The sequence below is a fragment of the Perna viridis genome, chromosome 15 (genome assembly GCF_037379345.1).
Source record: "Perna viridis isolate PV_CMFRI_1.1 ecotype Kerala chromosome 15, ASM3737934v1, whole genome shotgun sequence".
NCBI lineage: Eukaryota > Metazoa > Mollusca > Bivalvia > Mytilida > Mytilidae > Perna > Perna viridis.
The window spans coordinates 22,684,874-22,829,052 of NC_142459.1; the positions used below are offsets into that span (position 1 = coordinate 22,684,874).

The 144,179-nt window shown below is 33.6% G+C and overlaps 7 protein-coding genes across 13 annotated transcripts; 2 read left to right on the forward strand and 5 right to left on the reverse strand.

The window, feature by feature from the left end:
- Positions 1-7,936: 7,936 nt before the first annotated feature.
- On the reverse strand, positions 7,937-11,298 carry LOC148597493 (C1q-related factor-like). The gene is made up of 3 exons (XM_088564243.1): positions 11,113-11,298; positions 9,943-10,002; positions 7,937-8,398 (listed from the first exon to the last, which is right to left on the reverse strand). The coding sequence occupies exons 1-3, from the start codon at positions 11,255-11,257 to the stop codon at positions 7,959-7,961; spliced, it is 645 nt and encodes a 214-aa protein (XP_088420369.1). The 5' UTR covers positions 11,258-11,298; the 3' UTR covers positions 7,937-7,958.
- Positions 11,299-14,184: 2,886 nt separating this feature from the next.
- LOC148597494 (cerebellin-3-like) lies at positions 14,185-17,362 on the reverse strand. Of its 2 annotated transcripts, XM_088564258.1 has the most exons (3): positions 17,203-17,362; positions 15,414-15,464; positions 14,185-14,648 (listed from the first exon to the last, which is right to left on the reverse strand). In XM_088564258.1, exons 1-3 carry the CDS (start codon positions 17,354-17,356, stop codon positions 14,221-14,223), a joined length of 633 nt encoding a protein of 210 aa, XP_088420384.1. In that variant the 5' UTR covers positions 17,357-17,362; the 3' UTR covers positions 14,185-14,220. The 2 variants fall into 2 exon arrangements, with proteins under 2 accessions (XP_088420384.1, XP_088420385.1); XM_088564259.1 differs by lacking the exon at positions 15,414-15,464.
- A 15,719-nt stretch (positions 17,363-33,081) lies between these two features.
- On the forward strand, positions 33,082-37,859 carry LOC148597495 (complement C1q tumor necrosis factor-related protein 3-like). Its single transcript, XM_088563111.1, has 4 exons — positions 33,082-33,233; positions 34,352-34,402; positions 35,080-35,221; positions 37,389-37,859. The coding sequence occupies exons 1-4, from the start codon at positions 33,125-33,127 to the stop codon at positions 37,675-37,677; spliced, it is 591 nt and encodes a 196-aa protein (XP_088419237.1). The 5' UTR covers positions 33,082-33,124; the 3' UTR covers positions 37,678-37,859.
- A 119-nt stretch (positions 37,860-37,978) lies between these two features.
- LOC148597496 (protocadherin Fat 4-like) lies at positions 37,979-78,391 on the reverse strand. Its single transcript, XM_088563110.1, has 19 exons — positions 78,175-78,391; positions 72,246-72,326; positions 70,711-70,887; positions 70,382-70,454; positions 69,126-69,271; positions 67,499-67,684; positions 65,320-65,438; positions 63,981-64,149; positions 63,458-63,591; positions 62,156-62,330; positions 61,581-61,739; positions 60,560-60,700; positions 59,951-60,073; positions 58,261-58,449; positions 56,922-57,115; positions 55,919-56,288; positions 47,654-48,011; positions 46,827-46,867; positions 37,979-39,240 (listed from the first exon to the last, which is right to left on the reverse strand). Exons 1-19 carry the CDS (start codon positions 78,239-78,241, stop codon positions 39,164-39,166), a joined length of 2,979 nt encoding a protein of 992 aa, XP_088419236.1. The 5' UTR covers positions 78,242-78,391; the 3' UTR covers positions 37,979-39,163.
- A 3,592-nt stretch (positions 78,392-81,983) lies between these two features.
- Positions 81,984-101,673, reverse strand: LOC148597497 (uncharacterized). Of its 2 annotated transcripts, none has more exons than XM_088563533.1 (14): positions 101,525-101,673; positions 100,190-100,267; positions 99,275-99,496; positions 97,948-98,104; positions 96,928-97,184; positions 95,852-96,011; positions 94,967-95,084; positions 94,141-94,194; positions 92,798-92,877; positions 92,033-92,201; positions 90,671-90,753; positions 90,308-90,485; positions 87,520-87,602; positions 81,984-86,029 (listed from the first exon to the last, which is right to left on the reverse strand). In XM_088563533.1, the coding sequence occupies exons 3-14, from the start codon at positions 99,314-99,316 to the stop codon at positions 85,848-85,850; spliced, it is 1,563 nt and encodes a 520-aa protein (XP_088419659.1). In that variant the 5' UTR covers positions 99,317-99,496; positions 100,190-100,267; positions 101,525-101,673; the 3' UTR covers positions 81,984-85,847. The 2 variants fall into 2 exon arrangements, with proteins under 2 accessions (XP_088419659.1, XP_088419658.1); XM_088563532.1 differs by having other exon boundaries at positions 99,240-99,496.
- A 9,408-nt stretch (positions 101,674-111,081) lies between these two features.
- LOC148597498 (angiopoietin-1-like) lies at positions 111,082-116,541 on the forward strand. Its single transcript, XM_088563376.1, has 4 exons — positions 111,082-111,500; positions 114,249-114,345; positions 115,287-115,451; positions 115,602-116,541. The coding sequence occupies exons 1-4, from the start codon at positions 111,093-111,095 to the stop codon at positions 115,838-115,840; spliced, it is 909 nt and encodes a 302-aa protein (XP_088419502.1). The 5' UTR covers positions 111,082-111,092; the 3' UTR covers positions 115,841-116,541.
- A 15,087-nt stretch (positions 116,542-131,628) lies between these two features.
- Positions 131,629-142,690, reverse strand: LOC148597499 (CD209 antigen-like protein C). Of its 5 annotated transcripts, XM_088563434.1 has the most exons (10): positions 142,123-142,690; positions 140,286-140,382; positions 139,208-139,416; positions 138,197-138,315; positions 137,122-137,363; positions 135,791-135,894; positions 135,464-135,575; positions 134,634-134,713; positions 133,524-133,611; positions 131,629-132,686 (listed from the first exon to the last, which is right to left on the reverse strand). In XM_088563434.1, exons 4-10 carry the CDS (start codon positions 138,217-138,219, stop codon positions 132,445-132,447), a joined length of 891 nt encoding a protein of 296 aa, XP_088419560.1. In that variant the 5' UTR covers positions 138,220-138,315; positions 139,208-139,416; positions 140,286-140,382; positions 142,123-142,690; the 3' UTR covers positions 131,629-132,444. The 5 variants fall into 5 exon arrangements, with proteins under 5 accessions (XP_088419560.1, XP_088419562.1, XP_088419564.1 ...); XM_088563436.1 differs by lacking the exon at positions 140,286-140,382; XM_088563438.1 differs by lacking the exon at positions 135,791-135,894 and having other exon boundaries at positions 135,464-135,574.
- Between the last annotated feature and the right edge of the window lie 1,489 nt (positions 142,691-144,179).

The following is a 144,179-nucleotide window of genomic DNA, read 5'->3' on the forward strand; positions in this document are numbered from 1 at the left end:
ACTGCACTGCAAGTCTGCTAACCCCGCATGCAATTCTGAGGATTGTGAGCTGACATATGTAGAATCATGCTGATATATAGTCCTCTGCAGGTTAAAGTTAAGGTAAAGTCCAGAGAAGCCATTGAATATTGTAAAATTAGCATAGAAGCCTATGGGAAGTGGAATTAGTGGTTTCTAGCCTGTATATTTAATTCTTTGCGAACAGGCATAGACCTGTAATTAAATTTAGTTATAAGTCTCTGGTACAAGCAAAGATTTTTTTTATAATAGTAGTCTTCGTACTCAGTACCAATTAAATAAGTAAGAGGGTAACCCAATTAGAATAACTATAATTTTCATTGGAGGCTTCTAAAACTAAATAAATTTATGTTTTAGCATTAATACAACATATTGCAATAATATACACACTAATGTAGATTATATATATTAACATGAGTAGACAGTTTACTATAAACCATTACTCATTAAAATTTTCGATATTGTAAAAACAAGACTTAGTGTTGAAAATAATATTTTTTTTAAATTAAACTAAATAAGAATATTTTATAGGCTTAGCTGCTGGTGCACATATATGTATAATATAGTTCCTTTCAAATTTTAACAGCCGAGAAATGGAATGATCTTATATAAAAACAGAACTGCGTAAGTTCTATTAGAAGTATGCCTTGTTTGATGAAGACCTATGTATTCCAGATTTTGAACTAACAGCATTAGCAGAATTCGTTTTTAATCTAATAAAAGTCCCTGATACAGAATTTCTTTCTCCTTCGCAAGATTTTGAAAACCAGCTCTGATACGTAACGGCACATCTCTTTAAAGAATGAAGTAGTTCATAGTTTCCTGTTCCAACCAGGACTCTTTTTATGTCTGTGAAAGGGACTCTTACAATGTCATGTAGTGCAGATCGCACCGTGATGAAATCGATCATTGGACGAACTGGGAACCGATGAAATCGAACATCTCATAATATAAAGGCAAAGAAAGTGGACTATTTTGCTTGCTTATATTATAAAATCATGCAGTACGAACATTTTACGAATCCAGAACTAAGATTCATTCGTACCATTTAATGGAAAAAAATAAAAAGGAAAATATCAGGGGGGGGGGGGGAATCTGGTGCGTATTATATATTCCTGATAACATTAATTACGGATATTCGAATGAAACAGAATTAATTAGATATAAATATTGAAATTGCATGAAGTTGCTTAAAAACAATTAAAATTAAATAAAATAAATCATATTCACCAAAAATTAACCTATTATAAAATAATGACTTGACGATTTTTTCTCCTTTCTCTCAAAGTTTCACCACACATAAAACTAATACTTCATCTTTATTCACTGATATTTATTTATATCTGTATTTTCTTCACATATTATGCGAAATACCAAATTAAATAATCTTATATAAATTTTAACTTTATTTAATATCAAATTAAATTGATAATATTATAAAAATTCCCCCAAAAAATAATACCGTTTTCAAATTAGGTGAAATCATAAATGTAAAAGACAAGTCTCGACAAACAGCTTTCGTTACCAAACGAAAACCAAGGTCTCCACCTTGTAATTTTCCAACCAGAACTAAGAGAACTATGATGCATGTATATCAAACTTTGTAAATAAATTAAGACATTGTTTCAATTTTTTTTTTTTTTTTTTTTTTGGGGGGGGGGGCATTTTATATGCATGTACTTTTATTGCTGAAACTGAGTACATTTTGATATGCTTTACTATGTTTGTAAAACATTTTCCGTGCATTATTTTTTTAACTTCAAATAATAACGGCATTTCATGTTCATTTTATCATCCATTTCATGTTCATCGCCTGAATAGCGCTGAAATATTGCTTGCAATTAACGATTAATGGACATCAAAGAGCCGCGGTCACGGTCGGTCGGTCACTCGCGTGATTGCCGGCACGTGCCGGGAAAATATCACAGAAGACTAAATAGTGAATTATAATGATAAATTCAGTACAATAGATACATTTTTAAATAACTGTTCCAATGGTAGTACTTTTACTTCGGAAAGATGTCATCTTATAGGTCTGAGTGCTACATTTGTGGTCTTAGTGCACCAAGATCGGTCTTTGCGTTGTTTAGACACCCATATTTTCATATGCATTATAAAGTGATAATTATAAACAAATGGCTTTGAAAGGTGGGGAACCAAGGTCCAATGCAAAAGTACAGTAATAAGATGTTGACTGCTTTATACAAATGACAGTCAAATATATTTTTCAGCATCAGGGAAGAAATAATCAAGGGAGTATATATAGTGAGATAAACATAACAAACTGTTTGTTTGTTGGGGTTTAACGTCCGAGCAGCAATATTTCAGCTAGATTCAGACAATGAACATGTAATTGGTAAAAATAAAAACATGAAATGATGATGAAATGAAAAAGGGATGGGACACAAGGACAATTGGGTCGACAAATTTTGATTGTCAAATAGAGAGAGGATGGGTAGGATCGGGCAATTTAGCCTCCTGTAGCGGAGCCCTATGGTTCCTACTGTGGGAGAATACCACAGTAGGGTTCTTTAACGTGCGAGGAAAGTGGCATTTTTCCCAACACGGTGCACCACTATGGTTTGCGGTCAGGTTTTTCCGTATTATAGCCTGACAACCCCCAGCATGTAACACGCCAGGGGTATCCCATTCCACCGCCTGGGGCACACAACCCAGTTGCTATGTGGGCAGAGCGCCCTAGCCCCTGGCTAAGGTTCTGAGCACTATTTAGTCGCCTTTTACGACAAGCTTAGCGCTACGCAGGCCTATTCTTTTGACACCAGGACCTGCACGGGTCAATAACAAACTGAAAACATTTTGGTTCATAGCTACTAATTTAAAAAAAAATAACACAAACCAATTAAATTCTAATTAAATTTGAGTTGTAAAAATGGTTATTCCTCAAGACAGGTTAGATTGAATTATCAAAAATAATTTTATTATTCTTTCTTGTATTTTTTAAAAATAGTATAGCCATTGTCATAGACCATAGAAATACCAAAGAATACCCCAGAATACCCATTAATACCCAAGAATACTTCAAAATATATATTTGAATCTGGATTTTTTTTTTTTTTTTTTGCTACGCTGCATTATCCTTTGATGTCATGGTCAGGTTTACAATGTTCGGTCAAGCGATTCCGTGCCGGATGCTTTTAACCCGTCTGTCGTATTGGCAATTCGTCTGTCGGAATTCACTAGTTTAACTGTTTTAATATATTTATATTTTTAATTTCCATCATGAAATATCACGTCTCAATAGAAAATATATGTTTTCTATAATTATCATGATTATCCTTTCATGTTTTGGGGTATTCTGGGGTATTTGTGGTATGTGTGGTATTTCTATGAACCCCTTGTAAATGAACCTTTATAAATGAAGTCTTCTACCTAATTGTGAACAAATTTTGAACGAAGATATTAAACGCCCCCATTATATTCAATAAAATGATTGTTGCTATCCTCAAACACATTCTTCATGTATCTGAATCCACACAACGATTTGTTTTACCAAACGATTTAAGCAATAATAAAAATAAATAGAAAAAAAAATATACAATACATGTACCTGTTTATAACTTAATAGCAACGATCGATACGGTTCAGTGGATGTTGATAATTTCAAACGATACACTTCCCGATGCATTCTAATGGGATTAAATTCGTTTTATATTTTGGATAATTATGCTTTTTTCTTCGGAACCATAGACTTGCATGAAGTTCAATTAAAAGTCTATGTCAGGATACATGAATATATCCAAAGAATTAAAGTGAAACCGCAAAACCGTACCTACAGAAAAAATAAGGTCACAAATGGCGCCATGCTCCCACGTACCCCAACGTGTCACCCACACTCCATGTGGCATGATACGTTTAACGCAAAATCTGGACCAACACAATTACGCTTATTCATGCAGGTTAAAGTGGCATGATGCATGATTATTTCATAAGTAATACTAGAAATTCCAAATTTCCAGATGAAAATCTGTTTTAAAAACACCAAGAGATTTCCTTATTCCCTTGTACAGTAGTTTGGGGTAGGGATGAACTTTGACTTAGGATTCATTACATTCTAATGTATATATATGTACATGTTTCATATATTAAGCTTTTTTTACCAAAAGAATTTAATAGCGAAAGAGTTTTAGGTAATGGGGATGGGAGGTAGAAAAATTTCTTGACAGGATCACGATGAGGAAGAAGACATCAAACTAAATAACTAATTTGCTGGATTACATTTGAATCATACTTCTTTCTGAGTGTTTTTCATAATTTATTACACAAAATTTTTCAACAATTTTTAGAAATTACAATTTTCAATTTTCAAAGGGGCGGCACTGATCATGATGTTTAAGTAAGGGAAGCACAGAAGCAAACGCAACGTCGTTTCCAGAAATTAAATTTAATACGAAATAACATATAACTACATTACTTCTAACATACATGTAAATGAATAAATCGCAAAAGGACCCCTTCCTAAAAAAAACGAACAAAATAAGACAAACATTTGACTGAACACAAATGCAATGAATGTGTTCATCCCTCAATTACAATATATTATTCTGATATATCTCAACAAATTAACTAAAAGATGCGATAAAATACATACACACGGAGTGAAAAAATGTTTTGTATGAAATGTTCATACTGCATCATGACAAAAAATACATGTATAAACAATCATTTTTTTTAAAGGTCGAAATCTTAAGATATCTAAAATCAAGACCAAATAGTTAAACGTGAATACATGTAACGAAACGTGAATACATGTAACGATAGAAAAAAAACGCATTAATTAAAATAAAATATAATTCGTGTGTTATGTCATCACATACGCTTACAGAGAAGAAAATCAAATTCGAAAATTCCCATTTTTCTTGTTAAATCATTACAAAATTTACCTTCAGCCCACATGCCATAGCCAACGCTAAGGGAGGAAAACAAGACGAAAATAACCGTCTTCCAATCCATCGTTAGTCTGAAGTCGGACTGGCGAGTCTATGCCGGAATAGGAGCTGATGTATGCCTTGTCAACTACGCAAGGTAACAGATTGGGTAAAGTATCAGCAATTTCTTTAATTAGATTAAGACAAATACCAGCATGTATTTATTAATTTTTTAACATAATTAGTAATAGCAGTCGGTGGTAGAGAGATTCTGATGGAAATTTTTATTTTCTGTGTAGGAGGTTGGTTTTGCTGACGTAGCTTATGAGGTAGCTTATGTATTACTGAAAATAATTGCGCACGCGAATATCTGTTGTTGACAAAATGACTATAGGCATATTTTTTATCGTTTTGACGCTGCATTACCTTCTAAAATTTTTTTTTGTCTTAACGTTATCTTCTTTATTGATTTACTACTTAAATATCGTTTTTTTATATGTACCCATTAGTGTATACAGCTGTATATCATTCCGTCTTCAGAAGTTTCTATCTTCCAGATGAGACCGGATATCTTCATTTAGATTCCATGTCTTACCACAATTCACTTGCATCACAACGAGCGCGTCTGGTGGAGAAGGACATTCGTACCTTTCCGTCGAACCTGGTGTAGCTCCCGATTTTGTGGAATTTTGTTGTCATAGTTTTTCCTTTCCTCGTTTGTCTACCCCGGACTTGACTTTTTATGAGCAACTCGGCGGATGTTTCTAAAAAAGCAGAGGACGCTTACCCTACGGGTGCACTTGGTCCATGCTCCCAGTTTTTAATGGAGTCCGAGTTGCTCATTTGCTTTTGTTACTTTGTATGTATGATTTTAGTTACTTTGTGTTCTTTGTTGTGCATGTCTGTTTTCCATGTCTGGTCTTTGTCCCTGGATTACATTCTTTTGATTACCACTATAACCTTGGTTTCCTTGATTACTCTTTCATTGCAATTTTTTTATTATTTATATTTTTGTGTATTTCTTACAACATATACTTTTGTTAACACATGTACATATTCATGTAAATAGTCGTCGAACTTCGAATTGCCGAATTTTTTTTTTGTGTTTTTGTTTTGTACCATATGTACACTGTACATCCGTTGGCCTCTGCAAGTATATGTACATGTATTATTTTCGGACAAGAGACTAAGTATATGGTAATTTATGAAACTTATAGTTTTTAAGTTCTTTCGCAAAATGACTTCATACTTATTACACATGATATGGGTAAGAGTCCTACCGAAACAGAAGGGATATGTTTAATTCAACCTGTAAAATCAGACTGAGTATATATGATCGTTGCGTTGTTTGTGAAATGATCTACGCAGACAGGAAAGAGACAGCTTCAACCGCTTCCTGATTTGTTATGTATCACTCCGCTAAGCTGTCCGCTCTATTGTACTACAAGATGCAAACAAATTCACAGGGCATGAACACCATTCATTATAAATTCGCAAAGCTATTTCTGATACACATGCAAAGCTGTTTTCTGCTTATTTGCATAAAAGGGTGGGGTTTAGCCCTTAGCAAGGTAGAGTTTTTTATTTAAATGGGTATATACAGCATGTACCCTTTGGATAGGAGATTGAATGAATGGAATAATTTGTAACTCGAATACAGCAGACATACTAAATATACGTCACTATGAGAGCAATCATAGAACATAATCGAACGTCAGGAATTAACTACGTTTTGGCATATAGTATTCGAGCTTTTCTGGTTCTGTTTCTAGTCTGCGAAAGGCTTATTTCATGCAACAACACAACGGTCATACTAACTTTTTTTTCAGGTTGTACCAACTTACAGAAAATGAAGTCAAATAAGTGGAGATGTAGCATAGCATTTAGTCTATGTGTTTATTTTACCAACAAAAGCCTTTTTTGTGCAGTTAGTCGACGCATACAAACATAAAAACCTTAGTGCAATATGTGTAAAGACTGATATCCCTCCCAAAAACCACCAGAAACAAAAACAAAAACAAAAACAAAAAACCAAGCAAAAGAATTACATTTTTTTGCAGGATATTTTTGGCAACATGCTTCAGTAATTTGCATATTCCAACCTTAATGTCCTATTGTATCAAGACAATTTTAGATGACGTATTTAGTTAATTCAATCACGTGACCCAATAGTCGATTGCCCAGACGTCCAACAGCTGATCTGCCAGACAAGCCGCCACGGCCCCTGTTTGTCTAGCAGGTCAGGCGTTGGACGTCAGAGCAATTTCGGAATAATGGCCTAAATGTTTGTATCGAAAAACCACATGTAAACGAAATCAATGAAAGTGGCATACATAAGATACTTTGTGACACCATTTGAAGCGTTAACAGTTCGTACTTTTTTTCTAGTTTAAATCTTTTTCATATAAAAGTATACAAATAAGTCTTTGTATTGGGTAAGCTAAATATTTCAGTAAATAATAGGACAGGAAACTGATATGTGATCAGAACACGCCATTGCATGCAATGTTTTGTTGATAATTCGTTTATTTCAATCGTCTTTTTCGTTTTATTTTTCGTTTGTTTTTATGTTTTGTTCTGCTCATACTTGTAATAATCAGTATTTTTTTTTTGTAGTGAGGTTGATACGGAAGCATGCCAGGAAGCGCGAGTCTTCCTAATGTTATCACTAAACGTTATACATGTATATTATTTTTAAATGTACTGCCTGGTTGCCATGGTTTGCGTGTATTTTATCCTCACATGAAACCTTTTTTAAACAATCCAGTAGAAGTGTTTCTTGGTACGGTCGTTAAACTTGTTTTGTTAACTAGTTTCGTTCTCACTGGTACACAATGTATCAAAGTGAATAATGTGATTGTTCCATCATTTCCCCAAAGATCATTCAGCACATGCGCGCAAATCTGGGAATCACCCCCCTCTTCTTTGGAACACATATAAGGATAACAGATAAACAAGAGATCCCACTGATATCATACCAATTGTACATGTAACACCGCCCACTTTCTTTGAATCTGTAAAAGACTGCAACCTTGTGTTTGTTATGACTCTTTATTAGTCCTGATAAAGGAGAAATCCAGAGAAGTTATTATAATCATGCTCTAAACTTTCAGAACCACTGTCATCATCACGCACCCAAACAGTGTCACCAGCATTTAAATGGGTAATAACAGCCACGGTTCCGCTCTCATATCCCTCACGATCCGCCCAGTTCCTTCCGATTACGACACCATTTTTCACAACGTTTACGTGGATGCCATGACCCGGAAGGGACATCACCGTATTCACAAAATGATAAGTACCAGAAACTGGTGCTCGGAATTGACCCTTTGATTCGTCATAACTGTCTCCGTCATTTATGGTGATGATATCATACATGACGGCTTGGTGAGAAGCGACTATTTTATTGGAAGACAAGTGGGCGTTGAAAGCTACTTTTACGGGCGCTTCCAGCAGCAGTCTTGGTTGGTGTGTTTTCTCTTGGCAAGTCCTCTCTGCAAAACAATACGTAGACATGAGTTTAGTGTGTATATCTACAATGTCTGATACTCATTAATATTGTCAATATAATGTATACATGGTATAGAAACAGAACCAAATTTCTCATATTTATCAATTGATTATGATGTAACGTCCAATGGCAAATTTCAAGCATTCCAGGAGGCGAACGTTTCAGATTACTAGAGACCCGTGCAGGTCCGGGTGTCAAAAGAATAGGCCTGCAGTAGCGCTAAGCTTGTCGTAAAAGGCGACTAAATAGTGCTCAGAACCTTAGCCAGGTGCTAGGGCGCTCTGCCCACAGAGCAACTGCGTTGTGTGCCCCAGGTGGTGGAATGGGATACCCCTGGTGTGTTACATGCTGGGGTTGTCAGGCTATAATACGGAAAACCTGACCGCAAACCATAGTGGTGCACCCTGTTGGGAAAGATGCCACGTTCCTCGCACGTTAAAGAACCCTACTGTGGTATTCTCCCAGAGTAAGAACCATAGGGCTCCGCCACAGGAGGCCAAATTGCCCGACCCTACCCACCTCTCCCTATTCCCAGTGGCAATCAAAATTTGTTGACCCCATTGTCCTTGTGTCCCATCCCTTTTTCATTTCATCATCAATTTCATGTTCATCGTCTGAATATAGCTGAAATATTGCTGCTCGGACGTTAAACCCCAACAAACAAACAAACAAACAAACAAACAAACAAATACATGTAGATTACTAGTAATCGAACGGAACCTGCTTTTTTGTTATTTCAGAGACATAACTGCCCGTAATGACAGGTGGGCACCCCTCTCAGACACATAAATGTAGTTCTGACTCCGAGCCAACCATAGGGTAATATATCCCCACTCTACCGCGAGCTTGGCTTCCAAAAATGACATCCAAATTTAAAGTCATTTGATGTGACTCGGACGCGAAACCACGAGCATCAAGGGGGTCTACACTGCTAATAGCCATGGGGCTTTATTTCTAGGGACTGAATCTGACATAAATGCATACATTTAGACGCTACAGACGATAACACGGAATTCGTCAATATTTATACGTATTAATAAAGTAACTTTACAATAAGTATAATATTTCCTCAGGATTGAAAGCCGAATTGTTTGTTTGCTGGTACACAGTGTACATGTACATGACTGTTTGACAGAACCTGTACCAATTTAACGTTGTGGATCAAATAAGTTAGGTGGCACTTAAATATTACTCCTTTTACGAATCATGCAATATGAGATACATGGTTGGAAAGCCTATCTATTTTTTTAATATTTTGTTTCTCGATTTTCGATGTGATTATCTCCTTTGACCAGAAAGACTAGTATGTCTTGAATAATTATACATTTCATCATATAGACCCATAAAGCAACTGAATACTAAATAAAAATGTGTATACATGTATATATGGGGTGTATAAAATTTTACATAATTTGCATGATTATTACAAAGACTGATACTTGAGTATTGTTTGTTGTTTGTTGGGGTTTAATGCCCGAGCAGCAATATTTCAGCTATATTCAGACAACAAGAAACTTGAGTACTTACGTTTCTCTTTCGTTACATTCAACTCATGTTTCACTATATCTAATTCTTTCGATAAGTCATCTGAAAAAAATACCCCACTTATATTATATAGAGCAGTGAACTATCATATTCGCCTATACAATGAAAAACCGCTGTGACAATTCACAAATCAAGACATAACAAGGACAAGTACACACATTTGTAAGTGTCATAAAAAAAACCCAAACAAAAACAAAATTAAAAGAGTAGAGATGAGATGCAAATGTAGCCGACCCTAGGACAGTTCTAAAATTGTCATAGAACACCCAGCTTTTCTGACAGTACTGCTAGCAGAACCGACTCTACGAGAACAGTTCTGGTACTAGAGCTAGATTTTCTGACAGTTCTAGTACTATAACAGTTCTAATAGTAGAACCAGCTCTGCATGCTAGATTTGTCAGAAGAGCTGACTCTAAAGCTGTCCGAGTACTGTTCTAAAACTGTCCGAGCACTGTTCTAACACTGTCCGATAACTGTTCTAAATCTACCATAGAAATGTTCTTAGAACAGTTTTGTGAGAGGTAAGTACTTATCTCATCTGTACGGAGCTTTCTTCAAAACGTTTTGTTTGAGCGTTCGTCTATCGTGCGTTTAGGTTCCGTGCGTGCGGGAAACCTAAACGTCTCAAGGAATGTAGTTCATTTTGAAGAGGCGTCATCGTTCTGTTACCGGGGATTTCATTATTTCTGTTATCGAAGTCTTTCAGAGCTTACTTAAATGTGTGTTTATACTTGTTGAAAATCTTTTGTTGATCTTCGTAAATATTTATTGTTTTGTTTTTATGTTAAACACTGGTACAATTGTTGCGTTTTACCATATCCGTTCTGGTTTCTTTTGAATACTGCTTGGAGTTGGGTTTTTCCGCAAAAAGTTCGGTAATTTTAACTACCTACATGTACACTTCCCACAAGTTTCTACAAGCCCTTGACAGAAGCCGAACGCGATAAAGGATGCCTTGACTCATCAATATCATAAAAAGACAACTTTTACAAACACTTTAATGGTTATTTCTGGTGGTTATTGGGTATAATAGTTAATTGGTTAATGTAATAAAATCTCTGAGTTTTTTCCCTTCATCTGCCACACCTTATACACATTTTGCGCGATTTTTAGACGGAAAAGTACTTAATATATCACTGGTAACATTCTTACCGATTTTTTTGACGTATTCAACTTTCATGGACTCGAGATATTCCCATTGTTCTTTCGTCCAAGTTGCCTGTCTGGACAGAACACTACCCGGACTGTATATACCAATAATAATCAGAATTACCAAAAGACGGTAACTTCGAAACATTGCTGTAATCTTATCACAAGAATGTCTGTTTAACTCGGTCTTAACTTGTAAGATAATGATTGTGAAAAATTTATAGGTTGAAGGTCGGTGTTTGACAAACTCTAATTGACACAAATGGGTATTATGTAAGAATTACTTAGTCCTTTTTTATATACACAAAATGAAATGTGTTAAAATGAAATCTTCTTGTACAAACAAAATATAAGCCGCCAAAAAAAAAAAGTTTATTTTGTCCTTTAAATACTGTGCGACATTTACATAGTATTTAAAACACTATGGCATTCTAATAGTCATCAATCACTGAAAGGAAATACTATGAAGATGGAAGCAGACAACAAATCAGATATTTCATGAAGGGGCAGATAAAAAAAGAGAATAATTATTCATTAATCAGTTCGCGTTTTGTTTACATTTCTTTGATTCCCATGCTTCCTTTTAGTTATTTCATGTTCTTTGTTGTGTGTATCTGTTTTCTCTGTCTTGTCTAGATCTTTATCCTTCGAGTGATTCCGCTCGAGCCTTGGTTCCCTTGATTACTGTTACACATAGTCGTGTTTGTGCTGTAAAACCGCATAGTTTCTGAGAACCTAGTTCAAGTGACACGCACGTCAGCCTTTGAAAGAATATAATTTGAAGTAATTGAATGTTATGGCTCTGAAAAGCGCCAAACAGTGTGGCGGATGCATGAGGAGGGTTCCGGATGTTAAATCCCATTTGTTGTAATCTTTTTATCATTTTGTGTACATTTTTTTATTGTGAAATTTTAGAGCAATTAATTTCCTATCCATGTTTGTTAATATTTGAACATATATGTAATTCACTGTATTTTATAATCCTTAAGTTGGAATGGTTACATATCTGTCAAAACATAGTTTTGTTTGCAAATTGTAATAAGAGACAGTTCGGAAATCCGATAGCTAAAGTACGGACGCCGTATTGTACTTACCAGACATTCAGTTGGAATATTTCCGTTGGTTTTGTATGGAAAACCATATGTAGTTATGAACTTGAAAATTACATTATTGTATCCTATTTTAGTGCAATTCGGACTACCGATAATGACATCTGTGGATACCCCATTGTAGTATATTTTGGAACATTTGCAGTTTATTTCATTCAATATGATTGTTGTTCGTTTTAATCTCTATCGCTAGTTTCCCCGCAGTTCTACATTGCGTTATTAACATCAAATAGCTTACTAAGCATCTAAACGCTTGTAGACAACTGTTAAAAATGCTCCTTTTACTCTATATATTGGATAATAATTGACAGTAAATGAAATGTACGACAGGCATAGAAGATTGGTGAGTAGACATTTTAGCACTGTTTGAAAACATGCAAGTGGTCATTTTAATGCCGTAGACCTGTATTGATTTACCTATATACCTATATAACATAGACCCCAGGCCTAATAATCTACACATACATGTGCATTGACATGTATGTAAAACACTTTTTTTTTCACAAATACTCATAATATAAACATCTGTCATGGACCTGACATTGGTTGAAACCAATCGAAAATAAAAGAGTTTGATTGTGAGGGTCATCGTTATAGAGTAGTGAGGGTCATCTTTATAGAGTTGTGAGGTTCATCGTTATAGTTGTGAGGGTCATCGTTATAGAGTTGTGAGGGTCATCGTTAGAGTTGTGAGGGTCATCGTTATAGAGTTGTGAGGGTCATCTTTATAGAGTTGTGAGGGTCATCTTTATAGAGTTGTGAGGTTCATCGTTATAGTTGTGAGGGTCATCGTTATAGAGTTGTGAGGGTCATCGTTAGAGTTGTGAGGGTCATCGTTATAGAGTTGTGAGGGTCATCGTTATAGAGTTGTGAGGGTCATCGTTATAGAGTTGTGAGGGTCATCGTTATGGAGTTGTGAAGGTCATCGTTATAGAGTTGTGAGGGTCATCGTTATGGTGTTGTGAGGGTCATCGTTATAGAGTTGTGAGGGTCATCGTTATAGAGTTGTTCAAAAGAACATTAAAAAGGGGTGCCCTAAATTATCTAAACAAAATATAAACAAAAACACAATGAAATTGTTGACTCATGTCCTAGGTCATACTACCGGAAATAAATCATGTTTAAACTATGAAAAAAGAGTAAGAATCACATTGAACTTATCGTATGCCGTAACTATGAATAAGCATAAAAACTTACACTGTGCTAGAATCAGGTGTACACATCAAAAATTATAAAAGACATGAATGTACATTTTGTCATCAAAACAAGTATCGAAAGAATGAAAACACGGGGAAAGAAACGAACATTTAACTATAGGTACCAATAATAAGAATCAAGAACGGTCACTGTCTGCACGTGAGGGAAAGGCAGTACAGCACGGCACCGCTAAACTTGGTGCCATAGTCTGGAACACTATACTACGTCGCCTGTCTGAACATCTGACATTATTATTTTTTTTTTTTTATCACAATGAAGTCTACGTTTTGTTTGTGGTTTTGTAATGTATTATCAGATACGTTTGTGAAATTGGACGTTTATGGTTCATTATATGATTAAGCAATTTTTCTCTGACCCATATGATGAAACAGTCACTTAAGTGTGTGTGTGTGTGAATTAACATCTGTTTTTTTTTTGTTACAATTTAAGTATGAAGTCCATGTCACAAACGTACTTCCATTTTATCACAAGAACATTCATTTGATTTGCCCAATCAAGTGAACATGATTTGGTACATAATCATTAACGCGTAAGTTTTCATGGAGCAGCATCGAAATAATTTCGATCCTCCCTGTCATAATATATATTGATTTCAAATCATTTTCTTGTACAATACCAATGTAATCACGCGAAGCACTCTTAATATAAAAGAGGTGCCACTTAACGTTCTTAACGTTTAAGTCTCACATACGGTTATTTGGGAAAGTTTGAATCTTCATTAATTAAGGTATTGAAATTCCACACAGCATTAAACGTCAACAACCCCAAATAATTTATTATTTTACTATGTTCGATACATCAGAAAGCCACTGAAGTTGTTGTAAAAATGTTCCAAATATCTGTTTCCGGTGTCTTCATCTCTAACCCAGACACTGTCACCAGCCTCTAATTCCACTATAACCGTAGTAGAACCACTTTCCCATCCCTCAAAATCAGCGAAATTCCATGCAATAGGAGCGCCGTTTTTTACTATGTTCACGTGCACTGACGTTCCTGATTTTGACATTACGGTGCTTGTAAAATGGTATATTCCAGTGACAGGTGCTTGGAAGATTCCACTAAATTTATTGTATCCTTGCCCAGCATTCACTGTGACTGAATCATACACGACGGCCTGAAGGTATGTGTTGTTTGAGGATTTAGACATATGCGCACAGAAAGCAATGGGCTGTGCTGCGTTCCCTAAAAGTAGTCGTCGTGGTCTGGAGTTACCTTTAAAACATAAAAAAAAACAGATGTAAAAAAATTCATTTATTCATAAATCTGGATTTTACTCCATTTTTATATGTGTATTATATGGTTTCGATCTGCACATTCTGTTGTTCGTTAGTTTTTTGTCCTTTTTTTGGTTTCAGAGTCGTCCCTTGAAATAATCAACTCATTGCTTTGCCAAATCCGCGGTTTTCCCTTGATATGACTCATATGATTTGTAAATGTAGGTTTTGAATCCGAATTAATGAAATTGAATAGATTACATTTTCTTCTATAATTGCATATTATATATATGGCATTATATAGGGATGAAGTGTACATGTAGATACTCTGAAACATGAATGGCTCAAAATGGTTCTGTCGGAAGTGATGTATTTCGGAAATAGACCCTTTTGTGCTAACTGTGGGATAGTCGATGAGCATGCGTAGAGCATGCTCAATATACACATCCGCAAGGAAAATTCTTTTGTTCTATCCAAGTCCTATCTCGCGGAAGTGTACATTGAGCATGCTCACCAACTTACCCCAAAAAAGTCTATTACGTATGCAGTAAGGAAGTGATTGATTGAAATTAATGTGATTTAATTCCAAGAAAAATGCTATGTCATAAAGGGAGATAATTTAGTTGGAAACCATAGAACATACAAAATAATGTGTTTGACTCTTTATTTTCAAAATTCGAAAGCTGTATAATCTCACGATATCATTCTTAATTAAAACTTTAGTGAGGATTATCATATTTGTACATGTATGTATGGAGCTTACCGCTGCCTTTCATTTCCTGTATCTCATCTCTCATGCTCTGTATTTCCTGAACTATAAAAAACATGTATTTATACACATATAGGAGAGTTCTTCGTGATGTCATCACTTTCACGTAATCTGGTTTTGGTTGGCAAAAAATCCATGGAGTGGCATGGTCATCAACTTTAAATCATTACAACTTTTTTGTTTTTAAGACAAATTGAATTGTAAAGTTCTTTTGTCCCTAAATTGCAAATAAAGTGCTTTTTATCAATGGGATTTTTTAATAAATATTCAGTAATTAGACTATATGAACATAAAATATTTAACTATAGTTTTATATGAAAATAGAGGTTTACATGTACATATCATTATAACTTTTTTTTCAAGTAAGAGAGTTATAAATTCACAGACAAAATACAAATTTTTTATGTAAATGAAACATTTTAAAGAACCAAAATTAGATATAAAATAAAAAAATATAAAGTTTTGAAAATTAAAAATCTTATCATGAAATTGTCAATAGTTCATTTTTAGGTGTTTATTTGCCAACAAGTTTGCCACTTACTGATATGCACATTATTGAAGATGACATCACTAATGAAATTGGCAAACTCTCCTATAGGAAATTATTGTTTCCCCTTACAATGAATATTTTTTTTAACAAAAATGTTAATTAAGGACAGACGCTTATATCCTATTGTAAACACTAGAACCATACTATTGTTTTGTTTGTACTACTAAGGACTCAATCCAAAACCCATGTTCAATTCAGATGCTGCAAATACAATGTGCAAAAAGAAGAAAAAAAGCCGAACAAACGGTCTCAATACACCATATTTTTACGGTATTACATGTATAGTCGTGCTGTGTACAGAAGTAAAATGTGATTCATGGATGAAAAGCCTACGTATTTTATATAACCCGTGTCTTTGGAGATAAAAATTAAATAGAATGCACTGTAAATTTTAACATTAAGGGAAATAACTCTGTGAATGACACTAAAATACAATATAAACTGTGTGATATTCATTGTGGACTATCTATTAAGAGCAGACAGATTATAATGAATAATTATACATTTCATCATATAGACCTATAAAGAAACTTAATAGCAAAAATAAAAATATGTAGCCTTTTCTGAGGTGTATCATAATTACAGAATTTACTGGATTCTTACAAAGACTATTACATGTCATAAGTCAACCAAATCAATAACGATTACCTCCTCAAAGAGCCAGTGTCGTGTGCAAGCTATACACTTGTACTTTTTGTCTCAAGTTTGCAACAACTGAACATGAAATGGGTTTATATCATTGTACATTTAACACTGCTATTCCCGACTTGCAGACCAACATTTTGTCAACATTTATCTCCCTTTGGAGCAGGTGTCTATTTGGAACACGAAAGGTTTTCCATTCGATATCGACGATACATTAGAAAATCTCGAAAGTCAAAAGGGAATTTCTCGTTCTACTGACCCTGCCATAAATTTTCTTTACCCGGGATACAAATGAGAATCATCCTTATGTAATCTACCAACAAAATGAAACACCCTGTAAATTTTAGAAACACCGTTGTGTTTGTCTGCTTGGGATTCCATTTTCATTCGAGTTACCTTTTTTTTCTGCACCCGTATCCGAACTGCTTTATACCTGCTCTTACGGGAGGTAACTCTGCAAAAAAAAAAAACAGGATAAAAAATGGCTGCATCTCGAGCTCCGCAAGTAGGGAATTGAAAAGCTTACATTTAACGTATGAATTTAATAAATCAGAGATAATTACTATAATCTAAATCTTTTTGATTTACCGAATTCTTGCTTCATGATACTAAGGAACTCTATCTGTTCATCTGTCCACGTGATTTTACCAATCACACCATGAATGTTATTAAGACATCCAAACAAAAGCACAAATGGAACAAAACCACAACACGTCATCGTAAAGTGTACTTGTAACGACATTTTAGATTTATGTCAAATATTTGTGTATATAAAGATAAGACCTGAAGCATCACGATTATACATAATACACTTTATACAAGAAATAAACAACGTATGCTTCGTTACCAAATTAAAATTAAATTAGAATGACCATCCAGATGTGGGAGGGGTTTTAGGGGTAACATTGGAACCAATTTTTTTTTGTTATTTCCATGCAGCATTCAGGCAACAAAAAGCAACTAATAGCCTGAAACTTTATATATTTTTTTAAACATTTTCAGGAATTCACAACCATTTTCTGGTAACTGAATAAGAAGACAGAAATAATCAAACGAGTGGCAATTTAAAGAAACAATAAAGTTGACAGCACAAAGAGTACAGCATACCATTATGCAGTTAACGTACTCCCGAACAGTTAGAGTAGGTATATGTAAACGCTCTTGGACCCACGTGGGATCTGAAATAATGACAGATTGACAACATAGCAGCCAGTTGCTAGTTGAATATACACTGACCGAGTTTTTCGGACAGGTATCCTGAAGGCCGGGCTTTGCATTCCTTTATCACCGTCTACTTACAGAACTCACAAACATAAACCCCGAAAGAGGCAGTCGTGCGAGATTCACAAGGATAGCCAAGACCGTAAAAAAACCGAACAATCATTAGTACCACGGGCGAAAAGAAACTACGCATTCATACAGAACTAGAACAAAACCAGCATAAAACAGGAAAGAACTCGGGTGCTCTGAAACGGTAATCAATGTTTGCTGTCTATCAAATCGTTGTCTCACTCGAGAGTTCTACTTATCAAAGTGTGTTTTGTAAGTAATTTAAATAAGCTTCGAATGAATGAAAAATAGCATGTGTTGCCTAAAACATTGATTTATTAACAAAATTTAAGTTTAGTACACCTCCTGAAGCGTGTTACGTTCCCAACGGGACTTAACTTGGGAAACGATTCTAATAATGATAGATTGTTTATATATGTTTTGAAGCATTGCAGTGTGATAAATGCTAACATCGTACATGAAGTTATACATAATTGTGTAGTATACTTGAATAAACACATAAGCGATGTATAATTTTATAATGCTAATGTATGTTTGATATAAAATAATGTCCATTTTGATCATACGTGATACATTGAGAAAATATTTTCATTAGTCTGGAAGTATGAAAATATTGAACAATTATAAAGTTGCGGTAAAATATACTAAATTTTAGGCACTAAAGTATTTTTGACTTATGCAATACCATCTTATTACTCTGAATATGAATGGGAAGCAAATTGTTGTTTGAAAAAAAAAAGATCATTTTCGTTATTTTCCCTGTTCCGGGAGAATAGAAATAGTAACGTTTGTCTGACATTTGGTCAAACACAGTGACAGCTTCTGTCTTACCTGACCGAAAAATGTAATCCTAACTACATGTATTTATGAGTCAATGGTAGAAAGACAGAAGAAACATACAATGCATGCACGGAAATTTCTACCCCGAACTGGTCCATGCTCCCAGTTTTTAGTGGAGTCCGAGTTGCTCATTTACTTTTGTTACTTTGTATGTATGATTTTAGTTACTGTATGTTCTTTGTTGTGTATGTCTGTTTTCCATGTCTGGTCTTTGCTCCTGGATTACATTCTTTTGATTAAGCTATAACCTTGGTTCCCTTGATTACTCTTTCGTAATGTATTAGTAAAATATACTCTCTATTTCGAAGTAGCTATTTAATATACACCTGCAGCAACATTTTATTAGTCTAAAATAGAAGATATTGAATATCTGATATGAAAAATTTTAAACTCACTTGAGCCGAATGCCAGGTGCGCTATTGCAATCACTTGGCGTCCGTCGTCGTTAACAATTTAAAAAAAAAAAATGTTCATCCCTGAAACTAATTGAGTAATAAAAACCAATCTCAGTATAAATGTTCCCTAGGGTAGTATGCATAAAACATATGAGAATTTTTGATCTGCCGAAAATCATGGACAACGTTACTTAGAATAGAACATAGGGGTCAAACAGAAATATTTCGCATATATCTTAAGAAATCGTAAGGTTTAGCCACATTCTGATATAAGGTAAAACTGTTCGGCATGAAGAGATCTATCTCTTGTCAAGTTTTCGTGTCAATATGTGAAGCCATGTTATCACCCCTTTTCGATGTTTTTTTTTTTATTTTGACTATTTTTTATGTTATTACTTCCACAAATCGTCTCCTAAGACATTGCATGACCAATTGGAACCCAAGTTGGTATGTTCCTTGTATGATCCGCATATAACTGATGTTGGGAATTTTGTTCCGTTGAAAAATATGGCCTCTGTTACTAAATAGAACATACGGGGTCAGACAGAAGTTTTTCGCATATATCTCCAAAACTATTAGGTTCAGTCAAATTATTTCAGTTGCCAAAATGATCCTTCTAATAAGGCCTACAAAAGTCTGTATTGGATCAAAGATGTCGGAATAGTCCATGTTAGAATAATTGCCCTTGAAAGATGAAAAATAATATTTTTTTATGAAAACTATGATAGATAGAAAGACATTTTCAATTGCTTAAATGATCCTTATGACATGTATGATAATGCCTACCAAAGTCTACTTTGAGGCAAAATTGTAGGACAACTCCTTGCTTGAGATATTGCCTGGAAAGGCACAAAAATGTATTCAGCAGTTTTCATCCAATATCTTAAAAACTATAAAAGAAAGATAAAAACTTAAATTGATGAAATGATCCCTATTATAATTTATTCCAGTCTTCTTTGTGTCGATATTGTCTGACAACTCCTTGTAAGAGTTATTGCCCTTGAACAGCAAAATATTAACCAGGTGAGCGATTCAGGCTCCTGGGAGCCTCTTGTTATCATACATGGTACATTTCAAAAACATTTTCAATGGGCTTTGATTATGAAAATATTTTCAATGTAATAAATTTGGGATGAAACATATTCAATGTTAAATGTTTTTGGACATTAATGTGTTTTGCAATCGAAGTATTTGCTCTAAATATGAAAAAAAGTATTTTTATGTAAAACACGGTGCATACTTGTTGTAATATGGATCATGGGAAACACATTTTCCATGTTCAAGGAGAATAGGCGACCTCCAATTTGGAAAAATGCCCTCCTCCTCCCCCCCCCGGTTAAGGTTTTTAATGCACCCACCTAACACATGGCTATTTTTGGTATGGATTGAAAGAAAAGTCATCATAGCTTAAGATTTGATTGGTTGTAAAAATTTCCCGTGGTCACGTTTCTTAAAAATCTCGCAAGATCAAAGATATGTCGAAAATCTTGTAATTATACAGCGAGATTCAATTAAATATATTTTTAAACTTTTGATGCTGAATTATTTCTTTTCTTAATCGAAAGATGAAACATTGTCTTAAAAAGGGAAAGATCTTGATAAAAATAATATTAAAACTATAAATAAACAAATGCAACGACACTATTGTCGACCCTCCTAAAAACAGCACAAACACGTTATATTACATGTACTTTAGGTTTCTTATCAAAATAACCTATTTGAACTTTCATAAGTCTTTTTTAATCTTATTCCGAATATATTTAAGCGATTTATTTACTTAATGAAAATTAATGATGCGACTTAATATATTTAAAGTAAATAGCAATGGAGCTGTCTTCCGGATTGTTTTTCGTGTTTATCCCGGCCTTATTTTATTCATTGGGTAACTCGAAAATATTCCTTAACAAAACATAATATTTGTGTATCATGATCGAGTTTCAGTCCCGTTTAATGCATATCCTGACTCTAAAACGTATACAAAGCCAATAAATTGGCATCGTTGTATTATATACCAAACTGTCACACAGCAGACACTAACCGCTTATCAACTGATAAAATATTCCCAACATTTATAAATGCTTTAATGCAGGAAAAGTGATGTATTTAGAATGTTACTTATTGAATTTGAATCATTCGATGACATTCCTTCAAACAAAATTAGGCGTCACAAAAGTTATTACATGACTCATACAAGTAAACGACACATTACATACTTTGTTGTGATTGTTTTTTTTCCATGTCAGGTCTTTTAATTTACGCTAGAATTTTGGTCCCCTTGATTACTATTCAATCTCCATCGAGTTTTTCATTATCATTTATAGTGCAAAAAAACTTACTCGTACAAAAACTACTTTTTTGGGTACATGTCCAAAACAGTTGACTATATCTGATACCTTACACAATTGGTCGTCTTGCATTTTATGTAAACAGATCGAAAACTCCATCGTATTCATTTGTATTTCAAAATACAGCATAACTTTGGCGTGATACTGATACTATTCGTGTACCATTCACGTGACTTATCAAATCTATAAGTGTAGAGTTTTTCGTTCTGAAAAAAAAAGTCTATTCCTGAAAAAATACAAATATCGCTTTCTGCATACAGACATTTTATTCAAATACGCGCCTTTTAGACTTTAACTTATTTCTTTATAAATATTTCGGGGACAACATATTTGTTGATGTGAACCATGGTCAGGGGAAGTCAAACTTTGTATCAAGCAATTTTTTCACAACCGTCTGAGGCAATCAGAGTTATTAGTTTAAGAACTAAAATTAAGAATGTGTAAAACTACGAATGTTAACGTAAACTTCAGAAATAGGAACCAAAATACTGTATTTGGAAGCTTCAGTTCTAAGACACAAAATTAGGAGTACTATTCTTCGATAAATATCCTACTGTGAAAAAAAAATGACACTGATGAAATCTTTAGAAACTTTGCCTTCTTTATCGAAAGGGTTTATTACATGACTTTTTTATGATAATTCTTACAGCAGTGTAGAAAAGGGAACATTTATTTGAATTCCTTTTGTATATATAGGAAAAAGTTAACGTTTATCCGAATGCATTGTGTCATTGCTTACAAAGGCAATAGTCACACTTTTTATTTACATCTCTTTGCTATATCGAAGGTCATAATTTCTAATTGAGCACTTATACTTTCATAAATTCCTTGCTTCAAGTTTGATTGTACATTGTAGCTGACAGCCTTTGCATGATTGTACTTGGTTATACGCCCACTGTTTTCTGCCACTACGATGTCAAACTTGACATGAGTGCTGAAACAGTAGATGGAAAGGATTCAGTTTGGTCAATAGTTAGTGTCGCATTTCATGTTTGTGAGGAGGTAAACCGCAATAAAAATTAAATACTTGGCAACGCTGTTGTGGAATAAAAGCCCAGCCAATAGACGAAAAGGTTTCATCGCTTTTTTTGGTGCGACTAAAGCTAGAGCTGAAAGTGTTCAGAACAACTAGGCTTTTTCTAAGCTATCGGAATGTTTCCTTTCCATGCCAAAATCTCTCGTAACTTGGTACTTCTTTAGAAATTTACCACGTACTATTGTTTAGCTACCATGTAAATTACCTACAATTGACAGACAGCAAATTCTTTTGTGTACTGTGTTTAACTAAAAGAAATACAAAATCAGTGGTGTGCTGGTATATGGGAGCAGGCATGTCGACTATTTTTTGTGCATACTTGAGCGTCTGTTTTCAGCAACACATTCTGCGGTGTTGTGGCTTTTATACTCTGCCGTGTTTTATTTCATCATTAGGAAAAAAATTGGGAAATGGGAGTCTTTGATATCTGTTGGTAGATACAGATTTATATGCAGTCACTCCTATTTACCAAATGCTGTCAGGAAAACAACCCAACTGTGCCGTTCGAAGTTTCATACATTTGTGTAAGACATACAGACGACTGGAGCTGCAATTTTTGAGGTTGTATTAGATAACAAAAATGTCTCGAAATACTTTAAGTGTTTTGGCATGCCGCATACATTTGACAGTTGTATGAACCGTTCTCTTACAAAAATCATCAAAAAACAATAGAAGCTTCCTCAAAATGAAGACATTTTAGGAATAAGCATTAATAATTAGCCTCTAACTTCTTAAAGCATCACAAGTTTTGCTAATTAATAGTGAAGAGTGAAAAAGACATATGGCTTTCATTTGCATTCATTATTCTCATTGTTGCCTTACTTTTCTGTCTTTAATAAAATATGTCCCTCAGGTCCCTAATGGACTCCTGTCGTCTTATACGACATGCTTTATTCTGCCTACTAAAGTTACCAGTGGCCCTCGACCTTTTTTTTCCTTGCGTTGGGTTAGCTTCCGATTAAGATATTCGTAGTTGTATGTTTGTCTAACTAAAAGGGGAACAATTTAAAGAAATTTAGCGAGCACGCTCACAATACCCAACACGCAAACATATACACACTTCAGTATATTCAATCCTTTACATGTATGTAACCAAATAAAACATTGCCCATTGACCGATGTATGTGAAAAACGTCTACGATATTATTGTTTCTAATCATTCACTTAAGTTTTGAAGTAAATCGGTAAAAAACGGAGGGGTTACCTAATTACGTTATGACGGACGCACGGGCAGACGAACGGACGCAAGGACACAGGTACGGACCTACGGACATATATTTGAACGGACCAAAACATCAAATATCTGAAACTTTTCGTTGCATATAATAAATAAGTGTCTTCGATTATAAGTTAACGCTTTAAAACCTTTTCCCGCGTTTCTGGGAAAAAAAAAACAAAAAAAAACAGCATTTCGAGCACAAAAGGGGCGAATCAACCACGATCTTAGGTTTACAATAATAGATAGATATGTTCTTGTTACGAATACATAAGTTCTTTCTATGTTTATAAGGCAATAAAAAAATGTCTATCGTTTAAAATGGAACATTATAATGCGTTTTTTCCTAAATCCTAAATTGCAAAAATGAATAAAGCTAAGATTTAAATTGATCAAAAAACAATTCTTATATAATTTTAAAATATACATCATTTTTAAACGATGTTTTTATTCAAATGTTACATGATTTTGAAATACTCATTTTTTTTGCTGTTTTTGCACTTTGTGACCGTTTCAGGAGGTATCGCATTGGTTCTTGGCCCCCGACAAGCTTACTCGTATAAATAAGGAAATGCGAATCAGTTGCAGTTCGAAGGCAAAATTCTACTGAGCAGGATGTATGATCGTTGATGCATTATTTTTAAGGACAACGCAGAATTGTAATGTTCATCCAAATGAATCCAGAACTTACCGATGGACGAGCGCATCCTAAGTAATATTTAGATATCCCGGACGGGTAGCGATAAGAATGTTTGAAGCATACCTACAGAACAAAATTTAAATATGAACACAACTACAAAGACTGTTTCTAAATATTATTACATGCAATTGTTACATTTATGACACTTTTCAATTCGTCGTCCTGTTCCATCTGGCCGATTATTTCAATTGACTTGCTGTTTTTATTTATGGAAATTAGATATATGATTACGGGATGAATTTTACGTTTCTCTGCTGATTATTGTTCAATAGTTGTTGCCTATAGTCTGTAAGTATAGACAAACTTTCTTGGTCATTGGTATCGAAAGATCCATGCCCTCTAATTCATCAATTCTTTCTTATATTTAGCAATATATTTAGTAATATTTGATATTTAACTGCAATTAAATTGCAGGTTTGAGACAAATAAGGTACGACGCTCTACGTCCGTCTGTAATCGCCCGGGCTCTCTAGATAACACTTTAAACAGCACTTCAGCTAAGAATCATATGAAGCCTTTTTTGGGATGTATCACACATTACAGAACTTGCACTGGTCTTAGAAAAACTGCTATTTTAAAAAAAAGTGGCTGGTTTCTTGAATAGGGAAGCATTTTATTTACTATTCAAACTGAAGATGTTCCTTTAGGTTTTTCTAATACTCCTGATGCTGTGTGATGTTATACCTTGTGGTTTAACATATACGTAGCTGGTCTTCGTTGTACAATTTTGTGAGTGACATTATACAAACCTCACAGTCAGCACAAGCTGTATGCTGATTACAATCATCCATTTGCTCTATGTTGTAGCATGTCGTACAGTCCTGTCCACAGTCTAAAGTATATGAGACAGTGGCCATGACGAAAGCGTAATACATATATTTATCCTGCAGTGAGGTTATTTGTTAAACGAATAAAGGTATACGGTTATTTTTTTGCTGTATCCGTACATTAGCAGGTTATCGACTTTCTGGCTCCTCCCACTCACGTGATCGGCAGAACTACTTTTTTCTGGTATGCGTAAATTAATTATGGCCGCCACCATAGATACAATATAAACAAATTGCGATTGCGTATCCGGTTAATCTTTTTTTTTTTGCTGTTTTGTTTCATTTTTACCTGAATGAAAAAAAGATTTTATGTACACCAAATAATGATTTTGTTTGTATTTTTTTCACCGTCATATATATGGCCAATCCCAAATCTCGTTCAGATTTGATTCATTATCAGTTTGCAGACGACTTCATCTGTCATTTCAGTCATGTCGGACTCGGAGCCAGAGTGTCCGTCACAATTTAACATAAACTGGTCCCCACTTAAAGACATTGAAGCATTACAATATGATAAAACTCTTGAAGCGACAAATGACCAGGAACTTGTTATGGTCTTGGATTTATTACTGCCTAAACCCCAAGATAATGAATCAGAGGAACACTTCATTATAGATCTGCCCATACAACTGCCTCCTAAAAAATCTCAAACAAATGTTTCAAATCCCAAAGAAACTAGTGCACAAATTTCACCCCTGAACTCTACTGCCATATACCAAACAGAAACAAGTCAGTAATAGGTACCAGTATCGTATTGCATATCCCTGAGCGGGTGTACGTCAAAACATGGATGCCATAAAAATATAGTGCATTTTCTTTTTGCCTCTCTACAAACTAATGTTTTGTCAAAAGACATGAACAATGACTTAAAAAATAGAGCAAACATCACACTGTAAGATGAAGAACTTTTTTAAAAGAAAATCTAACATAATATCATAAAAATGTTCCACTGAAAAGGTTGGTTAGGTGAGTGCAAAACGAAAGTGAAAGTAGGGAAAATGGCTATTTATAGTTCAAGACTACTTTTCTGTCCAATCTTCGTGGACTCACCCTATTTTCTTTGCAGGAAATTATTTTTTCACATGTCCTTAGAAATGCTACATAAGTGAAAGTTTTATTGAATCAATTTACATATTTTTTAAAAAATCCTAAAAACATGCACTTCACTATAGAGGTCTATGGGAAAATTAATACGATACTGAGACCTAGTAAGCCAGTTTTTCAAGTAAAGTTGGATATTCAGCAAGTGGTCTTTACCAGCTGAAAAAGTAGTACCCCAATACAGGTAACACTTTTAAGATGAATTAGCCAACTTTTGAACCTGATTTTTTATGGTAGCTCTGGTTTTTTGCATTTATGGTTAATCTTGACCAAATTTGGAAATGCATTTTGTTTTCATGAATTTGTAGGATATCAGTTCAATAAAATTATTATCTTGACTATTTATGATGAGCATATCTATATTCAGGTAACCTAAAGCAAGTAATACTCCTGCATAAAGGATAGTTTTCAAGTTACAACACATTTTAAGTATGTGGTTAGGACTTGAAAATAGTCATTTTCCATACATTGCCTCTTATATATGAAAAAATGAATATTTTTTTTATTTTTTGTTTTTCTTTCAAATAAATAGCTAAAATGAGTTGCCATATAACTGTGTGGTTGATTTAAACACAGAAATGTCACAAAAGTCATCAGCCAATTTTTTAGTGGACTTTTTTTAGTGGTTCAAATGGACAGATTCTAATGCGGCAAGAAAAATAATGGTGTTTTTTCATATAAAAACTGAATTTTTTCAAAAAGTATCTAAAGCAGACAATTGTTATTATAATATTTATACCAGTAAACTATATTTCTTGCATCATAGCTATCTGTTTTAAAGAAAAAGTCCTTTTCCTGTGACATTGAGGTCCATTTGTATCTGCCTGGGGTACCAAAATGGTTTACAATCTGTATTTTCTGCATATGAAAAGCTATATTTTTTTAAAACTATGATATTGGTATAATTTTTTCTGGATTTATTATAATTGAAATGACCATATCTATAGTTTAAAACAGTTGGTTGTACCAGTCATTATACTTTACTTTAAACAAGAGGCTCCCTTGAGTTAAAGACAAAAAAGGAGGTTCGGATATTAATATTTCCATATATGGAACTCACAAGTGGGGATTAAATAATGATTTGGAACTCATAGTACAGCTTATGTATCTACCATGTCAGAATAAACCACAAAGTTGCTTAGTTTGATTAATGCAGCAGCTTTTTATCAAAAGTAATATTTTCTGGCTAACATTGAGATATTAGTCTTATGCCTGGAATAGGGTACCTATATAAGAATTTTAATAGAAAACTCATGTTTGTAGCAGGGCAATGATATTCTGAATTTTCAGTATGGAAATGAATACTCTAGCAGAAAAACAACAACTTTTAGGATTATATTGAAATGTTTATTAGTAATAGGTACCAGTATCGTATTGCATATCCCTGAGCGGGTGTACGTCAAAACATGGATGCCATAAAAATATAGTGCATTTTCTTTTTGCCTCTCTACAAACTAATGTTTTGTCAAAAGACATGAACAATGACTTAAAAAATAGAGCAAACATCACACTGTAAGATGAAGAACTTTTTTAAAAGAAAATCTAACATAATATCATAAAAATGTTCCACTGAAAAGGTTGGTTAGGTGAGTGCAAAACGAAAGTGAAAGTAGGGAAAATGGCTATTTATAGTTCAAGACTACTTTTCTGTCCAATCTTCGTGGACTCAGCTTCCACCTTCCTCACGAAATTCAAAACTTTAATGTTCTTAAAATCGACTTTACAACATTCAAAATATTTGTACATTTGTATTAATTGTTCATTTTACTTATTTGTCTCTTGGAATTAAATAAATTTTGATACATTGCTTATTTTCTTCAAACAGCTTTGACGGATTATATGGTGCGGATTGAATTTCAATGTTTACAGAGTCATGCACAATGCGTATTAATTTTTTTCTGCGGTTTAACGTTCGGGCTCCTCAGGGGATATGCATTTTAAAATTTTATTTTAAAAATGTACAAACGCACACAACTATTAATATAACAGGATAAAAACAATATAGATACATTGTCTAAAATTATTGAAGATATGTGTATTCGGCTTGGAACGGGGAAAATAGCTCGGCGGAGCCTCGCATTTCCTACCCGTTCCGCCGCCTCATCACATATCTTCAATAATTTTAGACAATGTACCTATATTGTATACATAAGTTTAGATGCAACTTCCGCCGGATATGTGAAAGACTTTCGTGTTAAGATTAGTCGAAAACAATTTTTACAGAAATGTGTAACATTTACCTTGCAAAAGTACAATGTACCAACTGATACGCTCAGCAAATAAGCGCGAAAAGTTTATATGATGCTTCATACATGTACTATATTTGTGTACCAATAAATGTACATTAAGAATGTTTCATATTATCGAGAAAAAAATTATAATCTTGGAACAATAACAACCATAGACAATAAGAGGTCACTGTAATTGAGTACACATAAAACAAACAAAAAATATTTTTCCGTTTTTCCTTCGTTTAAAAAAGGCTTCTCTTTTATGATACATTGGATTTTTATTGTAACATTCCAAGTAGAATCATTCTCAATTACCTTCGATGATTCACTGCGTTGATTGTTAAATACGTCTCTTTGCTGACATGTTTTAGTTCAATGAAGTGTTAGTCAATGTATAACGAACACACAAATAAAGATGTTTAAACTGTCCATCAGCGGTCAGACGTGGGGTTGGTAGAGGCGATACATTCCTAGCCAACCCTTCATCAACATTTCCGTTAAGTGAATTTTACTGGGATGCAATTCATGTAATATATGCAATACGAAGATATTGTTACGCAAGTAGATACAATGCAGGTGGAACATTCAAGACCGTTAGTGGGATGGACCCCTTTTAGATATACCGGTTCATTATGTAAGAGGATTTTTTCAAACTTCGTATCAATCGATTACAAATAAATACATGTATTTCTTAAACAAATTATCAGGTAGGACGATTCTTGTGAGATTTACAGCACCCTGCCCACTTCGAGAGAAAACTTATGTTATGGGAACCCCTCCTTAACTCGCTGTGTGCATTTCATCGACTGCAAATAATTCTACACGCTTTCCCATTCAAAATGGTGATTCTCCATCTAGGATGAATACCGTGGTTTTTTTGGAAATGGGAAAACCGGACCAACATTTAATTAGAAATCAGAAAAGAAAAAAAATAATCATGTAAAACTTTTGGAAGCGGATATTTTATTTATTGTCTAAGATGTTTCTTAGTCGCCGTTCGAATCCCGGCTTCTTTGATTTCAATTTTACATGTGGTTAACTTGGCGTTTTGTTTAAAATGTTTTAGAACTGATGGTCTTGTAGTCCCGTTTTGATGCAATGATAAAACTCAACTTTTGACCAGTTCTTACTGTGCTGTGACGAGATACTGTTATACTCACCATCTAGAATCGATATCACCTGCCATATTTTTACAAACTAGACACCAACGTAGTTCATAAGCTATAGACTATATATTGACGAACAGTTTATTCTCAGTCACTTCTTTGGTGGTGTGACAAATTCCAAACTCTATGAAACCTTAAGGAAATATATTAACCCTGGACATTTTGTTATAAATTTCCATATTTTTCAAATATTCCACCAAGAACCAAGAACAACTTTGTATTCACGTAGATTTAAGTGTCAGCAAACATCTACCGGTAACTAGAAAAAAAAAAAAAAAAAAAAAAAAAAAAAAAAAAAAAAAAAACTAATGAATTCCTAGAGCCATAAAAAGCTGATTTTGGGATCTCCTGTGGCAATAAGAATACTAGTTTTCGTTCTGTTTCTGAACGTGGCGAATTATAGTCTCGCCTTTTATAAAGCCTTTGAATACAACATATGGGTGTGAGCTTGACCTTACAGGGTACTGGAAAGTCTCTTCTTTGTATATTGTTTTATATCTTAGAATATAGTTGAAGAAATCTGTCAACTTCAGAAACAAGGATATTCGAGAACGACGAGCACAACTGACCAAAAAGCTGCATCTTATTTCAGTCCCTGCTCAAGTGTCAACAGATGTATATTAAAAAAGATCCGTTTTATATGAAACTGTTGAAATAAACTTGGGATCTCTTGTAATTCGTCTTTCCAGTTAAATGCAAATGTTACTTGAAAATCAGGAATTCTGAATATGTAAAAGAGAATAAACTTAAAACCATTTAACGGAAATGAACGAAATCCCGAGGTATAACAAAATCTTTCCTTTCTATTAGTTCAGCTAAATTAACCATATTTTTTATGCATTACATTATCTAACTGATCCAAACTTAAAAGATTAAAACATAGGCAAGATGTTACAATGTACTGACAGGACCGTGACGTGTAAGTAGAAACTTAGCTCTCTCCCTCACCATTGCAGATGTATATATAGAAAAAAGGGGTAAAAAAAGGGGGACGATCAAGAAATCGTTTTTTTTCTGTTTATCATTCCTTTATTCGATTGACGTAGGTATATCCCGATCAACAAAGGACTCAAAGTCCTTCGAAAAATAAAATCAAGAAGAAACCAAAACAAATAAGAACAACACTAATCGTTATAAAATTTGAAGTGTAAACGCTTGAAAAAACTTCTATTGTAAGTTGCCAATTATAGATGAAAATGAAGAAAGTATGGAATTCTGAAAATTCCCCTTTTACGAAAAACTCATTATTGTCACACTGAACTGAAAAAAAATACGCACCTGAAATAAGAAGATATGTATGGAATACATCGATGATTAAAACAATAGTAAATCAATGGTGTACCGTTTATATGCCAAAAATCAACGTTTTAGTTCACATTGAGGCATTTTTATCAAGGGTAATGGTAGTAATTTCCATCTAGCTTGACTTTGAAAAGTTCAAAAATGTATTATATTGTCTTCTCTTGAAGTTAAGACACTATATCAATGAACCGTATCACACAAAAGCTTGTTTAAACTACAGTATTTGGGAAGAAAAAGACAATATCGGGTGATATAGTAGAAAATTCGAAAGGTCTGAAAATTTCCATTTTTCCAATCTTTGAAGTACTGTCACTCCAAAAGGATAATCTAAGCGCCTACATTGATCAGATATGTGAGATACATAATTACCTTAATCATGAATGCCTAAAATATGAGTTGTACAATATCAGTATGCTGTGAATTAGAATTCTGTTTGATACTTAGACCAGTTTTTCAGGGGTAGGCGTAATATTTTTAACAATTTGTGAAAATCCGTTCTTAAAAATTAGTTTTTCGTGGTTCATTTATGTAGAAAATTAAATTAATTATCAAATGATACCAATTTTGAGACGTTTCATTTGAGTAATAACTTGTAGAGTTGAATTTATGTGACTTTTGACCGAAAAATCGAAAATCCCATTTTCGCATTTTTGATAAATTCTGACCACGAAAATCGCCAAAATTCATCAAAAGAACCCCAGAAGTATATATTGTGATAACACTAAGCAGAAGCTAGCAAATAAGGCCATTTTATGGAAGCATTAATACCCTAGGGGTTTTGACATTGAAAAATATGTCAATTTAAGTGTTTTCTTTGGCGGGTGGGAGAACATTTTTTTTTCCTTTTTACCACAAAAGCGTAAGTGTTACTACAATTTTCTTGGTACCATTGTAAAGCTGAGACATTGGGCTATACGATTATTTTTAAATTTGTTTAGTTTGTTCATACATGCTAGGCCAGGAAGGCTAAGACGCTCAAACAATTGAGTCACAAAAATCTTGGCTTCTTGACCCAGTGGGGTACAAATATAGGCTTATACTGAAAAAGAATCCAAGAATATTCTTTTGCGACAAGTTGATTCGGTAATGGGAGGTTTAAAGGTACTTAAAAATCACCATGAAGTTGATAAGTAGGGATGGGTGCACGGTGAACCCTCCCAGCCCATGGACTATTGTAGTACACAAATCCCATACGTCGTGTCGTGAAAAGTGATCCACTGGCTTATATCAAATCTGTTTACATAATACTTAGTATGTGTAATTATATTGATTAACAAGTTTATTTTCGTAAAATCATAGTCAAGTAGCAACTTCGATAAGAATGTAATGAAATCAAACTTTACTGTTGTCAACGAAGTATGCACCAGACTCGAATCAAAATTACAAATTATTACATTTTAGTAAGTTCTTATCCATTACGTTTTAGAACGGTTTAAATCCTATATAAACGGGAATTTGATTGGCTGACAGATTTGCAAAACTTAAAAAGTATCGGTTTACTTTTCAAAAGTAAGCCGATACTTGCTGAAAGTAAGCCGATACTTGCTGAAAGTAAGCTGATACTTGCTGAAAGTAAGCCGATACTTTTGAAAAGTAAGCCAATACTTTTTGAAATTAAACCGATAGAAAAAGTAAGCCGATAGAAATATCCCTATTGTGACATGATCCGCCACTCATAGGTATTGTAACCGCCGAATCTTCATTAGTCAAAAGTGATCACAACCGTGATATTCAAGGTTCCAGTCGGGGCATTTTTGTCTAGAATATTTGCCATAAAAAACAACTGTTGACTTTCATATATATTGGTTTACTTGTTGAACAAATCAAATGGTACAATTCACGATATAAAATCTAAAAGAGCATCGATAGTTATCGGTGCTAAAATGTATTTTGTAATTAAAAGATGACATTATGTCTTGTTAAATAAGTTAGGAGTTGGGTTTTTTTCTCACCATGTACCGGTATGAGATTAAAGATAACGAAATCAAAGACAAGAGTTTCAACCATACATGTACGTGATTTATACTGTAACTTTTATCTTATCACACCAGAAGGAAAAGGATGTATACGTGCGTGTGTGTTGTACTTATAGTTAGTTTTAGATGTTTTGTTGATGGGATAAATCACCAGGAGAAAGGATCTGCAACGGGGTGTACATGTCAGCATCTAGGTATCTACATTCTGTATTTTGTTTTTATCGTTCTGTTTGTTTGTCGTGGCATTATTAGCTTTGTCTTGCTTTTTTACGAACGTGGCCGCCATCCAATATGGATATTCTGTTAAGTAATCAAATGCATTAATTTCATACTTTTTAAACACTTTAAACGATTAAAATGTGTTATTTTTTTGTCCAATGGTACGGTGTGTTTTTTTACAAGTATTATACTGCAACAGGAACACCGTAGTTTAACTAGCATATACTGCTGAGCACTGGAAACTATGTTGCGGATGATCCTAGTTTTTTAATTAAAAAAATCAATTAGTTCTAGTTTGTATTGAAAAAGCACAGCTAAATAAAAATAATCATGATGATGGAACCTACACCAAAGTCTAGGTGACTTTGGTTCTCGGCAATAGGAATTAAATCCAATTTAAAGTCACTTCCGTATCTGCATATAACACGTTATACATGTAGGTGGCTCTATCATTCTAAAGTTTGAAAATAGGTATAGTACCCGCAGATCAAAAAGGCAGTTGTACGCTTTTAGCGTTCCCTGAACACGGTGAAGAAGTTACTTGGTACATTATCAGGGATAAATTCATCAGCAACGTTTGAAATTTTGAAGCAATGGTTATACATGTAACTCCATAAGGTTCGTTATAAGACAAAGTACATGTAACACATTTAAGAATTGGCAATAATAAAAATTTTGTCTATTGAAAAATAACATAAATTGTCCATGTGCATATTGTTTATTGTGCTGAGTGCAATAAACAATATGCACATGGAAAATTTATGTTATTTTTCAATAGACAATTCTTCTCATTGCCAATTCTTATAAATTAAGTTTAAAACACATTTTTATCTTTAAACATGCGAAAAGTAGATCTGAATTTAACTGAAAAGGGGCATGTCAGTATTTTTTTTATCCATTGAGATGTAGCAAAATTATTTTAACCAATCAGATTACAGTATTTATCTCAAAATTAATTTATTTAAATATACACGTAACAGTGAGTCAAATGCTGTACAAAACTGTTCGAAAAACAATTATATACATGTAGGTTAAACAAAATTGTCATAAAAGTTTCAAATCGAAATTTAAATTTATATGGTTATTTTCACAGAGGCAGAACTTGATATTTTTAAAGAAGAAATAAAACATCTGAAGGCTCACTGTAAGTTTTAATATTATAGGCTGTTTAAGTCAACGATTCAATTTTCTGGCTGTTTTAATAACGATCACATGTAACCATATACTTAATACATTCTGTACATGTACATATTTAGACGACATTTTCCACATAATTTTGGTGAAAGGAGTTAAAACTATATTGAATTACACTGCAAATGAGCATTAAAGGGCAGATAACTCGGCAAAAATGTCTAAATTTTCTAATATTTTGAAGTAAATTTTCTTAGCATAAGTTAAAGTTCAAATTGGAATCCAAAAGGATCCGGAATGATCCTAGGGCAAATTGGAATTCTAATTTTGCCTAGGACAAATTAAAATTGGAATTCCAATTTATTCTAGGAGAATTAGAATTCCACTCTGTCGTATGATAATTCTGAATCCTACTGGGTTCCAATTTTCCCTGTAATACATACATGTAGGTACAGAAATCTAATAGTGATAATTTGAAATAAAGAAGACCTTTTTGAGTATAATTATAATATCAGATCGGTTGGTATTCCACATTCGTGTTTCAGATTTCCCCTCTTCAGCTTTGTTTGTACAAATACAAAATGACCTTGTACGTAGTTATTTACTTACATCTGTTGCTTCCTGTGTATATTGATGTAGCTACTTGTGCTAACAGGGCTTTGTTTTGTTTTTGTTGATTTGTCATTGTAGCGTTCGGCGTAGAAAGAAATCAACGACTGTTAGTAGGAAATGTAGCTACACCGATTGCGTTTTACGCCTATCTTTCTAGCAGTATTTCTGAGTCTAACCACACCATTGTTTATGATAATGTTGTCACTAATGTCGGCAATGGGTATGTCATATTGTCAGTTAACTCCAACGTCAGGCATACATTTGTATGCGTTATAATAATCTAAACAACATTGAGTGCAAGTTTCAGTGGACTTATCGAATGCATGAGGTTGTTGGTGACAATTATATTCTCGATTGATCGCCCGAGCAAGACAGATTACAAAACTGAACTCGTATTTAAGCTCTATAAATATCGTGTTGGCTTCTCGTTATTCCACATCTATACTTTAAATGCACTTACATGTATATCAAAAATACATTCTAGATTTTTCTATAATGATCAGTTAATTGACAAAAAACCTTCAAACTGTTAAATTACAGTTATTGGAATACAAGTCTTAATTGTAGATAATTTGCTGCCGTCTTCTCGTTTTTTTTGTTCCCGATGAGTGGTTGAGGTGCATTAATTTATGACGTGTCAATATAGTCCTTTCCATCTTAAATAAACGCTACAAAGTCTAAAGAAATTATAATATATACTGTTAAGTAGAAACCAGAAGTCATAACTTTTATATGCGTATAATGTTGTATTTCGGGGTCTTATAGGGGAATATGCTTTATTTTATTGTTTCTGTTTATCTAGACTTCATATTTTCTTTTCTGTTGGGGAACTGACTTACGCAGGTGTTACTTTGCGAGGGACAGGGACTAGGTGGGAGGGACCTTAAACAAACCAAGTTCAATTTATAGTTCACATCTTTACTCTTTTCACCAGCTAAGTCGATATATACAATAATAATGATCAAGAAAGTTACAATAATAAAGATTAAATATAAATCAATTTATCTTTTAAACATTAAACATTAATTAGAACACAAACTTTGACCTGTATTTTGTTCTTTGAAGTACTTATTTTCAAATATAAATAACTGAATTAAATACAGCTTTGTATTGGTTCAAATTAGCTTATTTAAAGAAATACTTTTATCTTAAAATATGAATGCTTTAACAAAATATTGAAATCATCCGAAATAAATACGCACCTCAAACAAACCAAGTTCAATTTATAGTTCACACCTTTACCCTTGTCACCAGCTAAGTGACCAGAGTACCTTTCGTCGAACTTAAATAGTGAACTGGTCAGGTGCCTTAAACCAAAGTGTACATTGTCCGAAATATTGAATATCCGTATTAAAACTTTCCAACAAGTATTTTATTTCCTAAAGAAGTTAAGTCGATAAGAATAATACTTTTCGTCCTTAAGAATTATGTAATATTGTTTTGATTTAGCAATACGTATTCTATATACCCTGAGTTTATCTTTAAGACATTTCCGATGAGTATTCTGATCTTAAATATCGCTTTTATGATTATCACTTTTGCCAACAATATGAATCTTATTAATACATAAAACTGACTCTTGTCATTGAAAGAAATCAAATCTAAAATATTACCGAATATGTAAATTTAAAATAAAATATTATTTCTTAACTTTGATATTTTAATTTAAACCAATCTCTCATTTAAATGCTAGAAATCTTTCAATTCATTTAATTGGTAATTTATACCAAATTCCAACTTTATATGCGTATGTTTTGTGACAAAATTTCGGTTTTCTTATTGTATAGTAACTTCAAAGAAAGGAGGAAAAAAACCCTTATTTGAATGTCTATGTTCTAGTTGTTTTAGGATATTTTGTACTGTTCATTTACTTTTAGTTTTCGGAATTTCAACTCCGTTTCGTTGGGGTTCATTCCATGGTTCCATAGATTAGGCGTTTTGACACCGCTTTTACTGTTTTCTTTGATGCCTAGCCAGGTCGTGTTCCATGTGCGTAAATTATGACTGGTAATGTTTTGTTGCATGGCTAAATATTTTTCAATATTTTTCAACGAGGAGGTAAATGACTATATTTGGCGCAATTTTTTTTAGCTTATACATCGAGGTCTAATCTGAGCACATCAACAATCCAAAAGCAGGACACTAGCTCGTTAAGAATGTCTCAAGAATATAAAAAAAAAAACAAAACAAAAAACGGTGCATAATAGTTAAAAACATCAACACATACATATATGTAAGGGCAATATTGTAAGTTACATTAGCAGTTTGCAATGAAACATACGTACAGGTATACTTGAGTTGAACATATTGGAACTCATTATTACGTTAGATATACGTTACATGTATCTCAAGTTAGTAATCCAATGAAACTCATTAATTTGTTTCAGTTACAACAAATTTAGTGGTACTTTCCAAGCTCCAGTATCTGGTATCTACCACTTTACGGTCACTGTTATGTCAAAGAATGATGTAGAGGCACACGTACAGATCCTTAGAAATGGAGTCACCGTTGGATGGTCTTATGCAAGTACCGATGGATATGAAAGCGGATCAACTTCAATTATCTTGGAGCTGAAGGCAAACGACAGCATATGGGTTAAAGAGGTCAATCAATCTACACGGTACCTATCCGGTCTTTATAACAATTTTAGTGGATTTCTGGTTTACCAACGTTAGACATCGGCTAGCGATGGACATGTTCGTACTTACAAATTTCATCATCTGTCAAGTTTCAAATCTAGAATTTAAATAGGCAGTCTACGTTAGCTACATGTAACCACGCTAGGTCCGCCCCTGTGGATCCACGCCTTGGTGCGTTTTACTATGTTTCATGCCTATTATATATGTATAATATCGGATTTAAGTAGTCTATTTTAACAGTTATCAATCATATCCAAAAAGGTAACCTACTTAATTGTCCACATTTACACAACTGTCGTGCGAGTTAACAATACGAAATAGGCAGTGAGTGAACATATCCGTCAACACTTGTTTAATTCATGACAATACATGTACATAGTAAAATTCATGGTTTGATGTAAGGGTGGGGACAACAATGGCACCCTTGTGCACTTAAAAAGAAACGTTTTATGGATCATTCTATTTTAAAATCAGGCAATGGATGGCACAATATTGATCTCAATTTGATCTTTTATGACTAAAATATAACACATCTAAAATGACAATCAAACAGTTATTTAAATTTATTCTGAAGCACCTGTGATAAAGATATTATCTGACTGATTATAGAGGGAATAGTGTTGAAATTCTTCCCCTCCATTTTTCAATAGCGCATTTCAACTAAATTTGACCTTTCAATATCTCAAAAAGGCAAAGTTAAAAACGTGTCATAGTTTTCCTTTCCTCTTTCGTCTACTGTAGACTTACTTTCTACGAGCAACTCTGTAGGTGTTTCTAGAAAAGCTGAGGACGCTTGCCCTTCCGGTGTTATATCGCTTCATTAACTAATGCACGTGCTAAATTTTGACTGGACCGTATCACAAATCATGACGGTCAGTGGTCATCTAATAAAGCTGTCCCCATTTAATTAATGCTTTTGGTAATATCTTTAACGTTTTCCAGATAATGAACATCATTTTCTTCTATAAATAGCAAATTATAAACGACATTTTGTTTTAGAGAGTGCCTTCATCATGGCTAATATCAAGGCTCGCCTGGCGGGATCACTCGATATGAACCGTGATAAAATCCCTATCAAAAACAAAATGCCATTTATTCCTACAGCATCAAGTCAGTTTGCTGATCCAAGCAAATACAAATCAAAGGAATTTTGCTCAAATTACCGATAAATATATGAAAGATACGTTTAAGACGAATAGTGACGTGATCTACGAAAAAAAACAAACATAAACAATTACATTATACATGTACAAAGTACGATGAAATAAACTAAAAATCTGGAAGCACAGAGAATGTGAACCGGTGAGGTAAGTGTGTTTTCTCAGTTTTCTTGAAAGGTTCCGTAAGCGTGAATAATGCACTAAGCATTTAAACGCGAAATCCATCTAAAAACAATAAATGATGGGAAATATGTGCATAGATTATTACAGACAGTTAAAAAGCAGAACGTCAAGTTTGAGAAAAATAAATAAGTATCCGAATTAAAGTGTTTCTAGATTCACAGTATTTTCTTTCTACTGCGTCAACGGAACTTCCTTTCAAACCACATCCAAGGCTTCCATGCCAAATTTAACTGTCCTAAGTCTTCAATGTTGTCCGCTGTAAGACAATAAACACTCGTTAATCCTCTATTAGTACAATACATATTTATCTACTGTTATTTTTTAAGTATCTATTATTATGCTAATTCTAAGGAAATAAAGAAGAAAACAACAAAGACAAAAATGTTTATATTGCTACAAAGACAAAAAGACATAGGGAGTAAATTTTATCTTTCCCTGATTTAGTATATATTAAGGCTAAAAACCACTAATTCCACTTCCCATAGGCTTCTATGCTAATTTCACAATATTCAATGGCTTCTCTGGACTTTACCTTAACTTTAACCTGCAGATGACTATATATCAGCATGATTCTACATATGTCAGCTCACAATCCTCAGAATGGCATGTGGGGTTAGCAGACTTGCAGTGCAGTACTGGTCACCGGAAGTGAAGGGTCTATAAATAGCATGGGAAATCCCAGTGTTTTCACAAGATAGGGGTATATTTAAAAATCATTATGGAGATTAGGCTTCACATCACAAGAAGCAAAATGCACCTATAAAATGTACAGAAATGTTTTTCCTTTCAGAAACTCTTTAAATTTTTAAAATAAGATGAGAACTTTTTTCACAGCACTATGAGGAACAGGGGTAATTTCTGCGTAGGACTATTTTTGCGTACGTTCCAAATGCTCATTGGTTGAATTGGTGGTCTGTAACCTAAAGAGTCACTTTTTGTCTTAGAAAATATAAATAACTATACAGGTATCTTCCTACACACATACTGAATGCATTTGCAAAGTTTCAGTGAAATGTGACAAGCACTTTTTTAAATATTTCATTTTTAAATATAGGGTAACCAAGTTGTGCGAGCAAAAAAGTGAAAATATTCTACCATACTGAAATGCATTAAATATTTGCAAAGAACTTTTTCTGACTTTTCAAATAAAAAATATCAATCACAACTTGTTTTTTAACAATATTAATGAAGAAATAGTTTTAAAAGTAATCATTTTCTGAGAAATTGGTCTATTTTTAAAAATTTATTTCTGACATGCCTCCCCCTTTTTCTTGATCACATGTCAAAAATCCTAAATCTTTAAATTTTCACAAAAGGTGATATATTTGGCATTAAATTTGTAAATACAGTGTTTTCACATTAAAACATGACCAGTAAAGGGCACCTAAAGCAAAAAAAGTGCTCAATAATGGATTTTCCATGTTGCCATAGGGGAATGCTCATATGGCCTTAACCGCAGTAATGAAAGTGAGTTTTTCCTCATTTCTAACCTAATTTTTGCTCAAATCTACACAAAACTTGATTTCAAGTGCTTATTACTACCATATTTAGGTAAATATAGCCCTCAAAGTTTAATATTTGATATTTTTACTAAATTTTCTACACTTTTTACAAGATAGGACATAAAAATCAGCCAAAAAGACCAATTTTCCATAATTTGGACCTATAACTTAAAAAAATGCATATTTTGAAGGATTTTTGTAGTGTATTCCTCTCATGGCAAAGTTAACAAGATCTTCAAGTAGTTTAAAGCTATTTCAAGAAACTTTTCATTTTGCCATGGCTTCATCTTAAGGCTAAAAACCACTAATTCCACTTCCCATAGGCTTCTATGCTAATTTCACAATATTCAATGGCTTCTCTGGACTTTACCTTAACTTTAACCTGCAGATGACTATATATCAGCATGATTCTACATATGTCAGCTCACAATCCTCAGAATGGCATGTGGGGTTAGCAGACTTGCAGTGCAGTACTGGTCACCGGAAGTGAAGGGTCTATAAATAGCATGGGAAATCCCAGTGTTTTCACAAGATAGGGGTATATTTAAAAATCATTATGGAGATTAGGCTTCACATCACAAGAAGCAAAATGCACCTATAAAATGTACAGAAATGTTTTTCCTTTCAGAAACTCTTTAAATTTTTAAAATAAGATGAGAACTTTTTTCACAGCACTATGAGGAACAGGGGTAATTTCTGCGTAGGACTATTTTTGCGTACGTTCCAAATGCTCATTGGTTGAATTGGTGGTCTGTAACCTAAAGAGTCACTTTTTGTCTTAGAAAATATAAATAACTATACAGGTATCTTCCTACACACATACTGAATGCATTTGCAAAGTTTCAGTGAAATGTGACAAGCACTTTTTTAAATATTTCATTTTTAAATATAGGGTAACCAAGTTGTGCGAGCAAAAAAGTGAAAATATTCTACCATACTGAAATGCATTAAATATTTGCAAAGAACTTTTTCTGACTTTTCAAATAAAAAATATCAATCACAACTTGTTTTTTAACAATATTAATGAAGAAATAGTTTTAAAAGTAATCATTTTCTGAGAAATTGGTCTATTTTTAAAAATTTATTTCTGACATGCCTCCCCCTTTTTCTTGATCACATGTCAAAAATCCTAAATCTTTAAATTTTCACAAAAGGTGATATATTTGGCATTAAATTTGTAAATACAGTGTTTTCACATTAAAACATGACCAGTAAAGGGCACCTAAAGCAAAAAAAGTGCTCAATAATGGATTTTCCATGTTGCCATAGGGGAATGCTCATATGGCCTTAACCGCAGTAATGAAAGTGAGTTTTTCCTCATTTCTAACCTAATTTTTGCTCAAATCTACACAAAACTTGATTTCAAGTGCTTATTACTACCATATTTAGGTAAATATAGCCCTCAAAGTTTAATATTTGATATTTTTACTAAATTTTCTACACTTTTTACAAGATAGGACATAAAAATCAGCCAAAAAGACCAATTTTCCATAATTTGGACCTATAACTTAAAAAAATGCATATTTTGAAGGATTTTTGTAGTGTATTCCTCTCATGGCAAAGTTAACAAGATCTTCAAGTAGTTTAAAGCTATTTCAAGAAACTTTTCATTTTGCCATGGCTTCATCTTAAGGCTAAAAACCACTAATTCCACTTCCCATAGGCTTCTATGCTAATTTCACAATATTCAATGGCTTCTCTGGACTTTACCTTAACTTTAACCTGCAGATGACTATATATCAGCATGATTCTACATATGTCAGCTCACAATCCTCAGAATGGCATGTGGGGTTAGCAGACTTGCAGTGCAGTACTGGTCACCGGAAGTGAAGGGTCTATAAATAGCATGGGAAATCCCAGTGTTTTCACAAGATAGGGGTATATTTAAAAATCATTATGGAGATTAGGCTTCACATCACAAGAAGCAAAATGCACCTATAAAATGTACAGAAATGTTTTTCCTTTCAGAAACTCTTTAAATTTTTAAAATAAGATGAGAACTTTTTTCACAGCACTATGAGGAACAGGGGTAATTTCTGCGTAGGACTATTTTTGCGTACGTTCCAAATGCTCATTGGTTGAATTGGTGGTCTGTAACCTAAAGAGTCACTTTTTGTCTTAGAAAATATAAATAACTATACAGGTATCTTCCTACACACATACTGAATGCATTTGCAAAGTTTCAGTGAAATGTGACAAGCACTTTTTTAAATATTTCATTTTTAAATATAGGGTAACCAAGTTGTGCGAGCAAAAAAGTGAAAATATTCTACCATACTGAAATGCATTAAATATTTGCAAAGAACTTTTTCTGACTTTTCAAATAAAAAATATCAATCACAACTTGTTTTTTAACAATATTAATGAAGAAATAGTTTTAAAAGTAATCATTTTCTGAGAAATTGGTCTATTTTTAAAAATTTATTTCTGACATGCCTCCCCCTTTTTCTTGATCACATGTCAAAAATCCTAAATCTTTAAATTTTCACAAAAGGTGATATATTTGGCATTAAATTTGTAAATACAGTGTTTTCACATTAAAACATGACCAGTAAAGGGCACCTAAAGCAAAAAAAGTGCTCAATAATGGATTTTCCATGTTGCCATAGGGGAATGCTCATATGGCCTTAACCGCAGTAATGAAAGTGAGTTTTTCCTCATTTCTAACCTAATTTTTGCTCAAATCTACACAAAACTTGATTTCAAGTGCTTATTACTACCATATTTAGGTAAATATAGCCCTCAAAGTTTAATATTTGATATTTTTACTAAATTTTCTACACTTTTTACAAGATAGGACATAAAAATCAGCCAAAAAGACCAATTTTCCATAATTTGGACCTATAACTTAAAAAAATGCATATTTTGAAGGATTTTTGTAGTGTATTCCTCTCATGGCAAAGTTAACAAGATCTTCAAGTAGTTTAAAGCTATTTCAAGAAACTTTTCATTTTGCCATGGCTTCATCTTAAGGCTAAAAACCACTAATTCCACTTCCCATAGGCTTCTATGCTAATTTCACAATATTCAATGGCTTCTCTGGACTTTACCTTAACTTTAACCTGCAGATGACTATATATCAGCATGATTCTACATATGTCAGCTCACAATCCTCAGAATGGCATGTGGGGTTAGCAGACTTGCAGTGCAGTACTGGTCACCGGAAGTGAAGGGTCTATAAATAGCATGGGAAATCCCAGTGTTTTCACAAGATAGGGGTATATTTAAAAATCATTATGGAGATTAGGCTTCACATCACAAGAAGCAAAATGCACCTATAAAATGTACAGAAATGTTTTTCCTTTCAGAAACTCTTTAAATTTTTAAAATAAGATGAGAACTTTTTTCACAGCACTATGAGGAACAGGGGTAATTTCTGCGTAGGACTATTTTTGCGTACGTTCCAAATGCTCATTGGTTGAATTGGTGGTCTGTAACCTAAAGAGTCACTTTTTGTCTTAGAAAATATAAATAACTATACAGGTATCTTCCTACACACATACTGAATGCATTTGCAAAGTTTCAGTGAAATGTGACAAGCACTTTTTTAAATATTTCATTTTTAAATATAGGGTAACCAAGTTGTGCGAGCAAAAAAGTGAAAATATTCTACCATACTGAAATGCATTAAATATTTGCAAAGAACTTTTTCTGACTTTTCAAATAAAAAATATCAATCACAACTTGTTTTTTAACAATATTAATGAAGAAATAGTTTTAAAAGTAATCATTTTCTGAGAAATTGGTCTATTTTTAAAAATTTATTTCTGACATGCCTCCCCCTTTTTCTTGATCACATGTCAAAAATCCTAAATCTTTAAATTTTCACAAAAGGTGATATATTTGGCATTAAATTTGTAAATACAGTGTTTTCACATTAAAACATGACCAGTAAAGGGCACCTAAAGCAAAAAAAGTGCTCAATAATGGATTTTCCATGTTGCCATAGGGGAATGCTCATATGGCCTTAACCGCAGTAATGAAAGTGAGTTTTTCCTCATTTCTAACCTAATTTTTGCTCAAATCTACACAAAACTTGATTTCAAGTGCTTATTACTACCATATTTAGGTAAATATAGCCCTCAAAGTTTAATATTTGATATTTTTACTAAATTTTCTACACTTTTTACAAGATAGGACATAAAAATCAGCCAAAAAGACCAATTTTCCATAATTTGGACCTATAACTTAAAAAAATGCATATTTTGAAGGATTTTTGTAGTGTATTCCTCTCATGGCAAAGTTAACAAGATCTTCAAGTAGTTTAAAGCTATTTCAAGAAACTTTTCATTTTGCCATGGCTTCATCTTAAGGCTAAAAACCACTAATTCCACTTCCCATAGGCTTCTATGCTAATTTCACAATATTCAATGGCTTCTCTGGACTTTACCTTAACTTTAACCTGCAGATGACTATATATCAGCATGATTCTACATATGTCAGCTCACAATCCTCAGAATGGCATGTGGGGTTAGCAGACTTGCAGTGCAGTACTGGTCACCGGAAGTGAAGGGTCTATAAATAGCATGGGAAATCCCAGTGTTTTCACAAGATAGGGGTATATTTAAAAATCATTATGGAGATTAGGCTTCACATCACAAGAAGCAAAATGCACCTATAAAATGTACAGAAATGTTTTTCCTTTCAGAAACTCTTTAAATTTTTAAAATAAGATGAGAACTTTTTTCACAGCACTATGAGGAACAGGGGTAATTTCTGCGTAGGACTATTTTTGCGTACGTTCCAAATGCTCATTGGTTGAATTGGTGGTCTGTAACCTAAAGAGTCACTTTTTGTCTTAGAAAATATAAATAACTATACAGGTATCTTCCTACACACATACTGAATGCATTTGCAAAGTTTCAGTGAAATGTGACAAGCACTTTTTTAAATATTTCATTTTTAAATATAGGGTAACCAAGTTGTGCGAGCAAAAAAGTGAAAATATTCTACCATACTGAAATGCATTAAATATTTGCAAAGAACTTTTTCTGACTTTTCAAATAAAAAATATCAATCACAACTTGTTTTTTAACAATATTAATGAAGAAATAGTTTTAAAAGTAATCATTTTCTGAGAAATTGGTCTATTTTTAAAAATTTATTTCTGACATGCCTCCCCCTTTTTCTTGATCACATGTCAAAAATCCTAAATCTTTAAATTTTCACAAAAGGTGATATATTTGGCATTAAATTTGTAAATACAGTGTTTTCACATTAAAACATGACCAGTAAAGGGCACCTAAAGCAAAAAAAGTGCTCAATAATGGATTTTCCATGTTGCCATAGGGGAATGCTCATATGGCCTTAACCGCAGTAATGAAAGTGAGTTTTTCCTCATTTCTAACCTAATTTTTGCTCAAATCTACACAAAACTTGATTTCAAGTGCTTATTACTACCATATTTAGGTAAATATAGCCCTCAAAGTTTAATATTTGATATTTTTACTAAATTTTCTACACTTTTTACAAGATAGGACATAAAAATCAGCCAAAAAGACCAATTTTCCATAATTTGGACCTATAACTTAAAAAAATGCATATTTTGAAGGATTTTTGTAGTGTATTCCTCTCATGGCAAAGTTAACAAGATCTTCAAGTAGTTTAAAGCTATTTCAAGAAACTTTTCATTTTGCCATGGCTTCATCTTAAGGCTAAAAACCACTAATTCCACTTCCCATAGGCTTCTATGCTAATTTCACAATATTCAATGGCTTCTCTGGACTTTACCTTAACTTTAACCTGCAGATGACTATATATCAGCATGATTCTACATATGTCAGCTCACAATCCTCAGAATGGCATGTGGGGTTAGCAGACTTGCAGTGCAGTACTGGTCACCGGAAGTGAAGGGTCTATAAATAGCATGGGAAATCCCAGTGTTTTCACAAGATAGGGGTATATTTAAAAATCATTATGGAGATTAGGCTTCACATCACAAGAAGCAAAATGCACCTATAAAATGTACAGAAATGTTTTTCCTTTCAGAAACTCTTTAAATTTTTAAAATAAGATGAGAACTTTTTTCACAGCACTATGAGGAACAGGGGTAATTTCTGCGTAGGACTATTTTTGCGTACGTTCCAAATGCTCATTGGTTGAATTGGTGGTCTGTAACCTAAAATAAGCCGAAAAGATAAATATGTATTAACTGATACATATAACTAACAAAAATTATAACTTTAGAATATGTAAACAGATGCGTAAAATGCAGTTGATGAAACCACACAGGGCGTAAAATGAATTTGTATTGTTATCTAAAATTATCAGGTGATTATTTCGATGAGCCCGCTTGTTTCGTTTCGTTTTATATACATGTATGATCATAATCAATACTTACATTTTTGTGATTTTTGCTGCTTGGAAAGTTCTTCTCCTACCCTAAAAAAAATAATAAAAACACTAATTATAAAAAAAAAAAAAAAAACTGAACTAAGAAATATTTCTACTGTGTCTATACATTAGATATTTTAATTGTTAAATCATGTGTATCTACATGTAAGTTACGGAAATTGCTCTTCATACGTGCATCAAATAATTTTATTCTATAACTGACGTTCAGTCCTACATGTATTTGTATACAATTCGAGCTACTTTTTCTTTTTAGAAAACCATATATTTAGAACCATGTCAAGAACGATAACCATTGCAAAGTGAAAATTTCATTTACAATGTCTCAAAAGTAAAACAGCCAAACGACATACTAAGACATGTTTCGTTTCTGAATTAGAAATAAAATTAAATTTGGTAGGTTTTTGACATGTATGAATCACTTCCGGCCTCTTAAAAGACTGTAACTTGACAAATATCAAATTTAACGTTAACGCAAATGCTTAACGAATACTTCTATGTTTCAATGGCAAATTGTAGAAAGCCGGTGTTGATACGAGCTTAGTAACTTCAGCTTAATGGAAAACCACGCATGCACGAAGTCAGGATCTTACCACCTGTTCTATTAAGTTTGCGCATTAGGAATGTCATGATAATTTCTTAAAAATGTCCATCGTGTTTGGATTATTTAATTTAGCATTTTTTACGTATAACCAACGCACATTTGTTAAGCTTTTTCAGTTTCGCGTTCCAACACACGTCTTTTACCACCAGTACAATTTTAATGCAGTTAACAATCAGATACTTCTTCCCTAATATGGTTAAATGTACACTTACCTTCCTTTATAACTACAAGAATCGCCATATTTCCTTATCATATAGCACGGTAGAATAAAACAGACTGTTGCCATGACGATAAACACAATTAGCCACGCAGGATTAGCAGGATATTCCCAGAATGTGACGTAAGGATCATTATTTGTCGGTATTGTCACCGTGACCAACTGGGGTATTACTATAAAAACGGAAGCAGAACCTTGCCGTCCTCCAGTATCCGTGGCAATAACCTCGAACTTTAAACTCTGGCCATATCCGTACGATGTCAAAGAATGTTTTAGATATAAGTCGCCATCGGATTGTATGGCAAAGGTTTCTACTCCCAGGCTAGACTGGTTTATACTATAGGTGAATGTACCTGGAAAAAAGGTAAGGAAATGTTGGACAGGATTTTATATATACGAATTATTCAAATAAGTTCAGAAACGAATCCCACAGCTTTGTTGTATGGAGTTTAATTAGTGTTCGTTAAATAAAGTATGCCCAATTCTCAAAGTAACTAGCTACCTCACATTAATAATACCCCGCTTAAAGTGAAATTATTCGTATAACCCGTATGTTTTACTACGTCCCTTTGAAATCCCCCGACAGTATATTACTTTATGCATATCTGCATATGATGCCCAACCTTCATATTATAAATTTTCATCAAAATCCCACGAGTTTTTTTTTATGTAAAACTCTTCAGTGTATAGAGTTTTTATATCACAACTCGTACGTTATGCCAGAGCTTGCCATAACTACGCAGACTTTTTTGTATAGCGCTAGACTTCTTACACTTAGGCTTCTGGAACAGGGTTATGTTGCTACAAGATTGAAGTCATCACTACAGAAGTTTTATGGTCGTCATCATGAACTCGTGGATCGTTACGATGTATCCGTCTGCACCATGAAAACTGATTTGTTTAGTGTGTCATAGTTTTCCTTTCCTCTTTCGTCTACCTCGGACTTGAATTTTAATGAGCAAATCGGATGGTTTCAGAGGACGCTTACTCTACCGTTGCACCTGGTCCATGCTCCCAGTTTTTAGTGAAGTCCGATTTGCGCATTTGCTTTTGTTACTTTGTATATTTTGTTTAAATAACATGTTCTTTGTTGTGTTTATCAGTTTTCCGTGTCCTTTTCACAAAAAATCGTAAGTGTGAAATTAGTCGTAATTTATGACGTCATAGTAAATCAAAGTATTGTGCCGTCATAACTTACGACTAATTTTAGTCTTACGATTTCTTGTGAAAAGGGCCACTGGTCTTTGTCCCTGGATTACGTTCTTTTGATTTCCGCTAGAATCTTGGTTCCCTTGATTACTCTATCAGTTTGAATATCTCCGTTTGAAGTCCTCCGATATACATATATATAGTAACTATATAGCTTAATATATTCAAATCTATTTAATATGGCTTATAAGTCTCGTTCTCAATTTTTTACCCGAAATTTCTACTGTTGGCAGCATTGAAATTCAAAGACCTATTTGTGTTTAGTTTGCTACTCCCGAGTACATCAATGTGATGCTTTGTCACAAAATTTATTATTACGTGTTATTTACAATCTACCCATGCTTTTAAAAGGAAGATATAGAACCATTCTCGTGAAATCACAAGGTCATGTGACAATACTTACAGGCCCAATTATGATGCAAGCCTTCCTATAAAGGGTCATCAAAATCCCTTAAGCTGTTTAGGAAGAGTTGCTCCTAAATATGGACCGACGGACGGACAGACAGACAAAAAATTGGATGATTCCTATATAACCTCCTTACGACTTATCCGTGTGTGGACTACTGACTTGCAACACCACATCGGTAGTACGGGGGTAGACGTGCGAACTCCAGCTACTCAGAAACAGTGTACTAGATATTTCTGTAGGTATATTAGGTGCCAAATTTGAATTCGGATTTTTTTTCATCCTTTTTTAAATTGGGTTTGCCGAGTCTATACGAACTTGAGAATTAATAATAAATCATTTCATTTACAAATTAATCCATACATTCTGCCGATTTAGTGGGAAAGATTGATTGATTCAGATTAGGTAGTGACTTGTCAACTTAGATTTTGATAACAGCTAAGGGAACCATTTGTTAGCAGAGCAGGTCATGTGATCATAGTGAACATATATATTAAAGGCCATAAACTTCTTAAATCCCTATTTTCAGATGTTCTGATATATATTACTCATACATAATATGTTCTGATGTAAACATATGTACATGTATGTAACCCATAGTAGCTTATATCAAGTTGCATGTACATTCCAGATACAGGTATACAAATGTTCTGATGTAAGCATATAATTCTTGTACACCGTATGTTCATGTAGCTAGTTACGGTGTTCTTTGATACAGGTGTGTGCATTGCACGACCTTATGACCGTTCTACATAAATACTGAGTAGATCGGTTCATATGTGTGGGTATGCATGTATTCGCAGACATATTATAAATAAATATAGGGAAGCAGAAGTCAGGTTATAAAACTACCTCAAGATGCAGTACGATAGGGACAGAGTAGTTATGGTTCCTACATTGTTACGCCATTATTCCTCGACGCATTCCTGGTAGCGGTTACTGACACAGACATTTTTTGGTGCATTGTTGAACAGCAGTACCCCTTTGAAAATGAATATGGCCCCTAATTATGATAGAGAACCTGTGGATGTATATACAGCTACCAAAGAGAAATTAACAACAATAAACATGTAGGCCAAACTTGAGCTAACTTAATTATAGCTGCCAGAGATATCATAGGTTTACTCACGATTGAGGACCTGAACATGATTGTGGGTGTTCCAATCAATAATCTGAAAAAGGTCCTCTGTTGATCAGATTGTTGAAATACAGGAACAGATGAGAAGTATGAGTGTGATTATGACACATACAATAGATATAATCTCACAAATGCAATAGAATTTCCAAGAACATTAGAACAAGAACAACTATTTACTTCTAAAATTAAGAAATTAGAGCTACAAAATAAATAAATACAGGCCAACTTTGAAAATCGTGAAATGGTTCGTAGAGAGGAAAACAAAGACAGGAAAAGAGTAAAATTACCCAGTTAGAGCAGATAAAACAGACATCTGAGAGAATGGAGAGGAATATACAGTTAAGCAGTGAATAACATTCTGCATGATTTAGATTAACCTGTAGTGGAAAAAGCCAGATATTATGTCAGCTACTTATAACAAAACAGATTCAGTTTAACCTATAGGGAATGCAGGGTATGACACGACAGTATCACAAGCAACTGGTAAAACAGAGATATGAAGAAATGAGCACAGGGGAAAGAGAAATAGAAGAAAAAAAGATGGGCCAAGTCCAACAAAGATGTCTACCTATGAGAGTAAGAGTTATCGGAGACCATATTATCTGCAGTTTACACGTATAATGTCATAGCTGAAAGATATCAGTGGATCTGGATCCCGAAACAAAAACTGGACAAGCTCTTTGGGTGCTTACAAAATAAAGAATTAAAGTTTTATATGAATGGAGCGTTAGCGCTGTCCTACATAAGCAGAACTTAAGACCAGAACTATGACGGAAGTGACGATTTTTTTCAGCACGGAAGCAGACGATTGCGCAACTACGAAGGCGCTGTCGACATTGAGCTGCGTCCATCATAGGCATAGCCTAAAGTCATATTAGTGTTAAAAACAGAGCTTTACAAGTTAATTTTGACCTTTTACGTGAGAAATGAAAAATACGTTTGGTCGTAGGGATTACATTCTCACACTATGGAGATAATAACAGGACCTAAAACAAGACAGAGATGAGAATTAGAAGAATTCGCAGACAAAACACAGGAAATGGCTACTGATGGTTATCGGGATACTCTGCATGAATTCGTTGAAATGGTAGCAATCAATGATTTTTTTCTAAAATGGTGCTCTGATACTTCAGCAGCACTTTCAGCTATGGACAAAAATCCAGTTTCACTGGATTAAGCGCTTTAACATGTCAAAGAGTATTGTAACCAATAAATCTGCTATATTGGGCCTGAAAGGAATCGAGACTCAAAATTTAATGATCTGAGTGCCGAAGCTACTGGAGAGCCGCTTGAACTATCAGTTCGAGTGGTTAAATTTTACGTCTTCGCTATCAAAGCACATGCAATTATTCTAGCAAAGACTCAAGACAACAGTGGATAGCCTTGAAGAATCAAAGGACACGGTGAAGATTATCTTTTAGATGGTATAAGAGAACAGGAACAGGTCACCATTAAAACGAATCACTTCTCCTAGCAGATTTAACAAAGGTAGTTCCAACAGTTATTGGTATCGGTGTGTCAGGCAGGACATTTCGCACGAAAATGATGCTTCACCATTCAGAGATAGGTCAAGGTTGAGGTCATTTAGCCCAGCGAAAATTTTAACCTCAACGGCTAAAGAAACTCATGCAAGCCAATCCTCAGCCCACCCAGATGACACTGGCCCCTTCCTTAAACAAATATTTTTCAAACAACCAATGTAATTCCGTATAGGACTGTGACCTCTGATGCCAATACTATGTATGATGCTGTTGGAATGGGTGGTAAAGGACACAACTGGACAAAATAATAAATGATACGACAGTCCAAAGTAATGTTTTGACTGGTAAAAACACAAAATGTCTCAATCAATATTTCAACTGTCTATGAGAAATATATTTTGTCTACCACAAGGGTAAAAGGTGTTGCATCAGCTTTTTTTCTTAGTCTAAACAAAATAAAATGTATATATAGACATATTTTGGCCATGTCAACACTTGTTTGGTTTTGGCAATGTCAACATTTGTTTGGTTGGGATAGTAAAAACGTGTCTACGTCAACGTTTTCTCGCTGGGCTAGGTGACCTCGATCTTTGATATTTTAAAACTAGCTACGACAACACATCTTTGTGTTGAGTTATACAAATTGTGTTTTTTATGAACATTTTAAATTTTGATGAGGTCAAAATATTACTTAGTAAAACGAAATGAGCGATTAAGTAGACATAGATTGTTTTCCTCAATTATACTTTGACGGTGTATGGTGAATACAGTCATTATTTCAGCCAGTAGAGGGAGAAAAAACATTTTACAGTCAATTGAACGGAGAGCCCCAGACGGAATACGTAGTGATAATCAACGGTATTGGAACAGCAAGTAACTCAGCACAGGTTATCAATGGGTAAACAACTGTAAATCTGAATTTTCTTATAACTGAAATAAATGACAACACCGTTCTTTGCCTTGACTTCTTGAAAAAGAAAAATGTCATAATTGATCATGGGAAGTATCCTTTCATATTGTATAGTACGATTATTACTGCTGAATGTAGGGAAAATTGCAAGATTGATTGAGGAACTTGGGCAGTATAACCTGATAATTCAACATCGTAGTGGTAGGACTCCATGCAAATACTCGTGGTTCGTCAAGATTATCTGATCATTTGTCCACGTGTACTTCTTATAAGCCGTTTATTAAACTTGATCAGTTGCACTGTGGTGGATGTAAATTTTGAACCAGAGACCGTGCACATTTTGAAAAACTTTTGAAATGGATATTGATTATGTACAGCAAATAATGGTTTGTAGGACCTCTGAGACTTCAGTGTCTAACTGGGTCGATACTCTGTCTACAGCAGACAATCGTATAGAACAACTTGATGAAAAATATGGAAATCATCATAGACTGGTTTAAAAATGTAATTGAACTTGGTTCCTAAAACTTACAGCTGAGCAGTCCTGCAGTATATACTACTGGACGTCTAGGACTCAGGTCATTATGGAAGGTAGGATTTTGTATTGTTTATTGGAAGATCCAATTTGTTCTAAACATCTACTAGTTGTTCCTGAAAGTCTGGGAAAAAAACAAGCATAGCACCTGTATCATGACATCCCATTATCAAGTCACATGGGGCAAGCAAAAACACTATCCTGATAAATGCAGTTTTTGCTTTAGCACGGAATGTCAAGAGTTTGTAAGTCATTTGTAATGTCCTGTGGCGTTCGAAACAAAAATAAACATGCTAAAAGTAAACAAAAACTAGATTGGGCCAGTACCATGCAGGGTTTCCTCTGGAAAATGTACATATGGATATTCTTGGATCATTGCCACTCACCAACTGCGGTAATAGATATATACTCATAGTTACTGACCAATTTACCAAATGGTTGGAGCTGAGACTTGTGCTAGGGTACTAAGTGATAACTTTGGGTGCCCATTAGAACTCCACTCGGAACAGGATAAGAACATGGACGGTAATATCAACAGACAATCTTTTAGAAATTCACAAGATATGTCCACACCTTATCACCCAGCCTCTAATGGTCAAGTGGAAAGGTACAATAGTTTGCAACTAGTTAGATACTTTTTGAAGAATAAAAAAAACAAAGTTAGTGGGATGAAAAGATTCATTTGTAATCAATTGCTATCTGAGTAATACCAAATCGCCAAAGAAGTACATTCAAGACCTTATTTTATTTCTGAATTTAGCTCATGAATTTACACGGGAAAGTCTAAAGCATCACAAGATAGACAGAAAAAGGATTATGACACTAGGGCACTAACAAAAGTCTATCATGTAGGGGATGTAGTGTAAATAAATTGATTCGGCTTCAAAAAGGACAATCTAGAAAATTGAAACCACCGAGAAAGGGCCCATACCTTTTTAACAAAGCCCACCAATCCTGTTTTGTTCCAGGTGGCGGACAGGAAGAAAAGTTGTATTGTTCATCGTGACAGGTCGAAGTTATGTACAGATTATAAACTACAACTTTGGTTTCAGAGGCAAAGATCTTATCTGTTATGACATTAAACGTTTTTCCAACATCTTGAAAAACAAGACGATTTCGGACTCGGTGAACTATTTGAGGATCAGATTTGTACGGCGCGAACATCAGTTGGACCCATATCTGACGGAAAAACTCGTACATCGAATGCTCTGATCAGTGCGGAAAGAAGAAACAAAGAAACAAAGGGGCATATTATTATAACTAATTGAGACCAGTTAGCAGAGTAGACGTTAATGTATTAAATAAGACTACTTTATATGACATTCAGTCTGCCAAGAAGATAGGGAAAGCGGAAAATCAGAAAACCAGATTACCTCTCCGGTTATAGTGACTGATAAGCATTTCATTGTTTCTATGTGTACAGTCTTGTTTATTGTTTGAATTCTTCGTACATATATGTTCTCGTATTGTATGTAACGATGTGTTCATACAAATTAGATGTGGAAAATGTCATGTATACACACTATTTCAAGACATGATAGTGAATCTGGCCAGAAACCAAAGAAACTAATGAGAAAATCGGGGCATATTTGATAAATGGGTCTTTTTTTAAGAAATAGGTAAACATGAATGAAATGACGACAATAGACATGATACACTTTGTATACATCCACCAAAAAATTCAGCCACTACTTTACCATTGGAAAAGGTGTTTCCTTGCTTGAATTGTTTAATCGAGGAAATAGACATTCACCTACACAGGTTTTTGCATTTTCCCTCCATCTGGACTTCACTCGCTAATTCATTGGTACTTATTTGCTATTTTATTGAAGGTGACAAGAGATCAAGAAAACCTGATCCATTTTCAAGACGAACATATTCCGCCTCCACTAAAAGATTGCAAGTTGATAGATTCCCATTTTCATTTAGATACCTATCTCAAACAGATTTTCTGGTCTTCAAAAACTTTTGTTGGGAAAATTAACAAGGTAGCTTGACAGATAAACACCTGGTAACTAACTATTGCTTCATAAGGAACTGACCAGGAAGTCACAAACGGGGAGTGATACCTAAGGAAAAGAGGCAAATTTGGTATATATATATATATCCCTATTTATCCTAACTGGCAGATATTCTTGCATTCAGATACTGAGGAGATCGAGGAAAATTATATTGGAGACAGATGCTCCCTACATAATTGTGAAAGGAGGCCCATCTTTACTTGTGGATATAATCAGGGGGATAGCTCATGTCTGAAACATGCTAATCAAGGGGGTACCTGAAACTACAACTTCAAGTGCAGTGAAGTTGTATCATTTGTAATAGGATATTATAATTTTGAATGTAGATACCATTGTTATATGTTTTATAGAGAAGAATGAACGGGCGGTTGCTGAAAAGAGGTGTGGTGAAAACCGGTTCCGGGTTTTAGGCTGAACGAAGCAGGGTAAGAGAGTTCTTCCCGATCAACTGTACTGAACACTGTTGTGATCGCTTCTGATGACTTTCCCGTGTGCATTTAAGACTACTGAAAGATGACTATAATCTTATAGCTATACTAACATCACAAACTTTTCCTTACCAAATTGACCTGCGTCTTCATCAGTAGCCACAGCTGATCCAAATACGTTATTTACAGCGGTATTGATATCCAGGTAAAACGTGTATAGATTTGACGAAAAAATAGGTGTGTTGTCATTTATGTTGTTGATATTTAAATTAAGCGTTGCTGTATCCTTGTATGAACCATCTGATACTGTCACTGCACATGTGTAGGATGTAGCAGAACCGGAAGCATCCACATCAATGTCAGTTATAAGGGAAACGATACCTGTCGCGGATGCAATGGTAAAGTAACCAACTCCTGCTCCACAATCCATTCCAAACGTATGCGTGTCTCCTGTATCCTGATCTGTGAAGAGATATCCGGGGTCAGTCAGAGCAGTGCCACCCTATTTTAAATTGAAAATCATTTTTTACATTTGAATTGCAAACAAAACTTTGGCAGTAATCAAATATAATCATCGTGTATATTGATTATAAAAAAAAACATGTAAAAACGCAACTGAAGTAAAAGAAAAGATTACATGTAGTGGGCCAAAAAACAAACCTTACAATGTATGTGCAATATTTGAAATAAAAATACTTAAGAAATCTTTCTTAAACAGTTATCTTTAATGTTTCTTTGGGCCAACTGCAGCTTGTGGTGTGTTGGATTCTCGTGTCAATGAAGACCAATTAAGTAGAGCTTAGTACATTTGTTTGTATCCAGGTGGGGTTGTCTCTTTGACATGGTCGCCATTATAGCCATTCTCGTTATACTTTTTTGTGTAGTAATCGATAAGAAGCTTAAAATAAATGGGAATGTAAAAACTCAGAATATATGTATCTCTGTGTGAAATTCGTATGAAGTTTTGTATGGAAAAAGTAAAACAGATTTACAGTTACATATTTTGAATAAGTACATGAATACAAACACATTTCTCGGCTAATCACTACGTCAAATTCCCATGAAGTGCCCATTTCTAAGAAAAGATGGAATGGCAAAAGTTTGCAGTTTTGCAGTTTAAAGATAAATTACTAACCAAACCTTCATCTATACTTAGAACATAGTTCTTCTTAGTAAATAAAACAGCTTCCTTAACATCAGACATGGTCAGGGATAAATTTTGTGTATCAGAATCTTTTGTGTCTGTAACTGTTATTGAAAGAGTAAAGGAAGTTGACGATCCACTTTCGTAGTTAAGCCCTGTTGTTGATGAAGTTTTAACAAGACCGGCTGCAACATAACCAAGAATACACGCAATAGGGTTGATATACATGAAGAAAATATATTTGAGATAACAATGGATGAAAGATTAGGATATTTAAGATATCAAATCATTCTATTTTTTAAAATTATTTTATATAGACAATTATGAGAGGATTGTTGACGTAAATCGTGCTCAACTAAAAAGTGATAGTTAAGCCGAAAATACCAATTAGTTGTGCTAGGATGGGCTGAGAATAGGGAAGTAGGGTAGTCTTATTTTTTTCACCTGGCCTTAGGAGTTAAACCCTCTGTATGATTCATAAGTAAATTTGTTCTATTCAATATGTTATGTAAATGTTTTGTTAAAAGATCCACATATAGTAATCGTATGTTATTCGATCCATGTGATAACAAACATAATTATGATGATAATACATGTACATTGCATTATAATCATATTACTCTCATATGTAAATCTTGGCTTCTTGATATATAATTGACATATTTATGACAACCATATGATTATCACATGTAAACTGAAACATGTGATAATCATACGTATCATGATCGATGCATGTGATAAATCATTACATTTTTATAGTTCTAATTTAAACAATATACATGTATTTCTGACACATCCATATTTTATGATATTGGACGCTTGGCGTCGTGATTACAAGTGACATTGCACGACTGACGTCAGCTGTTTCCTTTCACGATAAACGTGTTCTATATATAGCATATATCAGTTTGTCAAATATATCTAATAGATATTTGCCTACATTTGCGCTCTCTAAAGAAGGACATCCAAATGTACCAAATACATGAAATAATTCAACCAAATTAAATGTATACCAAATTATTTTTTAAATCGTGATAAGGAGAAACTAACTCAGTGGGAAATTCTTAAAATTTCTAAGGAGTATTGTAATGAAACATTATGTCAGCTCGGTGCATGCAATATCTTGATTTATGGAACACTTAAAAGAGATATTGACCTCGGTCATGTGCCACGGTCAATATCTCCTTTTTAGTGTTTATTAAACCGTGATATCTGCCATAATTCTATAATATTGCACATGACACCATTTTCACGTGTGGCGTTTTTGGGTGTGTATTGGGTCTGTGTGTATGTAGGAATTAAAGTACTACAATCATAATTCTTCTCTTACTATTAGGGTCTATCTGGAAATAAAGCATGCCGTCACTAGGAACTGACATCATACTGTAGGTATGGACGTCAGAATCGTCATTGTCCTGCACAAAAACTTGGAACACGCTACTATCCAACGGTGAATTCTCAGGTACCACTAGAGCTGACGGTAATGGGAGGTTTGTAATCAATGGTGCATAATTGATATCTAAAAATGTATTTTAAATATATATGAAATTTTTTATATGGTTTAAGGTTTTGCCTATGTGGGACGAGGCTATTTGTACTCCAGTTGATACTGGATTTGGTTGATACATGTAAAACACCGCTGTTGTTGTATTACTGATGTATTGACCAACTGTGGATCTGCGTTCTGTATTAGTCCTTTTTTATACTTACAGAATGCAAGCCATTTAAGCAGGTTTTTTCCAATCGTAATCCACCAATACACGACAATCTGGTTGGGTGCCCCTAACCATTCTGGGTCAAATGGCCACCCCCTCCCCGCCCCCCCCCCCCATTCAGTAATCAAAAACACACTGAACCTAGACATATGCATTATATGTGTGTACTCTGATCTAAAGTAGTCAAAAGATGTCATTTTTCTGGGAATTCACAGTGAAACTTTGAAAATTACTTCTTTAACATGTAAAGTAATGAAAACGTTAGAAGTTGTTAGTGAGAGCTTGACTGTCTCATTTGGGAAAGGAAGAAAAGTAAACAATTTTCTTTGAAACTTGAATTATATACATGTATATACTGCTCATGCACAGTTCATATTGAGATACATGTACGAGGAATATGCACTTTCAAGTAAAGGCACATACAGCATATGATATAGTTTTTTCTTTTTGCTGTCATCACTAGTGATATCGCTGAATGCTATTATTTTGTGACAAATGTATGGTTGTTTCATTTTATACTCTCTCAGACCAATAATAACTCATATTCTTAAATGAAAAGTTCTATCATTGTCGAAACCATCAGCTGAGCCTTTGACATAATTTAAGGTCTGTGAAATTAGGATCGCATCGGATACTGTTATATCAAAAGGCAAGGGATAATAGAGACATACATGTATTGCACTGTAAAATACATATACACATAGATTATCCGTCAATAATGAGTGGTTTAAATTATTTCTCCACTCGAGATGGTAAAATTAAAACTTTAAACATGCGAGATTAAGTGAGCATGGTAAAATCTTAATTCTACCATAGAGTGTGGAGAAATGATTTACATCAAGAATAAGCTGAAGAAGAAGTGGGTTCTCCCATAAAATCTGTAGAAAACTCGGAAATGTAAAATGGCGGGAAAACCCTCCCAGAATTTTAATCACAGCCCGATGGTTAAAAAGTCACATGCATTATTAATTACCAGCTTAGAATAGATGGAAACATTATACGGCATATTCCCAATGAAAAGCAGTGGTAAAAGAGTGATCTAGAACATCAAAAACCCGCGCGAGAGACCGGAAACGTATACATGAATACGAGTTGATCTGTTGGGTGAGCGTCTACCGTATATTTATTTCTAAAAACATCTGAACATCATGCGCCTTCTCCCTCATTGTTTCTCGTTTTATCTGAAAGAATGCGTATGTTATGTACAGTAAACTCGGATATATCCAATAACTATTCTCACATTGATTCATGTATGATTAATAGATGCAATTGCGAGCATCACGTCGATCAATGAGCAAATATTACCAGATATTTGGACTGTCAGAGTCCGTGGTCCAGTGGTCGTCCGATCATCCATTACATACACATACAAATCATAGGCGGGAACTGTTTCACCTTTAATTGACCTTGTAAGCACTATCTCTCCCGCTGCAAAGTTACATTAAAGAATCGTTGAAAAACGTATAGGGTTGTACGCATTTGAACCAAAGTAAAAACGTTTGCTTTCAAAAAGCGTGAATAATTAGCCACCGTAAGTACATGTATATTGTGAATTGTCCGACGTAAATTCCATTTTTTTTTTCAATGTGGAAAATGCTTACATTTTTAATTCTTACATCCGTAAATATATGGCGACTTTTGAAAAAAAGTATGAAGTGTAAAATACATGAGCCCCATAAATATATTGAACCTTTCTCACATGGTATGAGATTCATTAAAATGTAGAAGCCACCAAAAAATTAGAGTTGCTGACAATGTTACAATATATGTTAAAGAAACAGACTAAAATCAGTGCCTATACCCATGATACCCAAGACTTCGTTCACAGGGGATACAATCAATTAAACAATATGAATCGTCGAATGTAGTTAAAACTTAACTATAAACAGACATTAAGTAAACAGAAAAACGTACAATGAAAAATTTCGAACGGACAGTTATTTCCCTGGATACATGTTATGGAATACTGCAACTGATCATTCTCAGGGTCTGTGGCCACGACATCATAGACAGGTTGCCCAATATGAGAAGTTGGCCCATAAACAACCGTAGTATCTATAATAAAATCATAAGTTATATTTACAGCAGAAAATGGTGTCTTAAATATCTGTTAAGGAGGTAGAGTGGTCTCTCTTTAAATGATACTAAAATACAGTAGATACCATTAGATTTTCAATATGAATTATCTCATTAGAGCAGACAGATTGGAATGAATGATACTACTTTTTATCTTATAGACCTATAAAGCAACTTAATAACAAAAATAGAACTGTAGACTTTTACGGGGTGTATCATATATCACAGAATTTTATGGCAAGCCAAAGTGGACAATAATCAGTATTTTGTAATATTAAAAAAAATGATTTTTTTTTTATTATTAGAAAAGATTTTTTAATGTTATAAATTCATTTTGTAATATTAAAAATTAATTTTCTAATATTACAAATTGAATTTGTAATATAAGAAAATGAATTTGTAATATTAGAAAAATGAATTTGTAATATCAGAAAATCACTTTGCAATATTGCAAAATCACTCACATTTTTTTAATCATTACAAAAGGATTTTCTAGTATTAAAAAATCGTAACTGAATACAACAAATCCATTTTCTAATATTAGAAAATCAATTTCTTATATCAAAAATCGTTTTTTAATATTAGAAATTCAATTGAATTTTTAATATTAAAAAAAGTGTTTTGTAATACAAGAAATCTAATTTGTAATATTAGAAAATGAATTGGTAATATTAAAAAAATATTTCTTAATATTAAAATATACTAATTTTTGTCCACTTTGTTTTGCCCTAGAATGAGCATAATTCTCAACTGTAGTACTACTCAACAACTTTGCTCGACATGTTTGCAATGTCAGATATAAAGTGTATGTATCTATCCTCAGGCTGCCTGGGTAGCTATGTTTTAAACATATACTTACTTTGCAAGTTTGAAAAAACAGGCGGTTTATTCCTAAGAACATTCATGAAAAATACACTGGTGTCACTGCGTCGATTGTCTGAGCACTGTATATCTACTTGGTAAGTTCGAGTGACGTCATAGTTCAGATTAGGGTTCGACTGAAGGACTATTTCGAATTCTGTTGGATAAAAATAAGCCATTCGATAAAATGTAACTACGTTACAACTACATGTCTGGTGTACAAGATTTAAAGGCTCGTTTATATGTATGTGGTACAGAAGTCTAATTAAATTATATACCGTACAACTTGCCGGACACAATCACCAGAAATAAGTCGGGAGCAAGCTAATTCCTCACTAAAGGTGACATACTTACTGTTATATTGATGTTTACAAAAAAAAAACAAAAAACAAAAACAAAAAAAAACAAACAAACAAACAAACAAACAAAACCAAAAACAAAACAAAACAAAACAAAACAAAAAAAAAAGAACACCTGTTTTTACCAGACGGATTACATGTAGTGAGTTCTTTTCTTTCTGCCATGTATAAATATTGTATAATGTGATATATATTATGTGTGTCTTAGCTTTACCATTGTAGTTTGCCGATGGTTTGAGGAAGACGACTGTTGTTGTCGGGGTGGTTGTATATGTGCATGTGCAGGGTGCATTCTCTGGGTCGGTAACGGAGAAGGTATAAAGCGTCGTCTGTAGCACTGATTGTTCTAATGTATCTATACCAATAGGCAGACTGTTGATGATTGGAGGCTACAAAAGTGGAAAAAATGATTATTAGGATTATCAGCAACGTCTTATATGTATATATATAAATATAGATACTGGGAAACATGGAAAATCGACTCAAATTTAACTCGTTCTGTCGGAAGTATAGACGTTTTTACACTTGTGGACGCCATTGGCGAAAATAATACATTTTCCCGTTGTTTTCGTACTGAATTCTCCTTCAACTTAAAGTAATGAATAATGGCGTCACAATCTAAAGTTGCATTGTTTCATTGGCGTCAGAAGGTTATTCGGGGACATATCTGGGGTCATTCGGAACAAAATGACAAGTGTGAATACGGCAAGGAGGTGGTTGTAAAAACGTTCAACGCTGACGCACACGTGGATCGCGAAATTAACGATATGAAAAACAAAGAAGTGCATTTATTTATCTGGGTGCAAATAGTTCCGTCCATCATATGCAGAGTCTAAAATCATGTAACATTGTACACAGTTCTACGTTTTTCCCCGTCGATATCTCAAGTTTGCGACGTTTTTAACATACTCATATAAAGGCGGAATTACAAACTATATTCATATAGTTTGTAATACCGCCTTTACTTTATACCTCCGTAATCCCTTGATTTCGCTATATTTTCGTGTCTTGGATGCAGGTAATTCATTGTTGTAACTGCTACGTGTATATCTTTGGACATTTGTGTATTCGTGTATGCCTACTGTATGCATTTACATAATTATATATATTGTACATTCAAATGAGATCAGTTATTATCTCTCACAATACTCTCATAGAACTATCAGAAGAATTGTTTTTTTTGACAGATATAAAACAGTTCTCAGACAGTTTCAGAGCCGGCTCTACTAATATAACTGTCCTAGTAGAGCTGACTCCACTAGAATTGTCAACAGAGCTGGTCGTAGCAGCAGAATTGTTCTCGTTCTATGACACTTTTAGAACTGTTATAGAGTCAACTCTTCTGACAGTTAACCTGAGAGGTTAGAACTTATCTCATCTGTACATATGTCAGGAATAGAACTTGCTACATTGTATGATGTTGTTTTGTCTCCTTCGGTTTGTTTTTGTCTCTTATATACCAGTAGCTGATTGCATTATGTCATGTACTAAACTTAACTAGGGAAATCCCCATTACCTCGTTCTGTGTTAGATAAACAGTAAACACCCCAGAAGTAGAATCGTAGTCATCGGAACAAGATAGGTCAAGGATATAAGCATTTCTGGTGTAATAGTCCATAGCTGCTCCATCCGTTAGGTATATCCCATAATCTAAAACAATTATCAGTATAGCATGTGAGGTAAAAAAGAAATCGCGCTAGTGTCGACCGGAGCGTGATTTTCTTTGAACTGATATAAACCCGATTTTGAGTATTAGGCTCTTGCAAAGATTAAAAATGCACTCTTAACTCCTGAGCACTGAGTAGAGTTGGAATTTAAGGCTTCCTATTTACACCATTGATCTACTAACTGTGGATCTGCTATATTTAAATTTTGTTTCAAATCTTATGAAAATGGTAACGTGCATCTCAATGAATACTTCTGATTACCGCTATAACCTTGGTTCCCTTGATTACTCTTCAATGAGACAAAAATAATAGAACTTTTTTAATTTACATTGAAAACATTTCTCTTCAATGGACACTGCAAATACGACATACTTAGACTTGATGGTATCGGTTGGATAATGAATGGGACCCCTGTAGAGTCTAGGGAGCATTCGACTGTCTCTTCGTCCGTAACAATCAGCTCGTGGAGCAGTGTTTTCGTTGATAAATCTTCTGATATTGTAGTCTGGTCATTTATTGAGAGACTTGTAATTACTGGTGGCTGTACAAAGTAAAACCAAACAAACCGCATTTATACATTGTACAAATAATGCTTGTTTTTGACAAAAGACAACAAAAACTAATTATGACTGTTTGCACCTTGTACTCGCCATTGAATTGAATCACCTTAGTGGTCTAGTATAAGTGAGTAAGTTACTGTTCAGTCATCCGAGAAGTTCTGCCATTATTGTTCATAAAAAATCTTAAGTGTAAAATTAGATTTTACTCATCTTTCACTTACGATTTTTTTTTGGGGGAAAAGGACCGCAGCGGCTGATATACCAACTGCCTTAGTTTTTCTTTGCCGCACTTATCAAGACTTGACACGAGCTTTGTCACAGGTGTTTCTAAAGAAGGCAGAGAACGCATTGTCTTTTGAAAGTGGAATTTTGACCGTAATTGCCGTTGATATCTTCAAAAAGTATGTTAATGCAGATAGAGTGTTAGTATAGTGTAATAGAATAGGTATGTACATGTTGCAGTGCATGATTTAAATTTTCAAATTGTTCTCATGTAGCTCCATACAGTGTCTGACATTTGACGCTACAGAGAGCTCAGAAATTACAGGAATCTTGCAAGACGTGACAAAGTGAATACTTTTAAAATGTTATTGTTTATATCTACATGTACGTGCATAGTACTGTCCGGAAATGACCTAATATCAGACACGTGTCTGCAGCGGTTGTTAAGAGAGAAAGTGTAGCGCTTGAATCAGGACACAATCTTCAATTTACCTTGGTTTAAATCAAACAACAGTTGGTAAACCATGCTTAAACATTTTAAGCAGGGAGTTTCGGACTTCAATTTCACAGAATATATTTTATGCGTGAAGTCTTGGTTTACAAATTATATTTTTGTACTAATCACATTTTTGGCCCCTTACTCAACCGGGCGCCTCTTGAAGCTCCCACCTCTGAGTCTGCCCATTCAGTATACGTACATACATGTATGTAACGTATATTTATGAAGTTGGTTAACCGGTTCGTACATCTTTCAGCACAGGGACGCCTACGATTTTTAATGCGTAGAAATAAATCAAAAACTTCATACATGACGAGAAATAATGATTGCCAAACAGGACCAGGTTGTTCGAAAGAGTTATCCGCTGGATAAAAGTTACCCCAAGTCTAGTGCAACCTATACAAGATATACAAGATGGTGAAGTACTTACCGTATTCTCTACACGTAATGTGAGCGTTCCACTGGCGGTTAAGCACCCATCTGTCACTTGAAAGGTCATAGTGTGATCTCCTGGAGTCATAGTGACACCGGTCTGCACTTTTACTTGTTCTAGAATGGACAAACAGTTTTTAATAGAGAATTCTATAAAAATGATAGAAACTTAGATATAGACTGTATCGTTGTTTGTTTGTTTATTTGTTTTTTGTTGCAATTGTGAACTTCAGTATGATTTACATTTGTATTTATTTCTCTGTTATTCATGGAAACCAGATTGTACATTGTGCCATGAATCGAAGCTCCGTCTTCTATACATTGGATACAAAGTCCTTCAATACTGGATTACAAAATTACTTATTTAAATAATGAAATAATATCGACAAAATAGTTTCAGATACAAAATATATGAAATTAAATTGTGTCTGGCATTTCGACCGCCTTGGATGTATTGATTTTTTAATGATATATCTACATCTTAATGTACGTTGTTAAACCGATCCGGGCAACAAAAATTGCGATCGGTAATCGATCACCGATCAGGTTTTGATCAGTTATCGATCCGTCAAGCCGAACCATAAAACCGGTGATCGCATCACGTGACCACAGAACGGTCAATGTATTTTACTGTTTTCGTTGCTTTCCTTTGTCAATTTTACACATATTGAAAAAATGCAATAAATGTTCTAAATGTCATTTCGACACCACCGTAAATATGCAACCCAAAAACCGGAAAAAATAATTTGGTAAGAAAATTACCCGTCCGTCCGTTAAAATTTGTTGTCGCGTGGATGGCGCCTCCATTTCATGACCGATATTCTTCAAACTATTGACTTTGAATGTTAAGTAGAAGCAGCAATAACATCTTAGTTGGGGTTGATTTTTTACTTATATATCCATTAAGGGAGACCATTTTTGAGAGGGGAACTTAGTATAGAAAAACGGATTTCATTCAACTTTTGAAAATGGTTATTAGCATTAAAATCTAGGATTGACTTGATTTTTACCGAAATTGATAAAAATGGGGGCACTATTTATAGAAAGGAACATACAACAAAAAAAATACTATCTCGTAGGCTTTTCGTGTGGACAGCGCCTCTATTTTTGATCGATTTCATTAAAGTTTGATGAATGAATAATAGCAATAAAAACTTGCATGGAAATGTTTTTATTTTCACATAAATCAGAAAAAAAAAGATTGTGAGAATTGGGCATGTAGGTAAAACATAATGATTTAGAAATGGCGTCTTATAATTTATGTATTTTTGGGACGATTTCCTAAAAGCTTGTATGGAATTAGTTTGCACAGAAATTAGTCAATAGGAATTTAGTTAAAAAATAAATAAGAATAAAAGTTTGGACGGTGACTCATTTTCTTTTTACAATTTGTTCAATCATTTGTGAATGGTTAGAAGCAGTAAAATTTATAATGAGATTGACACTGAAATCGGTTTAGGGGATAACTTTTTTGGGGTGTAGGGAAGATTTCTATGCGTTTGCATTAAATCTTCATCAGTAATATATCTGATTATTTTACAACTGTACATTAATTGATGTTTTAGAATCTACGGGAAAACAATCCATCAGTAAAACTAAGAATATATATATATGTACAGGATTTTTATGGAAGCTAAAAAGTCATATTATAGATTCTAATCATGAGTATCAATATCTCGATTTAGTAATATCTACATGTACTAGCAGAGTACCTGAACCGATCCGTGCAACAAAAATTGCGATCAGTAATCGATCACCGATCAGTTTTTGACCTGTCATCGATCCGTCAAACAGATCCATTATAAACCGGTGATCGCATCACGTCACCACAGAGCGGTCAATGTCTTTTACTGTTTTCGTTGTTTTCCTTGTCAGTTTTACACATATTGAAATAATGCAATAGATTCAAACATCAATCTATACTTTAATTCACATTGATTTTATTTTTAACAGATCTTCCGTCATTTTATGTAACAAAACTACGATCAGGCCGATCACCGGTCATCGATCCGTCAAATCGTTGTGTAGATTGGTTCAAGGACTGATAACGATATAATGTTGTATATCGAGATAAGTATGTAACAATTTGATAAAACGATATAATCGTATAGAGATAACGACATAATTTAATTTTTAAACGCCCCCTCTGGGCTTCCGTAGTATTACTGACTGCTTACGAGTTGCTGTGTCATACTGGAACATAGTCGCTGCCGATCCTGTACTACCAGTTTGCGTGATTACTAAATTTCCGATGTCCTGGGGATCGGCGTCGGTGGCTGCCAGTGTAGTCAGAACTGTTCCATCGGCTATTGTAGAATCCATCACGTATAAGTCATCCAAGTTTGTAAAACTGGGCGTGTTGCCTAAAGGTTAACAAAGAACTTAAATAAATAGCCCGTCTGTTGGGGATGTACCGTGCACTTCTACCACTTAACAACATAAACGTCTTGCATGACGATTTCCATGTACCTTTATACCTTTTGCACACAAATTATTTTGCCAAAAATATTCCCAGATTTAAGTTGAACTCAATTGAATTAAAAAACGAAGATTTTGGAGAATCAATGGTTCTACCGTCTACATCACTTTGATAAAATCACATGGTAAATATAAATGTGTTATAATGTAGCCCAATGCCTAAGCTTTCCAATGATAGTTGCGAAAAACTACTGTCTGAACCCTTTGAATATTTCTAGTAACGGCGGCCATGTTTTTCAACCAGTCAAAATTCCTCACAATCATCAGTTCTATGCTGGACACCCAAATAACATTCAAACCAAATTTGGTTTCAATTGGTCAAGTAAAGTCATGGGAGAAGATTTTTGAAAGAAATAACATCAAAAAAGCAAAATAACGTCGAAAAAGGGCAATAACTCCAACATGGCTTATCAGATTAGAATGACAATTTAACCACAGATAGATCTCATCATGCTGAACACTTTTAGCCATGTCAGAATTTGGCTAAACCTAACGGTTATGGGTATATATATATATATATATGCGAAAAAAATACTGTCTGACCTCTGTGTTCTATTTTTAGTAACGGCGGTCATGTTTTTCAACGTATCGAAAATCCCCACATCATTATTATGCAGGATATCCCTAGAAACATTCATCCTAAGTTTGGTTTTAATTGGTCAAGCAAAGTCAGAAAAGATTTTTTAAAGAAATAACACCAAATATAGCAAAAAAACGATGAAAAGGGGCAATAACTCCAACATGACATACCAGATTAAAATGAAAATTTGACCACAAAAAGATCTCATTAGGCTGAACACAGTAATTTATGCCACTGTTACTGTCTGACCCCTATGTTCTATTGCTAGTGACAGCAGCCACGTTTTTCGATAGATAAAAAATCCCCACATCCGTTCTTTGCAAGGAACATTCATACCAAGTTTAGTTCCAATCGGTCAAGTAGTGTCAGAGGAGAAGAGTTTTGAAAACAATATGTTAACGACGACGAAGACGGGCGCCAAGTGATGGCAATAGCTCACACGGCCTTCGGCCAGTTGAGCTAAAAATGATACTCACTTAAATTCTCATTTTATCACCGAAATTTAACAATCAAATTTACTCGGTTCAAAAATTCAAAACGTTTGTGAATATCCAAGATATCGTGATTTCCATGTTATTTCGGAATCCGAATGGATTGGTAAAAAGAATCCGAATTTACTGCAATGTTATTTATAATTTCAAATCGTTTTTATGTTGTTTGAAAACTGTACACAGTTCTACCATTTTATAGTTAGGCAGCAAATAAGTGTGTCTAATGTGTTACATGTCCATGCACTTTGTACGTACTTGGCTGTAATCTAACATTGATTGAGAACTCGTCGCCAGTGTCTGGGGCTGAGTCCCAGTCATAAGATGTTTCCGGTCCAGTAAAGGTTGACTCTTTCGTACTCACTCCACCTTTACCTCCAACTATAGATTCACTTGGTTCATAACTGAAATCATTACAACATATACATGTACATGTAGGGGTGAATCAAGAAATTTTGAAAAAAATGGGCTTCATGCTTTTATTAGCCAATTTTTGTACGATATTACCCACATTTTCACAGATGGGAGACCAATGCCTGGAACCAAACCCCTGGATCTTCCACTGCACATGTACAGTTTATGTTTGTCACAGGTTTGATTAGCGACACAAATCGGGAACAAACTGGACACCCCTATGTGCAACAGAAAAGAGTAAAACAGATCTTTGTGTCACTGTGTTCTTTATGTACATGTACAATTATAAATTAATTATTATGCTAATGACAAGAACTTCTTGTAGTCCATATTTTTTGTTTTATTTGATCAAAGTATTTAACCTATACATGCACCAATAACTTGCATCAGGGGAGGTAATTCTTTATAAGCACATGAAACAAGTATCGTTATGGCATATCGATTTGTATCATGAGATTTGTTTACTGTGTTATAGGTTTTTTTTCCTCATTCGTCTCCACCGGATTTGACATTTTATTATACATGTAGCAACTCGGCGGGTGTTACTACAAAAGCAGAGGACATGCTTATCCTGTCGGTGAACCTGGCCCATACTACCAGTAGAGGTACAGTATCGCATTTGTTTACCGTCCAAATCTTTGTTCTCTTGATTTCCTTCTAACCTTCACCTGTTGATCCCACCTTTGTTCGATAGTTTTTGTTGTTATTTTGTTTTGGGGTTTTGTTTGTTTGTTTGTTTGTTTGTTTTGGTCGACACGTAGGCGTAGTTTTGTGTCTTACTTGACAAGTACCGTATACATGTACATGTATCTGGTGGTGCTCTTAACTTAATACATGTAGCTAATTGTTTTATGAAACAAAGTTTCTTTCTTTTTCAACCGAAGCCGCCTATTATGTACATGTAAAAGTAAGGAATAGTTTACTCTTCTGGAGCATCTGACTTCATTTCCGTTTTTTTTTTCCTGGTGGGGTTTTGGACAATTACCCCCCTCCTCGCTCAAATGAAGATCTGTTACCCCTACTGCAGAGCTTAATGGTGTACAGTAGTATTTCAAAATTATGTCACACGTACATGTATCGTGCTATATTGTTACACTTACAATCCGATGACGTCATTAGGTTTAACAGTGATCCTATTTCCGGTAGCTATGGAAACGGTGTTTTCACCAATGGCTGTTCAAAAGTAATTTGTTTTGTTACATGTAGTTTAATTTTTTTCACATAATGAATAATTGAAATGTTTTGAAAGATGAAAGATATGATACTGTATAGCACCACTAAAGTCATTTATTTTTAATCACTGTTTTTCGTATAAAAATTAGAAAAAGATCCGACTGCAAATAGAAAAAAAAATATGAAAATATCTATAGACTCTTTCAGTTGATATTTAAAAGTTTGATTAATTGTATCAAATGCGAAATAAACAAACCAGCAACTGTTAAATCATTTTCTCCCACGAGTTGCCATGGAGTTCCCGGTTCCCAGATTTGTCCTTTAAACGTAGCACCAATGGTTACTCCTGCTTTGGCAGCAAATTGCCATTGGTCTATGTAGCCACAACATGTTATTGCATATTTATTAGCGGCATTTAATAAAACTGCGTTCACTGCAACAAGAAAGGTGTGTTAATTTATAAGGATAATGAACAACAATCTCATTGAAATCAGATCTTTTATTACGTTCAAGATTTCATACTGACCAAAAGGACATAGTTTCTCTATATTTCGTCACGTAAAACTGAAATGGATAAGAGAGTGGTGAAGACCTTCGAAATAAGGTATCAACCTCCATTTCTTAATAAACCAGTGTGTAGAACGTTTTAAGATAAAAGCTCCAGACATTACTCTTGACATTCCCTACAACACCCTCAGAACACGCAAAGTTGAGAAAAAGCGAATGACTTTACGCGACGTTATTATATTGTTTAACGAAGTTTAATTTGAATAATGATAGAGAATTTCAAAAAGCCTGCCTGCACATTAAGGGTCGACAGAAATCATGAACGAATAAGCAGAAAAACCGGAGATTTTTTTTTGATGGTGATGGTGGTGGTTTTTTTTTGTGGGGGGGGGGGGTATACAACAATACCATGTCTGCTTACTTTTCTTGTAAATGCATTTGTACTGCAATTCGCCACAAATTATTGCTAGCTTGCACTTCACTAGGATACAGCATATTTGCATTTTCGAACAAAAATCTGTTCTGGTAGATCTGTACATTTATTTTGAAATTCGATGTTTACACTTCTTCTGTTAGCACAATATGGCCATAATAACATGTTTCGTGAAGAAAGGAAATATGCATATATTTTGTATAAAATATAACGAAGCATTAAGCAAAGTTTTCAGGGACATACTAATTGATTCTTTACACCTTGTCCAAATTATCTTGACAATTAATGTCCTACATTTTGACTTTGGCAGAACCTTAATTATGAAGTTGACTTGACTAGATAATTATCATGCTAACTTGTCATAGCAACTTACATGTACATTAACTCAACTTAACAAGGTAAATATCATGATAGTTTTAATACTAATTTGACATATTTATCTTGAATTTTTGCTTCCTTGCAAAAACACCGGGCCCACGGTCGATGTTCGGATCGCTTTAGTCTGGCCTCTAACCTTTGACCTTTCCAGCATGGGTAACCCTACCAGGAGAAAAAACTCCAGCTGGCATAGCTCTTAGGATCACTGAGGCACGCAAGCCCCCCTACCACGACAAGGATAGCGATCCACAGGGGGGCCTTGCAGCGGAAGCAGTGACTACAAATTTTAATGTCTCTGGTGTGACTCCTTTGGGGATCGAACATTCAAGTCGAGCAAGATACCCCGAGACCACTGAGGCGGTTCCGGTAAATTTAAATACTGGTCATACATTTCGAATTATTTGTCACCTATGATGACACTTATAGATACAATGAAAGAAAGATAAATATATTTAGATTTGACACCAACTTACCCCCGGCTGAGGTTACGTCATTGTTACTGTTAAGAGGAGACTGTAATCCTGCTGTTGAATCATTTACACAAGGTGTTTGACCTAAGAAAAAGAAAATATTACATAGACTTAATACATGTTTGGGAGGTTACTGTGAATTAAATCTTATTCACATAATTTTATGACAAAGAAAAACATATGCAATTTAAGTCGTTCCTACAAGTTGTTTAGTAATTTTAAAATTCATTCGCCAATTGTCACTTTATGTAGCTTGAGTAATGATAACACAATTCAAGTTGATCCATGTGTTTGTGTTTATCTACCTTTAACTTTGATCCTTCATCTATGATCGAGCTTTGCTTCATGTACTTCACTAAAAATTATTTCGAAAGGCAATCTAATTTCTATCAAAAACCAACAGCTAGCTTTGTATTGCTTTTCTGATGAATGATAATCATAATTGTAAAAGTTTGTTTATACAGGTGATTCATTTTCTCTAATATTAGCCACAATGGAGATATTGGAGATACATGCATAAGTTTGTGTCCCCTGATTTTGGCAAAATAAAAGGACGAAACATGGAAAAAACCCAAAATTGTCCCTGAGAACCTGGTAAATAACACATATATATGTTTTACTGTTTATATATGAATTTTTGGTTACACGTACATATACAGTATTTCATGAAATATTATTTTTCTTTAATCAGTCAGGCATTTTACACTTATTATGGGCTTTTCAGTTCATGTGTCCTATCATTAGAAATGAACATTTAAGTATTATTAAAAAGTTATGAAACACAAATTTATATGAAATTTTCACGTTTTTATACCTCAGTACCTGGAAGGAAAAGGGGTTTACCGTTTCGTCTCTGTTCATCCGTCTAATCCTCCAGACAGACAGTTTCGTCACATTTTTATCTTTTTGCATATATCTTGAGGGAGCAACATTACTCTTGTGGTACCGACATATTTTCTTGAGGGAACGACCTACTTTATTAAGGGAACAACACATTGCATGTACAAATGTATGTTGAGGGAGCGACAAAAAATAATAATAATAATAAAATTGCACGGCCGCATTCTGCAGAAAAAGGCTTTCATAGGCACAAAGTAACATTGTAATACGAATGATCTGGTCTTCCTTAAATCATCTATGGTAGCTGTTAAATGTCATTTAAGGAGGTAGACCTAGGTAAGGGACATAACTCTTGAAAACAGTGATACGTTTGTATCATATTCAATTTAACCAAACGCTATCAAGCTTTCATTTGAAACAGAAAGAAATCAGTCCAAGTTACTTTGATGCTGACATGAAATTGATGTAAAATGCTGAATACAAACTTTCCAATGATTTGTAGGAGTAATGTCCCTTATCCTAGGTCTACCTCCTTAATGTCTCACACAATCACCAGATTGGAATTTGTTTCCGCACGTACATGTACATGTAACCAGCAAACGAAAATGTTCCGAATGTAAACGGGAAGTATAATCTAATCAACAGAATGATATGTACATGTCTCGCGGCTAATACTACACGCCAAATCAAAACACTTTGCCGAATAAAAAAAAAATTACAAATCAACTCAGATAAATGATGGCTGGGGTGTAAATAATATATAGTGTGATACCTTTAATGATGCTGCCAATTACATTAGTAGTGAAACCATGTTGGGATCCACAAAATAAACATGGATGATTTAGGGTTCTTTTATTGATAATGCAGATTGGAATCTGTTACAAAAAAAATAATTGACCTTCTCAAATAGGTGAAAAGGTCAGATTAACTGTCTAGTATAATACAGTACTTCATAAAGTATAACACATCAAATAAAACCTCAAATACAGGTTCCAGAAACTCAGCAATACAAATAAACTTCCAACGTAGATTTATGTTGACATACTAGGCAGAAACTATAGACAAAGTTATAAAAATCTCAAAGAAATCAATATGTCTGCCATCCAGCTCAGCAAACTCGAAGAGACGAAGAGAATAGTACTCACATTCGAAAGGAAACCCCAAATAGAATTTTAAAGTACATGTGACCTGAATAGACCAATAAATAAAAAAGAAACAGATAGTTCTATAAATAGCTCATCAGCTGATAGGTAAATCCGTGAGTCAAAGTAACTAATTATCAATTACATTGATACAAGTAACAACATGTATACATTTTAATATAAATGTAAGTAAGTTTTAGTAAACATATAAACCATTCATTTATTAATCTCAAATCATATATCATATAACAAATACAATACAATACATAAATATATAAAAGAGTAGCATACAATGAATATTATTATATCCACAGTCAATTCCTGGTTAAATTCCACTCTGCCACAGTAGTATTATCTAAGTTGAATCTAACATGCTCTCTTACACTGTAACGAATTCAGCGGACAATCTTCTAAATACCATCTTCTACTTTAACGAATTCAGCGGACATTCTTCCAAATGCCATCTTACACTTTAACGAATTAAGCGGACAATCTTCTAAATGCCCTCTTACATGTACACTATAACGAAGTCAGCGGACAATCTTCTAAATGCCTTCTTACACAATAAAGAATTAGCGGACAATCTTCTAAATGTCTTCTTACACTATAACGAATTCAGCGGACAATCTTCTAAATGCCCTCTTACATGTACACTATAACGAAGTCAGCGAACAATCTTCTAAATGCCATCTTACACAATAACGAATTAGCGGACAATCTTCTAAATGCCCTCTTACACTATAACGAATTCAGCGGACAATCTTCTAAATGCCCTCTTACACTATAACGAATTCAGTGGACAATCTTCTAAATACCTTCTTATACTATAACGAATTCAGCGGACAATCTTCTAAATGCCATCTTACACTTTAACGAATTCAGCGAACAATCTTCTAAATGCCCTCTTACACAATAACGAATTAGCGGACAATCTTCTAAATGCCCTCTTACACTATAACGAATTCAGTGGACAATCTTCTAAATACCTTCTTATACTATAACGAATTCAGCGGACAATCTTCTAAATGTCATCTTACACTTTAACGAATTCAGCGGACATTCTTCTAAATGCCCTCTTATACTATAACGAATTAGCGGACCATCTTCTAAATGCCCTCTTACACTATAAAGAATTAAGCGGACAATCTTCTAAATGCCCTCTAACACTTTAATGAATTCGGCGGACAATCTTCTAAAATCTTCTAAAAGCCCTCTTACACTGAAACGCATTCAGCGGACGAAATTCTGGAAACCCTATTATACTATAACGATATTTAAAGACACTTTTTGACTACTTTCATGTGTTTAACGGAATAAAACGACTTGATCGTATCAAGTTTTAACAAATAGAACAACAACTAAAATTCACTTAAAATGAGAGTTTAAATTCTGATCAAGCTAAAAACGATTATTGAAATAATGAAGCGCATTCATAACAAAGTAATAGCGATTATGCTACGAAAACCAAAGTTTTGTTTTGCTAAAGCTCTGAAATCTTTATTAATGAGTACTTAACAATCGTAAAGAATGCCTAGCGAATGGATAAGAATATAGCAACAACAAAAAACAAAAAACTAAAAAACAAGTACAACGAAGCTACAACACAAACGAACTTTTCTATATAAAAGGTGTTGAAAAGCTGTATAATATGCATCCAGAGAAAACTGTATCCCACTCTTCACGTTGACGTACTTCCAAACAGAGTGGGGAAACGCCCTCAGACCCACGTGAGGTCTGGGAGTAGGCCAAAGCGTCAACACAGCAGCCCAGCCGCTAGTAGGACATACTCTGACGGAGTTCTTTGGTCAGGTATCCCAAAGGCTGGGCTCCGCTACCTTCTTCTACTAACCGGCATTATTAACAGAATCCCTGTAAGGGGCGGTCGAGCTAGATCCGTAAAGATAGTCAAGACCGTGAAAACCCCCAATCATCAAATTACATCCATTACTTTTAATTGATTGAACTGCAGGAGAAATCTTTAAAATACAATGTACATTTATATATTGTTTATTATAATTATCTATATAGTGGGTTTGTTATGGTACCATTTTATTAGTTTCACGAAGAGGTCTTTATCTTATTGTGAGTGTCTTTTAGTTACTTCATGCCGAATTCGGAGGACGGGCTCCAGTCATTGGATATTTCAATCAAAAAATATAAACTTACTACAATATGTATAGAAATGCCCTATGAACTGAAAAAATCGACAACTGGCCATTACGAATCGAAAATTTAAAAATATAAAAACGTAACTAACAATAAGATAGTATCACCTTCCACAGTCTATTTATACTTTTGAATATTTCGACAGCATTAGCTAAGTTTTTACTGGCAACACATATTTTTTCAGTAAATATAATAATTGATTATTTCCATTAAAGAAAGTGGGATGCTATTTCTGTAAATTCATCTTTTTACAAATTGACTTTTACAAAATTCCAACGGCAGCTTTAGATAATAGAAATGAATATTAAATACTAATAAAAATATACCACGCGTAAAAATCAAGACATGTAAAAATAAACCACTTAGTCAATTGTTGAGATTATCTATAAAAAGCCCCTCATTTCATTTAAAATTTTCGATAAGCTGTTTTATATAAATAAAAAAATATACAGGAAAGTAGTTACATTGTACTGTACTTCTCAAGAAAGTAGCCCGCACATTCTTCTTCCCATGAAAGTAGCCCGCACATTATACTTCCCATGAAAGAAGCCTGCACATCGTACTTCCCGTGAAAGTAACCCGTACACTGTATCTCCCCGTGAAACTAGCCCGTACATTGTACTTTCCGTGAAAGTAGCCCGTACATTGTACTTCCCATAACAGTAGCCCGTACATTGTACTTCTCATGAAAGCAGCCCGTACATTGTACATCCCATAGATTTAGTCGGGACATTGTACTTCCCATGAAAGTAGCCCGAAGATTGTACTTCCCATGCAGTAGTCCAGCCATTGTACTTCCCATGAAAGTAGCCCGCACATTGTACTTCCCATGAGAGTAGCCCGCACATTGTACTTCCCATGAAAGTATCCCGCACATTGAACTTCTCGTGAAAGTAGCCCGTACATTACATCTTCAGTTTCCGTTCCTACTGTTTCTATGTTCAAAATATTAACTATAATCTTATCTGATGATTTACGGATGATTTTTTTTTCAATTTGTTAGTAGTTCGTTTGCTCAGTGCGCCATAGTGATGGGCCTCGACATACATTTTTTTCTGTTATATAAGGCGAATATTTCAATTTATAAGTGTAATATTTGCGAATAAGCTATAGCGCGCTATAAAACCTAAAACGACCAGAAATGGATAACAGCATTTAAAACTAAAATAACACAAAATGTTTATTAAAACAGAATAACTTGAAGAAAAAAGAATAATTTCCTAAATTTTTTACCCAACATAATTTCCGTCAGAGGAACTAAAAGGATAAAAAAAAACAAAATGCAAAGCCCTGAATGGATTAGTTACCCGTTTTTATTTATGATAAATAATAAAAAAAATACCACACATAAATGATTAACAACTAAACACAAATAAAATACAGATAAATCGTATTAATGCCCAATAAGATGCCCAAATTGTTGGAGTTATGACCTTTGTATTGGTGAAAGATCATGGGTGAGTATAGAGGAAGACCCCATTTGTCTAGTCCAGGCGAGAAAATTTAAATATACATCCACGATGAAAAGGATTGCCACGTACAATGGTAGCAGTGACAGATCCATGGTTGGGCCTAGGGGTTGACACATCCCCTCACTTGTTTGAAATTTTGTTAATTTCATGAAAATTTTGGTTGACAAATATGAGCAAATACACTGTATATATGTAACAGCTTGGACCCTACCACTTTCCAAAATCCTGGGTCCGCCTCAAGGTATAAATGTAGCCTTAGAGAAAACCAGATTTTCAAGAACTATTTCTAAACCATAGTGAATGGGTACTTACTATGTACGATATAGAACAAAGTGAACAAGACCAGACAACGAACACAGTGATCCAGATACACCATCATCCTACATATACATGTAGCTACTCCATACAAAACATCCCAGGATATACAGCTACATTTAGTCACAAGTATGATATACCTTATGAAAGAGCATTCATCGACAATAACTTTTCCGGACAATAAGCATAGCACGAACACATAGGTATCCAGTAGGATTGCCGTACTTTGGCCAACATTATAATATAACATTGTTCAGATGTTTTACTTATATTTTTTAACAAATATTTGATTAGATACTGGTATATAGAAGAGATAGCTTATATCAAGTTTATTGCATAATTTATTTCTAAATTGGTACTGAGCAGCAGTACAAACCTCAATATAACCAATATACTGACATTCAATAGGGACACTTAAATATGTACAACACGTTCGATTTAAGCATGGGGTGACAGTTCGGTCTTATATTTTATTGTTCAAGTTCCCAGTGTAATAAATATCGGTAGTAAATTCGGTAATTTCACTCTAGCACTTTCTCCCGCCAAAAACGTCACAACTTCTGTATCATTCCGTCAATCACAGAATTCAAAATTCATATTGAAATTACTGAAAAAGTAATCAAGGGAAGAGAAAGTATCGATAAATTATGCCGAAATAGGATAATCATTTGGTTATCGTGAAAAACCAAAAGATGACAACTCGTGATAGCCAGGAACGCTTGATGATTTAAGTCGTGCGCGGAACAAGTTACGAACATTCGCTAAATTTAGGCGTTCTTCGGCGCTGGCTATAATATTTTAGTTATTCACTCTTTCCAATTCATAACCTATGGCCAAATTGAAGTGTAGGCAAAATTATGGCAGGGGGTCTGGGGGCCGCTTAAGGCCCCCAGCAGGTCCAGGGGGCCCCGAAGCTCCGCGGAGATAGCGTTTTAGAGCATCATTCATACCTCTCCTGGATGTACTTTTATCTAAAAAAAAAACAATAAAAATTAAGTGCAGGCAAAAGCTTTTTTGCCGAACGGCAGCTACGCGCCTGTACACTTGACTAAATCAGGTGCTGAACCGCATTATGAGATGGATTCATACAGTAAGTATGTATTACATCTTACAATAGTAGAATCGCATCGGTGTTCTCGGGATATCGTGATCGCTTCTAGTGCGGGAGGTTGTTGGTTCGATCCCCAGCCGCGTTGCAGACACTTTTTAAAGATTGGTGTCAATGTTTCTCCGCCAAAAATTGGTTCGAAAAAAAATGTGTCTAAGTTGGGTGGCATGCCCACTTTCGGACTGTTGCTTATATGAGCTACATGTAGCACAATAAAAATTCGGCTCAGCGTGTCAGACTAATAGGTTCTATTTGTCAATTGTTCTCGTCTTGAAGTGCATGAAATATCTACCATAGGATATTCAACTGTACGCATGTAGTCAATCATTCATTCAATAGACCTTTTTCATATTCCCGACTTTGACTTCGTTTTTTAAAATTTTGAGCACAGGGAGATTACCTTCCAACCCGACAAACTTGTTTGGAGCAATGGACAGCAGTAGACTTCAAATTCGAATATTAGATTTATTGTAGCTATGGTACATGTAAGTAGTACTTGGTTACTTTTGAATAAATCATTTCAAACCATGAAGCTACTTACTGAAGTGTAAAAAGTTTTAAAGCGTCAAAGAAAATGTTTACTGTTCTTCCTTTCCCCAATGAGGCCGCCAACTAGTTAGGCGGGTGTTCGTGGGTCACGTTCCTTTGAAAAAAAAAACTTGCTTAAATGGCCTGCATTCCGTAAATATGAAAAACGACTATTAAAGTTCAGGGTTAATCCAAGCACATTGTATTACACTAAGTACAATGTCAAAATTAAATCTTCAATCATTTACTTTGATAAATCAACAATGAAACAAGAAAAGCTAAATTCATTGTTGTATTTTTTACGAATGCAAACACTTAACTTTGAAATACAATGTATTTGAATGGTTTAAATGACTGCTATCTTTCTCTCTTTTATAAGTCTTATTTCAATACGTACAAACGAATGTCGGATTGGATAAATATTGGTATCTTAAGCGACTGATTGCTCATTGTGACGTTGTGCTGACCTTGTGTTCAGTTCTCACTGCCTCTTCGTTGATTTTTTATCAAAGTTTTCAAAGACTGTTTACAGATGGCCTTCAAACCTATACATAGAAGAGAATGGTTTACATTAATATACGACACAGTCTGCTCTTTGTATTGAGATTTCATAACACTACAATGTACATATGTAACTTCAATAGGCTTAGACCAACATTCATCTTAAAAACGAAATGTTTCGCAATCAACTTCTTTATAATGGGGTCACGAATGTGTATTGATCTACTCTTGCGAGTTCGTGAGAGTAGATGGCTTACTTATTCAATATAAAGGTTATTTAATTGAACTTTTTCAAAAATTTTATTCCAAAAATAGCCTTATAATTTCTTCCTCAGATTATTCCATTTTGTAGTATTTAAAGGATTTTTTAAAGGGACGAGTTCTATTTGTAGGACTTAGTACGGACAGCTTATGCTTAAAACACAGCCGAGGGTGATATTCTTTTCTGAGTGCGATGATTTAGTAGTATTCCATCTTGAACTTTAGGCAGTATGTGCTACATTGTATGTCGTAATGAATATCATTACAAAATAATTTCGTGTTAAAGATAAATATTCTAAACGATTCTCTAATTGAACCTGGTGGAACAAGTTCACTTTTCTTCAACGTTGTGTCTTCTTTGCGTACTAAGCTAACAGAATTAATGATAATTTCTTCATTTACATTTTATTTTGCATTTTTAACGAATTATCGTCTCATGTTGAAGTATAAAACAAGACAACGGAACGGAAAGGATAAGAAAACAATTCCAATGGGTGGTATTCTTGACAGAATGGTTATACATGAAATTCATAGAAGAAAGATGGTATGCCAGAATAATTGATAAATAAAGTTGTAAATCGATAAAGATCGTGGAACTTCACATGAAGTCCAAGACGATAAACCTTATGACATTGGTAACAATTTCAAGGTCACTTGATCAAAAAGTTGATGGACAGATGGACAGACAGCGGCATACCATAATAGCTCGGTCAAATAATTGACGACTTGGTTTTTTTTTCTTGAATCATCTAAGGCTTGTTTGGGATGAATATGGTATATAGGTATTACCGCATCAGGGCACGGTCAGGCTGTTGGGCCGCCCATTTTGAAAACTATGTTGATTTCGTGCAAGATGTGGGCGAAAATTAGCAAATAATACCCGAGACCACCCTTCCAAATCTCTAGACATCCCTGTAATATCAAAATTTTGACATTTGACAAAATAAGGATAGCATTGGTGTGTACACGTACTTAAACATGTACATGTTCATAAATTCTCTTTCTCCACCTGTCAAACTGAAATTATTAAAATTTCACTAATCGATTTTATATTTGTAGAAATTGTGATTTTGGAATTACATAGAAAGCAAACACAACTGCATTTCTCAATTAAATATCCAGACTGAAAAAACGACAATCAAAATCGTAATAATAGATTCAGGTTTAGTGATGTAAATATTAAACCGACACTTTTCTATTTCGTTTATTGTTATAATAATCGAACCAGACACTTAACAAATCACAAAAGGAAATTGGTGAAAATTGATAATGTGCCAATTATTTTTTTTTAATTTTTGACGTACGTTTGTCCATGTACATATGCATATTGCCATTAGTCTGAAAACTACGGAAGCGTATTAGGACCATCCTTTTTATTATTTTTTTAAATAGTCGACTTTAATCTTGGAATTATCAACTTTAATCTTGGAATTATCAACTTTAATCTTGGAATTTCTAACTTTAATCTCGGAATTTTCCACTTTAATCTCGGAATTTTCCACTGTAATCTTGGAATTATCAACATTAAACTTGGAATTTTCAACATTAATCTTGGAATCATCAACACTTATCTTAGGATTATCAACATTAAACTTGGAAATTCCAACTTAAATCTTGAAATTATCAACTTCATATTCATTTTGGAATTATCAACTTTAATCTAAGAATTTTCAACAATAAACTTGAAAATATCAACATTAATCTTGGAATTTCCAATGAGCGTCGGACGAATGAGTGTTGGACTTATAAGTGTCGGACCAGTGAGCGTCGGACTTACGGCACTGTATCAGTTTTCTGTCACTAAATAAATGAATATCATGACGATTTAACCATATCTTTAGGGGCAGATCATTTCATTTTTTGATTTTCTCTTCCTTCTATTTTGTTCTCTTTTCAAAAAGTGTATTTCAACAAGAACATGGCTTTTAATCTAATCGAAACATGAGCCTAAAAAAACCCACTTATTTTTAGGAGGACATCAAGTATTAAATGAGAAATTAAGGAGGTAGACCGAGGGTAAGGGAAACAACTTTTAAAAATCATTCAAACGTTTGTATTCAACATTTTACATCAATCTTTTGTAAACAGCTAATTAACTTGGATTCATTTTATTCTGTTTCAAACAAAAGCTTGAGAGGCTTTGGTGAAATGAATATAATACAAACATATCACTGATTTCATGAGTAATGTCCCTTACCCTAGGTCTACCTCCTTAATATTCATTCCTGTAGGTACAAGAGAAATATTATAAATCAATTAACATGTAATTTGATATTGTACTTTTTTTTCTCTCGGAGCACATAGATTAAAGATACATGTACATCTACATGTACGTAGTTTCATGATTGGGTAATTTCTGTAGAATTTTCTAACGCCTACTATCAGCATTGAGCGGTTTCGGCTGAGCCATGTAATCCAAATCATATTTTGTTATCCACAGCTGTATTATTTATATCCTTGTAAACGTTTGAGTTGTACATGTATCTCTAAGTTTTGTTACATAATTATTGTGAACACTTTCTGAAGGGACAAAGCGGTGTGCAATATTTAATATTTTAAAACCCTTTTACATTTTGCTGCTATAATATTACATAAATGCAACTCTAAAGCTGAAAACATTGACCAATCGTTTGCTAATTAAAGGTGATAATGCATTTAAAAAAAATGTAAACTATACGATTCTTGTTTTGTATGTTCCCTTTAGTTTCATCATAGGAGCATGTACAACTGGACCAACGGAGGGACCTCTTTCTTTCGTTGCATTAAGGTGGTAGACCTAGGGTAAGGGACACAACCCTTACGAATCATTGGAACGTCTGTATTCAACATTTTACATCAATGTCATTTAAGTATCAAAGTAACTCAAATTAATTTCATTCAGTGTCAAATGAAAGCTTGATAGCCTTTGGTGAAATTGAATATGATACAAATATATCACCGACTTCATGAGTTATGTCCCTTACCATAGGCCTATCTCCTTAAAATAATTCAACTTTCTAGAATGTGTTTGATACACTTAAGTGAAAGTATTTATAAGAATCAGGCAAACTGGGAAAAATCAGAAACATGCATGTCAAAAATCCAACGATCGGACAATATAAGTTTACTCAATGATGCTTTATATATTTGAAATAACCATTATTTGATCTCTGCATCACTGGATTTACTCATAATTTTTTCAATAGAATGTTAGAAAAATGAGGTTTTTGTCAGAGTTATCTGCCCTTGAAATGTTTATTTTCAGTGCATTTCAATGAAATTATAACTCAATGCACCAACGTGATATGGAAAATATCATCTTTTTTCCTTGATTCTGATAGTAAAAATAGTCGAAGTACAATATCAAGATGATGATTTTTTTCATAAAATGTTTCACACACTGCCTGACTCTTACAGAGAATGACTCTTTAAAACTCGTAAAACTGTAACACAGCATTTCTACTCTTTCTTCTATAGGTCTCTATGCTGTTATAAATATAGCCGATTAAAGGTGTGAAACGTTATTCGTTTTGGTTTTATTCCATTCATTTTCGACACACTTTATTCCGATTTACATTTTTAAAGAAATACATGTAATTTCTATTTGCAAGTACATATATGTTACCTTGTCGGTCGGATCAAGCCATTCACAAAATGAGGGTTTCCAAGAAAAATAGTTAATAAATACATATACGTTTAAGGTTTTTATGATCTGAAGCATAAGAATTGGACTATGTTAAAAAGCTTCGCTTAACGCAGCAGTATACGACGGCAGTCAGTTAAACTGTGTTCACTTGGGCGAGTTTGGACTCAATATTTGCATTTGACACTTTTATGCATACAGTTTCAATCACTTCTAACCTCTCTTAAATTATTAGCCCTTTGTTACTCAAAAACAGTGGGAAATGTTCAAATACTGATTGAAAAGTACATGTGGAAATTCCACGAGGAATACAATGAAGACATTTATTTCTAGATCGGACCAAAAATTATATAAAAAGTTGCTTTTAAGCATGTGGCCCCTCTTTGGCCCCTTATAGACTGAACATGCTAAATACTTTTTAAAATCAGTTAAACAATCTTCAAACAAAATTTTGTAATCAACAAAAAGAAAAATTGAACAAGGGAAAACCTCATAAATCAGTTTTAAATAGACACTTATTCACCTCTTTTGGCCCTTTTTTACAGAAGCGTAGGGGCCAGTGACCCTATTTTAAATAGCCAGCTTTTCCTGGGAAGGCAATAAGTAACAATATTTCGAAATTTCATGCCATTCGGTTCACTACAGCAGAATTTATCGCATGGAAACAAAAACAACTATCAATCCGACGACGACGACGACAGCACCATAACATAATACGACCGTTTTTTGCAGTTGTATAAAAACAGGAGCAAAACAAAATAAAATGCTGAATACATACGCTCCAATGATTTGTTAGAGTTAAGTCCCTTACCCCAGGTCCACTTTCTTAAGCAATGTGATACACTTTGTATTTCAAATTCGATATGATGTACACGTGTTTCAAGGAGTAAACTCTCATTAGCAGCATTAGAGTCAAATATATAGGAAGATCTAAATCCAGAAGTAATTGTATACAAGAAGTACTCAAAACGAAAACTACATGTATCAATATAGGAAGCCAAATCTGCCACAGAGAGGTTCTACAATGTGGAATACAAGAAATGAAGCATCAGTGTTTTGGGGTATTTAGAAATTTGTTATACTGAAAATTTCGATCAATATGATATATAAATCTGATATAATTCACGGTTAGACATGTCTGATTACTGCGTCGATGAACACACTCGGAGACTTTTAATTGTTTCACCAACACTTGACACTTAACAATGCCTCGAGTGTTTTTGTTAGATTTTATATTGGGGGGGGGGGGGGGTTCAGTATCATTTTTCAACTCAAACGATTATTCAAGTGATTTGATTGGTTGAAACTTAAGTTAAGTACTTTAAGAATATTATGTAAAAATCTTTATGAATTATTAAACCGAGGCACTGATATAGTTATTAATTCATTTCGTCAAAACGAATGATGAAGATATCGGTGCACACGTTTTCAAAAAAGTTACCTCATTTCCCCGAGACCTTTTAAGTAGGCCGGACTTCAAGGTCTCAGGTGCTGATAAATATTCGAGCGGCTTTTTTTTGTTTGATAAAAGTAAAAGAAAACAAAACAGTAGAAAAAACAACAAAATAATTGTTCCGCTTTTTTTAAAGTCCTTAATCTACATTATTATGCGCTGTATACAATGTCCACCTATGGTGTCACGTGACATATTTATGCGCTGTATACACTCATGGTGTCACGTGAGATATTTAGGCCATAAATTCCATTTTGGTGCACTTCCGTCGCCACAAGTACCTCATGACTGTAAATCTCAAAAGTGGCGTCGTCAATTAACTGTTGATCGCCTAGCGTCTTTATTTCAATCGGTGGTTGCAGTCCTAAGGCCCTGGCCGCTGAAAAAAAATGAGATAGTAAATATGGACTCTTTTGTGTTGGTGAGCATGCTCAGAGTCTTTTAGTAATAATTGTAATAGGCAACTAAACATTGATGAGCAGGCAACCATTTTTGTGACGGGCGGACGGAACCAATTACTATAGCGCCACTGCCACTTTTTGTAAAAATCATGTAAAATAATTGGTTGCTGCTCTCATCTGGTCTACAAGTACGTTTGATACTATTTTGAGAGGAAATATTCAAAGTATGGTTAATGTGGTAGTTAATTACTTCTCCGTATAAACAATTTGCCTAGTACTAAGCTTTACCTCTGAATGAAGTGTTATTTATAGGTCATTTGACCTATTTAAGGCGGAATGTTGACAGACTCGTCAACATAAATATGGTAGTAACACCTACATGTAATATCTGAGAAACCAGGTAGGACATAAAAAGTAATATAATTGCAAAAATTAGGAGTCAATCCAGCATGAAAAATGGGTTATATGATCCCAATTTTACAGCATAACAGTACATGCTTACATGTAGGTGTATCAGGATATTAAATAAAAAACGCATTAAAAAGGGCAATAGCTCAAAAATAACTGAAGAGATTAAAACGGAAATTGACTACAGATGGATCTTATCATGTTGAACACTTTTACCCGGTCACAATTTGGCTATATTTAACGATTTTGGAGATATATGCAATTCACTCCTGTCTGACACCTATGTTTTATATTTAGAAACGGCGGATAAAAAATCCCCACATCAGTTCTATGCAAGATACCACAAGGAACATCGTACCAAAGTTGGCTCTTGTTGGTCAAATAGTGTCAGAGAAGGGGAGTTTTGAAAAAAACGACGACTGACGCCAAGTGATGGCAATAGCTCACATATGGCCTTCGTTCCAGATAAGCTAAACAACGGAATGCTAAGATATTATTTGCATTTTTTCTCAATTTTACACATGAAAATGACAAATTGTCCAATAAAAAGAGGGGATGCTAATCCCCTGCACTCCTGGGACGCCATTGTTTGTTTTCCACGAGGATGATTCTAAGGTAGAACACATTAAACGAATCAATGTTTATGGACCTGACACAAAAAAAAAAAAACAGTTTTGATGTTAGGACTTGGATCCTTATTGGGCAAACTTCGGTTGTCCAAGTCCTAGATGATTTTGTTAACGCGGGTTTTGAACTTTAACACGTTATTAATTTTGATTGGTTCGCAAACCGCGAATTAAATATCCATTTCTTTGGGAATCAAATTTGGACTCGAAACAATTAAAGAATAAATGATAAGAAATGTTTAAAAAATATTAATATAAAGCAATCTGGTCAAACTTTAGAAGCATTCATTAAATGAACCAAACAAAACAGGACGCAGGATGATTACATTGTATGACATTGTATAAATATTAATCTAATTGGGCTGCTTCCCTAGGTGCCACATTGTAGGCCCCATTTTTAAAATATCTGGTAGTGACCACTGTAACGAACTTACCCTCATAATGTAGACCAACAAGATTATCGGCATATACTTCTTTTCTCTTCCTTCCATCTTCAGACCATACATTAAATAAATACCTAAAACACAATACCACATTCTTCACAGGCAAAATAGCATAATATGTTTTCATATGCTTTTAAATGGAAGAGTAATCAAGGGAACCAAGGTTATAGCGGTAATCAAAATAATGTAATCCAGGGACAAACTAGACCAGACATGGAAAACAGACATACACAACAAAGAACATAAAGTAACTAAAATCATACATACAAAGTAACAAAAATAAAATGAGCAACTCGGACTCCACTAAAAACTAGGAGCATGAACCAGGTGCACCGGTAGGATGAGCGTCCTCTGCTTTTCTAGAAACACCTGCCGAGTTGCTCATAAATAGTCAAGTCCGGGGTAGACAAACGAGGAAAGGAAAACTATGACCCGTTGAATAAATCAGTTTTCAGGGAAACATAATTATGTTTAGTACCAATATGGAGATAAATGTTTCGTGCCCATATTATCACATGGGAACGAAAGATTTTCTAAATTGCTTCTATGAAAACCATACGTTCGCTATGAAAGACATATAATTACCATTTGAATTTTATCTACTTTTTTTCATGAATCATTTGTTAAGCCTAAACATATGAAAATATATGAGAAACAATTTTTAGGTGTTTTCAAAACATATGAATAACATCTGTTGCAATATTTTCTGTGTAAAATAATTGTGTTGATAAACAAGTGATGCATTTACTGAAGTAAGTGAATATTATTATCTCGTTTTAAGCTCTACATGCTATGCAGATTACTTTAAATCTTTTATGTAATGGCTGGATTTTTTTTCTTCTGAGAATTTGCAAGATCCAACAATTTGTCTACGTTAAATTCAAAAGACACCCATAGCCTTTGTAGGATGCACTTTCATTTTCAAATATACATGGCCCCATAAGGCGCTGATCATACTCAGTCCTTCGGTATTTTAAGACTAAATGGGTATATGAACAATATCACACAATGACCAATGTGACGAAAGTTGTTTAAATCAATACTAAAGTACATTGTACTTCATTACCTTTGAACATTTTATGAAAAAGTAATCAAGGGAACCAAGGTTACAGCGGTAATCAAAAGAATGCAATCCAGGGACAAAAACCAGACATGGAAAACAGATATACACAACAAAGAACATAAAGTAACTAAAATCATACATACGAAGTAACAAAAGCAAATGAGCAACTCGGACTTAGCTAAAAACTGGGAGGACGGACCAGGTGCACCGGTAGGGTAAGCGTCCTCTGCTTTTCTAGAAACAACCGCCAAGTTGCTCATAGAAAGTAAAGTCGGGGATAGAAAAACGAGGAAAGGGAAACTATGACCCACTGAATAAATCAATTTTCATGGTGCAGATTGATACACCATAACGATCCACGAGTTCATGATGACGACCATACAACTTCTGTAGTGATGACTTCAATCTTGTACCAACATAACCTTGTTCCAGAAGCCTATTTGTTAGAGTTCTAGCGCGATACAAAAAGTCTGCGTAGTTTCGGCAAGCTCTGGCATACCGTATGAGTTGTGATATGAACACTCCAAACGCAGGTGCTGAAGGGATGTTGCCACAGATGAAAGGAAAGTTGACAATTCTGAATGAAAAGTCATTACGTTTGTCGTAAAGTTTGGTCAATTGTTTTTTCCTTTACCGTCGATTTCTAAGTGTAGGTCAAGATATGAGGCTGACCCTACAGTGTCTGTAGTATCCTTTATCTCAAGTTCTTTGGGGTAGATGCGATGTATCAAATCCCCGAAATTAGGATTGTTTAAAGATAATACGTCATCTATATAACGGAAACTGAAATTAAAGGATCTAGCCAAACGATAATCTTTCTTTCGGATCAAATCAGCTATAAAGTTAGCTTCATAAGAGTGAAGGAATAGGTCAGCAAGTAAAGGAGCACAAAATCGATTGTTTTACCACTTAATTCTTAGAATTACTAGACAAAAATTGAGTAATGACATAGACGGGCATTTGTATTTCAATTTATTTTAAGATTGATTACATTGCTACTTTTTAGTCTATAATTGATGAAATGAGATGCTTCCACACTCTAGTTCAACAAATATGTTCTTATGATGTTTGCATACACTTATTATACAGAGCATATAGTTTAATTTCCTCGTAGAAGAATGTGGATTATCATGGTTTCTAAACCAAAGTTAATTAAGGGATTTTCTAAGAATTTCTGCAAGTTTTAACAAAAATCTCGTTATCATGAATCCATATTTCCATTATAACTTCAAATTTATGAAAAACTGATTTTTACAGATATTACTTGTTCATAGTAAACAAAAACAACAAATCAAATATTTCATGGGGCCAAATTTGATTGTTATTGTTCCCCTCCCTTTCCGGAAATCGAATAATAACAGAATAAATGATTTGTGTCCCTTACCCTCGGTCTACCTCCTTAATTTCAAATATAAGCAGCCAGTTTTACAGAAAACCATTATTGTAAGGGACACAACTCTTACAAATCATTGGAACGTTTGTGCACTGTATTTACCATTTTACATTAATCTAATATAAACATCAAAGTAACTTGAACTGATTTTATTCTGTTTCAAAGGTAAGCTTGAAAGGCTTTGGTGAAATTAAATATGATACAAACACATCATTGATTTAAAGAGTTGTGTCCCTTACCCTATAGGTCTACCTCCTTAAGTAACTTAAATTTAAGTAAGATTAAAATGATAGATATTAATATTAGGTCGTAATGTAATCTACCTTCCGGTCAGGTGATATGTGGTTGAAGTGTCATCTCGTGGATCGGTCCATCTATGTCCAGTTTTGATTGCCATCAAACGACTCCCATTAAAAGCGAATAATTCACGGTCAGTTTTGATTGGCGTTCCGTCCTCCTCAAAGCAGATACTGTTAGGCTGATAACCAAGCATATGTAGTACTGAAACGATTGATAGATTGATAGATTGATTGCAGTATATGTAACTTCAAATATGTATTTTGGGAAGAAAATGTTTGACCTTGGTACCTAAATCTCAAAAGTTTTTCACATCTTTGAAAAATTTCATTTTCATGAGAGGACACTTGGGTCCATTTATGAACTTACTAATGGGTAGTTACACACACCTTGTTCACATAAATCCTCGAGCGAAAGACACAGTATCATGACAGACTTCTTCCTATCGTTGGAAAATACTTGGAAGGCGCCACTGCAGAGATAAAATGGAAATTGATTCTTTGCCATATTAGTCTAATGAAAATAATTAATATGATTTCCGCCTTTGTCTTTGATGTACATGTATGTAGCTATATGTTGTTGTCTCAACCAAATGAATGTACGAGACTTTTTAAGACACAAGCCGTGCCATGACCAAATTATCAACTTCAGAGACGATCTATACAGAACTTCTGCTTGAAATTACATGTAGATTATATCGTACAAAACCTGCTGTATTGCAACGAACTTCTTTCATATATTGACAGTGTAAGGATGGTACTAGCTGTACAAACTTTATTAAAGATACGAAATGATTCCTGTTGTACACTGTAATATTAGCGCATGTAGGGATCTGTCAGTTAAAGTGTAAAGCTAGCAACATGAGTAATAACTTGCTCCTTGAGCACTTGACTGAAGCTCCATATTGTCCCCATTGTGGAGACTCCATAGAGGATAACTACCATCAGAAAAAGTAAAGAAAGATATAAAAAAATAGCATTAACAGAGGAGAATACTTTGACAACGCCGGGAACACAAAAAAAAGATAACACACAAATTGTACAACACACCAACAATTAATACATTTTTTTACGGTTAAGTAACTGTCTTTGTAAGAATCATGCAAAATCTGAAAAATGTGATACACCCTAAAAAAGGCTACATATTTTTATTTTTGTAATTAAGTTGTTTTATGGGTCTATACTATGAAATGTGTAATTATTCATTCAAATCTGCCTGCTCTTAGGAGATAATCAACATTGAAAATCCAGTAGATTCTATTGTATTTGAGCGTCATTTGCCGAGTTATCTCCCTTAATTTTGAAATCTACAGCGCATTCTATACAATTTTTATCTCCTAAGAGCACGGATTATATGCAAAACCACATGTTAATTTCTGTTTACTATGACATTTCAAACAAAATATCAAAAATAAAAATATGTAGGCTTTTTACCCATGAATCACATTTTGCATGATCCTTAGCTGGAGTGCTACTTAAATATCTCTGTTTTTCCAGTTTCATCTGTCGAGCTGTCCAAGTCGGAGAGTAGGAAAACTGACAGCTGAAATAACTTGTCGTCATACAGGAAATTAATGTTCATGATGGATTTCATTGAACAGTTACTAATGTAAATTGAAAATAAATACCCGCGGAGATGTCATTAAATATGTTAAAATATTTCGATGATTAATAAACAAATTGAAAATAAATACCCGCAGAGATGTCATTAAATATGTTATAATATTTCGATGATTAATAAACAAATCTTACCTCTGTTTTATATTGTTATACATCCGCCATCTTGGATATTTCCATTGGTCGTTTTTACCAAGTATCATAAGTGTCCGGTCTTTGTTGCGCATTAAAGCGACTTCATCATTCACTGGAGATCCGTCTTGTTCCAAAACGAGACGCCCGTTTGTATTGAAAGCGAGACAAGCTTAAACGAAATACACAGAACCAGAATATTCATAAAAGGCACCTGATATGAAATGCTAATAAATACATGTATGCTGTCATTCATCCATTGAATCAAAGATGACTGAAGACCATCTTTATCGTGCACCTTAATACTTACTTTCACTTTAGTTCATCTAGCTATATTTAATTTATTGTCAATTTTCACCAGGGTTTTAGCATACCCATCTTCATCAGTTGTAAATGCATGTAAATATGTTTTAATGTTGGCACCTGTTGATGTTTTTTATATATTATTTGTCATAAATACTGGTGTTTATGGACGTGTGTATCTTTCAGTATTAATATATTTTAAACAGACAGAAGGTATACTAACACGTTTAAGGAGATAGACCTAGGGTAAGGGACATAATTTTACAAATCATTGGAACGTTTATTTAAAGCATTTTATGTCAATCTGATCTAAACAGCGAAGGAACTTGGATTGATTTCATTCTATTTAAAATGAATTACAGTCGTTGTATCAATGATCCATTCCTGAATTCCAAAGTGACTTGAAATACTGTAGTTAGCAACATACCCGAGATTCTGTGGCATACGAAATCATAAGCAGCATACCTGAGTTTTTGAGGGACTTGAAATCATTAGCAACGACAAGCTTCTTCTTCTCTCTGTCTGCACTCCATACTTTGGTACAACTATTAGGGAAACTTCAAGATTTAGTTATTTTGTTTTTGTAATATGAAGAATGTTTATGTTATAAGACATTGATTTTTCAGTTCTACTATAACAATTAAAACTCTAAGTTAATGCATTTGCATTGATGTCACCTTAACAACTAGTACTCGCCAAGAAGCCAATGAAGAAAAGGATAATTATTTCCGCCCGTACTTCTGTCTGTGACAGTGTCTATCTATCTGCAAGACCGTGATACTTTGTAGAGGATTCTTCTTATGGGATACTAGTACATTATTTTAACATTTTTAAACGCAGTATTGAGCACTAAGTGGACGCAGTCCTCTGCAACCGTTTGCCATTACATTTTAAGGGATCAATAGTTTTCAAATGTATATGAAGAACATATACTGTTATTATAATTCAACGTTGAAGGATATATGTTGTTCAACGGGGACAGCATATAACAATTTTGTATCTACTCAACTGAGTCATTAAGTAAAAACGAGACATACACTTCGACGCTCATTGAAAGCAGTTTTTCTATTATTTGTAAGGAATATCTAATAGATGAATCAAACAAATTTTTGAATACTCCCAATACAGTACAAAAACAATGTATCCCGATAAAGTGATAAAACTCGTATGTATGACCTGATTTGATTACATAGACCAAGAACTATATTTAGCAGTAAAGTATATAACGAGAATAGGTACATTGTATGGTGTATAACTCTAAGAGACAACACTCCAATAAGGACGAAAATGTCAGCCGAAGACCACCCATTGGTCTTCAATGAACGACTAGGAAACCTTCTCACTACAGGGAAGGCTGCAGTCAGCCCCAAAACATCATTATACACAGGCACAGCGAAATATTTGCCCCTATATTTTTTCACTGCTCCTCCAAGGAATAAAAAATATAAAGGACTGTGAAATCTTTTAAGATCTTTCAGGTTAGAAGAAAACAAGAAGGAAAAATAGATCGGCCAGTGTGCGCTCGTTGTTGAGATATAAGCATATAACAGTTTTGCGGGAAAAAAATCACTAGATTTTCAATAGATTTTATCTATTAAAAACTTTGAAAAAATATCACGGACTTAAAAAAAAATAACATTTTAATGCGTGTTTTATAATAATACTATGAACAGTGGGGGTCGTCGGGCAAAAACATATTAATGCTATACAATGTATAAAACCGGAGGAGTCCGAATGAATGAACATAACCAGCAAACATCCTTAATAAGTTTCTTTTTTTTCCTCATTAACTACAGTCTACAACTTACAACATATCTCGGAGAACGTCAGGATCACTTTTTAATTCATCATCAATTTGCTTCCTGAAATTGTGATTAAACAATGAGATTTCGAGGTGCATTTATCATCCACCAACAAAACATCGAACATATCAGTTACACGTGTAACTCAAGCGCTTCATACATATATAATGTAAGCTTCATTTATGACATGGTTAGGTCATAGTTTATTCATTACCACCACGTTGTAGAAAAATAGTCATAAGGGACGAAAACAAAAGCTCATTAAAGGATATCTACGCCGCACACCAGTAATTATACCGTATGGTTAAACTATAAACACATTTTTTAACAGGAAGTTGAAGATGCATCAGTCGAAAATCGAATCCCACAGTGAAGCATGCCCATGTAAATCTTTTCTCGAAAGTGGTTGTGATAAGTACTGTAGTTACTGATAAAACTAATTAAAAATGGACGGACGAACGAACAGACGCCATGATCACTGTATACCCCATACTAAGTGGAGGATATATACCATAATATATTGGGTAGAACGAAAGACAAAATTGCCAATTAAAATGCAAGTTTATGTGCGTATTTCCGTCACTTTAATTACATAAAGTAAGATAAAGTTGACAACTCGCACGACAACTTTGGAGTATATCATTTTAATCGCCACAATATGTACACGTGGTCAATCTATTAATATGCTATAATACGACTTTTCTGCGACAAAAAATACACGGAACGAGTTTAGACATTTAATAAAAGAACGATATGTATTTCTCACATCATTCTACATTGTAATTCAACTAAAGTTAAAAAAAAAACCCCAACGACAACGCATATAACGTACCCGTATTTCATTCTTGTCCATATACATACGGACAGAAATATTATCAGGAACAAGATGAAAGCAGCCACGGAACCAGCTATTATTAGAACAACCTTCCAACTGAGATACTGTGGTTTCACTGGACAAAAGTAAATAAAACTCGTAGTGTCAACTAAAGATATTGACCAGAATAAGATTTTATTTCTAAAGTAAAATTCGAGTTAAAACACACACGTGAATGTGTATGCGTAATATTTCCAGGTTTTAATTTTTATATATATTAAAAGATAAACAACCCATGGAGGAAAATATACAATTAAAATCATTTGTATTGCGGAAACATATGTAGCACATCTTATTTGAGTACTATTTCTTTGTTTTTACTGAAGCCGATACCGCGAAAAATAAATGTTCAGTACGAGTAGACTTAACCATAGTTTTTCCCCTGACATTTTTGGAGTGCATTTTTACTGTTTTTGTTCTTTGTTCTTATATCAACTGATATGAAACCTTCATATTCACATTTTTGAGGGGCAACACGACCGAGTAATTTGCTTCTAATATGATTTAGGCTTCAGTATGAGGGAACTTTTTGTACTCAAGTAAAATTTGACTTATTTGCTGATCCTACGTCCTTATTATCACATCATGTTGTTTTAGAAGTTATGCATATTAAACAAACTTGTACAATGTAATTGTCGAAAGACATTTCACGTTTTTTCATTTTTTTTCGCTGCGTCGCCCGAACTCACCTTTCGATTTCACACTTGATCGGATACTTCGTATTTTATGAAAAGCAAAAAGGTTTTCGATCATTTTAACTGTAGAAAACCCATGGTTTGTAAACATATTTACACAATTCTACATATAAACAAGTGTTATATACAAAAGTCAAAGAAAACTTACGTTTACATCTCGGCTTGGTTTCTGTGTCGAGCTCTTTTCCGTTTTCGGTCCATTTTTTACCATGGATACACTTTATTTGTTTCTCCCCATGAAATGTATATTTCGAATGACTACATTTCACATCTACTGTAGAGTTGACTGTTCGGTTCTTTATATTTACCTTATAAAGAAGAATGACTTGACTAATTTTTGTCGTGTGTTACATGAAAAAAATCAAATGAATGAACAAAAATTTTAACTACAAGAAAACAAAAATGTATCCAAAAATGAAATAAATGGACATTGTTTCACCAGACAGACGTTTAGTACACACGTTGACAGAACACATAGAAGTACACGTATAAATATTGAATTGTCTTATTACTACTGTCATTTCATATCATATGTTTCAATGTTTTGCTGCACTTTTAAAGCCTTTGATCAATTGCACAGGATGCTCATATTGTACATGGTCTTAAATTAAAAAAAAGGCGACCTTCTTCTCATACGAATAACTGCGACCTGACTTATTACGTTTCAATCCAATAGCTTACAGGCTCTGCTATACTCGATGTGAACATTTAAAAAAGATAGGCACTATTACAATTACAATGTGTCGAGGCTTTTTCCATTGTACTTTACTTATTGTATAAAGAATCGGTCTTCAATATTGTGTGTATCAAAGGTGAATCAAATAATCGAATATACCCCTTGTGCAGGACATTGCCAAAAAATGTCACTGCGCTTTACGATTTGATGCGTAAACATTGAAACAGTAGTACAAATGAAATAAAAGTAGACAAATAATATTCTAGGTCTATGTTTGTCACTAGAAAACAAATACAGTTCGATAGTACGAAGTTGCATGTGCGCTGCACCCTGAATCGTTTTCCCACATTCTCAGTTGTGCCAGAACACGATGAGTTAAGGTGTATATCAAACTGGAAAATTTAAAACAACTAAAATTGGTAATGTGGTCTGTTTTGGTTTCTGAATAAGAACAAAAAGTTACTTTTGTGTGTTTATTTGAATCACCTTCAATATATAAATAATATTTATAGACTGCTACGTTTTTAAAACAAATATTAGTACCATACCACTGTGTTCGGGAAGGCCAAGGTTGGGTCCATACATTGCTCAACGCAATGTGGAATATCTTCACTCCACGATCCATTACCGTAACATTTCAAACTTCTGGGTCCAACCAAAAGTGAATCGTGCTCACATTTAAATGTAACAGTTTTCTCATTTTGTCCTGTTATTGTAGCAGAATAATTCAAAAAGTAATTCACATTAGACTGTATGTTGCTGTTGTAAAATGTTACCCTTTCGTTGATAGCAATATTGCAATCACCTGCAAAGAACACATACACAATGGACGTATACTATATCAAACAGTTTAAGGAAGGTGATATTACATAGGAACCAGTTAACAGCCAAACATATATTGATTTGCTCTTGTTTTATTTTGGTTGATTTTGTAATTTTATATAGAGGTTTTTTTTTAAGTTGTAGTCATCCGCACAAAGCAACTATGCAGCTTTAAACGTATTCTCAAATGACGGATTCCTGTTATTTATTAGAAATATGATTCTTTGTTTGCCTATGCGGAAGCTACTTGCACTCAAATAACCTTTGACCTCGTTAATAATGCACGTATATGTTGTTATATTGCTGATGTCTCGACCAAAGGAGAAATGCAATACTTTTTTATAACAGATGATGTGCATCTGCGCTAAAAGTTTAAATAATTACATCCTAACTTCAAATGTCACTTCCTACAGAAAAAAAAATGAGCTACATGTTTTAACGGATAATTTTCATATGTTCGACGTCTTGGACGCTCCGTCCTAATCAACACATCATAGCAGTTTCGTGCTATGCTCGATCATGTATATAAAACAACTTTAATACTATGTACATGTTGCAAAATGTTTCAAAGAGTTTAATGTTTTTCGTCGTTTCGCTGCACTCACGTTTCGATTTCGCTCTTGATCAGGTACTTCTTATTTTATAATCATTTGGACCGTAGGAAACCCATGCTTTGTAGATAAATTTACACAATTCTTCTGTTGTACAAGTACATGTATTCTATACAAGAGTCAAATAAAACTTACGTTTACATCTAGGCGTGGTATCTGTGTCGAGCTCCGTTCCATTTTTCGTCCATTTTTTACCATGTATACACTTTATTTGTTTCTCCCCATAAAGTATATATTTCGAACTACAATTCACACTTACTGTAGTGTTGACTGTTCGGTTCTTTGTATCCACCTTACAACAAAGAATGACTTCATTATTCATTCTATTTTGTTTTTCAGAAAATCAGTTAAACAAAATCAAAATTTATAATATAAGAAAACAAAAATCCATACAAAAACGAAATAAATAAACAATGTTTTACCAGACAGACATTTAAAACACACATTGAGAAAATACGTAGGGGAGTATTGCTATATAGTAAATTACACTTTGCATTGTTTTGTAACTACAGTCATGTCGTATTAAACGACTTCAAAAATCTTGCTGGAGCTTCCATGTTTATTGCAATGGAGGCTCATATTGTGCATGGTCTTCTATAAAAACGCGACCTTCTTCTCAGTCAAATTACCGTGACTTGATTTAGTACGCCTCACTCCACTATCAGACAGGCTCTGCTATACCGGATATCAGAATCATGGGCACTTCCATAATTACAGTCCCTGAGGCTGTTAAAATTGTACTTAAGTTATTGCATAAAAAGTCAAGCTTTAATACTGATTTTTTGCTCAGGTACGTCACCGTGTATTACCGTTTGATGCATTAACATTGAAACAGTAGTACAAATGAAATATTAAACAAATAATATTCTAGGTGCATTTATGTCATTGGAAAGGACTCTGAATTAAATACACTTCGATAGTAAGTTACATGTTTACTGCACCCTTAAAACGTTTTCTCTCATTTTCAATTATACCAGAGAAAAAAGTTCACACACTTCATGTTTTAGACAAAGCCCTTTTTTCGTCAGACTATACAAATACCAATCAACCACAATACATATATCTACATAATTCGAGTGGTAGAATTGATCCACCAAAAAAGAAAAAAAAATAAAATAAAAAAATAATAATAATAATTTCTTTTTCATGTTTTAAGATTCTGTAATTCTTTCTGCTAACAAATCTATATTTGTAAGATACCCATACATTCATATTCTGTTTAAATATACCAAGAAAGATAACTCATTACAAATTTATTCATAATTTATATCGAAAGACCAGACAAAAAATGAGATTGGTTATGTGAACTATTACGGTTTCTTCGTACGAAAAAAAAGTGAAGAAATTGGGATTTTTTTACATGCATGAATCACCTACTCTCTGATATTTATAGACGGCCAATTTTTATAAAACAAAATGTGCCATACCACTGTGTATGGGAAGACCACAGCCGGTTCCTTACATTGCTCAACACAGTGTGGGAAACCTTCACTCCACGACCCATTACTGTAACACTCAACACTTTCAGGACCAACCAAAAGTGAATCGTGCTCACATTTAAATGTCACAATTGTCTCATTTTGTTCTGTTATTGTAGCAGAAAAATTTAAAAAGTGATTAACTTGAGACTCTATGTTGCTGCCGTATAATCCTGTCTTGTTTTTGATATCAATGTTGCAATCATCTGCAAAGTAAAAATAAGTATACTAAATCCAACATTAGATCCGGTCGGGTGGTTGCCTCTTTGACATATTCATCATACCAATTTTTATAAAATGTATATTCCCATTAATTCAGGACCACCAAAACACAAAATATATGAAAAACAAATTAGTTCACAATAAAAGGCAATTAAAATCAAATGGTAGTTATAGGGTCATAGGATCTATTGTATGAAAAAGGTACGGATTTCATATCATTTAGGAAAAATATCATGTGATTTAAAGGCACAGAAAACATATTTTATTTATATTGACCCTAAACATATATTTTAAAACATATGACAATATGTGTTGCAACTTTTTCCTGTGTAGATAACAGTCAATAGCTGTACATAAAAGTGTTTGTTCTTTTGATTTCAGTTGTTTTTGTGTATTAAAATTTTCAAATTCAGAGTTTTGTTGAAAATTTAGGAATAAACACAAGTCGATGCATTCTTCGTTGACGGATCGCTCAGATTTTCCTTAATGCCTTTGATAGATGATAATCGTTTATATTTAACATATAGTGCGAGAAAAAAACAAGCACTCAAATCCCTGTTTGCTTTATTTTGATCATGCAGTGATACAAAGAGTATAACTCACGTGAAAAGTATAGACTTAAGTGTGTTTTCCAAGCTACTTGTCGTAAATGGGGTAAAATAAAACAACTGTCTTACCTTTTGTCAAATCTACAGCACAATTCATGCTTATTAACAGGTATAACAGCTGAAAAGTCTTCATTCTGGTAGAATAGCCTTAAAAGGTAAGTTGAACTTACAACATCGTCATTTTGACCCCCTTCTTTTGCATGACGTGTCTGTGATTAAAATATACCAGACAGGCACATCGACCTTGTTTTATCCAGTTTTTGTGAGGACTAGATTTCTCATCATTGTTGTCTTTTATATCATTCTTTTTACTGTTTTTGTTTTAAGTTATTGTAGTTCTTATCAGTGTTTCTGACTATGTTTGTTTATTATGTTTTTGTTATATTTATTGCAGAGTTTTTGTCAAATACTTTGTTAATATTTGAGGATTGATTAAGATTGGTTCCTTAAATTCCCCTCAGAAACAAAATAGATTCTGAAGCAGCTTGAACACAAATTTACCACCAACGGAAACCTACATATATGCACGAGTTATTTCATTGTATTTTATAATTAATCCTACTTAAGGAGGTAGACCTAGTGTAAGGGACCCTACTCTTAAAAATCATTGGAAAATTTGTATTCAGCATTTTACATCAATCTTATGTAAGCATCTAATTAACTTGGATTCATTTTCTTCTGCTTACAACAAAAGCTTGCGAGGCTTTGGTGAAATTGAATATAATACACACATATTACTGATGTCATGAGTTATGTCTCTTACCCTAGGTCTACTCCTTAACTTAATAACTATAATAGCGACGTATTCTGAAACATGAATGGCGTTGTAGAATGATTTCGTCGCAAGTGGGTATTTTGACATCACCTGACATCCATGATACTTAACCATGGAAACCTAACGGATGCATTTTTATATATCTTTTATATATTAAAAAATTGGAAATAGTTCACTTGTTGGATCAAAAAATAATTGAAATACGAAACAAAGACCAGTGATCACACAGTTCACCAAATAAAATCTGAATCAGATTTGAGTATTACCAACGCATAAATAATATGCGTCGGCTATCTTTTTTTAAAGGCAGTACTTGTGGAAATTTTGTACGCAGTTAAGAAATGGTGGTTTGAACTCCTAGCGCACACGCACATCGTATCTCATAGGAAGTCTCGCGTATTCCTGTAGGTCAAGGCATCGGCGGTATAAAAACATAGCGGTGCATGTTCAACAAAGTCTGAGGTTATTTGAGTACTAATAACCCCGTCTCTTATAGGCGAAGCCTAAATTGATCTTAAAAACGTTAATCAACTCCATTAAGTTAAAACTTTTGTGTTTTAATGTAGTCTCTGAAGAAAAGAAGCTGTAGAAAAGGTTGCCCACAACCATTAATAACTATGACATCTTACCTGTATTGGTCAAAATTATCTATTGTACATCCTGTTGAAGTCTAGATAAATATTTATCCACGTGTAACTTGTAATATTGGTACAATGTCATATCTCGATTGTTTACGATAATATTTAGCGTCATGAAGGTTCAGTGTCAGAGCAAACTATTTTAACCTCCAGAGATAACAATGTCAGAATGAACTACAAATGTTAAGAGATGCACAAATATTAATGATCTTAAATTGAAAAATAAACTTCAATCTTGGTTTGATAGGTGGAGTTGAATAAGTGGCAGCACTGTTTATCAACTAAGAATTATGTTAACATTGTAGGTTAGAATAACGCGGATATCAGGATCAAGATAAACAAAATCTTGAATTGAGATGTACCTTAAATGCTTTCTCTGTTCAAATTGAAACCAAATTGAATTGGAAATTTTTAAACTGAGATTTTTTTTTGTAAAACCCCGTTATACTCTTGACAGAACAATTTACCAATAAAATACAACTAATCACTTATATCGTATTAAACAATACCGACAACAGAAGACTGCATTGCCAAAAATACCATGTCACCGTCTGTGCAAAAATCAACTTTAATTTGTCATCGCCTTAAATAACCGCAGTAAAAATCTGCTAACTTTCTGCCTTTTGCGTTCAGAAGCATTAATTACTTAATTGGCCTGTAACTGGCCCTTATTTTCCTAATTTTCCTCCTTTGTTGAGGAAGCAATTTCTACCCAAGTTTTAGGCAAAAGTCCTAAAATTAAAATTGCCCTTAATTGTATTCCTATCTTTTGGTTTATTTGCATTGTACATTTTATATATGTTATATGACATATTTATTTATTTACTTATCTATTTATTTGTAGCATAGTATTTTTTACTGATAAAGATCAATTATTAGTACAGACATGGGTGTATACATTCTGCAGTTACATAGCGAATTGGACATTAATACATGAAGTGTCTGAAATGTTTACATAATAGCTGTTGAATGTGTGTGTTGATGATTGTACAACTAATTCAAGCATCACATGCGATAGACGTTGAATCAAATCGGAATAAATGGAAATGGGTCCATGGAAGTGAATTGAAAGTGAAAGTAGCCTTTAACATGATATAAAAATAAAAAAAATGCGAGTGAAAAACAAAGAAAAAATATTTACAGTTTCTAGATCCGGCACTCTGAATTATTTAAAGGACAACCGTTTGCTTATCCTTTCTCGCTCCTTTCAGTCAGCGTCCCTTTTCCAATGCATTAAAATAAACGTAAGAAAAGAATATTAGTGGGATACATGGTTAGGTGTAGGCTGTGCCTATCTCATATCATCTATGGTAAGACATGGCCGTAGCACCCATTTAGGCAAACGAGGTAGACCTGGGGAAACGCAACTAACTAACCATCAAATCAATACAAATTAATGATATATACTACCTTAATTCGAACTAAAGCAATTGTGTAGAAACCGGACCAAAATTGGGTTACTGTGTTGTTTCTTGAAAAAATTACCTAAGTAACACGGAACTATCCTTGGTATTTTTAAAATCATCAAATAAGTTGAGTATTTTAATGGAGTAAGCCAATGAAACTAGTTTCCTGCAGCGATTAAAGAGAAAATTGCGGAAGGTAAAATATTTCAAATGAAGGCTCTGGCAACTGCTATATCAATTCTAATCTTTAATTTAAATTTAAAAAAAAATGAAAAACTGATGTACATGTAAACGATGATTCAATTTTAATTATTCGTCCTTACGTGTCATCTACGATGTGACTTAAATTGTAGAATACTAGTATAGCAAATAGTTAATGAGTCCTTTGTAAAATGGCTTTTAATCTATAACTTGTCCTTACATGTAAAAGGAAAATTAATCTGATCAAATCACATTTTTTGGCCTCAAACAGGTTCATCAGTTTAATAAACTACAGTCAAACCTCGGTAGCTCGAACTCCAAGGGACCATTGAAATGTGTTCGAGTTATCGGGAGTTCGAGAAATTGGAGTTCGTATATTTCCGGATTTTGTCGGTGCCGGTCCGAGTTCGACTTTATCGTTAGAAATTGCCTACTTCCTACGAAGTTTTGTTAGTTCGTAGATCTTTTTCGTTTGCTTTCGGAATATTATGTTGATTTGTGGACATTAAAATCCTCAGTTTATTAAACTACATGTTTAGTAGCACAATAGTTATGCATCATGCAAAATGTGACGCATGGTTTGAAAGCCTTCATATTTTAATGTCTGATATTTCGTTTAAAATGTTATAGTAGACAAGTAAAATCAAAATGTGAATTTTCATAGAACCTTTGTTCATAAGGGATATAAATTACATCGAATGTACTGTAGAATTAAAAAAAAATAATATAATATAATTTAATTTATATATTTATGATTTTACCAAATACGACTGGAAGCAAGTCGATCATGAACTGACAAGAGATTATATGACTTAGATCTACAGTGCACAAGATATGTTGCAAATTGATTCCAAGTCTGTTATTTGTTTTTATTTGTGTCGTATTAAAGTCTGTTACATTTAAAATCAAATAGATATAATGATTTGTGTTAGTGAAAATGTTTCACTGTCTAATAAAATAAAATACGTAGACTTGCTACAGGAATAAGCCATTAACGGTACAAATGCCGTCAGATAATAATACTGGATGGTGATTAACCTTTTGTTAAAACTATTTAACAAAACTTAAACTTGTTTGCGTTTTAACAAGTCAACCATCATTTTGTGTTGAATGAACAGTTTTGGTAATTAACAGTACACCAATTAAATACTGGCATTTCTTATCTTAACACTTAACTCAAGGAAGTCGCTGTCATCGTATTGCAACTTGTTTTTGTCGCATCAAATTTCAGAAATGTTTATATCAACAAGGTTATACACTGAATTTTACACGTTTGTATCAAATGCTGCATCAACCCGAGACTCCTATATCTCCCTACGGGCATCCAGCCCGCGGGGCAATATAGGTCGAGGGTTGATACAGCACGTGAAACAGATTTAACATATCATGTTCATTATATCATATATCTTCAACCATACTTCAGGTATGGTATGTAAAAGGGTGCTATATAGGTCTAAGGGTGTGATATAGGGTATGCGATATAGCTCTAGAGATGCGATATAGGGTATGCGATATAGCTCTAGAGATGCGATATAGGGTATGCGATATTGGGTTTAAACTAATAATAATAATGCATATGCAAACAAATATATTTAAATCTAATTATATGATGTAAGAAGCTATCACACTGTTCTTCTGACCAGCAGTTAAAGCGGACGCTAACAGCAGAGCTAATTCCGTGGATTGAACCGCGTTAGCCTTAGACGGAACTTGTTTCAATCTTTTCATTTCTCGTGGAACATCGTAAAACATTCGCAATTGATAAATTGCTTACTCAGAAGAGGGTTTATGATCAGCAACTTCTTGAGTGTATATTCATGTGAATGTCAGGTTTGGGACTGATTACTTTCAAGTGTAATCGATTATATCATGAGTACATGACATAAAATAATGTAATCGATTGCACTTTGTCTACTAACATTTCAAATGTAATCGGTTACTTATAAAGGAAAATAAGTTTACTTCCTTGACATACGCAATGTAATGACATATTTAGCAAAATAATTTATAATAATTTTAAAGCAGAAGAAATATTTCATTTCCTAACTGTGCTTTCTAAGACTTTTGAAAACTGTTACAATTTAACATTTCTAATTTACTCTAGTTAGTAGACAGAGCGTATTTCACTCTAATTAATGGACAAAGTATATTTTATTCTTATTAAATGACTAAATACCTGTTTTAGTGAGGAGACAAAATTTGACAAACAACTGTATCGCCTAAAAGATAGTTAATTACAAACAATAGCACTGAGTTTGTGCTGTATTAATGTGCATTAATTTACTCTTTCTTGAGGCTATTTCAATCTTTTAATGTATTATGATTTACACAGATATAACAAATTACATATATTTTAGGATTAATAGAAAAAAAAACTTGTTTCTCTGAAGCAAAACAATAATGCCAGAGCTTGCCGAAACTATGCAGACTTTTTGTATCGCGCTTGAACTCTAACAAATAGGCTTCTGGAACAGGGTTATGTTGCTACAAGATTGAAGTCATCACTACAGAAGTTTTATGGTCGTCATCATGAACTCGTGGATCGTTATTGTGTATTCGTCTGCACAATGAAAATTGATTTATTCAACGGATCATTGTTTTCTTTTCTTTGTTTGTCTACCCCGGACTTGACTTTTTATGAGCAACTCGGCGGGTGTTTCTAGAAAAGCAGAGGACGCTTACCCTACCGGTGCACCTGGTCCATGCTCCCAGTTTTTAGTGACGTCCGAGTTGCTCATTTGCTTTTGTTATTTTGTGTGAATGATTTTAGCTATGTTCTTTGTTATGTATTTCTGTTTTCCTTGTCTGGTCGTTGTCCCTGGATTGCATTCTTTTGATTACCGCTATAACCTTGGTTCCCTTGATTACTCTTTCAAGAACACTGGATCAAGCTACAACAAAATAATTTACAAATAAGGAGAAACTACTTCATTCGTTACCATTCAGTCACATTTTTCTTATTTCAACATTATGCCGTAGAGGATTTTGCAAATACATTATTACAAAAAAAAAAACTTATTAAAAAATCATTTTTAATTTCTATTTGCTTTGGTACATAAATAGCAGGAAATTAGTCAAATGGGAATAGAAATCTAATTGCAGTTGTACACCACTATTATCTATTGAATAAAGTGTATACCAGTCTCTCAATTTTCAGTTGCTCAAATCAATAAAAATGATAAGTTTTATAAATAATGTGAAAGTCCTTAACAGTTTATTTTTTACACAACATTGTTATCTGTAATGTAATCAATATGTAATCAAAAAATGATTATGGTTTTTTTGTCCACTAGTTGATTACATATGATTACTTGTAATCATGAAAAAACAATAATTTGTTAATTTCATATGATTACTTGGGAAAATGTTATCGATTACGGGTGATAACGATTATTGATTACGAGTACCCCATCACTGGTGAATGTTAAACATTTCTGTATTTTTTACATTTTTTTTACAGTGTATCCCGGGTTCTGGGTATATTTTTAAACCAAGTATTCTCTCCTTCTTCGGTAATATCTTATAGCATTTGCCAAATGCGATTACATTTGGATGAAGTTTGAATAATGTCTTCTTAAATTTTCAAGTATACAATTTCGACCTCGCTGAGATCCGATGGCATGTGCCCAGATACATTTTTGTTGTCGGATTTACGATTATTATTGGTGAGTTCATCTGTGTTTTACATGATCATAAAACATTTTCGGTCGTATAATGGTAACACATTATCGTCGTAGTTATTTTTAGCTGATTTACGGTAACATGAGTAAAACCTATCTGATCTTTGAAACATGGAAGAGGATTCTATAGTTTTTGGAGGATTTTGCCCGTCCCATTTAACATGTAAAATAAGGGGCTTTGTGTGTTTTAAACATAATTGAAATAGAAATGTTTCATGTTGATCAGATTTTTATGATTCAGATAACATTGTGTTCCTTTTTATATTCCGCTATAAAAGTTTTTAACATGGTAAAGTTTGGAGTTAAGAAGGTACAAAATTGGGTCACGCCCTAAAAAAATAATTTTTTTGGTCCAATTTAGAAATTTTTATTTATTGGATTTATTCGATTCTTTATAAAAATCTCTGCCTGCGATTTCCATTTAGAAAAACAGACATACACAACAAAGAACATAAAGTAACTAAAATCATACATACAAAGTAACAAAAGCAAATGAGCAACTCGGACTTCACTCTTACCAATTAGTGAAAGAGGTCTCCCTTGCCAAAGTTTTAGTATATTTTCCATTCTTTCACTACCACTACAATTATCAAGGTTTTAACAGTCTACATTCGTCATGGTGTTAAAATAAATACTAAGAACCCATTTAATTGGTGAAGAACTATCTTTATCAAATTTGTCTCAACCGATCCACTGTCTTTGATAAACTGACTTTTAAACCTAAAATCTTTCGGAAATCATCAAACATTTTTAGACATAGTTTAGCTGACTATACATCTATAAAACACACGTTGTGCCATTGGTTAATTGTGACGTCTTAATCTCTACATCTCCATTCTTTATCCCAATATATCTTCATTTTCCCTTATGTTAAACCCCAAAATCGCTGCTGCCGAAAAAAAAAAAAAAAAAAAAAGAAAAACAATAAAAAAAAACAAAAAAAAAAGGCGAAAGAGGATATCCTTGCCGTTAACCTCTTTCAGTAAACAGAGCTAGAAATGTCATTGTAAAGGAAATTTTACCTTTTTTAAAGTATCTTCGAAATTAAAGACAGACAGGGACTTTTGTATAAAATGCCATTCGATAGTGTCAAAAGCTTTTTCAAAATCTATTAGCAAAATGAGACCTGGATAATCTTTATGTAGATGTTTATACCATATAACGTCCGCAATTAGCCTCAAATTCTCACCAACATATCTATGGACAATATAGCCCGTTTGGTTAGAATTGACAATGTCAGGAAGATAGGGTTCCATTCTCTCAGCAATTTTTGCGAGTATCTTATATTCAACATTTAAAAGAGAGACAGAACACCAGTTTCCTAAAAGGGTGCGATCTTCTTTATTTTGGTATCAGTCTCAGTATACCACGTCTCTAGAAATAGAACATTGTTCCACTGTAAAGGAATATACAAAACTATCGATGATAATTTTACTGATATCGGTGAAAAGCTATTTGCAATACTCGGCTGTTAGAACATCTGTGCCTGTACTCTTATTATTTTTTAAAAGTTTTCAAAACTTTCACATAATCATCTACAGTTAAGTTTTTCTCACATTTAGACTTTGTGTTTTCTAATAAGCTAGGTATACACTCATTATTAAAGATATCAGCTTGACAGAAGAAAGCACTCTCTACATAGTTAGATTTCTACAATTTACTAGAATTCGTTTTGGGTAGTAATATTTTTGTCCTCAGTACAGAGCTTAGTAATACATATATTTTTATAACTTTTCAAGCGTTAGAAAGTGTTTGCTCTGTTTTTTTTTGTCAAAATGTACAGCAAGATAACGCAAAATTGACCACCTCGTTCGTCTGTCCACTACGTCTTCTACCTCTTTTCTGATTCTAACAACTTGTTCTACGTTAAAATTAACGTCATAATCTCTAAAAATGTTAGTCACAGAATGCTCTAAATCTTATTTTTTGTACAATTTCTAATCATGTTTATGACTATTCGCCAAAATCAGCGGCATAGAATATTTGACGATAAGCGACTTTGAAGACTTCAATATTAGAATTGTTTTGGCCGAATTTGAAAATGTTTAAACAGAATTTAAAATTTCGTGCTATATTGTGTCCAAACCAATTTTTGAGCCTACAGATGAACTTTTAGTCCCAATGCATAAGTGTGCCAAAACATTACATCTTACGGCGGATTATTTTGGCGGGTGTACAAATAAGCGATTTTGAAGCAAAAAAGGTATATGAAAAATATTGGCGTTTCTAATTATGGCGGATGATAAGTGATTCACTAAGTACTTAAGCCCAAGGTAAATTTCGCATTCCATTTAAAAATGAACCTTTGTGCATTTACAATGCACCTCCTTGAATTCTGATATTTAGATAAAATGTGAAAAAAAAAAAAAAAAAAAAAAAAACTGTGCCATTCGGGGAATGCTGTCATTTTCATTCAGGATCCTGATTCCTATCCACCAGATAAGATTTCAAAGTAACCGAGCTGCTCTTCAAATTACTTAGGATGTACATATTTTGGAATTAAAGTAGTCTTTTTACAGTTGATTTCATCTTCTTTGTGAGTAGCATATCCTTTGGTGCCGAACGACAGAATAACATCCTTTTGATGTTAATTACGACACCACTACTGAAGAGATCAATGAATTAGAAACAAAATCGGGCAGATGCAAGATAATCATTATTTTAACTAAGTTACATTTGAGTTTTTCTTTATATGAGATAATAAAAAAGAAGCAAAACTGTCGTATTCATCCATATTCACCATCCCTTTCTTATCATGGGCACATGGACTCATATCACTTGTCAAGTTGACTTCTCAAATCGCAGGATCAGGCGGCATATTTCATTCCAGTAAAATATTGCAGTGAAATTCGATTATAACGAACATACACAAATTGAGAACATGAAATCAGACGATATACTCATAATGTACCTCCCTAATTTTTATGGCAAACGTATTCTGATTATGGTCACAATGGAGGCTTTATTTAAAGTTGACAATGAAGTTATATCTACAGCAGAATCAGAGTAAGATGACTACGGAACATGACACAAATGATTCCGAACTTACCGAAGAAAATAATGTTTATGTTCACAAAAATAGATGGTTTACAAGGTTTAGAAACTGTTTTTCGTGAATAAGTATGACAGGCTAATTTATAAAAATATCACATTTATACTCTACCTTTTGAACTGATTTTTAGGTGTGTTTAAATATGTATTATTTTTTTTCCACAGTGTCTAGATTTTTTAGGGGAGGATTGTGATCACGACGAAGTACTTGAAGGATGTAGATCTAGGGTAAGGGACACAACTCTTAAAAATTATTTGAATCAGCATTTTACATCCATATGATGTAAGCATCTTATTAACTTGAGAGACTTCGGAGAAATTGAATATGAATCAAACATATCACCGATTTCAAGTCTACATCCTTAAAATTACTGCATTTTTGGCCTCCGTATGTCTTGATTCGTTTACACCTTTAGTTTATTTTTTGTGTTAATTGATAATGAAAGGGCACCATTTTCGCTGTACCTGTGTATAGTTATGTTATACGTCCAGCTTCAGCCTGCCCTGTGATATGAGGGTTTCTTCGTTAGTCATTGAAAGCCTTGCGCTAACATTTCCATCCCGGTGGGGTTGTTGTCCCTGACAATGAGTTGGTTGTCTTGATATTGCGATCAACATATACAATGCTAGTTTGCAATTTCATAAATGTTTCAAGCAATACTGAGACGGATCGAAAGCTTTTGACCTGTAAGATTCTAGGCTTTTGCATGAAATAGACAAAAAGTTCCGACTGCCGACCAATCACGCCCGACCCTAATGGATACTCATTGTCATGCATAACACTGATACAGGTTCATTATTTAACTTTAGGTACATTGTATTGATTATTTTATAACGAATATTTGCATTATACAGGAACTCACAAAAGGAAATAAATATTCATGCTGTTTTAGCAAAACTTCATAGTATGCAAACCTTGCATAGGGAAACCGGATTCAAATAAATAACATGTTTCGGGATATAATGCTAGAAGTATTTAATTTTCAAATTGTAGATTTAATAATTAATAACAACATAATGAATATTCCCTTTCTAACTTGCATTTTACCGTAGTTACAAAAAGAATCGAGTATAAGATTAGAATATAGATAATATACAAAATGAAAGCCCATAGATCGTGAACTGAAATGTGAGTTATTTATTCCAACATTAAGCAAAATGCAATCATCAAATATTTATTATATTATAATATGTACTGTAGTGACGGAAGTAAAGGCAGACATGAACAAAATAACGTCATTTGTGCTTTTTTCTACAATCCTAACTATGGTTTTCGGACTAGAACAGAACTCATTCCATGTGATACAAAACCGTACATTCGGTGACTTAGATACTGTCTATTCCTCTACAAAGAAGCGGTCCTCCCTGGCTTGTGCAGCACATTGTGCACGAGACAATAATTGCTGCTCTTGGTCCTTCAATCGAGACAACATGACATGCTTACTAAGTAACACTTGTAATGCAACGACAGTATTTTCATCGCAAAGTGTTATTTACAGAAAGATTCTTATAGACTGTAGTGACCTACCAGAAGAAAGCAACAGTGGGGTGTATGATATGTACCCAAAAATAAATGGCATCGCATACTACACCGACGTTTTCTGTGACATGGGGGATGGTGCATGGACGGTAGGCTGCTTAGATAATTAAATAAAAATATCTTTTTTAAAAATAACTGAATGTTTTAACGTCCTGTAATAGATATTGATACGTTTGATAGATGAAACTGACTATGCTTTGTTTTTTTATGCCCTATACCAGCTATCTCAAATACTGTACTTTAAAATGTTTGATTAAAGGAGAAGACCATGTCATTGTGCAAGTCATAAATATCGAAACTAGTCTTTTAAATGTTCATGAAAATTAAATGGAAACAAAATTATTTCCCTTTTTTTTTAATTAATTAATCGCGATTAAAAATAAGGCAATTTGAATTTCCCGCGTCTATGGACGCAACATGATCGGTTGAATTGTGACGTCACGAAGTCGGTTTGTAAAGTGAAAGTAAATAGGTAATTGATTAAGATGTCCGAAGAAATCTCAAATTTGGGACTTTTACCCTATAATTTCAACCCAAAATAAACAGATGAAGCGATTGAGGCACAACATGTAAACAAATTGCAGACAACATTGACGAAAACCGGGATTTGCTGCCAGAAGACTAGTATGTCATAGGAAAATCCACTTCCAAAGAATGTTCGTATTGCCGATCAAAAACTTTTAGAATATTCTCTTTTATCATTCCTGCAATCGTAAGCTTGACAATACAACATCTTTTGGTGATTAGATAAACAGGATCGTAGAAATATTTTACGGAATATTCATTGTTTACATAGTATTTGCAGTACTTGTATCAGTACCAAACCGACTTAGTGACGTCACGAGCCAAGCGGTAGCTATCGGTTAAAATCAATTAAGTCTGTTTATGACCTTCGTCAGAAAGGAGAGCTCTGGATGATGGCTTTTTACATATATTTCAAAGATTTCGAACTTTGCATAGCCTTGAGCATTTTATAAAAGCATATTTTGCATTAAAGGTTATTTATTTGTGTTTACGTGGGTATGATTTATCATAAGAGCGGAACTTAATACAAAGGTGGTCTTTCCCTTTCACCCATTATTAATTGTTTCTTGATGTTAAACGCTCAAGCAACAATATTTCAGCTTTATTCAGGCGATGCACATGCAATGGACGATAGAATGAACATAACTTGATGATGTAATAAAAAAATGGGATGGGACACAAGTATAATAAGGTCGACAAATTTTGACTAGTACTGGAAATAGGAAGAGGTGGATAGGATTGGGCAATTTGGCCTCCTGTGGTGGATTACAATGGTTCTTATTCCACAAGAAACCCACAGCAAGGTTCTTTAACGTGCGAAGAACGTGGCATCTTTCCCAATACATTGCACCACTATGGTTTTCCGTATTATGGCCTGATTACCTAAGTACGCAGCATGTCAGGAGTACCCCATTCATCACCTGGGAACACAACCCAGTTGCTCTGTAGGAAGGGAAGAGCGCCTTAACTCCCGGCCAGAGTTCTGAGCTCTATTTAGTCGCCTTATTTGACAAGTTTAGCGCTGCTGTGGGCCTATTCTTTTTCACCCGGACCCGCACGGGGATATTGCTGAATTAAAATTTTTTTGTTTGTACACGCTGTATCTTCATGTATTCATCTGATACCCAGCATACCATTCTTTATGCATCGTTGTTGTCGGAGAATAAGTAGTAAGCACCAATTTTAAAGTCTTTCGTGCTACTTCGGGATTAATTTTTAATAATACCGATGTCCATGAGTTTGTATGTGATTCATGGTTGGAAAACCTACATATGTTGTGGATATTATGTTTAAAATGCTAAAGTAAACAGACAGAAACATGTGGCTTTTCATATAACCCTTGTCAATAAGAGTTGTGGGTAATGTAGAATGTACTGTAGAATTCAAAATTAAGGGAGATATCTGTGTAAATGACAGTTAAGGTCTCACTAACTACTTGTAACGTTTCCATAACTTTACATGTTAAAAAGTAATTTTCAAAATTTACTGTGAATTCCCAGGACAAATGTTATTTTAAAGTTGCATACCATTGCATAGCTTGGAAAATAAGATTTTCAAACTTGCAATGCTAATGGTACGATGATCATAGAAATTCTTCATAAAATTTACTTGAATAAATAATACTGAAAATCCACATGTTTACCTTTTCTGCTGACTGACAGTATGGATGCAAATTACTCACACATGTGAACAATATTCCAATATTCATTCACTTTTATAGTCTGTTGCAAATAGGATTTATCAAGCTTTATCTTGAATACTTTAGATCAGAATACACACTAATAATGCATTTATAATGCATAAATCTAGGTTCAGTGTGTTTTGGTACTACATTGTGGGAAAGGGGGGTAATCAAATTGACCTGGAAGTGGTTAGTGAGACCTAAAACAATAGAACCTGTTGGATTTTCAATTTTAATTATCTCCTAAGACCAGACAGTCTGGAATAAATAATTATACAAGTCATCATATCAACTTATAAAGAAACTCATCAACAAGCAGTCATTAATTGCTTTAACATGAGTGAAATATTGAGCTCTTCCTTCCAGTTAGCACAAGATGGTCTTGACAACCGTGGAAGCGGGGACGTTCACATCCAAGAAACTGGGGTACAATGTACACACCTAAAACTGTTATTTTGACTGAGATTAAAATTTCTAACTGCTAGTAGAGACGTCTTCTTAAACAAGTTGAACTCTGTGTCGGGCCAAACATCCACAAGTAACAAATACATGTATCACACGGTGGTTTGCTTGGGAAACAACTATCAACACTTACATTTTTATATATATCAATATTTCAATTAACTTCCAGGTGATTCAACGACGAACAGATACAGGTGTTACCTTTTACCGTGATTTTGTAGCATATAAAGAGGGCTTTGGGAACAAATCGAATGACCATTGGATAGGTAGGTGTTTATAATCTTAACAGCCAATTTGATACATTTAACTTCTGTTAGAAATATTAAATATAACTCAATAGGCTCTTTTTGTCCAAGATATGAAATTACCAAAATAAGCATTACCACACTGGACAAATTTGTTGTCCATCAAACGTGCATACATCTTGAAGCCCCGTGCAGGTCCGGGTGTCAAAAAGAGTAGGCCTGCAGCAGCGCTAAGCTTGTCGTAAAAGGCGACTAAATAGTGCTCAGAACCCTAGCCGGGGGCTAGGGCGCTCTTCCCACAGAGCAACTGGGATGTGTGCCCCAGGTGGTGGAATGGGGTACCCCTGGCGTGTTACATGCTGGGGTTGTCAGGCTATAATACGGAAAACCTGACCGCAAACCATAGTGGTGCACCGTGTTGGGAAAGATGCCAAGTTCCTCGCACGTTAAAGAACGCTACTGTGGTATTCTCCCGGAGTAAGAACCATAGGGCTCCGCCACAGGAGACTAAATTGCCCGACCCTACCCACCTCTCCCTATTTCCAGTGGCAATCAAAATTTGTCGACCCCATTGTCCTTGTGTCCCATCCCTTTTTCATTTCCTGTTCATTTTATCATCAATTTCATGTTCATCGTCTAAATATAGCTGAAATATTGCTGTTCGGACGTTAAACCCCAACAAACAAACAAATACATCTTGAAATCGCCGGTTTCCATGTAGAAAACGGTTTTGAATGTTTTGTTAAAAATTTTAGAAAGATTTGTATCTAGGCTTTATTTGAAGTAACTAAAATGTATAATACTTTTTGAGTCGGGATTACAACTAGTATAGGGGAAAGTTATAAAAAGTGTAGAAAGATAAAAGGTCTCGATGCAATTATATCATGATAATATTTTAGAATAATCTAGTATGAAATTAATTTTGCATTGAAAGCTTAACAAATAATTCCTTTTAATTTCAGGAAACGAATTACTGCATATCATATTGTCACAAAGAAAATACAGACTAAGGGTTGATATGTACGATTATGAGGGAAACAGAGCATATGCCGAATATGTGTCATTCTTTATAGAAAACGTGACCAGCAATTATCGTCTAGTTATTTTCAGTTATTCGGGAAATGCAGGTAACACGTGAACACTAGTGAATCATGCCTTAAACTATTTTATTACTTCAGCAATGAAATTCTTATTATATCCTGGTTTATAGCGAATAAAATCGATAAAAGCAAAATTTAGGAGGTTAGAAAATTCTAACTTTATTTACTTCTTTGCAGGAGATAGTATAACAAATCCGTATTGTAGCACTGGATCGTATAACAAACATCTTTTACTAAATGGCTCACCATTTTCTACATTCGACCGAGACAACGATGGGTGGAAAGGCGGTAAATGTACTTATATAACAGGATGGTGGTTAAACTGGTGCGCATGCGGCAACCTTAATGGTCTAGAGTGGATGTCCTGGAAACGAGCTCTTAAATCGACACGGATGAAAATTACACCAGTTGAATAATTGGATAACTTCTGAAACATTTTTTTCGCATTGCCTTATTCTAAAAAAGAAACAACAAAATAATTGTAGATAGAATTATTTTTCTGTACATAATTTTACAAATATATGTACCTGAATAATATCTGATTTTTTTCAAACTTTTACACTTTGCTAACGGATATTCATTGAACAATCTACATTACAATGCCAAAAGGCATTTCTTGACTTCATGTAGTAAAAAGCGTAAAATATGTCTATAAACAAGAACGAATGACACAAGATCATAGTATCTTATACTTCCTGTCAATAGTTGTCCTAATTTTACTCACAGAATAACATACTTTGAATTTTAATTTAATGCCTTTAGATCACAAAACTTTAGACCATTATTTCGTCATGTTAGTGATTTTTACATATTTTGTTGTGTAGTTTATGTACAGAAATGTCACTATTTATCAACTTAAAACCTGGCTTTTAGTTTTTCATAAAGTTTGTAACATGTATCAAGTTTATCAGGTATTCTTCCATACTTTAAAGAAAGGAAATGAAAGGTAACCGAATTCTATTCTTGTTGTTTTGATATAAACAACCCGCGGGTGAACATGTAATGAATCATATGCATGTTGTTACATTCAAAGGCATGCACAAAAAACGCCTTCTTTTGAATTTCTTGTTAAATTTCATCTTGAAGCAATCGATCTTAAAATAAATAGAATTCTTACCGTTGTTGTATTTAAATGCCATTCATAAGAGCTCCAAATTTTTTCTTCTTTACGTTCTTGACTATAAAATGTCTGATTCAAATATACTACTTTTAAAACAAATATAAACTAAAAAGTAAGTTACCAAGCTTTATACTGCACCGATGGCTCTTAAGACACTTTTACTTTTATATCTGATCATTTTGACAGAAATGCCTCTATCGTAACAGCTAAAGCCCGAGCCATATCTTATTTGACACTTAAGTAGCATTCCAGCTAAGAATCATGCAAAATGTAATTCATGGGTAAAAAGCCTACATATTTTTATTTTTGATATTTTGTTTGAAATGTCATAGTAAACAGAAAATAACATGTGGTTTTTGATTAAACCCGTGTTCTTAGGAGATAATTATATAAAATGCAGTGTAGATTTCAAATTTAAGGGAGATAACTCTGTAAATGACGCTTAAATACAATATAATCTAATGGATTTTCAATGTTGATCATCTCCTAAGAGCAGGCAGATTTGAATGAATAATTACTCATTTCACAGTGTAGGCCCATAAAACAACTTAAGTAGCAGTCCACCTAAGAATCATGCAGTGGGTGATTTATCGATGTCAGACATTTTAACCAAATTGACTTGCAATTTGTAGGATTTAATGGAAAAACAAGAATTAATATAGAATAATGCTAAATATTTTCACCGTAACCATAGCAACGACCATTCCTTAGCAACCACCAATTTTGGGCCTAAAAAACACAAAAACATCACAATTTGAATGTATTTTTTGTATCTAATGGTGGAAATTTCTCAAACTACATAATTATATTAATGAAGTATGTCTTATGAAAAACAATTTACAATAAAGTACAAAGTAATCAGATTGGTTTAGATCTGGTTTCCATAGCAACCAAAATTCTTAATTTTTGACAATTTGAAATATACAAAAATTGGCTATGTTCAGACCCGTTTTACTGACAAGAGCAAGAAGATATTAATTAAATGTATGCATGGATGTATGGTAGGTGCTCTCCACTGAAACATATTAAAAATAAAAATATGTAGCATATCTTTCTTTTTTGCTCATCTGCACCCAAAATCACCCCCTGTAAGGACTTTCCTTCTTCTTAACGTTTTTCATACAAACTTTGTCCAGACCATAACTTTTTGGTTTTTTTAACTAGTCTTCTAATATTTGGTATGTTGGTATATCCTCTCAGGGTTGATTGTTGCATACCAGAGTGGTAGACTTTTGACCTGGACCTTTAACCGCAAGATCAAATAAAAATGGCAAAATATGATACATAATTTTATCTGTACCATTATTATTTGGTCTTTTTACTGATATACATGATCTTTGGCATTTAAGTAAATCACACCAATGCAGGGAGTAATGTTTTAGGTGGGTGACTTTTGACCTTGACCTTTGGCCCCGAGGGCAAATAACATAAAAGTTTTGGCAAAATACCATAAAAAACTTTGTCTAGGCCATATTGTTTTTGTCTTCTTTTACCAAGATGTCTAATGTTTGGTATGTAAATAAAACACATTAAGGTAGACTGTAATGTTCAAGATAGGATAACGTTTGACCTTGACCTTTGACTCCAAGATCAAATGACATACAAAATTTTGGCCAAATACTAGACAAAAATTTGTCTGGGCTAAAATTATTTTGTCTTTTCAATTACACATCTGGTATTTGGTATGGGATTATAAAACCCGAAGGCCAGGCACCACATACTAGGGTGGTTGACATTTGAACTTGAATTTTGACCTCATGTTCAAATAACATACCAAGGTTTGACGCCATTCATACAAAATTTGTCCATATGTTGTGTCGTAAATTATGTGGTCAGAGCGGAGAGGTCGAGGGCATGGCATGGCTCCTCGAGATGTCGACTGCCTCCCCGTCCGACATGTTAATATGAACACTATCTTTTCGAGTGATATTTTGTTTGTTGGGGAAAACTAGTTCATGGTAGAGTCTTGATGGAGCGGTGGTGTTTTCTTGCTATGACTGACATACATGTAGTTTTGTTTTGTGCCCCTGGCCTATCGGACACTGCATGCATTCGAGGCTGTCCTGGTAAATAAAGATATTAAGTTTTACTCTTTTTTGTCCTAAATCTACACAGTGATACCAGGGCTGGGTCGAGCTCCCTGAAAAACTCAGTATCACGTGCTGTCGGACTTGTCTTTATTTACCAATGAAATCTCTAAATTTTATTTAATTTCCAAAGATGAATATTCATAACGCCTTAATATAGGAAACGTTTGGTTATGTAAGATTACGTTTACCCAAACTTACTTTATCTTTTTATGTCGGATACTGTTTTAATTTATTTATCCTTAAACAATGGAAACTATTACCTAAAGCAATTTCTATAAAGTGTCAGTTGTTTACCTATGTATTATTTAATATTACACATATTTCTTTCTTTCGGTTAAATTTACAAATATGTCAAGACATTATCAATTTACTTAAGCTAAAATGCAATTTTATTTATTTTTAATTTTTGCTGAATCATATACAATTTAACTGCATCACACATACCATAACGCTTTTTGTCTTTTTGACCTATACTTCTAATATTTAGTATGTTGGTATATTCTCTCAAGGTGGAGTGTTGCGTACCAGAATAGATGAAATTTTACCTGCATTCAACCTGTCAACCTCATGGTCAAATAAGATACTCATTTTGGCAAAATACGATCAAAGTTTTGCCTGCGCCATAACCTTTTTGCCTTTTTACTAAGATATCTGACATTTGGTATGTGTGTATTTCACGCCAAGGTTGAGTGTCATGTACCAATTAAGGTGTGTGACTTTTGAACATGACCTTTGACCTGATTTTGGCTTAAGTTCATCACTGATTTCATGCAATATTTCACCTCACAGTATGTCGTAATTGTAAAGAATCACTTGCCCTTTATCACCTGATTGTGCGCAACTCCAGCAGCAGTACTAATCTTTTACATCTGTTATGGAATATGGGTCATCTTCATTTCAAAGGAGAATAACTCTGAGCTTAAATAATTATATCCCACGCAATGCAGTTGCGCAGGGTAAAATGTGTTTGACCTGTCCGTCAGTCCATCAGTCCATCTTAAGTTTTCCGAACTGTTTTTTAAACACTTGCAGATATTGAAATATTTTTAATAAGTTCACCATGATAAGTTAAAGGACAAGTATACTTTTCGATAATTTTTACCGAATAACGGGCTCTGTAATCATCAAAATTCACAGAAATAACAGTTTTCCTGACATTTGTTTTTCTGAACATTTGCAGATATTGACATGATTTTTATCATAAATTAAACGTGATAAGTTACAATACAAGTTTGTGTTTGGTTTCACTTCGATGATTTTACTGAAATTACGGGCCTTGAACTTAGCAACATTTACAGAAATAATCGTTTTAAGGACTTTCTTCTTACACGCTTGCAGATAATGACACAATAAGATTTAAACTAACATTCTGAGTAACAGAATTTAGTTAGAAGAGGTTGGTTTTCTCATCGTATATTTAAGCTCATCTGCGACGAAAGTCATTGTGAGCTATTGCCATCACTTTGTGTTCATTGTAGTTGTCTGTTGTCATTGTTGACTTTTTAAAAAATCTGTTGTTTTATATTGTTGCAATCTTTGTTAATGCCTATAAAAATCATTTTCAAAAATCTTTTAAAAATTCATTTTTTTACAATCTTTTCTACACTCAGTTTAACACTCTAATTCCTTTTTTATCTAGGTCCGTCTAAATGTATTTCTCTTATCAATCTATCTACTTGTTTATGTCTGTGCTCCAGCATAGTTGAATATAGGGGAACTATATAAAGGAATATGCAAAAGAAGACAAAACACATATTTTTTTTGTAAAAACATCACGATTTAGTACTTTTGGTATCATACCTCATTAAATATAAATGGCAGGATTATATAACTGAAGTATTATACGGATACATTAAGATATTGAAGGTACCAGTATCGTATTGCATATCCCTGAGTGGGTGTACGTCAAAACATGGATGCTATAAAAATATAGTGCATTTTCTTTTTGCCTCTCTACAAACTAATATTTTGTCAAAAGATATGAACAATAACTTATAAAATAGAGCAAACATCACACTGTAAGATGAAGAACTTTTTTAAAAGAAAATCTAACATAATATCATAAAAATGTTCCACTGAAAAGGTTGGTTTGGTGAGTGCAAAACGAAAGTGAAAGTAGGGAAAATGGCTATTTATAGTTCGAGACTACTTTTCTGTCCGATCTTCGTGGACTCACCCTATTTTCTTTGCGGGAAATTATTTTTTCACATGTCCTTAGAAATGCTACATAAGTGAAAGTTTTATTGAATCAATTTACATATTTTTTAAAAAATCCTAAAAATATGCACTTCACTATAGAAGTCTATGGGAAAATTAATACGATACTGAGACCTGAATCAGCATCCAAATGAAGTCTGCAACCTATATTTTACATTTCATTGACTGTATTAAAGTTTACTTCTGGTCTCAAGTATGGACAATAATAAGTAAATAGATCATGTAAACTTGTTGACATTAAATTAAAGTAGTTCATATTTTACAATTATGCAATTTATTCTTAAAAAATACTAAAATAACCGTTGCCTTTAGCGTAATTCTTGCAGGGGATAATATTGTCCAGGATTAAGAGAAAACCTATGCCAAAATTCTGCAAACGATATTTACAACTGATGTAGGTGTTATGACCCCTCTAAAAGTTTTTTTGGCATTCCTCGTATGTACAACTTTGAAAATATTCTCCTAAAAAACAATTGTTCTGTATGGTTTCCACAAAAATAAATATTGGGATTCTTGATCCGTGACAAAAACATAACCCCTGTTACTAAAAATAGAACATAGGGGTTAGAAGGCAATTTTTTGCAAACAACTCAAAAGTTGTTGCCCATTTTGGAGGATTATATAGTTTAGCATCAAAAGATTGACCAATACCGACATTTTCGAAACGATTTGTTTACTAATGTAGGAGTTATGGCTCCTGAAACAATTCTTAATTTTTCCACATGTATATGTGCAATTTTGCAAATCCTCTTCTCTTAAACCATTAAAGATCAGTTAATGGAAATAAAGCATATTAATTCTTTAGTGTATTGTGCTCGAAATGACTTGTGTTTTTTTGATCCATTAAAAATGTATATGGCTGCCTATACTAAAAATGGAACATAGGGGTCAGAAGAGTTTTTTTTAAAATAATTCAAAAACTGTTGCCTTCAGCAAAATTCTGGTTCAGGTCATAAAATGCTATCAAAAGCGTTTCCTGCATTTGACTATTCAGTTAATTTTAACTTAGCCTGTCTCATTGCCATTTTTTCTAATAAGCAAATGGTAAGCCAGGTGAACGATTCTGGCATTCTTAAGCCTATAGGTATCCATTTATAATGTTTCTATAATATATTATAAAATGTAATGTTGATTTTCCAATTGTTCTTATCTAAATTTCTGGCACCAAATTCCATGTTGAGTAAGTCACAGTATTGTGTATTATTTTAAACAACAAAATAATAAAACATTTTGAAATATTCTGTAAACAAGAACCTACATGTTCATGTTTACAAGAGTAATCATGGGAACCAAGATTCTAGCGGAAATCAAAAGAATGTAATCCTTGGACATTTTGATAAGAAGATGTGTATTTCAGTAAAATAGGAGATAAAAAATGAAAATGAGATATAATGTCAAGAGTTGATCAACAAAAACAATAAATATTATTCTTGGGTCTGATTGAATTCTCTCAAAATACAGAAATTAAAAAAAAAAACAATTTAGTATCAGTCATATGACATCTGTCCTCATTAACACTCATCAAGTCAAAAGTTGATATGTAATTTGACCATGAGGTCAAAGGTCAAGTTCAAATGTAAACCAATCTAGTACGAGGCGCCTCGCCTTGATAAAACATGACCCCATACCAAATATCAGATGTTTCAGAAAAAAAGACAAAAGAAAATTATAGCCCGGACAAAATTTTTTATGATATTTGGCCAAAATTATGTATGTCATTTGACCTTGGAGTCAAAGGTCAAGGTCAAAAGTCATCCAATCTAGAACATTTCATTCTAACTTGATGTGATTTACTTAATTGTCAAACAGGTCAGATATCTAAGTAGAGAGACCAAAAAGTAATGGCAGAGAAAAAATTGTGTATCGTATTTTGCCAAAATTTGTATGTTATTTCACCTTGATATAAAGGTCAAGGTCAAAGGTCACCCACTGTGGTACGCGACACTCTGCCCCGAGAGGATATACCAACATACCCAATATTAGAAGTCCAGGTCAAAAAAACAAAAAAGTTATGGTCTGGACAAAGGTTGTATAAAAAGCGTTGAGAAGAAGAAAAGTCTTTATGGGGATGACTTAAGGCCCAAATGAGCAAACAACAAAGATATGCTACATATTTTTATTTTTGATATGTTTCAGTGGAGAGCACCTACTGCACATCCATGGATACATTTGGATAATATCTTCCTGCTCTTGTTAATAAAACGGGTCTGAACATAACCTATTTTCGTATATTTCAAATTGTCAGAAATTAAGAATTTTGGTTGCTATGTAACCAGATCTTAGCCAATCAGATTGCTTTGTTCTTTATTGTAAATTGTTTTCCATAATACACACTGTATTAATATAATTATTTAGTTTGGTAAATTTCCACCATTAGGTATAAAAAAATACATTCAAATTGTGACATTTTTGTGATTATTAGGCCCTAAATTGGTGGTTGCTAAGGAGTGGTTGTTGCTATGGTAAAGGTGTAAACATTTTTCATTTTTTCATTTTATTCACTGTTTTTCTTATATATCAAACTGATTTAAAGTCAATTTAGATAAAATATCTGACATCAATAAATCACTTTCAGTGAAAATTGCATGATTCTTAGGCGGACTGCTACTTAATTACAAAAATAAAAATATGTAGCTTTTTTTGGGGTGTATCACATTTTTTCAGATTTTGCATGATTCTTACATAGACAGATACTTAAGTTAATGCCAAACTTCAACCATCTTCAGTCTTTTTGTAGGAAGATTTTTCAGAGATACATGTATACTGGAAAAATGGATTGAACAGTAGTTGTGATTGGAAAAATTTTTTTTTTCACGAATGGAGAGAAGCCTGAGCGCCTTACCATATAGACACAAATTAACTTTCAGGTATAAGTTTTGGAGTGTAATTCTCAAGATAGATAGGGTACCAATTGATGGAAATATATATTCACAGATTTAAAGTACATCGAGTGTTGTGACGATAAATAATGGTCGGCTGTAAATTAGTGACGGATCCAAACACTTTGAAAAGGATAAGTGCCAACCGTGGTTCGTCAGAACAGGAGTGATGCTAGGGCATTACTTATCATTCTTTCTCAATTTCACATATGGAAATGACAAGTTTAGCAATAAAAAGGAGGGATACAAAACCAATGCACCCACTAGATCCAGCACTGCAAATTTAGTCTTGAGTAAAAGAGTTTTGTTTTTTTCCAGGATGACAATACAACATACGGTTTTTACTTTTGTTGCCTATATTCGTATAAATTTCAGGAACAAACGTATCTCGTTTGCAAATGTTTGAATTTGCGCCATTGCTAGTTGGTAAACAAGAAATGGTAAAGGTTCGAGTTTACAGAATGTCACTTTACGACAACCATTATCAGTGGAAAGACAATAAAAGTCGAGAATACCTAACGTCTCTCTATCAGCGACAAAATTGGGGAAATGGAAGTGGGAGGTAGGGAATTGGGATGCTGTATAAAGTGATGGAGATTTCGAATGGGGATGGGGGATTAGTTTTAGAATATGTATAGATATGAATAAAACGTGATAGATTTAATTGAAAATAACAGCTAAAACGTTGAATAACTTAACAAATTTAATCTGATAATTTAAATATTTGATAAGAAAAAGTCAAGGATGATTCCAATGGGGATGGGAAAGTGGGGACTGGGGGACGTTGTATGGTGTGAAAAAAAGTAATCAAGGGAATCTTGCGGAAGTCAAAAGAATGTAATCCAGGGACAGAGACCAGTTTAAAAAAAAAAACGGAACATAAATAATCAAAATAATACGTAAAGGAGGTGAGCTTGTCCTAAAAGGCGACTAAATAGAGCTTATAACCTACCCATCACCCCTAATTTCCAGTTGCAATCGTCGACTATAGTTTCCCGTTGTTCCATCTAATTTTTCATTCCAATTTATCATTTAATGTTCATTGTCATAGTAATTAAATATATCGACGAATAAGACGTGGGTTCGACATTCATTATCCTTTAAAAAGGTGTTTTACTCCTCTGTATCAAATTGTCAATCGTTTGTGTAAATGTAAGAGGAAAAATGTTTTTCGATTATTTTATGTAACGGGTTTGCCTGTGTTTGAAGGGTCTTAAAATTGTTTTTCAAGTTAAAAAAATCCATAGAAACGTTCATATTTATATATCTCAAAATTAGTTTCACCAATGAGAATTCAACAAAAATAACAGTAATAATTCTTCACAATCTTGTTGTAAACATGTGTTCAGATATTTTGACAAGAGCACACAAACTCTGGAAAGGTTAGCCGGTTTCTAACATGTAATAATTTTTTTTCTTTTCTTTACATAAAAACAAGTACTATCTTTAAAAAAAGGTAGCCGACGCAGTAAAATTCTTTTTTTTTACTTATAATTTTCATCAGGAAATAACGCATGGCACGCAATTTCAATTATCAGCAGTAAATTATATCCCCACCTATCCTATCGGAACAATTTGCCACTAGGTATGAATCTTGTTTTGTTTGTTTTCGTATGAGGGTCTTTATATCCTCCTTGCTGTTCATGGTTCATGAATGTGTATATTATATCCTACTGTGTCATTTTGATGAAACTGGTAAATCACCTGATGAATAATAAAACAGTAAACGTTTGTTTATCTAAATGAAGTATTGATATCACATTCCATGGGTGTAGTTTTAACGCATATAAAAATACTATTACAGTGCATTAAGGACGCGTTTTATCTAAAAGTGTGTGTATATTCTAAAGTTCATACGTATCGGTTACAAAAACACAAAACAACCCCAAAAAACACACAAGGGAAGCATTGTCAACATTTCAACTATGATTTTGATATTTGTTTTCTTTCTAAAGTTACATTGTCATTGTCCTGGCTTCATTGCTTTTATTTCACATTAGTTTAATTACCAGATGTTGTGTTTTTCTTACTTTTGTTCTGTGCTTAGGACGACTACTATTTTTTATTCATAACATTTGATACTAAATCCTACTTTACCCCTCAAACAAGCTTACATTAACTTTTTAATGAAAAATCATTATTCGCATCTAAGCAGTAATACAAATCTTAAATGGTATAAATTTCAGACTAACACCATATACCATCCCCATTCTCCATTGAAATTTCCCCATTGACCCCCCACCTTCAATGAATTTCAATCTCATATTGCATGTTAAATATATACATTATCAAATTCGTGATTAAATCAGATTTACATTTTTTAATTCTTTTTTTTTTAATTTACACTGTTATTTTTTTAACTAAATCTTATATATTCTTCATATCATACTAATAAAAACTATAATGTCCCCATCCACCCATTTCAAGATCCCATTCCCTATTTCCCACCCCTAATATACCACAGAATAGGAAGATGTCAAATACAAGTACTTAATTTAAATGCAAATAGTAAATATACCGCCAATTCATTTAATATGGTCTGAAAGTGTGTAATCTGCAAAGCTTTAACAACTCACACTAGTTAATGATAAAATGCATTATTATAATATGTGTGCGGGCGTGTGTGTTTGTTTAAGTATGTTTTTTTAAAACAAAAGATATTCTGCATTCCTGTCATGGCACAGCTAAACCGTACATACCTTTTTTTAGAAATTAATATCAAATTAATTTTTTTTTACCAGATGTTAAAATAGATTTCATTCTTATATTTTATACTTGTTACCACTTTCCAAACCGTTATCATTGATATATCTAATCTGTAAAATCCAATCTGTATACAAGTAAAAGAAAAAAAACAAACAGAAAGCAAACCAAGCAAATTAAATTATTTTTTGATTAGTTGAAAAGTATATTTGAATAATTACATTGTCTGCAAGTATGGACACTTAAAAAAATAGTTGAAATAAATATTTAAAATCACTTTACTCCATATTCTTATTCGATAATCACCAATACAAATGAAATTGTAATACCAGAAAAGTCAATGTACTTAGCTACCAGAAAAGTCAATGTACTTAGCGGCGTTCTACTATAATTGTCATTAGAAATTAACAGGAACATAAGCAGTAATATTACATAAGAGTGGAGTGACACGCAATCAAGATAATGCTATGTTTAGTCGTATTGAGTAAGCAAAAGCACGTTAGAAAATATGTATAATTTGCACATTTTTAAATAAATTGGAAATAAATAAATTAAACATGTTCATATATATACATTTGTACTATTCATAAATTATCATTATAAATAATGACTTAAACAGAATTAAGTCTTCCTCTTTCTCTTGAAATAGAAATTACAAAACTTTAAATATAAAAAAGACTGTTTCGTAAAGAAAGTCATTTCCATATACATACAGCTGAATATTCTTTTTTGTCACTTTACGGATTATAATGACATTCCGCGAGTTTTGAATTTAAATCATTTTGATGAGTAAATATACTTTAACTAATAGTTTTTATTTTGGCTGTATCGAATATATCTACATTGTTTAAAATAATCAAAGCAGTATTTTTATTGTCATATTGAAGAAAAGTATGCTCAACCATTGTCAACAACTCCTCTAATCATTTGTGGAGTATGTAGAATCAGTTGTATCCCAGCTGTCTTCACTAAAGTTCTGTACCAATCAAGATGTAGAACTTTCATTAGCCATAAATTTGTTTATATTGATATAAACGCAATTTTACGTTTAACTTTGTTTGTTTTCGAACCAGTGAATGTATAACTGAGAAAACATAATATGAATAAGTGAAGTTGAAACGGCCATGTACAGGCCCGTAGAAATGCCTCGTGTGTAGCTGTTCATAACATAAACAATAATGTCATCATCTGCTGCAACATGAATTCCCTTATTTCCCACCATCAGAGAAGAACCTATAAGCGTTTTGCTAAGTAGAACTAAATATGCCCTCCTGAGCAACAAGCCATACAATGAAAGAAGAGTCGAATAAAGGTGTAGTTATAGTGACAGTCGCTTCGTTTTTTTGTGTTGTAACGGGAAGACGAAGAGACACTCTGTTGTCGACATTTTTCATAAAACCTAATATGAAATATTTTCCACCATAATCCTGTACATATACATGGACCTTTTTTGTAAAAAAAAATTAATGTAGACACTTTTCAATTTTGATTTGCACACTTTGATCTTTCATTAGTAGAGGGATGACCCTTGCTTTTAGTCACAAATACTTAACACTTAAGTATGTATCGTGCTATGAAATGAATGTCAATTTGTTAAGTTCAACTACAAAAAAGCAAATTAATTAGAAAAGCAACACATACATGTGTACAGTGCAAATGGGGAAACCAGCCTTACTTTAACATCAAATTTTCATTATTACTCCAGGTGTCATACTTTCTTTCATTTGAAGTTAATTTAAAAATAAATGGAAGATGCCACTCACAATTTTTTCATAGCTTTTATGATTAAACTTTTTGATCCCTTGTCGTCCAAGGCCAAAGTAACATTGGCACTTATATTAATTATAGGTGTTACACCCTTTGTTCCAAATATATAACTTATGTATGTGAAGAAAATATTAACTAGCCTACTACCAAAAGTTGTCAACGAATCAGAACCTAAAAGTAATGCTACAAGTACTATAACAACAAACATGGTGCTAAAACATGTCTGTAAAAAAAATTAAGAATGATTATATCTCCTATTAAACAAGCTAAAAAACACAGTAACAATTTCAAATTAGATAAACATGATCAAGCAAAGATAATTTATCCAATATAAAGTATCTTTACGCAATTGTGTTACTTGTAACACTATGTTTATCCAGTGCTACATTAATTTTCCATTTTAGGTATTCAAAGAAATTTTACAGTCGAAGTTAAAAAAAAAGTGTGGATTCATTAGCACCTGACTCGTGTGAATTTTCAATAGACAATGTATCCCCTTCAAAACATTAAAGCAGATTATTATGTTACAAAGAACAAGAGGCTCCCATGAGCCTGAATCGCTCACCTGATTACAGTTTGTCTTCCAAGGGCATTACATTTAACAAAGAGTTGTCCAACAATTTTGACTCAAAAAGACTTTGGTAGGACTATCATAAGGATCATTTCATCGATAGAAAGTTTCTTTTTATCTATTATAGAAGAAATACGTTAAGACAGGGCAATAACTCCAACGTGGCTTAACAGATTAAAATGTAAATTTGACCACAGATAGATCTCATCATGTTGAACGTATTTCCCCATGTCAGAATTTGGCTAAACCTAACTGTTTTGGAGAAATATGCGAAAAGCTACTGACTGACCCCTATGTTCTATTTTTAGTAACGGGAGCCATGTTTTTCGACGGATTAAAAATCTCCACATTTGTTCTATGCATGATACACCAAGGAACATACATACCAAGTTTGGTTCCAATTGGTCAAGTAATGTTAGAAGAAAAGAGTTTTGAAAAATTGTTAACGACGACTTTGCACTTGTACATTGGATTCATAGCTATGTTAGTTCAAACCATATAATTAGAATTTTAAAAAAATGACAAAGATATAAGAAGTTGATGCGGTTTGAAAATGCTAAGAAAAATACAAGTTTTCGAAGTCAGGTTGGTGGCAAGAAATGTGTTTTTGCTTACCTGGCCTAAAGGGTCATGTGAGTAATTGCCATTATTGGGCATCTGGCGCTGTTGCCGTGTACAGTAATATCTTATCAAGCACATTCTCCTCTTGCTATATTCTAGATACAATTCAGTATAACTTAGTATGATTGTTTTGTAGAGATGTCAAATTAATCTACTTTCGTTCTGTCAAGAAATCATAGCCGTCGTCACTAAAAATAGACTATAAAGGTATGATACCAGTCTGTCGCCTATGTTTCGAATTCCGAAAAGAAAAATTGGTTCTGAGTCTCTTCAGCTTTATGTGATCTATCTTTACAGGGGATTTCAAGCTGTCTAAGGACTATTGTCATTTCTTTGCCACACTTTTTCACGTTTGAGTCATTTACATAAAACATGTAGCAGTTAATTCAAAGTCGTATCAATAAGATTGCGTGATTTGAACTTCGATCAAATAAAATAAAAAAAATGTTTCCTGGAGTCATGGCCATATTTTTGATGACCTTGCTATTTTCTGTTTTTATTTTGAACAAGAATGGAACGCGTAGCCACATTTTCTCGCCGTCGCAAAGAAGTTAACGGGTAAAAAAGCCCAATAACTCCTGTAAAATTACTAAATAATCATCTGTTAATGGTGACTAATATTCAAATAAAATATGAATAGAATCCTTGGTATTGTCTTAAAAAAACTTCCATAATTTAGCATGTAATAATTCAACAAAGTACCGTGCCTCCTGTACAGTTTGTCGGGTCAAAATGGCGACGTAGTTACATATGTTGACCGCTTAACGGTTTTTGAGAAATTTCAACTAGTGTAACGGACGGACGTGCAGTCGGAGACCGGTATTCATACGGCCTATCTTCGTTCCGGTGGGAAAACTGTAATCTCTTATCTGTCGAACTTACCGCCCTGTGCAGGTCCCGTCATCCAAAGAATAAATTCACAGCAACGCTAGGCTTATCGTACATGGCTACTTTATAGCCTTCAGAACATTGGCTGGGGCTAGAGCGCTCTGCCAACAGAGCAACTGGGTTTTGTGCCCCAGGTGGTGGAGTGAGATGACCCTAGCAGGCAACCAACCACACCAATAATGAGTATTAGTTCTATCGTTTGGTTAGTATAGTGAGGAAGAATTATATTCATCACACATGCGTAGTAATTTTATTCACAAGACACTGACGTAAGTTTAAGCTGAATTTTCTACTTAACTACTTAAGGTTATTTATCAAATAAGCAAAGTCTGCATTATAATTAACAAATACAATTTTTAGTTAAGTCAAAATTGAGCAGAAAAGATGAACTGGTACAGTTATATCGTTCAAGTTAATTGTTTTTCATTTAGACGCAATAATAAAAGATTTACCTGTGGGATGATTGATGGATGTCAAATATGGGACAACAATCTTTAGTAATACATACATTTTTGTTGATGTGAGAACAGTTTTACAGTTCCCTTAAAATTGAGGCTCCTTCATTTGAAGTGAGGAGCAATGAATGTTAGAGAAAACCAATATTTTGTTAGATCTGAGATAACTTTAAAAAAAAATGTATTTCAGATGTTAGCCGTAAAGCTTTGGTCGTAAACCCTCTTACTGTTGCTTACAAAAAAAAGAAAAACAAAAAAACAAAAACAAAAAAAAAAACCGTTTCGGACTAAATCATCATCTATTAAAATATAGCTTAAATATAAATAGTCAGATATTTTTTTTAATATCATCTTCTTAAGCTATAGTTTAGAAAAAGCTTATCACCATGTAGCGATAACTTTGATTCACAGAACTGGTTATCGTTTTCAATATACTTTTGAGAGAAAAATGTAATTACTTGTGTTCAGTATTTTTAGGTTTGGCATTACTTCGACAGGCTATATATTTACAAAATTGACGGGAGAAGTCGTAAAACATTCGAGATCAGAAGGTATACGTGTTATCACTTTTGTAAATGATGGCTTGGGTGGTGGTTTAGATTTTCATATTAGCATAAATAGCATCATGGAGGTGAAGAAACTTTTGGAAAGACTGTTTTTTTATTGTACATGCATATAAGAAGTGTCAGTAAACACCACATTGATATATAAACATGCATGATTAGAGGTGAAGGTTGACGGATCAATCAGATTTTCGTCTGAAAACCAATTGATAACCAATCAAAAACTTTATTGCAAAGTAATGTATTGTATGAACCCAAAATATTTACTTCCTTTTTGTACCCTAAATGTCACTCACATAAGCAGGCAAAAAAGTGTAATAAACATTTAAATTACAATTATATTTAATTTTATTTCTATTAATTATCAGGGCCACATCAATATCAGAACTGCATGCTTCATTCAAACCATACCTAATTAACACAATCTTATATATGCTGAATAATTATGCAAAATAGAGATTTTTTGTTTTATTTTCATGCTAGTACAATTGGTACATATAATCTGTTATAAATAATAGGAGTAAGATACTATTTATATTCTAAGGTAAATATTAATTCACATAAATAATTAAATCATAAAATTAGTTGAGTTAATGTCCGTTATATGTTCATATTCATGAAATATATTTATCATGGGGTTCTACTCATTTACACATAAGGTAACTATTCGATTTTAAAACCCAACCACTACACCCCCACGCCACTGTGTAATTGAATACAACACTATATTTCATAAGGATTGTTCCTTAAAGATATACATCTATATACATATATCAAAAAAAAAGACGGTACACCTAGATACAAATATGCAGTTTTGGTAGAGATTCCTCATACTTTGTAAATGTTAATTCGAAATCATCTTCCAAATATACCGATGATGTTTTCAAAATCTGGAAATTTTTATCAACAACATATTTGTCCAGTGTGGTCAACAAACGTCGGCATTCGAATGGAAACAAATTGTGTTCATGTTTTCAAAACAATCTATGTTGGTTTAAAATTTACTGAAATGGTAACAATGAAATATATTGACAGTACAAGAAAATGTAAAATAAATTAAAATACATCTTTGCTCATTCATATTTTTTTTTGTTCTTTCGACTGACAATAAAATATGATCTATATGGTTTCTACATGGACACGCTCTTAAGTCTTATTTCCTGCTGCGGTGTTTTCACATATAAAATATTGATGTTTGGAACAGTGGTAGTCATCCCACTGAAGTGAATAAACAGCCCACAGTCGTGCACAGTCTTGATCATGGTCATTGTTTGGCTCATTTACATGCCAATCAGTAAAAAATGCAGGCGAGTTATCGGAGACCCATTTAAAATTGCTCTCAGTCTGAATGTCACTGAGTCCAATCCAGTAACTTCTTAGTTCAAAGCCTACAGAAAAAAATCTGAACTTTAAATTGAAAATGAACAAATCGAGAGGCAGAGCAATTTCTTGGAGGCTTATTCGCTATTTCATTTTTTTTGTAAAAGGTTTGTGACATGATTGGTACTAAACCCGCCTCATTATACCAATTTACATCAGAAAGAGATTCCATGTATTGTTACAAAGTAATATTTTCACATCCTCGGTAGAAGTATGAATCGGTATCATATACATAATTAAGGTACATATTTTACAAGATTTTGTTCATACGACGAGCTTTGACCAAAAAGTTGTCATTATCAGTGGGTTAAAAATAATAAATACAGCTACGTTGAATTGAAAAAGCCTACATACACCCCTTGAGACGTATAGGTTTCCCGCACGCACGATACCCAAACACACACTAAACGATCACCAAAAGCATGATAAACGAACGCTTCTATCGTGCGTTTAAACGAACGTTCATAGCATGCGTTTAAACGAACGCTTCTATCGTGAGATATAGTATCAATTGGTCGGCTAAGGGTTATGATAATGTATGGGTGAAATGGTTCACTGCAGATTTCATTCCTCAGAGCAAGCACAGTTAAATAGTTAAGGACAAAGACAGCTTGCCGGTTCAGTACTGGAGAGGGTCTATCATATTACTATGATTTGAAAGATAGATCGGCCATTTGATGTGAAGTATATTCATTTCAACTTATGTCATTTTTGAAAAATGCACATTTGTTAGTATGACAAAAAGAAGAATGGAGTACTTATGTGTTGAATTAACCCAATTTATATCGAAGAAAATCATTCATTTTCGAACGTATTTCTTGTGTAGTGTAGTAATGTTCACTTACCTAAGTCTTTGATAATACCTATAAGATTCTGGTTCTGTAATCGTGAATCAATCTTCACTAGGTCGGCGGACATTGATTTACATTTGTTCTAAAAAATACAATTTTCAAACACTACGTGAAGTTTGCTTTGTACACTTTGACTCCAGAAATATCCTTCTCGCTGCATTGTTATTTCTTAGAAATTAGGAAACATCTAATTATCTAAACTTATGCATTATTCTAGCCTATGGGCAAACTAAGAAACATGTGAAGGAGGACGTGTCCTATCAAGAACTCCATGCTATAATTTGCTCATTTTTGCCTCTGTTTTACGCAAATGGATCATAATCTTCCAACAAAATGGGGTTCTTTCCCCTGAATACACACTGTGAATTACATATTAGCTTTGTACATGTATGTTCTGGATCCATTTAAGTTTCAGACAGAGAAGGACGCACCTAATCATCCATTACTTAGTGGAAATATTTATTGTTCAAATGAGTTCATCACACTTATAAATTACTTTAAAAAAGCAAGCTGAACAATGTATGTGTTGTAAAAGTTAATGTTGGACGAGTGGTAAATTCGGAGTAATACTACACACATAATAATAATGTTTTTCCTTCATTGAATAAATCATTTCTATATGCATGTTACTTTGATAATTTCATGCCATTCGTTGCGCCTGCGTATTATCTTTGTTCAGTCGTTTTCCTTAAACTTCATAGTTCTGTTTTATTTTCGCCCGAAACTTAGTTCTATCAATTTTTCTCTTATACGGATTTGATACTGACTCTTTTGGATGATGAAGAATATGCCATCCGAAGGTGACTCTACAATTGTCTGCAAGACGTATTAAAATATCAACGACGGGAAATTTCAAATACTTTATACTGAACGGGAAAAAAATTCTTTTCATCCTGAGACTGATTCTCAAAATGAAAGTATACCATTATTTGTAAGAATCAATGATACATCTAAAAATTAAGAGAAATATTTCACATATGATAGTTTGCTGCACTAACTGCTGTCTTGTATGCTTATATTTGTTCGTATCATTAATTAATATCCATGTTATATTTATTCATAGAATAATGATATGAGTTTTCAGTGGACATGCAAGTTTCTTACTTGTGCATTTATCCAGGACAATTGTTCTTTTGCAAAATAGTAGCAGTGTGGAAACAAACTCATCCATCCAGCATCACACCCTTATAAACAAAGCAAAATGCAATTTGTATATATCAACTACCAATTTGCTCCGCAAGCAATTACGATAAGGGAGGAAAAAGTTTCTCGTTAAAACTGGCGCATTCATATACCATCAAAGTAGATCTTTCACACACAAGTAGTCATAGTCCCACAAGTATGTATTATTTTAACAAGATTTTTGGCGTTACAGTTGATGTCATAATAAACAATTGATAGTGGATATGATCTGAACAGATTGCATTGTCTCTATTGTCTGCCACTGCTCATTATAGATTGGGGGCAATATCACTAAGATAACCATTCAAGCAGATTAAACAACAATATAACTTTATCAGATTAATCGTCCCTTCAGTGATTTTTTTGTTTATTACAATAAGATCCAAATCATAGTTTTTGGAAACAGTCATAAGTATGATCTCTTGTGCAAAAGTTAAATAATCATTGACCAAAAAAAAAAAAAATTAATTAAAAATAAATAAGTAAATAAAAAAAATGAAGTGAAATTTTAGTGTATTATATAATCACCTAGTGGACTGATTTTGTGAAACTCAAATATTTCACTTGATGTTAGGGAGAGTTGTAATATTATTTCCTAAAACAGGCTTTAATTAAATTGTATGTTTACCATCATTGATGGATTCACTGAGGTACTTTTATCTATACTATGTATTCGTGTGAAATTCGATCTTACATATTGATAAGCAAATAGTTACAAAACTGACATCATACATTTTAGTTTTATAGTTTACCTGGAATTAATCTCTGAATTTTTATTATTTTGTCTTCCAGTTTGCTCAGTTCTGCAGCAAAAGTGACGTCGTTTTGGTATTCGTCAAGTCTTTGTTGCAACGATATCAAACCTGTGTAACAGTATTTATATTTTGTTTTTACCATTCATCAGTTGAGTTGTATTGAATACTGATGATAGAAATCGAATGGAACAATGCATGATAAAATAAGTTCATTCTTTTCAAAAGTGCCATATTTTTTTTATTTGAGGCTTTCTGTATAGAATACACCTGATTCATATTAACCAAGTTTTAAGCAAAGAAGATTATTAAGTTATTTTTCACTTATCTCTGTATTTTGTCGATAGTATTTTCCTGTTGTTTCAACTTGTCTACACTAGTTTTGTTGTCAATTTGGTATTGGCCAAGTCTTTGTTGCAAAGAGATCAAACCTGTGTACAAGAGCTCAATGTTCATTATTTATGATAATCATTTGTTGGGTCGCATTATGATGACTTAGAGATAAAACAAATTAATTATTTTGTTGTATAAACAGCCGGAACAGGTACGGTGTCAAGCATGTTGTAGAAGTCGAGTAATAGCGCTCAGAACACTAACTGGGGGCTAAGACGATTTGCCCACAGAGCAACTCGGTTGTGTGCCCAAGGTAATGGAAAGGAGTATCCCTGGAATGCTACATGTTGTGGCGTCATGTCATAATGCGGAAAACCTGATAGCACACCATAGTGGTGCATTGTTCTGGAAAAAAATGCCACATTCATTACACGTTTGTTTGTTTTACAATGGCCATCAATATATACAATTGCGTATGACCGAAAGTTTAATGGTAGTCTAGCACAGTATCTGCAGGACTAAAATTGAGTGTTATTCAGAATCATGCATGTGTTGATCTTGAACTTACATATTAAGTTGTATCAATAGAATCATTTGAGTACACGTATACTAAAAAAAAATTAAATCATGCCAACATATAGGCAATCGAACAAACTATAGTATTTTCTCCTTGAATTCTGAATAAATGAGTTCCAAATTAGTCTGACAGGGAATGAAATAAATCTGAACTGCATATTTGAAGGAATCTTCAAACATAATTACCTCTTACAAGAGACAATAAAAAAAGTTCATAGAAAATGAGTATCCAACAAAAGACGCGATAAGAGCAATACTCGATCATTGCTTTCATTGCATGATTTTTATTGCAGAATAATATGGGTGTTCACCTCTTCATTAAAACCCAGCATAGCTTGTGATTAGCCTCATTGAGCCTGTATTTAAAATAACCGTGCAATGAAATAAGGTAACTGAAGAACTTTACATTTAAATTTAGTCACTTCTTCAACAGAAAAGTACGGAAAACATGGGACTGTCGGTTTCTGTTTGTCTGTTGTCATTTCTTATCTTTGTTGCAATTCTTAATAAAATTTTTCAAAGTATTTGTTCATAGTATAAAGTTTCCTATAAGATTTGACAAAACGACACACGTGCAACAATAATATTATTGATTCCTAAAAACAACCATATACCATGGGAAGATAATTAGAGGATATTTTTACATTGACGTGCAAAACAAAAATATTTAGCTTGAAAAGCTTGTAATGATAAAGCTAATATGTGCTATTTGTCTGATTCATTTTATATTAATAAACAGAGTTACCTACCTTGCTTCAGAATAGCATACACTACCGCTACAGCAGAAAGTGTAACTATAACAGTTAATAAGAAAATAACTGTCTTGAAGTGTTTTCTTTGACGTTGATTTTCGGTAGCCCTTATCGCTGTGACTGTCGGAGTATTTTCTTCCTCAGGTGTCTTCACATTGGATACAATAATGTCATACTCATTGGATGCAGATTTAGATACTGGTTCTAAATAGCCAGTGTAGTCCATAGCGTCTATCATACTTAAAACCATAAGAAATATATTTCCCGACAATGTATTAGTACAATCGCTAAACTATAAAACATTTTACGTATCTTTTCTTTATTGTTTTATAAGGAGTTAACTAAAGCATTATCAGTATTTTACCAAGGAGGACATTGTTTTGATCATTACTGGTACTGCGTATTCTAATGATTGCCATACATTAAAGACTGAAGACATTGATGATAAAATATCATAGAAGGTGGCGTGCTATCATTGTTCCAATTCATGTTGTGTGTAAGATAAATACATATTTAACCAGTCTCCCAAACTGACGACAATGTTCCTACGTTCCACAAGTAGTTATGAAAGAGCTACAGTACCCTGTTTTCGGGAATTGCTATAATGAGCATTGAAGTACCAGTGTATATAAAATCCAGATACTGCCTATGGTAGAGGAGATTCATAGTATACAAACATCCGCCTAATAAACACTGTTTGTTTTCGGTCTTCAGATATTATAATTTTATGTTACAATAAACTTTTCTGCATTCAAAGTACTTTTGAGAAAACCATACTTTCATCTAACATTAAAATCAATAAAGTTAAAGCAAATCAAGAACAAATACACTCGCAAAGTGCTAATTTCATTTACAATCTTTATAAATTTTATCTCAAAAGCGTAACAGCCAAATGAAAAAGTAAGACTGCTTACAAATGTATGTAATTTGTGACTGATTCTGTATAAACAAAAACAAAACAAACAAACACAAAACAAAACAAAACAAAACAAACAAACACAAAACAAAACAAAAACAAAAACAAAAACAAAAACAAAACAAAACAAAACAAACAAACAAAAATCAAACATACCTGAACACGTTGGGTTTTGACATGCATGAATCACCTCCTTTCTGATTTTATAAAGACTTCTTCCTAGGATAAACCACCTTAAAACTGGCTATTTTTACCACACCTACCTGATGGCGAATCTATATGTAATAACAAAAGGAAAACCGTTTACAATGTAAGCGACGTTGCTATGTCCTGATTGTTTTAAAAAAAAATATTTCAAATAAAAAGGATTTTGTTATTCAGTTAAACGTCCGGGATATCCTTTTTATAAAAATGATACGGAAACAAAATCTGAATGATGCTCTGTGTCAAAATTTCTAACTACTTAAGTAGCACTCCAGCTAAGAATCATGCAAAATGTGATTCATGTCCGAGAAACCTACATGTTTTTATTATATATATTAATTGCCATTGTAAACAGAAATTACCATTAGGTTTCTCATATAACCCGTGTTCTTAAAAAGATAAAAATTACATAGAATGAACTGTAGAGTTCAAAGTTAAGGAAGATAACTCTGTAAATGACGCTCAAATACAATAGAATCTACTGGATTTTCAATGTTGCTCTCCTAAGAGCAGGCAGATTTGAATGAATAATTACAAATTTCATAGTATAAACCCATAAAACAACTTAAGTATCAAAATAAAAAAATATGTAGCCTTTTTTGTGGTATATCACATTTTTCAGATTTGCATGATTCTTACAAAGACAGTTATTTAACATATATTGACTGATTGACTGTAAGTATTTACATACTTTGTATTTGTTGTCGTGTGAAACATTCAGAAAACAGAATTTCGGTTCAATCGACCATTTAGATATAACCATGAACCCTTCTAGTCAGCATCAGAACGGTTTGAATGTGCCCAATATGTTTAAAACAGTTTACAAATTGGCGCTAACTAATAATAGAATTGAACTAACTTATATGAAAAAGTGCCAGTCCGAATAAGTTCAATCACTGACCGTGCTAAAGGGATTCATTGGATTCATGATGAGAAATGCCCCGCCCACCGAACTAATGATACCTTTTCAGTCTATATATGTTACATTGCTCGTTATCAATCTGTTCTAGTGAGTTCAACTAAGAATTTCAAATGAAAAGGCAGCTTTGTATTTGACTTTATTTCTTTCTTTTCTTGTCTTGTCTTCCATCTTCTTTTAGAGGTCCACGTAATAGAATCTCTATACATTCATCATGTCTTTTGTTAACAGCAATATCCATTGGAATCTGTTCCTGAAACATCATAGCTACAAGTTTCATCAACTAACGAGATTATTTACTGGACTACCTCTCAAGTATGAGAGGTTGGGAGGACTAAAAAATTCACTAATGATACCTTTTCAGTCTATATATGTTACATTGCACGTATTTCCTTCCAGTATTAACATCTGTGTTTTGAAGACTACCGTACATTCATCTGTCACTAAAATCAACCACATCAAACCGAACAAATAACGATAAGTTTTGAAAAGTGAAACTTTTACACCTAATTGGTACAAGTATGTTTTTTTTATATCAATGTCAAACTATGACAAGTTTTGTGGTCTGTAACCTTATTGAATAACAAACAAAAGTCTTTTGGCTATAATAAATAGTTGATTGGTTTTTATCCGAGACAGTGACACAATGAAAATCATTTGATAATATATTCAGACTTACATGTGAATATGTTTGTTTGTTCAATAATTATGATAATCATTGATTTGACTTTTTGATCTCATTTTAAGCATTTAGAGGAGTTTATTAAATGTTGTTAGATGTTACCAAAAAAAAACAAGACTTTTAGATTAAAAATATCGTACATTTTTCCCTGTTAGCTAATTTTACCATAATTAACATAATTGCATACGTACTATTTATCAAATAAACAAAACCGGTATTTGTCTTTATATAGTACATGTACACTATTTCATCTAATTTCCAAAGTCCGGCCAGTACTCATGACAAAATTTACACCCCTACTAGAAACGTTTTATTTGTAAACATCTACAATGTTGTTAAAAGCGCGTTCTGTGAAGAACCAATATAGCTAGCATCGAGACCCTACACAGATCCAAGTAGTAACTGTAGACGTCATGTTAACAAAAAACAGTTCTACTTACCTATCCAATGATCACCTGATTTGTCCCCAAACCCTTCTTTATATGTAGCAAAGGTACGGGCAAAGGTAACACTTGTACCTACCCGTCGTTGCATCACCTATAATAGATAGAAGTTTGTTAAGTTCCAATTCTGAGTCAGAGTAAGAGTCTGTTAAAAAATTTAGGATCATCTATCGCAAACTGTGATGATTTAATGAATCTAAAAATTATAAAATCTACATCCAATTAAATGTTAGCAAACCACGAAAATTGGAAACATGGAAGTTGTGAGTTATTTATCTTAAGGTAACGCCAGTCCGTTGATAGCCGTTGACCCATCAATTATGTACATCTCAATAGTTCTCGCCCAACGAGCAGATTACATGAAGATCGCTTATTTATATTTCTTCATTGAAATGACGCAAACCACAAATCAACGTCTGACGTTCGCTATTCACTCTAGACGTTGCAGCCAGACCTCCCAGAAAATACGAAGTCATGAAAATGTGAAGAATTTTACGTGGCGTTGTCCAATACATTATTTGACTGAAGTAATTTCAAAGAACTTCGGAAAGACTGTCTGCAGCGGTTTGTAAGAGAGGACATAATCGACTACCGCCTGGTGGAGCTTTGAAATAACGATGTACATGCGCCCCTCCCCCAAGTTTTTGAATGATTTCAAAAATTCAGGTCTTTCGATAAAATTTGTATTACTGCCCGGGGAAGATAATTCAAATGAATTACATTTTATGGCATTTTCTGCGGAAAACACGCAATAGGTTTTTGACAATTCCTGCTATGTTGTAAACAATACAATGAGTCGAAAATCGCAAATTAAATACTTTGGTCCACTCATTCTATATTATATTTATTACTTTAAATGCAAAGCTTAAAAGGTTGAATTTCGGTCTGCAGTCTATAATCTAGTTTGTCAAATTAATGTATTGATTATACCAACGAACATTTGACAGAAGATTTCTCGCGTTTTTTTTATTTTTGTTTTGTTTTTGTTTTGTTTTTTTTTTTACCGTGGTTCATGAAACATTTCGAATAGATTTTAAAGTTAAAAACATATTTCACTGGAAAGAACAATGATAATAGCATTATAATATCACTATAGAAAATATATTTTAAGTATATGTTTAGATTATTAGAAAGAAAACATTATTTCAATTTTAGAAAGAGTAATCAAGGGAACACTAAAAACTGAGAGCATGGACCAGGTGCATCGGTAGGATAAGCGTACTCTGCTTTTCTAGAAACACCCGTCGAGTTGCTCATAAAAAGTGAAGTCCAGGGTAGACAAAAGAGGAACGGAAAACTGTGACACTTTGAACAAATCAGTGCGCAGATGGATAAACCGTAGCGATATACGAGTTCATGATGACAACCATAAAACCTCTGTAGTAATGACTTCAATCTTGTAGCAACATAACCCTGTTCCAAGCGTTGCCTTTTTATTGGAAACACATCAAATTATCATACTTTATGAATATTCATCTCTGACGATAATGTTTCCATTATCATAACTTGAAGTCTTTGGTTAACCTGGTCCTAATCTTGCAACCACATTGCAATTCAATGCCATTCTTTCACTAATATGGTCAAGGAAATTCTAATGCTGTCTAGCATTATACGAAATTGGTTCTGTTTCGGTGCGTAAGGAAGACAAAATACAATTCTGTGAAACTTAAGTGAAAAAAACGGAGAATTATGCAATTTATTTCTTAGTTATACCTTTTCTGATATCTTATAAAATGATGTATCATTGAAATTGTTGTATAAATCAAAAAGATTTTCTTTTACCTATTTAAAAAATTGTCAGATTTCATACCACAGAATAGGCAAACCAACATACCGTCCATGTACCATTCTCCATGTCACAGTAAACGTGAGTTTTATGAAGTGCGCCGTTTACTTTTGGAAAGATATCATACACCCCAGTGCTGCTTCCATAGGGCAAGTCGCTGCAATCAACAGGAGCCTTTTTTAGAATAACACTTCCATCTGAAAAGACTTGGCTCTTGATGCTGCACTTATTGCTCGATAAGCAACTATGAGTAAACGAGTTGTAGGAACCAGCGCAACATGTATTTTCCTGTGCACAAAAAAGTGCGCATTACGATTTGGAATTCACTTTAATAGCGTTGTAGACAGCATCATTACTTAGAAATTAACGGTTGTGAATCACTTCGAATAAGTACTGTTCCTTAGCGTGTATCAGTACCAGCAGGATCAATAAAGAGTAAAACACAATTAAACATGTAGTATTGATGTCGTTTGTCTACTTCTTTGATTGCTAAACATACATTGCTTAGCTACAATCACTTGGCATTGCCTATTTGAACATGGGACAGTCGTTAACTACTTTTCTGTACAACTGAAATATGACAGCTATATATTAAGTTTTTGTACTCTTATTTAGAATTTTATTGACTGACGAATTTGCGCAGCAATATAGGCACACAATCTATATTGAAAACATGTAGGAAAATATTCATGAACATAGTCATTTAAATGAAAGCTGACAAGTTGTAAAATAAAACTTGAGCGTGATTAAATACAATGAAAACACCAGCAGAGCCATTACCGTTGAAAATTTAATGTAACAACTACTGTACTCTATTCAACCGCTACTCTGTGTCAATGCAAATACACCTACTCACTCCAGTGGTAGTTAAACTGAAGCTATCAAATCCCATTTAATTTTTAATTTTAAATTGAAATATAACTGAAATTTTAGATTTTTGTACAAACCTGTTCTCGTCCCGATTATGCATGAAATGTTTGCGTCGGGACTGTAAACAAATGAAAACAATACTCGAATGCAGGACGCTTACCCTACCGGTGCATCTGGTCCATGCTCCCAGTTTTCAGTGGAGTCCGAGTTGCTCATTTACTTTTGTTATTTTGTATGTATGATTTTAGTTACTTTATGTTCTTTGTTGTGTATGTCTGTTTTCCATGTCTGGTCTTTGTCCCTGAATTACATTCTTTTGTTTACCACTATAACCTTGGTTCCCTTGATTACTCTTTGTCCTATGCTACCGTTTACTAGTTGCGAGTAGAAAATAGTTTTTGTAATAAACATGTACCTATTTCTTGCTGCCCTAATAAGCTAACATTCCTAGATATCTATATCATTGTAAAAATGTGAAGTTTCTTACTACTATATCACACTGAATCCATTTACAATGCTGCAGTGTACAGGTCAATGTAAGAGTATTTTTATACTGTGCAAAACTTTTTCTCGTATAATGTAAATAACCATTGCATTATGTAAACGTATTTCACTGCGTATTTTGCGTACTTTGCGTTGCTAGTGATTGCTGAAGTCATGTCTATGACTTATTTATTTTACATTACAAAGGACCCAACACAGCTAAAACAAAACTTGTGTTCAAGCCTTCTTCGAACAAAAGAATTTTTTTATTGTTTGGCTATTTACATATACTTTTGTAATTACAGGTCTACGCTTACATTTTTGTGCTTTAATTTTTAAGTTTGAATTACGTTGCTTAAGGAAGAACTTCAGTACTCTTACCTTGTCACTTTGACAGTCTGTCTATATCATGTCGTTTTAGACGATTTGCATGTGTTGAATGGCTACGGATTAAAAGTTATGAAGACTACGCGATATCATGGTGAATCTTCTACACTTGAAATCTTATTTTGTTCTTAAATATTTGTAGATCAAATCAACACTAACATTTCCTGTTTACCCCCCAGTAAGGTTCAGGATCAAAGTCGAAAATTGTTTGTCATTTTAGGCGACATTGTATATGCATTTTATGCATTGGATTCTAGTAAAAGTAACCAAAACAAACCACTAAATTCAGCGGTCCTTTTCACAAAAAATCGTCATTGTAAAATCAATCGTAAGTGATGACGTCATAGTACATAAAAGTATTGTGT

Bases quoted from the DNA above. Each gene is read 5' to 3' on its own strand.
- LOC148597497 (XM_088563532.1), bottom strand. From the start codon at position 100,253: ATGAAGACTTTTCAGCTGTTATACCTGTTAATAAGCATGAATTGTGCT. The intron at 98,105-99,239 runs GTATGGCACATT...CTTTGTTGTAAG, and splicing joins TGGTCTTCCCATACACAGTG to GTGGATACAAAGAACCGAAC. The intron at 97,185-97,947 runs GTAAGTTTTATT...TGTTCTTTGCAG, and splicing joins TACCACGCCTAGATGTAAAC to GTGATTGCAATATTGCTATC.
- LOC148597495 (XM_088563111.1), top strand. From the start codon at position 33,125: ATGTATACGTGCGTGTGTGTTGTACTTATAGTTAGTTTTAGATGTTTT. The intron at 34,403-35,079 runs GTAAGTTTTAAT...TTGTCATTGTAG, and splicing joins AAAACATCTGAAGGCTCACT to CGTTCGGCGTAGAAAGAAAT. The intron at 35,222-37,388 runs GTATGTCATATT...AATTTGTTTCAG, and splicing joins GTCACTAATGTCGGCAATGG to TTACAACAAATTTAGTGGTA.
- LOC148597493 (XM_088564243.1), bottom strand. From the start codon at position 11,257: ATGTTTCGAAGTTACCGTCTTTTGGTAATTCTGATTATTATTGGTATA. The intron at 10,003-11,112 runs GTAAGAATGTTA...TATTTTTTTCAG, and splicing joins TGAATACGTCAAAAAAATCG to ATGACTTATCGAAAGAATTA. The intron at 8,399-9,942 runs GTAAGTACTCAA...ATTGTTTTGCAG, and splicing joins GAATGTAACGAAAGAGAAAC to AGAGGACTTGCCAAGAGAAA.
- LOC148597496 (XM_088563110.1), bottom strand. From the start codon at position 78,241: ATGATGGTGTATCTGGATCACTGTGTTCGTTGTCTGGTCTTGTTCACT. The intron at 64,150-65,319 runs GTAAGTACTTCA...TACTTTGTACAG, and splicing joins CATTACGTGTAGAGAATACG to CCACCAGTAATTACAAGTCT. The intron at 60,701-61,580 runs GTAAGTATATGT...ATTTTATTATAG, and splicing joins TGTTTTTTCAAACTTGCAAA to ATACTACGGTTGTTTATGGG.
- LOC148597494 (XM_088564258.1), bottom strand. From the start codon at position 17,356: ATGTCGTTACAAGTACACTTTACGATGACGTGTTGTGGTTTTGTTCCA. The intron at 15,465-17,202 runs GTAAATCAAAAA...TGTTTTTTATAG, and splicing joins TATCATGAAGCAAGAATTCG to TTCAGGAAATACAGAGCATG. The intron at 14,649-15,413 runs GTAAGCTCCATA...TATGTTTTAAAG, and splicing joins ACAGGAAATGAAAGGCAGCG to GTAACTCCAGACCACGACGA.
- LOC148597499 (XM_088563436.1), bottom strand. From the start codon at position 138,219: ATGTCAAAACCCAACGTGTTCAG. The intron at 137,364-138,196 runs GTATGTTTGATT...TATGGTTTTAAG, and splicing joins TCAAAACCCAACGTGTTCAG to TATGATAGACGCTATGGACT. The intron at 135,576-135,790 runs TAAGTGAAAAAT...TACTGTTACACA, and splicing joins CTATCGACAAAATACAGAGA to GGTTTGATATCGTTGCAACA.
- LOC148597498 (XM_088563376.1), top strand. From the start codon at position 111,093: ATGAACAAAATAACGTCATTTGTGCTTTTTTCTACAATCCTAACTATG. The intron at 114,346-115,286 runs GTAGGTGTTTAT...TTTTAATTTCAG, and splicing joins ATCGAATGACCATTGGATAG to GAAACGAATTACTGCATATC. The intron at 115,452-115,601 runs GTAACACGTGAA...ACTTCTTTGCAG, and splicing joins CAGTTATTCGGGAAATGCAG to GAGATAGTATAACAAATCCG.